General features: G+C 34.4%; 2 protein-coding genes across 7 annotated transcripts; one reads left to right on the forward strand and one right to left on the reverse strand.

Moving 5' to 3' along the window:
* Nucleotides 1-2,068: 2,068 nt before the first annotated feature.
* On the forward strand, nucleotides 2,069-17,460 carry LOC138330126 (E3 ubiquitin-protein ligase TRIM33-like). Of its 6 annotated transcripts, none has more exons than XM_069277522.1 (10): nucleotides 2,069-2,205; nucleotides 3,515-3,841; nucleotides 4,799-6,685; nucleotides 8,859-9,021; nucleotides 9,277-9,352; nucleotides 9,652-9,914; nucleotides 10,783-10,918; nucleotides 11,387-11,461; nucleotides 12,398-12,583; nucleotides 14,959-17,460. In XM_069277522.1, the coding sequence occupies exons 2-10, from the start codon at nucleotides 3,523-3,525 to the stop codon at nucleotides 15,145-15,147; spliced, it is 3,294 nt and encodes a 1,097-aa protein (XP_069133623.1). In that variant the 5' UTR covers nucleotides 2,069-2,205; nucleotides 3,515-3,522; the 3' UTR covers nucleotides 15,148-17,460. The 6 variants fall into 6 exon arrangements, with proteins under 6 accessions (XP_069133623.1, XP_069133626.1, XP_069133625.1 ...); XM_069277525.1 differs by having other exon boundaries at nucleotides 12,398-12,550; XM_069277524.1 differs by having other exon boundaries at nucleotides 9,685-9,914.
* Nucleotides 17,461-17,623: 163 nt separating this feature from the next.
* On the reverse strand, nucleotides 17,624-107,762 carry LOC138330125 (leucine-rich repeat-containing G-protein coupled receptor 5-like). The gene is made up of 20 exons (XM_069277520.1): nucleotides 106,861-107,762; nucleotides 58,182-58,253; nucleotides 56,065-56,136; nucleotides 54,441-54,509; nucleotides 51,196-51,339; nucleotides 50,561-50,632; nucleotides 49,635-49,706; nucleotides 42,762-42,830; nucleotides 40,757-40,897; nucleotides 38,765-38,905; nucleotides 36,210-36,275; nucleotides 30,863-31,006; nucleotides 30,491-30,562; nucleotides 29,719-29,902; nucleotides 28,257-28,305; nucleotides 27,278-27,424; nucleotides 26,416-26,643; nucleotides 24,550-24,729; nucleotides 23,356-23,481; nucleotides 17,624-22,225 (listed from the first exon to the last, which is right to left on the reverse strand). The coding sequence occupies exons 1-20, from the start codon at nucleotides 107,076-107,078 to the stop codon at nucleotides 20,595-20,597; spliced, it is 3,897 nt and encodes a 1,298-aa protein (XP_069133621.1). The 5' UTR covers nucleotides 107,079-107,762; the 3' UTR covers nucleotides 17,624-20,594.
* Between the last annotated feature and the right edge of the window lie 4,559 nt (nucleotides 107,763-112,321).

The raw sequence follows: 112,321 nt of genomic DNA on the forward strand, positions 1-112,321 counted from the left end.
CTGTTTTAATGTAAAGGTCAAAGGTCACAGATCTGCAAAGTTGTCGTCATAATGTCATCATGACAAAATGTCTATATAAACTGTAGTGATACATGCAAAACGCTTTTTAGAGTGAACCATCATTGACCTAGCTTTATGAATGTGAAACAATAACGTTTACTCATCCGGAACTTTCCCCTTTGAACCTTTCCCATTGTTCTTTTTATTCTACTTGCAATATATATGTTTTGCCTTTGTTTAATATAGTTCGATGTAGTGGTATGGTTTCTTTTTTCTCTGTGCTTTTTGCAATTTGGAATTTAATAAATGTTTTCCCCACTGCGGTTCGCTTCTTAAGTGATAAATATGCTTTCTGTTGAAGGTGAAACCACATTAATCAAAAAATGATAATAGAAAGTGATAGAAAATGCTATTTGCTTCCCTCATGAAGGCTCATTCTCGTCTTTTACCATTCGACATTCTGTATGAAATGTTGATATTGTATACTATGTCATTGGTTTGGATTTCATATGCCAACTCAGTGCTCATATGACAACGTTTTCAAGATCAGGCGATGCGTTAGTAAGTTAGTTTTTTAACAATTGTGGTTACCTTAAAATAGCATTAAAACTCTGCTAGATATTATTTGACTCCAATCACATTTATTTCCCTTCGCAATGTCACATGCTTACCTTAACAATTTCTAAAAAAAAACCCAACATTTTCTTAGTTATTATTTAATTCCCAGGCAACAGTAAGTGTCCTTCGAAACATTTCATCCCTTTGACTAATTATTCCTTTACCAACATCAAATCACCATGGCATCATGAAATCACCATAGCAACATCCCAATGTATCACCATGGTAACATTCCGTTATCATGGCAATATCAAACCACCATAATAACATTTAAACAACATGGCAACATTAAATCACCATGTCAATATCACAATTTATCGTCATGGCAACATCAAATAACTATGGCAACATCAAATCAGCACGGCAACATCACAATTTATCGTCATGGTAACATCAAATAACCATGGCAACATCAAATCAGCAAAGCAACATCACAATTTATCACTGTGGTATAACATAAAATAACCATGGCAGCATGGCAACATCAACTCAGCATAGCAACATCACAATGTATCGACATTGTAACATCAAATAACCATGGTAACATTAAATCAGCATGGCAACATGGCAACATGATCTCATTATGGTTATATTGACATAATAACATTATCTGTCTAAAAGTCTTTTGAGTTACAATAGTGTAGCTATACTCCTAACAATGTGTGCCATTAACAAAATCTAGTTCCATAAAATATTCTAAATATATTTATACAAAACCCTGTTGGCAATCATTTCCTTCGATAACGCTCAATCCCGGATATAACACTCTAACATGTATATCCCTCTTATCATAATCAGCATATATATATACATGTAGTTTCATTTTTAGCCATTCTCTAGACAATTCCGTAGACAACATTCAATTCTGTGAATGAACGAGTAAACATATTTTAAATAGAATCGTTCTAGGTATATATTTTAAAAAAAAGTTAATACTGCAATATACTAAGCTATGTTGTACAATTTCATTAAAACAAGATTATTTCATGTGGATATTTGTTTATAGCAAGTTACATTGAAAATACGATTCATTGTTTATCGTTACATTGTTCTAGTCTTCACTGCTCTGAAAATAACCATTTATCCTCGTTCTCTCTCCTTATTTGATAAGGAAAATAGGATATAATAGCTCGCAAAAAAGTATGCGTTTTCAGTATCCGCGCGCGAAAATTGGGAAGTGCGTCAGAGAGCAATTATCGCCATGACAAGCCGTGTCAAGTTGTGAGTGAGAACCTTCAACAACGGCTTAGTCAGCAGACAGAACACCTGCGGCGATAACTTGACAGGCGAACAAAGGCCGCGTCCCGAGTAGGCCGAGTGACTTGGCAGTCAGCCAAGGGGATTGGCAGCTGGTGTTTATCTTAATGTGTTTCTAAATATAGACCAGCTCGTAAGTAGTATCTAGGCTCAGGCGGTGGAAATTTTCATAGGCATGTTCTGGGAATTTTCCACTGGCTCATAAACATCACGTGATATCTGCGTCGTATAACAAGTCAGTGCGGATATGAACGGCATAGATCAACTACAGAAAGACGCATGAGAACAGAGAAGGCAGAAAAGGATGTTCACATAATGAACACATACATTGTAAGTTCTAAAGTATAGTAGATATACAATACTTTATGAGAAACACTACCTGGGCTATTGAAGAAGTTGGAAAGTCACAACTAGTCCTATCGACTAAGTAATCTGGTACCATTGATAAATGTCAACATCAACCAAGTGAAGTTAGGTGGAAAAGGATCAGCATTTATACAATGATTGTTTGCGTCTGGAGGAGTATTGTGTGATGATTCATAGTGTGATGACGTCATCATTGTCTATGACGTCGTAATTGTTTATGACGTCATAATTTACAATTCCTTACGATTCTGTATACAGGATTTTATACGGCGTTGAAAGTGTTTTGAAATGAATTCACGATGTCACTAAATGATGTTCCAAATTTTTAACGACGTTCTTTTCTGAAGTGTTTTATCATAAGGACTTGCGTCGAGAATATATCGGAAAGGGAAATAGCTTTTAGTGACGTCATTTCAAAGATGACTTCTCTGCCGTCAATAAGGCAGTTAATGCGTCATTATTTAAAATTTCATTATGACGTCACAATCGGTGTAATTTAAATTTTGGAAATATCGTGCTTATACTTTTGCCTGATAACGTCATTATATACTCACGACGTTTTTTCCAAAATACAACTGCACTGAAGTTAGCATTGTAGTGACGTCATCATTCAAAGTCCCGTCAGTATATGACGTCACATCATTATATGACGTCAATATTCACAGATGACGTTTTTCTCTGGTTTTGTTTAGGATAAAATCTACATTGAGAACTTCTTTGTGTGGCGTCATATTTTGTGACGTCATTTCAAAGATGACGTCATACACAATTACGTCATCATTCAAATCTCTCAGAGACATCTAAGACGTCATATCTTTACACTTCCATTTCTTGTGTTTAGTTTTGCGTTTTTACGTCATTTTATGACGTCATTTCATCATGAAGTTTTTCGTTTAGACGAGATTATATATGTTTGTTGATAAACCACAAAAATTATGCACACCAGCATGTTTGTATAATCTGGGATTTTATGGATATTTTATAAAATCACGTGTCGTAAATAGTGACTGGCTTTTGTGACGATGTCAATTCAAAGAGTGGAGATTGACAGCATAATTAGTGCTTACGTATCGTAAGCTGCTTGAGCACAATATTTTGCCTCCAGCCACGGCATTATTTCACACAAATAGGTTACCCTGTGGCGATCCTCAAAGTAACTAACCGGAAGTAGCACTGTGAAGCCTTATCCCTCAAAGCGAGACTGCGGTAATGGCGGCATGTTTGTATCGGCATGAGTTGTTCCGACAATAATGATATTGCTTCCTATTTTCAGGTATAATCATGTCGGAAGAATTAGAATTTATAGAAGAGGAGAACCCGTTTAAATTGTGCGTTCTTTGTGCAACTGAATTAAAGGACAAATCTCCAAAACTACTTCCATGTCTGCATACTTTGTGTAGTCCGTGCTATCAGACGCTCTTTCAGGTTTTGAAACATGAAGACTCCAAGCTCGACGGCTCGAAAAGTGAATCAGAATCGGAAAAGGACAATGCTAACAAAACAGACAATTCTGGAGGCGGTGATAAAACATCCGTAGATGGGGATGCATGTCTACTTGTGGATGTTGATAAACCCCCGGCAAACGGGGAAAATAACGGCAGTAAGTGTTTCACTGGATACGTTTGGGAAGGTAACGCGCAAGGTTCTCTAACCATCTGCAGTTAGGGATATTAGGCCTACCAGAATTGAACAGCTATTATAATTTGTTGAAACGATGTCTACCAGAAAGTATGAATTGATAAGATAGTTTTTTATCTGGTAATCAATTAATAATATATAAACAACAATATCATTCCTGTGTCTTTAATGTTATCAAAAGTCTAAGTGCTAGTCTGGAATTGAAACAGCATACATATGATAATATTGAATTGAAAAATATCAATTTGATTACAAGGAATTTATTATTTAATGCTATAATATATAATAAATTTATGAACTTTTATGATATATAATGCAAGCCAAATTGATTGTGTTCCAAGAGGAGTAACTCTAGTTTACATGTAAACAAATGTAAGTTGAATTTTAAACAAATGGTAGGACATTTGGCCAAAAATTTGATATGTCAGACACAAACCAATATTGAAAACCTTGCAACTGTTGCACTTATATACACATATGTATTTTAATTGTCTGTTGATATATAATATTTTATGATATATTGCATAAACTGGGACTCAAGCCCTAGGCCTCTACCTCTGGGTCTTGAGTTTGAATCACTTACGGCAGTTGCCAGGTACTGACCGCTGGTCGGTGGTTTTCTCTGGGTACATCGGCTTTCTTCCACTATCTTAATCTAACACTTTGTTAAATGACCCTGGCTGTTTATTTGTAATAAAACGTTAAATGAAGCCAAACATGTATTAATATCTAGACTTGCGTCTAAAAATCACGTTGACAAAAAACATCACAATCACTGGAGACCAATCTATGGTAAATTGGAGTTTACTTATGGTCATTTCAGTTTGACATCTCCAAATCGACATATTAATATTAATATATATATAGTTTTTCAACTTGAGCAGAAAAAATAACTAAAAAATGCTTTTCTTATTTACAGAAAAAGATGGCGAGAAGAGTAATGAGGATTTTGCTGTGTCCTGCCCCGCATGTAGTGCTAGTGTAGACAAAACCCTAGTTATTGACAATCTCTTTGTGAATCTCGATTCAGAAACACCAATAGTAATCGAGGAGGATGAAGAAGAAAAGGAAGAAATTCATAAATGTACAGCATGCGACGAGAATGAGGAAGCGTCCTCATTCTGTCTCGATTGTCGTGAGTGGTTGTGTGATCAGTGCGTTTTTGCACATAAACGTGTTCGTATAACTAAAGATCATTCAATCTCTCCGAAAGGTGAGCTTAAAAAGGACGATGAGCCCCCTGTCACAAAAGGTCAGAAAAGTATGTTCTGTCGTACACATAAACACGAACCATTGAAATTATTCTGTGAAACGTGCGATAAGCTGACATGTCGAGATTGCCAGCTGCTAGAACATAAAGACCATAGGTATCAGTTTATGAATGAGGCCATCACCAAACAGAGAGAAATATTGCAGCATGTCGTGGTCAAAGTGAAACAAAAATTACAAAATTACAATCAAGCCGACAAAATACTCCAGGCCAAAAACCAAGAACTAAAGACAAAGCTAGAAGATGTTTGTGACAATATCAAAAACGTGACCGATACACTCCTTAATGAAATCAAGTCACATTCAGAAAAATTGGTGTCTCATTTAGAGAAGTACATTAGTGGCAAGACCAGTGTGATATCGGATAAACAGAGGTTAGTGAACGATGCTGTGTTCCGAATGAAACATTCTGTGCAATTTGTGGAGAACGCCCTGACCTTGGGCGATGACCTGTCAATTCTGTACACGAAGGGCTCCATGATGAAAGTACTCGACCAGTTGTCCCGCACTGGTATACCATTTCACCCCAGCATCCTCAACTACGCCATTACATTTGAACACGAGAAAGACTTCCTCCTCAAAAACATTATCAAGGTGGGTCATTTGGTTATTGATAATACAAAATATCCAAATTCCTGGCCAATGGGTCATGCGACCTCGCAATCTTCCACTCTGCCACTCCCGAGTGCTCCTTATTCATCCAGCGGTCCTCAGCCTCATGCTCCAACTGTACCCCACCGACCAACGATCCCAGGCTTCGAAAGTGTTGCAGCTCGAGTCCCACCGAGTGTGTACAACCACATTAAGAACCAGGTGAAGAACTACCCGCCAGACAAACAGCGGGAAATGTTTCAGAAGATGGTGGAACAGTATCAGCTAAGACAACAACAGAAAGCAATGCAGCAGTTTCGACAGCAGCAACAACAACAACTACAGCAGCAGCACCAGTCGCCGCCTGGTATCTATGGAGGGATTCTGGGTGGCCCCAACTACTCGCAGACCCAGGTAGCAGGGCAGGTACCAGTAATAGAGGCTACACGTAACCTTAGCAATATCACTAACGGTGGTATGCAGGTACGTCCCCCTATGTCGAGCGCACCCAGCAGGTTTCCAGCCAGTGGGGCCATTCACAATTTGGCCAATATGAATGCGTCGTTCTATAACTCTGCCGCAACAAGTCGACCACCGGCACCCTCTGTGAATCGTAACCAACAGCCACCAGTGTATACAAGACCAATGGTACCCCAAGGTATGAATGCATATGCCCTGCAGCAGCAAAACTTACCAAAGCGTAGCACGGCCCCTGAACTGCCTGGATCGGGTGGTTACAATGCGCCACGATCAGGCATGTGTCAGGAAGCGTCTGGACCGACGCAGGCCGGGTATCGCCAGAGACAGCAGGTGTCAACCGAAGGCCAGCACCAGCCATGTAGTCCAACCGGCTCTTGGCACACAACTATCTGTGATCTTACCAATAAATATCTTCCCTCCTCCACGCAATCAGGCCCCAAATCGTTTGAGCAAACCCGCTCCCCAGGTAAGGCCTGCCTTCTCTTTGTGTGTTGTATATCCCATTCAGTAGCTAGCTCACCCCCACTCATCAGTTTAATATCCAGTTTAGCATGTACGGCTTATATTAATTTATTAAGTATTAACGTTATAGTTGTAGAAGTTACCAACTCACAGTGCATGTTTACAGCATAGCTTATAGGGGAGACAACTATTGACTTGTTTTATCAGACAATGTGGTATAAATTACAATCTTATCGACAAGACAAAGGACTAAACTTGATACAACATTCGTTGTGGGACTTGTGTGTTGCATGCTTGTAGCTAGATGAGTAGCTAGTTATAACAAGTCAAATATCCAACTAATTTACTAATTCATATGCCATTAATTTGGTTTGATAAAAGTAGTAATTAAAGTGATGTTTGATATATATATTTGTAATTATGTGTTATGACCTTTTGTCAGCTGTAGTCATTTATTTTAGAAAGAGTACCAAGTATCCTCAGAAAAACCATAGACCTAGCCAGCAACCTGAACCTTGCTAGGCTAAGACATGGCCATGGTCAGTGGTAGAATTCTAGATTCTGTAAAAGTTTTGAGAAAATATATGGTACTGTAGTGATCTTGCACTGTCAAAGCTTCAGATTGAGAAGCATACCGCATATAAAGTCAATTAGATATAACACATATAGCTAGCTAGCTATGATGTAAGCTAGAAATAACTTGCACTGCTTCGCATGTAAATTTGCTTTTTCTATTAGGTTCTGAACTGATTTCACTTGGTTTGCTACAACTTATTTGAGGCCTGATTGCGTGAAGTTGTGCAACTATAAATATTGACAGAATGCATTCAAGGGATACCAAAGGGCTTGGGTCGTTTACAGATTTAAAAAACAAAAATCTGTTTTGCATGTCTATTGAGATTAATTTTATCATTTTATTATGGTAATGTTTTTTTTGTATGTGTGTTTTTGAGATTATGGTTGATGTCACCAAGTTGTTTTAATTTGTCCTAGTTGGACATATATTATATGGAAATATGAATGTAAAGAAAAGCAAAGCTTTCCATAAAATTCATTTTTACATGTGTAATGTTGCAGGTATATAGTTATGACATATTGCATAATTGTTAAGTTTTTAACCAGTGTATATATTATTGTAGCCAGTGATCTTGTTGAAGAAATTTTAATTATTGTACATAAAAAAAAATTTGAAGTGGTCTTTTTAGAAAATCTACGTCATGAATTAATTCATATATATAATTATAAATGTCAGGGTTCTCGTTAAAAGCCGGTTGCAGGCAAAAACAGCCATCTATTTCTTTGTTTACAACCAGCTATTTTTGTCAAATATAAGTATTGGCCACCACAGGGACCTGTGGCCCCCCAACCACCTATTATTAATTTTCAACCATCTATTAAAAAACTAGGCGAGAATTCTGAATGTACATGAATGCAGTTGCTGGATGTTTTGTCGGTCAATATACCTAACTGTAGACTTTTTAACAAGTGTACTGTACACTATTTCTTATATATATATACCTAATGCTTTTAATTAGTATTTGATATTAGGCTATGCAAGAAGTATTTGCTTCCGGTAACCCAATTCAGTTTGTATCAGCCAATGCATTGCTCATTGGAAGCATCAAGTTAAAAAAAAATCACAACCAAAAATATTGTTTGTATTTGCACAAAATCATAATTGTACAGTTATTAGAATACCAGGGATAGTCCAAGACTCAAATCAGGTTAGATGAAGTCTAAATTTTAAGTCAATATAAAAAAAAATCAATAACTCCTTTACCCCTGAATACATAATTGAACTTTTCTAATTCAAACACTGGAATAGTTCATTATGAATGTTCAGGGATGAATGAGTTACAGTGAGTTATTGGAAACATGTATTTGGCTTAGTTCAAGAGCGACGCGTAATGTTAAAACACTAAAATAAAGATAATTTAAATCTGTCTAACAGTCCTCAACCTTAGCTTTGGCTTTTACTTACGATACAACTCTAGATCGATATCTACTTAAAACTTTTATTAATAATAATCTTATAAAATATGGTTGTAAGAACATTTGGAAAAGTACAATATACACTTCAGCATTTATCTTTTTTTCATTTGGTAATTGAAAAAAAAAATTTAAATGTGATAAAAATCAACACATTTTCTTCATTTTTGAATGTAATGCAATTTTAGGTGCACAGGCAGCGTCCCACGCCAACCAGACCCCGAGTCCAGCTGGGGCTGGATTTGACCAGTCTGGGGGAGCCAGCCAGGGTGGGAATAGAGTCACTCCTGACCTACCTCCTGCCACCAGTAGTAGTGCCGAATCAGGGCAGGCTGTAGGATCCACAACAAGGTATTTACACTGGATGGTATCTTCCTTACTCCAGGGGTTACTGTCACTGTCATTATATCCACCCTTGAACTGTCTCGTAGCTATTAAAACTGCATATCAAGGTTTTATATCAATTATTTCATGAATTTATGATTTCATTGAAGGATTCTTTGATTTCCTGCGTTTTTCATTAGTAATTTAAAAAAAGAGTAAACTTACATGACTTTAGGGTCAGATGAACAATCAGTTCTCAAGTCTCACGTTTCTCTTTTTCAGCCACGTCAAACAGGAATTCACAGAGTTCCCTCCATGTTCCTTTTCACAGCAGTCACATTCTCAATCACAGTCACAGGTAATTAACATCATGTCCTTGATCCCAATCTTACATACTGTTGATCAATTATATTCATACTTAATTTGCCAAAAAATTTCATGGAAAAAGTACTTTAAAGAGGTTAGTGCAGTTTTAATGAGATTTTTTCTTTTTGTTTGTTTCTGTAGTTCTAAATACTGTACATGTAAATTCCCTAGTTGGGAAAAAAAATTGTTCAAAAAGTTGTGATTGGGCTTGTTGACTAATATGAAAATAAGATTTACGCATTCATCTTATTCAGAACATTGAAAAAAGATTAACACTTTGATCTTTTTCAGAACATGATCTATGATTCTGTTTTCCGTTTGCAGTCATCGGGGACAGTGCCGTTACCGTCCAAGCCACCTCCGCCACTCGTTCACATGAAGCCCCCAGTGGCTCCAGTCGGGGGAGGCAAGACGATGCCGGTGCCTAATAATAATGACCCTAACGAGGACTACTGTGCCGTGTGTCAGAACGGGGGCGACCTCTTATGTTGTGATAAATGCCCTAAGGTGTTTCACTTAAAATGTCATGTCCCTGAGCTGAACACCTACCCAAGGTATGTCCAGTAAGTCATATGCACAGGCATGCCATTTCATTGTTGTTTTTTCATACATCCCACCATTTTGTGGACTCTTTTGAAAACATGTGTCACTAGTTATGTGTTTCTATTTCCTCTTATCATTATTGGTTTTACTTTTGTACTTATTGAAGCTTTCATTTTTTTCTCTATCATTATTTGTTTTGGTTTGATAATTATTGGACCTTGAAAACGTTTGTCGCTGGTGAATTATTTCATTTTTCCTACATCATTACTGGTTTTGTTTTTTATACTTTCAGGCCCCAATTTCTCGAAACAAAAGTGCAGACTTAAGTCAAAACTTAAGTTTTTCTCCTTATGTAACTTATATGAAAATTTATGACTAAGTCAGTTTTTGACTAAAGTTTGTTTCGAGAAATTGGCGCATTTAACCTTTTGGGAATTTCATACTGGTTCTTTCTCCTTCCTCACATATTTAAAACCTTTGACTTCATAACCAAATCCGTGTTTTGTTTATAAGAAAAAACAATTTCTTTGTCATAAAAACTTTATAATATAAATGAAGTTATGTCTTGAGTACTTGATCGTATGATTGATGAATAGCTGATTTGTTTATTTCATATATATTATTTTTTGTTTTATGGGTTATCTGCCCTTGTGGGTAGGTGTTGATTATGAAATTATGTGTTTTCTAGTTTTCTGTGTAAACCAATTTCGCTCACAAAGTAATTATTACACATCAGATACTTTTCTGCAAGGGAGGTAACTCTGTCATATGCAAAGATGAAATATACATAAATACATTACATGTCTTACTGACTTTTATTATGTAAACGTGAATAAATAGAGAAGTAACTAATTTTGACATTCGTTGATTTCCCTTCAGTGGTGAGTGGAAATGCATTCTTTGTGCTAAGGAAGATGACCTGTGTCTGACACAAAAGGAAAACAAGGAATTCACAATCGTACCAGGAACAGGCAAGAGGAAGGCCCCCACGGGGCTTACAGATAACGAAACTAAGGTAAGAAACAGACATTTTCTGTGGAACGTTTTCAGCAGGCTCAGCAGCCATGTCCAACAAGTCCATACACAAAAAGTTTAAAAAATTTTGCCCATCCATAGAGAAAAAGTCTTCGAATTAAATGACTAACTTGCAAGCAATTCCATTACAATTCCTTTATACATCTCTTAATAATGTCAAATTTTTGCACAAAATGCAAAAAAATAAAGTAATGTTAATTGTGATTTTAAGCAGGGATATGAATTATAACACTTTCGTAGTTCACCATTAGAAATTCCTTTTTACAAATTTTAGCGCTGTACATGAATTAGCGTTCAAAGACAGTGTCAACAATGTTGAAATCAAACTGTAGCTGAAATAAGTATGTTTGCAGTATATTTTGTGGTGATAAATTTTTCGATTTCCCACTAGCATTTGATGTTTGATATGTTTGGTGTATTTGTTCACTATTTGATTTCTATTGCCCAGGCCTGTGAACGAATATTGCTGGAACTATACTGCCACCGGAAGAGCACCGTTTTTCATGAACCAGTCAGCAAAGCAGTAAGTTTGTGGGATAATTGTGGGCTTTAATAGTTTAACTTCCTGTTAACAGCCAGGTTCATGTAAGGACGTGCCATGTTAGTTTGTGGAGGAAAGCTGGAGTACCCAGAGAAAAACCACTGACCAGCGGTCAGTACCTGGCAAATAAGGCGTACAAAATTCCAGCACAATAAATAATTTGTTGTTTGATCATTTGCCACATTTGATATTAAAGCTAATAGGACAATATTCCTTAAAGATGCTCCACTGCTGACAAATGACTTCAAGATAAAAATATCAAAAATAATTAATTGTGTCCCAAAAAAAATCACTGGCATTATGTGCAATGTGGAAAGAAGCACTGATTTTGTATGCACCAAAAGGAAAATAATTGTTTCATTTTTTTTAGTGTTAATTAGACATATATACACAATTAAACACCAATTATTGTTCAAATGATGAGTACCTGCTTATGGTCTTTTGGCGATGGAGCATCTTTAAGGTTGACATATATATAACGAATGATAACAGTTTTGAAAATTTCAAGTGTCATATATTAAGACATCTAATAGAGTTTGTGTTGATGCTGTCCCCATATTCTTTTTAAGTGTAGAAAATGAAAAGGTCCCACTTTTATGTTAGACCTCCATTCAAATTATGCAAAGGGACCCCATTTTGATCTGAAAAGGACCCCGATTAGGGAGAACCCAGTGCAAACCCTGATGATTATCATATTTCTGTAATATTCAGTGCAAGAAACTTACTTTGAAAACCACTTGCCCGAATTTAAGATTTCTATCTAATTTTACACAAAACAGGGTAACTAACATTAAAACTGGGCAAGTTGACACCAGTTTTCATTTGCCCGGGAGCATATTTTACTGGTCTTGACCTATCGGACCTGAGTTATTTCTTGTCCTGAATATTAAAGATGTCAAATGTTTTTTGTGTTGATAGGTACCAAACTACTACAAGATTATCACCAACCCCATAGACTTTGGAAAAATCAAATGTAAACTACAGCGACAGAACTTCAACCATTACAACGTGGTGGATGAATTCATCTCGGACATGCTGCTGGTGTTTAAGAACTGCAGAACTTACAATGATGTAAGTTCCACGGCCCAAGTACATAACATCAAAGTAGGAACTGGTTCAAATTCTGGCATGCTTAGCTGGGTAGTTTGACGTTCTCCAGCTTGCTATAAGAAGTTCTGGTATTTTTTTCAGGAGACATTTGCATCCTTTCAACAAGTAAATTCAGAACTTGGGATTTAGAACATAGGAATTCGCATTAGATTCACTGGGTAGAGATACAGTGTTAGAAGATATGTCCCCAGGACATTGTTAATTCGTTCACGCCTAAAATTTCAAAATGGACTATTCTGGCCGTTGAACTAGAAGAATCTAAATGTGTCTTCGGGGATGAATGGATAAACGTTATAAATTTCGCTGTTTGGGTGTACAAGGCTAGTATTAAAAACAGAACATATGTCTGCTAAAATTCACATAGATTTATATATATATATATATATATTGTTGTCAATTAGTTACATAACATTATTTGAAAGTTGCCTTAATGCCTTCATCAACCATTTGCCTTTATTTTCAAGTTTCGATGACTTTTACGATCAAATTTGATCTCCCAATTTTCACAAAAAATTAAATAAAAACTTGGATGCACTTAGTCTTCTGAAAGATCCAGTATACTTTAAAAATCCTTTACAGGACTAAATGTTGTGGTTTTATTTTCATCCTTATTGATAATTTAAACATCTATGCCCAATAGTAATCACCATGCATTATTGTCTTTTAATCATGTATCATTTTTGTGAAGTGATTTGAATTGCGATTTTCAATTGATTTCTTAATGAATTTCTTTGTTGATTAACATTGGGTTGTTTTGTTTAATTTCTAACAGCCCTGTTTTCAAATTAATTTTGAAATATGATTTCTTGTGTGACAAATCTAACATGTTTGCTTGATGTTTATATGTGATATGTTTGATTGCATTGCTTATTTTATAAAGAGTGTACATTTCCATGTCATGGAAAATGTTTATTTATTTGCTCCAATCGTCTATACTTAATAATCCAGAAATTATTTACAAACAGTCATATGGAGTCAGAATTTGTTATAAAGAGTTCTCTTTTCTTAGTATTATTTGTTTCTTTAGTTGTTAAAGGTTCTGCCTGAAAATACAAATATTTTGCTCATAAACCACTTGGAGAAAATACATAAAAATATCTCTGAAGGTTGTACCGTATTCGCCACAATTAGCACCCCTCCCCAATGCCATGGATTTAACAAAGTTTTCAACATGTGATGCCTCTAACATCTGCATTGTATCCTTTATTACATGAACTTTCAAATCTTTTACACATGAATCACGAAATAATAATTTGTCAATAATTTGTCATAAACGATAAAAGGCATATGTATGTTAACTGTAATAGATTAATGTACTATGAGTACAGAAGTATTTGAAATATAGCTGACATTTTTTTGCCCACATCTTAGATTTTGGTTCATTAATAAGCATCCCCATTTGTTACAATTATTTAAATGCCCTGGGCGCTAATTACAGCAAATACGGTTATAGAGAGGAACACTGGATAGCTAGACTAATGGTCAAACATATTCTCCCCAGAAAAGCTAACTCTGCATATTGAAAAACCTGAACAATGTAAATTTAATTTTGAATAAAATGAATTTGATTTATTTTAAGGTTTTAAGTTTCTTGTTCTATGCTCTTGTAAACTAAACAAAAATAATATTTAAGTTGATACAACCAGGTATCCTGACCTCTGACCTTGGTTGTTGGCACTTCCGTCCATACTAAGCTGAATTAGCAACAAATTATTTTTTGCCAGATTTCTGAATTTAAGTGTCATTTAATGTGCTAACAATGAATTTTTAAAAAAATGCTTGTACATGGTAGAAAGTGATAAAAATTAAATGGTACATGTTGAAAGAAATGAACCCATTTTCACAATTAGTCCTCCAGTTTAAGAAATTCATTATCTTAAAATTCTCCATAGGAGAGCATTACAGATTTTATGGAAGGCTCCTTAACTTAAGATTTTTTCCTGAACTTTTGTCATGCTTTCTATGGAGAAATAAGTTAAGGAATTCCTTAAATTTGAGGAATGTTTGTAAAACTTGGCCCAAGTTCTGTATGTCAAAGTTCAATATTTATTATATAGTTGTGTAATAAAGCTTGCATAACATAAAGACGATAAAAACTATTTATTTGCTGTTGTGTTTCTAAAATTTTGTCTGCCAGGGCTTAACAATGTTATTGTTTCCAAAGAGTTGTGTGCAAAATCTTAACATTTGTTTGATTTTCTAATCCATAATGTTTTTGTTTAGAATCAAAGCATATGTTATTGGACTGAGAATGAATATAAAGTGAGTACAAATCATGTAAATAATCTGAGTGTGTTTGACAATCAGCTGCACAAAATGTTAAAAACTGAATTGAACTTGTGATTGACATTGTCATTTTTTTCTTGCAGGCAACTTCTGAGATATGGAAGCATGGGAAAATGGTTGAGGAGGAGTTTGAGAACCTGGTTCATCGATTCCTTCCGTGTTATGTAGATGTTCTTGACGAGGAGCGGGAACGACCAGCAGTCTCAACCTCTCCACACGATCCTGCTGCTAAAAAGAAAAGATCCGACGATTCCGCTGTTCATTTCTACTGAGATATTTAAATTATAAGATCAAAGAATAATCGAACATACTTCAAGCTGTGGCTTTAGGCAGGATCTCTCCAACAGATTGTCATTGCTGTGATTTGATGATCATTCATTCAACATGTTTAGTGCTAAACGTGACAACTCATTGTTCATATCGAAGGCTAGTTGGTGCATGTATAAAGAAAAGCTGAAGTTGTAACCAAAATCTACAGTGAAAATGTCAAAATGTATGTGGAGGAAGATTTATCTATTTGTACTGTAAGGTGTTTTAATGTAACTGGAAATCATATTAACCATATTCGCCATAATGAGTGCCCATATTATCACAAAGGGAGTTGGAGTTGTTTATTAGGGAATTGTGGATGAAAAACTTAAAAAAATATCTGCCATATTTTAACTATTTCTGTACTCATGGCACATTGATCTGTCACAGTAAACATGCAAATGCCTTCTATCCTTTTGAGACACTTCAATTGTGATTGCGTTGCGTTGTGATTCACATGTGAAAATGTTTACACATGCCATAGTATTACTTTTATGTAATATGGGATACAATGTTGATATTTTTAGCATCACACAGCTGTAAGACATCGTTTAAACCAATGGGATAAGGGTGAAACCTGTGATCAACTTCAACATTTTCTGTGGAAGAGGGGAGGGGTGCTAATTACGGCGAATATGGTAGATGAAAACCTGTGTAATGTTTTGTTTCTGCATGGAATTAGCGCTTTATGATTTAATGATAGAAATGAAGTTTAACCCTCTTCATTAAATAGGGAACTGTCAGAACAAGCATCTCTTATTATGATACTTTGCATAAATGATGCTCTTCAGTCTGTCGTTTGGAAATATCGTACTAATATATATAAATTCTTATGGTCTTCCTAGAAAAAAAATCAAATTAGAATTGCTACTTTACGATTGATTAATTGAAATTTGAAGTAATTACTGTAAGGTAATTTTGAGTTGTGTTAATTAATTACTCATATTATGATTACATTTGATTTTAGAATGTGAACACAAAAATACATTGTACATGTTTGTATGCTCCCTAATTAACCACTTTAGTATATATTACGTAGTTATTTATTTTTAGTTTGAGTATACATTGCACATGTGTCTGAATGTAGGTTTTGACTGGAACTGTAGAGCTAGTCTGTGTAATATTGATTAGTGAGAATTATGTAGAAACATAGAAGATTCTGAAGTATATTTCATTTTTACTCGGCATACATTGATATCCTTGTGACTACTATAGTTTTGTGCGGAAACAAAGAAGATTCTGAAGTATATTTCATTTTTACTCGGCATACATTGATATCCTTGTGACTACTATAGTTTTGTGCGGAAGAACAGATGAAAAAAAAAAAAAAAACCCGGCCAGTATTTACACTGTTTCAGGATACAGTTCATTTTAATACATCCACCCCTGAAGACACGTTTAGATTCTTCTAAATCAAAGACTAGACTTGTCTATTATGAATTTTCAGGGGTGGATTAGTCATATTTAATGTAAAAAAAAAAAAATGAAAGAAAGAAATGTAACAAAAGAACATGTCTAGGTTGATGGTGATAGGTCGGTATACGTGTCGATACATTAGTGCTGATTCTAATGTTTTAAATTCGACACAATTTGTTTATTTACTACCAAAAAACTATGTTTTAAAGAGAGAATGTGTGTGATTTATATTTTCATATAACATACCAAGTTTGTTAGGATTTTGCAACGTTGTTGTAGGGATTAAAGATATGTATTGGTCTGATATTATCAGTGCAGTGTTAGAAAAAGAGCTGGTAATTCTGAAGATCAAATGTAGATCAACTTTTATTGATTTTACATTATGCTTATTCACTTTTCTGGGATAATACTGGAACGAGATTGAAAAAATTATTCAGGAGTAAATGATTTGCAATTTAAATTCCAAAGACATGATATTGCTGATTATTATAAATATGTTTGTCATAATTCCAATCTGATTAATGAAACAGGAATAAGAACATATTATATACTTGTTCACTGTGATGCATCCAATGGAAATGTCTAGATTAATATGTTAACTGCTATAAATATAGTACAGATACATGACTAACAAGCAATATCAGTGTTGTTTCTGAATGTCATTCTGTAGAATTTTACAGAAGATTTTGTGTGTACAATGTGTTAGAATGCAGTGATAACAAATGATCAATTCAGTTTTAATATTTGAATTGCCAAAGGAGAATGTTGTGACATGTTTTCCTTTGATACAGTATTTTGATACTTTCATGCAAGAAATATTTGCATGTTCTCTTGATAAGATGGATAAAAAATGAAAGCAGTCTTTGTGTCGAGTTATTTTTCGTATATCATATCTATACATAGTTTGAGTACTAAGAGCATTGCACAGATAACTTTTAACTTAGTACTCTTTATATTCTTCCGTACAGCTTCAGTCCTAGGACTCGTCAGTGATGTTAGGGACACCATGCAGCAGTTTTGTTCTTCCAGGACTCGTCAGTGATGTTAGGGACACCATATAGTTGTTTCGTTCTTCTAGGACTCGTCAGTGATGTTAGGGACACCATATAGTTGTTTCGTTCTTCTAGGACTCGTCAGTGATGTTAGGGACACCATACAGTTGTTTCGTTCTTCTAGGACTCGTCAGTGATGTTAGGGACACCATACAGTTGTTTCGTTCTTCTAGGACTCGTCAGTGATGTTAGGGACACCATACAGTTGTTTCGTTCTTCTAGGACCTGTCAGTGATGTTAGGGACAACATACAGCAGTTTTGTCCTTTTAAGACTCGTCAGTGATGTTAGGCACGTTTCGTCTTTTTAGAACTCGTCGTTGTTTATAGACATCCTGCAGCCTTTTCGTCCTTCCAGGACTCGTCAGATATGTAAGAAACACCATACAGCTATATCCGTATATTTCATTCACCTGTAAAAGTCCTCTAATAGTTAACGAATTTTAAAACTATAAGAATATGTCAGTTGTTTGTTATCAAAAATCAGATCAAGAAGTCAGCGGATCCTGAGAAAAATAACCGATTTGTGTTAAAAGTGAAGGAGAAATGAAGAGGTAGTTATTTAGACAACGACGAGCATCTGTTTTTTTGTTCCTTTATTTTTCATCAACACAATATAATGTACTATACAAGACATCAAATACTTGTACTTTTCAACAATTACAAATGCAAAGTATTATAAACGCAATGTTTGTTTTTTAAACAAACAAATAAAACATTGACAAAAATTTAAAAAAAGAGGAAGAAACAAGACATTTTCGCTGTATTATACAAGTTCAAAATTCCTAATCTTTAAGGAACTTTATTTTTGATTTTCACTACGTATTTTTCAAATCTTCTGTCGTTGCTAAATGTGTTTCTTTTTCAAAAAAGATCTAACCTAGTTTAGAAAAGTGAAAAGGCACATTATACCAAATATGACGTGGACTATATCATGGCACTAAAGATTTTATTTATTACCAATATTTATCGCCTGTTAGTGTTTAACTTATAAATAAACGTCTGGTTTTTACAGTAGTTTTCGCAGATTGCTTTTACCCTTTCAATAAATGGACAACAAATGATTACAAAAGTTGTTTTTGGAACAGAGTTGCTATATACTTCCATATTGCATTATCTATTTCGTTTTAGCAAAGCATTTCACTATTTGTTGATTATTTATATTGCTGATATGATCGTTTGCTCTTAGCGATTTGTGATTTCCTGTCAAGGTCTCGCAAATATATCGGTAATTGTTCCAGGCGAAAGTAGTCTTGTTACAAGGTTTGGGGTTTCATTAGTTTAACGTCCTATTATAACAGTCAGGGTCATATAAGGACGTGTCGGGTTTGTTGGTGGAGGAAAGCCGGAGTACCCGGAGAAAAACACAGCGGTCAGTACCTGGGATTCGAACTCACGACCCAGAGGAGGACTTGTGGTAATATGTTAGGACCTCTTAACCACTCGACCACCGCGGCCCCAAGTCTGGTTAGAAAATAAAGTCATATGTGCCATAACTGTTCGAAATTTTGACATGTTAATTTTTTCATCAGTAATCTATTGAAGCCATAAGGTTTGGTGGATTCGGCTTTGGAAGCCATTCACAAGGTAGACAGACAGGATGCCGTTAAAACCTTAGTTACAACACTGAATTAATGCAATGTAAAATTCTTGCATTTTATATTTTATGTAAATTACATACCTGTAGAAATCATGCTACAATTACTAATAACAATGTAAAAATGTTATATGAAATTGAAGACATTGGCTTTATGGTATGACCGTATGTACTCATATCAGCGCACTGTAGATGTAAATATAATGTATATCAAAGACCAAAGATCAAATTCAGCTTTTAATGTAAGCATTGTAACTATTGTAATTCTAAAACTGTTTGCAATTGTTGGTGTTGAATTCCATCTTAAAAGCTATTCTTGATTCGTGAGTATGGAAATCACTGCACATATAACTCTAAATTCACTAAATTTCAATAGGCTATGCGAACAAGTCAAGTGCTAACATAGCCTATTGAAATTAAATAACAAGAAACAAATCAATTCTAAAACGAAAAGAGATAAATATCCATGATAAAAAAGGATATAAAATAAAGATCATTTACATTTTAATTACACTAATCATGCATCTATAATGTCTTGAGCATCATTTGTTTAAATACACAGCGGTTGGTAGTATAATGTGTTTGTACATTGGTAAATAAATGCAATAAGTATTTTACATTTTGAAAGGCATATAAGCTGCGGAAGAACCCAGAGTTAATCATTTGCTAACAAAATTATCATAATTACAAAAGGCACATGCAAAATAACTGTTTTGCTTTCATTTAATATACAATAATCGATATTCATACTTTGATTTTAACTCCAACTGATATAACAGTTACTGTTAAGGAACTTGTTGTCGCGGGTGATTTGATTTCGCGGTCCGGGTAAAATCACACAAGGTCATAATTGCGAACTTGAGCCATAATAAAAACAAGACTTGAACAGTAAACCAGCTTTCTTTCGCGTGCGATTTTCTTTCACGAATTTCGCGATCCAGGTAAATTCGCGATAGTTTGGCTCTGAAAATTACATCTACATGATTGCTAAGAATTACCATTCATTTTTTTAATTCGCAAATTTTATCTTCGCTAACTTGTTTTGAATTGATAATCGCGAAATGTAATAGCCGCGAAAAAAAGTTGGTTTTCAGTAATAATCAATAATTCAGAGTTCGCCAAATCAAATCACCTCGAATTTGTGACAGGCATATACAGAAAGCGCAAAATTATGTCGGCGCGAAAATAAGTTGATTCACAGTATTGACAGCTGTATAACAGGTTGCCCAGTTATGACCATGCAGTACATGATCATTTCGGACGCAACATTCTGTTGAAATAAAACATTTACATAACTCGTTGTTTCGCTTATAAGCTCATTACAAAGTCCTCTAGACAATGTTGTTTTTACACCGTAACTTTGCTTGCTTCGTATTTACTACACTGACCGATAGTTTTTTCCCGCTTATCATGACAGCATGTCTCTGAGCTGATGCCACTTTCCTTGCTATTCTGGCTTGCCTGACTCATAATACTGTGTTTCTCGTCCATGGTCGTTTCTCTGACGTCACTGGATTGGCGGTCGTCTGCGTGCGCGTTGCTGACGTAAGACATTGAACTAAGCTGACGACATTGTTTACCTGATTGAGCAATGCTTTCCTGATACTCCAGCATTTCGTCCTCGTCCTCGTAAGCAGAATCTCGATTATTGTTTTTCAGCAGTATGTAACCCTCGTGCCGCGATGACAAACTTCGACGTTTGCATGGTGATAATCTGAAGTCTTTTGGCGAACATGGTAGTTCAATTAAGCTGTTTGATTTATAGGAAGGCATATTACCTTCTAGATCTAAGGAGTTACGCCACAGAAATGAAAGATGAGAAGACTTTCGCCATTCATTGATATGGGATGTTTTATCTTGCGAATCGCTCTGTGCAGGAAGCCGCAATGTTGGTTTTGTTTCGAAACTCTGCACATTAGGTGCTGAATTTCCATGCTGCAATTTCCCCGTATCAAAATCCATGACGGCATTTTTGAGTTTTTCTTTATTTTGCCTATATTTCGCAAATAGTTCTTGAGCAGTTATATCCTTTTTCATTTTATCCTCCTTTTGGAAGGAGTGTTCTAGGTCACATTCCCCTGCACTTTCCAGAACTGTTTCTATGTCCAGAGCATCTCCCCCTGTTGCAGATGCCCCGCGTGTGGCACTGGCGCGGTGCCTAATGTATCTCTTTTTATACGCAGCTCGGGGCTCATCATCCAAAGTTGAATCATCGGAACCACTTTTGATGTCTTTCCTGTCAAAATGAATCACAATTTGTGATTCCGATCCAGCTAGCCCGACTGAAAGACGTCTTTTCTGGTCACCGTCAACATTTTCCATCGCGTCTTTACAAGGTGACGAATCACGGCGAACAAACAATCGTGCAGCGGACGTGACCCTTTCTTCACTCGATACAGACATACCGCCAAGAAGACTGTCGCCAGACTGTTTCCGAAAATATTTACCATCAATACCGTGCGGAGTGAGGAGACCCTCCGGACTACTGACGCCACTGTACGAGTTGCTACAGCTGCTTCTCTTTTCAGTACTCATCGGACTGTGCAGCTGCAAGTGTCGCCAGGACGAACCACAGCCGAGCGACACTCGTCGGCTATTTAGACTTGAAAGACTTCTTGATATGGACGATTCTTCTATCCGTTTGCATAACTTGACACAATCGCGTTTAAACTGTTTAGTGAATATTGCATACAGGAAAGGATTAGCACAACTGTTGAGCGGCAAGACAAAAATTGTTAATACTTTAGCTTCGTTCAAGCTTATGAGTTCGCTTCCGAAAGCAGCAGTCGCAGAGAAAAGTATTATTGGCGACCAGCAAAGAAAGTCTGTAAAAATAAGAATAGCCATCCTCTTAGCGACTCTGAAGTCCTTGGTATTCCAGGCTTGTGAGCCCAAAATAGAGATGTAGATTTTGATGTAACAGGCTATGATTGCGACGAAGGACACAGCATTGAAGATCATTATGAAGCAGACGTAAGCTGAAAAATATGAAAGCAAAAACATATTTGTAATTCTATTAAATAAATAGGTTATATCTCTCAAACACACCTGTTGGGTCCCGTGCTAGGTCAGATATAGATAGTATAGGATACTCATTCAGAATCGAAAAGCATGTCATCCCCGATCTCCAAGGGTTACTATCACTGTCGTTATACCTACCCATCCCCAATCCACAGGGGTTACTATCAATGTCGTTATATTTACCCATCCCTGATCTCCAGGGGGTTACTACCATTGTCGTTATATCCAACACATCCCCGATCTCCAGGGGTTTCTATCACTGTCGTCATATCCCCCCTTCCCCAATATCCAGGGGTTACTATCACTATCGTTATATCTTCCCAGCCCCGATCTCCAGGGGTTACTACCACCATCGTTATATCCACCCCGTCCGCTATCTCCTCTCCATGGGTTACTATCACTGTTGCTACATATACATTAGACTATGTCATGGAAAAAACTGAAGACTATATGCGCCACAGCTTGTTTACTAAATGAAAAAGTTAGTCGAGGTCCTTTAATGTATATGAAATTTAATCGGTTTGATTTCACCAAGAACATGCACACTTCTGGTTGGAAGCTAAATAAATCATTTGGTTTTGATCAATCAAATGTTATATTCGGCATCCAATAAAAACAATGATTTACAATAAAAATAAATCAATAAAATAAATAAATCGGTTGATCGAAAAATGGTACAATATACTTACTTTGAATTTTTACTATGACAAATTCCAAGAGTAGAAATAGCGATCGTGATAGCAACTCCTGGAGTATCGATGATGAAGACACGAGAAATACGTACAACCCGATGACAGAAGACTAGGGGCAATTATATAGTATTCTGTATATTATATACCTATTTGGGTATAGTATATCGGCTAAAACGTCACGGACATACTGATAGATATAATTATAAAACAACCACCTTATACAAATAATACCGAATATCCGGAATTTTAGCGGGATGATAATTTCGCAAAATTTCATTTTTGAAATTGAATGATCTCAATTTCATTCAAAACCGCGATTTTTTTTCTAACCACATATTCGAAATATTATTTCCATGGAAATAATTTCTGAAATACGGATTTAAGAGACCACTTACCCAACGATACTCGTTCACTTGTTTCAAAAGGAAGGCAAATGGCAAACTTTCGATAATCACTGATCTCAAAAAGTGGAAGGCTGGCAACGCCTATACAGAAGATCCAGCCTCCAGTCATCACCATACCTGTATCACAACAGAAAACGTGAAACAATACTACACGGTAACAGAGTTACAAGTAACAAAAGATTCACGGGAGATCCAATCTCTGGTGTAGTCATCACGATACCTGGTTCACAATATAAACATAAAAAATAAACTGGAACACAGTCTCAAATCTATTATGTTATGTCACATAAAATATTATGACAACGGAGTCAGGTGTTCCATATATATGAGCGGTTTCAGCTTTCATGATGTTACCAGTCATGCACATTGTTAGTGTTGTGTCCATTGCTATTTGTCAGAAATTTCATTGTATTTATCAATGATTAATATTTAACTTAGTTGATATTTTTGTAATTTCCGAATTTTTAGATTAAGGGTTGTCTCATATTATGAATTATCCTGATTTGCAAACGAAAGTGAGAGAAGAATAGAAATATATTCATATTCTATACGTCAAATTACTGTACGTAAACCTGCATATTGTAACGGTACTTTTCCTTCAGGGATTTTTGAGGTAGGCATTTTGTGCCAGTGAATGATTATACATATCGCAGTATCTCTTGGTTGTGTCCACAAATGATTCAGACATTTCATTATTACGCTACTTTATAAATTATTCATTTAAAGATTTCGGTAATTAATACACGTCTATGAACTTTAAAGTCCAACATTTTACAGAACTAGACAGATTACCGTAAACCAAGTTTCTTTTCCAGCGATGTACCTTCGCAAATTTTGTGATCGAAGTTATTTTCCGAAAATTTATCTTTACGGGGAAATATCTACCACAATGACATTGACATACAATTCAATATTTTGAAATTTACTAGCCCCAATAAAAATGGTTTATAGAAACTCTGTGGTAATTTTGGTGTATTTCCGTGGTAATTTTGGTGTATTTCCTTGGTAATTTTGTTATTATTCTGTTGCAATTTTAGTGTAATTTTGTGGTGGTAATTTTGATGTAATACTGTGGTGATTTGGTGTTGTAATTCTGTAGTAATTTTGGTGTAAATGTGTAATTCTGCGTTAATTTAGTGTGGTAATTTTGTAGTAACTTAATTTGGTGTAATTATGTTGTAATACCTGCAGATTTCAGGGTGAGCCTTTTGTTGTACTGGAGAGCGTGTGATATTGCGTAGTACCGCTCTACTGTAATAACGGTCAGGGTAAAGACACTGAGCTCACTCGAGAACACACCCAGAAAGCCGGCGACCAAACAACCAGGGCTCGTCTGCCAGCGGATAGCATACTGCTGAAACTCGCCTGGAAAATAGAGAAAATGTAATGAGGTATTCATCTGAGAAACAGAGAACTGTTACATAGTCACGTGCTGTTAGAACTAAAACTATACTTATACCTAGCAGAACTGCGAAAGGAATGAAATCTCAGAGATCAAAATTTTATAATTTGAACGCAGTTATTCTATTCATATATCTCCATTAGCATTATATACACCTCAAACCTAATAACTTTTCCAGATTTCGAATATATATCAACATTAGTCAGAGAATAGGTAGTCATTTTACTTCTGTTTAGACCTGGATACCAACACTCTCGTCCTTACTAGAACTATGGAAGATAGGATGTACATTTGACATGATGATGTCTTCGAAATGATTGTCAAAACTTTCCTTTTTCTTAGTTATGAACCCCTTCAGTGTAAAAAAAACAAACTTAAAACACTTCGACCTAGAAATTAATATTGTCACGTGGAATACATATGTGTTCAGTACCTGGACTGAAGTGCTTTGCTCATTAGATTGTTTTTATTTTCTTTCGATAAAGTAGATGCCTGATAATCTTCATGTTGTGCTATACGTACGTACGACCTCATTTAACTGATTTTACAGGTATCGAGTCATTTTATAAATACCCATTGTTTCCCAGACAGTGCGGATGCCTTAAAGTACAGATGGCTAACATGCACATCATTTAAAGTGAATAGTCGGGCAAAGAAAACCAGTCTAAATGCGTTCATTGGCCTTCCGAAAGTTCTCACATATTAATACGACGGCCAAGTTCTGCTTACGTTTCCCAGTTCTGACCATTAAAGTAAAGGAAAGTTGAAAGCATTGAAAGCGAGGCTGCGTGTAAATATAACCATGGACATAGTCAGCCGGGAGGACGTTTTAGGATTCCTATAATTTAAATTGATTTCTTCGTACGCAGATTTTATTTTTCTATTTCATAAGAAATTATACTGGATACATTCACACCATTTTTACCGACTTTAGCCATCCTTGCCCGACTGTTCACTTTAAAAGAAAATAATTTCCAAAACCATTTTTTTTGCATTTGTACTGACAGGTATGCACAGTGTCATGGTCAGATGTTTGTAGTTACCTCGCTTTGTTCATAACACCTATTAATACAAAATGCTTCGTTGGATTGTTCTGACAAATTTAAGGCTAGTGTTAAAATTTATACAGAAAAATATTTGTTCAATAAAAATTGTTGCATTTGATATATGTTTTTGCCTAATTTTTCCCAATAGATAGATGATACGCTACACCGTGAAAAAGCTCTTCATACATTCAACATTCAAGTTCTTATTAAAAAACCAATGAACTTAAAAAGCGATTTAACGTATTTCACAACAAAAGATAGTTCAATAAAAACAAACTCCAAAAACTTTTTAAAGATTCTCAACCGCTAACAAATGGTATTTTTTCAGACGATTTAGTATTTTTCTTTTAATTACAAAAGCTACTTGGTTTACACCATTAACACCATTGAAAAGTTTGAGTTTGAACATGATTTATTAAAATTCCGTGGCACTATGTCCTATTTGGAATGAAGTACTTATTGTGCATGCACCAAAACACAAAATAAATCATTTTCTATTATTTAGACAAATATGTATATGTACACGATTAAACACCAATTGTTGTTCAAATGATGAGTATGGTTTATGCTCTGTCAGCGGTGGAGCATCTTTAACGTATTTACCTATCGTGGAGGCATCCACAATAGCCAGCATTCCAAGGTAGACGCCCATACAGAAATCAGCACACGCCAAATTACATATAAGGAATCTGGGAACCTCCATTTTTGATCTGCCACTGATTGACACGAAGAGAACGATACCGTTGCCAGCAACAGCTAGAAGGAACACCATCCATACACCACACCGGAGGGACCACCAACCGAAAAGGTCATCGCACGGAAGGAACGGACCTGTAGAAACAAACAAGCCATGACCTTTATTTGTCTGCTTGATTAAATTAACGTATTTACAAATGTTCACACTGCGTATAAAGTTTGAAAACTGAAAATTATCCACACACGAAATAAAAAAACAGTTTACGGTAAACGTTACTTCAAAAGTCTATATATATATATTCACCAATTATCTGTTGTTACGTGTAACATGTATGTACATATAATAACGATTTTGATGTATTTTTCTATTGATAATGGCATCGTTGTAGTTTAAGAACTTCACCATTCTTTGCGTATATAAATTCAAGTTAAGGCTCCATTTTCTAAAAAAATAAGTGTAAAACAGTGATTTAATAAAAATATTTTCTTTTTGTTTCTACAAATTGGCGATTGACCAATAAAGATGAGCGGTTATTGTTGTCATTAACACTGATAACCAGATCAGTTTCACTCCCACGCAGAAATTTTATGACTTCACAAATTTACGGGTGTGTAATTTATATCCCCCGTTTTAAACAATAAATTATTGCAATATCAGTACATTGTGGATGACAACAAAACATTACGCCATCCTACAAAGAGTTTTTCCCCCCACAGGGACTATCAGTTGCATTGTATTCAACGCATAAATGTAAACCTAGCTACAGACCTGGTAAAGGCGTACAGTTGACTGGCTTTCTTACGTGGATGATGGGCTCTATGCTGTCGAAGTCATCGATATCCGACGGATTCCCAGTGATGTCATCCAAATCGTCCATGTATTGTCGATAGTGATGGAGGTCGTACGTCACATTATCTGGATCATCATTGAAAGTATTATATATATATATACATTTACTTTGTTATTTTCTATTTTTTATATACTATAAACCGATTTTCTTTCGCGACAATTAAAATTCGCGAATTGAAAAATTGAATGCGTGAATTTACCTGGATTGCGAAATTCGTGAAAGAAAATCACAAGCGAAAAAAGGCTGGTTTACAGTAACCTTACCAACCAGGACATCGGCGACACATGGCACTTCGTGGGGATTAATTTTCCGACTTTACATTGACCACGAAATTAAATACCACATGGAAATAAGTTGGTTTGCAGTATATATAAATGTTCATCTTTGATACTCCAGAGTTGACTATATCAGGCATTATTATGCATTGAATTGTCTCATAGTAAAACTGGAGGCAGCTCAGGATACAAAAACTCAGACAAATCATATGCCTGCAAAGACTTCCGTTGTAGATTACGGAGGGAGCGAAGTCTAATTTCAAAGCAACAGTTATCCACAGTGTACCATTTCTCAATTCCTTTAATGTGCATCAAAGAATAAAAGTAAACCTGTCTTCCTTTGACTTGCCACCAGTCTCTAGAATATTGAAACAATAATCACTAAAATTTGGCTTGATTATTTTTGTCTCTATTACATGTCTGATCCTAAGTTTCAAACTAGGGGAAGATAATCTTGTTAAGAACTCGGTCGAGAAAGTCTTTAAAAAGTTAGGGTCTGGTGACCAGTCTAGTGTCTTGAACTGCCTTCATTTGTACTGTAAGATAATCGAAGGGCGGATATAACGTCTGTGATATTAACCCTGAAGTATCGAGGATAATAAGTGTTTTGTGGCATACTCACCGAACGACAACCACGTGACATCCTCTTTAAGTCGTGTATCTTGTTCTTCCTGTAAGATAATCATTAATCATTTTAGTCTAGGAATTGTATAGGAACGCGACAGTTAATGTTGTGGAGCATTTTGTCTACTAAATTAAAGGCATTGAAATCAAATACTCCATGCAATCTCTAAAGAGCAACTACATTATAATCACGAATGTGGAGATCTAGACCAAACTAGATACAAAAAATCAAATAAAAATAAATTGAATTTCACGGGGATTCGTATAGTACCGACTGAAGAAAACGAGATGTTGCGAACGATGGTTAAGATCGAGCTACAGACATCAGAATTCGATTTCATAAGCAATGAACCCGGGTGCACACATTTACAGTGACCGAAAGTTTCATTCAGCAACTAGTAGCGACTAATCAATATCGTACACCTCCGCGATCTTTGTTAATATGTTTGATTATTTCACAAACATCTCATTTTGATTCAAACATTTAAATTACAGAGAATCAATTATACATTTATAATGAAACTTTACTGTTGGTTAAAACCCATCACATTGCACCCAGAGCAAAGTATAAACTATCACACTTTTTGTCATAGCATTAATTGTGAAGTAATGATACAGGTGGATTGGGGTTATTTATTGATAAATGAAACTGTAAATCTGTGCTCTGGGTCTCAATTTTCATGACACTTGCACTGTTCTCATTAAGGCGTGGATTCAAATCCCACCGCTGCCACCAAATGTTACGTGCAGTGGCCGAGGCACAAGCCAAAAGAGCGGTTACCTATCACAGAGCAGGCCGCGTTCACCGCTGCTTCACTACAGTAAACACAAATACCGACATTCACCTGCACAATTACAAGAGCTAGCTGATGAACAATCTGAATAAAACACAGATCCGTACCACCACTGCGTTTGATAAGTGGATATGACAACATCCCATTAGGAATTTGGAAATGACTAATCAAATTACTGCCAGAATCTTGAAAGTTTTTCAGGGAACGAAATAGTTAAAAAAAACCTGTCCAGAAATATTTTCGTGTACGTTGCTATCTCGCAAAAAGAGCACAACAAAACTGTATACATGGACGAATTCAATTGATGTAACAATGTCGATGCGAAGTACTGATGAACTATGCGGATGAATTGTCAGTATCCATGTATTCTCACATTGTCAACGTTTACCAGCACCCTTTAAAACATATTTATTTTTTAAACATATATGCTTATATATGCACAGTATTTTATTTCATGTGAAAAAAATAGTTACATTGGCAATTACAAGTTCAAGTATCATGGTGAAGCACAGAACAGTTGGCAAAGCTCTTGATGCTGTTTTTTAAGTAAACATTGTCAAACATTGAAAACAGAAACGGATTCTCCCACATAATCGGGAATATTATACTTTTGACAAAACCATAGCATTGAAAGTTCAACATGTATAACGTGATCATTTTAATTACCTTTCTACCAGCATAAATGAAGTCACAGCAATGGTAGGCATACGAGAGAACCAGTATTTCTATATGGGGTAATTTGTCTGATGGCACCGCTTCCTGTAGATGGGTATTATGAAATGTCTTTAGAACCTTCAAGTTTGTCAGACCATCGATAGGTAGGCGTGGGAACTCATTCTCACTTAGGTTTCTTGAAATTCGAAATGAAAAATTAAAACAGTGAGAAAACGTATAAAAAGAGTATTGTATACTTAAGTTTATTTTCAGTATATTCACGGTGTACTCTAAGTAGTGAAATCAGAACAACAGCGTAACCTTTTAATTTCACTACTGTTATGCATGTGATACTATAGCATATAGAGGAATCGGTGTAACGCGAAATTAAAACCCCGTAAATATGTTCCATTGAAGAAATTGCGAAATACGCGCCCGCAAATTTAAAGCGTTTTACAGTACAGTATAGTGGGATAAATTTTAAAGCTTTCATATCAACAAAAGAAATAAAAAAAGTTACTAGATTCATCTTAAACCGATTCCAATCATACGAAAAATACATGTAAGGTATGGAAACAACACACAACTCTTTCTAAATTCATGAATACCTGCTTTGTATTATATACTGTAAAAGCGCTTGCACAATTTTATTGGAAAATCGATATTTAACAGGTTAGCGCAGCAATAAATTTTTGCTTTCGTGTATATTGCTGGTAATGAGTTGTCTAGACGTAAAATAAAAACGTAGGAGATTCAATCGCATTATGTTTTAATGCATACTTACAACTCCGATAATGATGTCAAATCTATAAAAGCGTCGTCATGTATTTCTTCAATTTTATTTTTGGAGAGATCTCTGTAGTAATAAAGTAAGTATTTGATGAAGTGTCAATTTCATTAAATTTCATTTCAAAACAGGAACAGTTCGAATTGCAGAAACGACCAATGTAGATTAAACATTTTGAAGCATGTACTCAATATTCATGTATGTAACTTATTCATTTTAAAATCCTTTAATGTAATATTAAATACAGTTTTTATACAGAAAACCGTCTGATAATTAAATGTATTTTTTTAAATAAAATTAACAGTACTTCCAAATTAAGAATCGTTAATAATTATGTGATGTTCTTGTTACCGGAAGTTATATACTCACAAGTACTCAAGGTTGGTGAGACCAGAGAAAGCATCCATAGGAATGGCCGTGATACCATTGCGCGTTAGGGTTAGGTCCTTCAGGAGGGTTAGGTTAGCAAAGACATTGCCCTCTAATGAACTTATATCATTGTTTCCTAAATTCCTAGAATTGTAAAATATTTTTTTTCTTATACAATTTTTTTAATATTTGAAATCATTTTCAATTTCACAGACAATACAGACAAATATAGAGAAGAATTTAACATGATAATTATAAAAACAAAAGGACTTCATTTGTACCATTTTTTTTACATAACATTCACATTTATACTTTTAATCACCCTCATGTACACACACATACTCTACGAGTTTACTTTCATTATTACATACTTTCAGAGATTTCCATATACCCACATTCATTCAGACATATATGACATTTGGAGAAGATAGGTTAAACAGGAACTAGTTGTATAGTAGAAAAAGAGTCGAGATGTAGATACTATGTAATTTTTGGCTAATGGTAGAAATCTATTGTAAATGTAATCTGTTGTCAATGTGTTAGAAATTAAAATACATTTATTTTAAATACAGAACAACACAGATATGACGAAGTCGACATTGCCAGGTAAACTTTTCAGACAGTTCCACTTAACAGTGTTTAATGTATGGATACACAACTCACATATTGAGCTGTTTTACAGTTTATTGAATTACTATGGTTAAAGAGTTAACTCGAGATTTGTCTTACTCGAAAATTTTGGTTGGTTTCGAAAAAACTGTCTACTGTTATCCAAAAAACTTAGCTTTGAGGTCTCGGTTATTTCAGTTTTGAGAACTGTGAAATTTTATTTCAGAAGTTATAACAGAAAGATTTCGGGTGTTAAGACATTGATAATGACTTTTCCATTTGGCTTATTTATATATCTCTGTATTTAAAAGTCTATGAAGCGATACTAAATGAAAAGTCGGCGGCATAAACTTGCTTTATTTTCACGACATATATTAAATATATACACATTTGATAATCTTTCATTAAAAGCATCTCTGAGTAACATAATTATTTTTGATATCTATTTTCAAATATTTTTGTTCAATTACTTAGGCTCGAGACAAGTCAAAATGAGTACATGTGTACTCTACAGCGACTTAATTATGTGGCAGATTTATTTGGGGTTTTCACGTCGTATGCATTTTTCAGATTTAAGATCGCGATTTTAGACTTAATGTCGGCTGTACATGTATTTGAACCATTTTCGCCAAATTAAATTTTTAAAATGTATAATTTCCCGTGAAACACACAAACATTAATCGCACGTAAAAAGTTTTTGTATTATTCTTTGCAAGCAAAATAATATTATCAAAAACTTTCTGACATTGCTTCAAAAATTGTACTTCAAATCTGGGACTTTGTTCTACATTTATGTTCATTCAAGTAGTATATAATGCAGATTGTTCAGACAAACAAGTTTTTAAAATTGTTCGACATTTTAATTTTATTTATTTTTGCTTTTTTTTCCTACTTTGAAAATCAATATTTTTATCATGCTTTTATGTCTTTTTCTCCTCATGAATAACCCCTGCAATGTCTAAACATGGTAAAGTTGCTTGATTTGTGAGCCAACTATTTGATTACCAATTTGTTATAAGCTGCCAGTATTGATTTTTGTCCCTATAGATCTCCCTTGCTGATCATAAATCTCGATGGTGCGTAACCGTCTGACTCTAAATCCCAATATTTCTACCTACGATTATTCCTTTGGGAACGTCCTGGAGCCGACCATAAACACGAAAATGTACTGAATTATTTTACATCCTTCGAGTACCGGATGATTTTCTACACTGATAAACCTTCATGGTAACCCCCCCCCCCCCCAAAAAAAAAAAAAAAAAAAAAAAAAAAAAAAAACCAACAGAAAAATAATAAAAAACAACAACATTGAATGATGATTTTAGAATTTTGATCAATTACTTGCTTCGCAACGGTATTGGTATGACTTTTCTATATGGATGTAGCATCGTAAACCTTACCACAGGAAATACAAGGGATAAAATCAGCTATTTATTCTGTCGTTAAACAGTGGAAAAGCCTTGATTGAATAACAAAATAAAAAAGAATAAAATATATAAAACTAATTATCGTGATATTTACGACAAACAACATAACTTCCTGGTTTATTTTCAGGTTCTAACATGGTACATGATATTGATCATTAAAAAATCACATCTTAGTCTGATTGAACTGTGATGAGACCACCTTAATATATCATTCAGAATGCTTTTATTTTCAAGGAAGTATTTAAATGATGGGTTCCGGAGTGACTGTTACTGAGAATGCTCCGAGATTGCATTTCATTTGTTCTTTATATTGAATTGTATACTTTATGAGCTTTGAAAAATAAAAAACGTGTAAAACTAATCAAAGTAGAAAACAGAATATAAATAAAAAAAAAGTAGACGCTATCAAAACATTTTTTCTCAGTATTTTTTCCGGTCCGTAACAAAATACAAAATGATTTGTTAAACAAGTAATTCTGCAACACTTTTTACAATTCTGATGTTAACGCAAAGATCATATCATATAATAACACAAAGATAATATCATATAATCAATGAAAAATCACAAACTGAAATATGTTCGCGTCGCACATAAATAACGCTCGGATCCACGAGGACGAATCTTAAATTTCTAAATCGATATTGACGCCATACGTGATGCGATTGTAAAGCCATACATTTGCCGGAAATAAGAATTTGAGACTTTCAACTGAGTTAATTCAATAGATAACGTCACAATTCAAACTTGTTACAACTCATAAAAAGGACGACACCTTTTTACAATACAAGTATATGCATATGTTATGGCCTGAAAACACGAATCCAAACATCCTATTTAGGCTATGTAGATGAATTCAAAACTGACAAATGGTTTCCATGACAAAAAAAACCATTTTTTTTGTGGAAACATGGTGAAGATTAATGAGATATTAAAAAACCACTTTATGTTTAAATGGACCGCCGTCGAAAATAATATGGATTTCTACTGTATCATTGCTAATATTCGCAAGGGTTTTAAGTTCGCTGAACCCGCTGACTCATCCAAACTCGAAAAATTTAAAATCTCGCGATATTGATCAAAATTATGGTTTTGCATACCGTAGTCTGTCGTGTGAATGACGCTTTCAAAGGCTACAGAAATGATTCGCAAAATTAAACTCTCGCGAACAGCAAGTTACAAACAGTAAACCGCAAAATTTTTAACCGCGAAATTTTACAACTTTACAGAAAGCTAGTTCGGGGATACCTTGCTATGCGGGTAATTATTTCCTTATAAAACACGATGGTCTATAATAAGAGGGAGGCTATAAATCGTCATCAGAGACTTGTTTTGTTGAGAAAAATTAAAACAGGAATATAAAACTTCGTCTTAGATTCCAATAACGTTTTTTTTATAGATGAAGAATGATGCTGGAACCGGATCAAACATGGTATGACGTATTATCGTAATGAATCTAGTGATATATGTATAAAAAACATGCTAGACTTCATCTTTCAACAGAAAAGGAAAACGGATTCTGTAATAGAACTAGAGATTGCTGTGTATTAGCAGCTGCCAAAAAATAATAATACTTAAAAAAACCCAAAACACTGACTTTATTTTCTGATATACATTCCACGCTTTTAACCACAGGGCATTTCGCATTGTGTCAGACAATATACGGATTCAAGAAACGGAAGATAATTTCCGGACGGTAGGCGCATTGGCAGAACTGAATTGCATTCAGTCTGTTACTAGAAGGTCACCGACAGAACATATACTAAATGATCTCCATGTTACTTTAACAATGAAACGTCACGTATATTTACACATGGTTCATGTAATTCTTAGAAAATTATGATAAATAATACTTTGTGTTGTTAAGATATAAATGTATGCCGCGGCAAAGGTCTTACACAACAAAAAAACGTCACTGACAACACATATAGTAAATTGTCTTCATGAGTAAAGTTTTCACCAGTAATTCTTATTAAAAATATGATAAAGAATACTTCGTGTTGTTAAGATATACTGCCTTGCAGGTAGGGCGTTAGAATTGTACCTGCTGCCCCAATTGCATGATCGTAAAAGGCGACTAAATTTAGGATATTATCTTTTCTCTTCTTCTTAACTGACTTAATCTTTCCTAATGCCTCCATTAGCACCGCCTCACTTTTGGCCTTGAGTTGAGCGCTCGCCCCTGTGAGGAAGGTGTTGGGCTCTGTCCCCTGGCCGAGACACACCAAAGTCTATAAAAGTGGTAGTTTCTGCTATTGCTTAGCGCTCAGCATACATGAAGTGGGACGACTGGTTCGCCCTTTGTCAGTATAATGTGATCGGGTGGGGTGTTTTGCTTGGTGTCTTCGGCGGCATGTTTCAGTGATATAGCACTAGAAAAAGGTTAACAGTTCCACTATACAAGAAGACACAACATGAATATACCGCAATCTCCCAAAACATGCACCCAGCACCACATACACACAACACACCGCATACATGAGAGACCGTCCTTACATGACTATAACTGTTAATGGGACGTTAATTAATCAAACAAATGTTAAGATATATGGCGCGGCATATGTCTTACATCACAAAGGTAATCACTGACAAAACATATACTAAATTTTCTTCGTGAGTAAAATTTTCACCAGTAATTCTTATCAAAAATATAATAAAGTATACTTCCTGTTGTTTAGATATATGGCGCGGTAAAGGTCTTACATAACAATTATTGAGATTTGGAACTAAATTGTAATGAGCCTCTAATTTATGGTGTTATCTCAGAGCGTACACAGTGATGTAGTCGTTTATAACGGCGATTCTCATTGGCCGGTATAACAGCATGATCATGACGTAGTAAAAGGGGGTCCCACAGGGAATTCGAAATATATTCTATCATAAGAATAAACTGATGTTATAAAACGTTAAATAAGGATTATGGATATATATATAAAAAAATCAGAAGAATATAATCAAATTCTATAATGAAAGTACATTAGCGTTAAGCATTCTGTATAATAATTAATATTCGCGGGGTTTTATAATCGCAGAATCATGCATATTCGTAAAAGTTTTCAAAATTATGGTTTTACGTATTAGAGCCTTGCGTATGAATAACGATTTCAAAAGTTATAAACTAGATTCGTGAAAAATAAGCCCCCACGAAAAAATTCCAAAGAGTAAGTCGCGGAATTTAACACCCGCGAAATCAAATAACTATAAAGTATTCTAGTAACATTACTCAAGGAATTAACTCTTGTCTTTAACTTCTCTATATTCGGTCTTGGCTTTTGTGAAGATATATTTTATCTACCACACTTTGACTACTCACACAAGCTTCAGCTTACGGCAGTCTTTTAAATTCGGAATCTTCTTTATGTCATTGGAATGTACATTTCTGTAAATAAAAACCAGATAAATAAACATTATTTACAAGCATCACAAATTATCGCTGTGATAAAAGATAATATAACGCAATTCTCTTACAGGGAACTGTAACCTATACGTATTTTTGTGGTAATTTTATTTCTTATTTTCGCGATTACTAATCGCCCGCATGATATTTGCAAAATTCTATCGCTTTCTAATATACATCCTCGATACACCAGGGGTTACTATCACTGACTTTATATCCACCTCTGGACTCTCGAAGGCAGTTTAGGAGAGAAAGATTTGACCAAACACAGGGCTGACAACCAACTTTGAAGCCATACAGTGAACAACAGTGTACCACATTTTTTGATGTACATTAAAGGACTAAAATGCCTGTTCTGTTCCGTTGCCTTCAATTGTACTATGAAATAGTCCAGGGGTGGATATGACGTCAGTGATAGTAACCCCTGGAGTATCGAGAATGTTTAGTATATTACTTAATACCTTTATAGATGACGGAGTGCTTTACATAATATACTAGTAACTAGATTTTAATAAGCATACATGTGGTACATTAATGCTTCAACATTTTTCTAAACTGATATTATTCTAAAAGAAAGACCATCAAATTAAAACGTGTGTGTTATTGTCCAGCAGACTAAATGTACTCATTTCATATGCTATTTCATGAAACTCGTCTTGAAGATATCATTTTTACGAGCCTTATGTTTGCTCGCCAAGGCTCTCAATAAAAAGTCTTACACTCGTTTTATTAAATCTCATATTAAATAAACACTTCTTTAAGATCCTTTATTTATAATACAAACATTTTAGTTCCATCAGATTGGTATAATCCCCAGTACATTGTATGAAGGGTTGTGGAGTGCACAATTATGCAAAATATTTATATACATTATGTTATTAAGTTTACGTTATCCATACCAGATTTGTTTGGAGATGGCTAAGACTAATAGGATCTTACTTGGGTCTGAAAGGTGGACAGGGATATCTCTAACCGAGAAAACAAAATTCGGCTTGTCGACCCGCGGCTTGCCGAGAGTTGACGGTCAAAATATTTCATGAGGGTTGAAATATCCCTGTCCATCTAACAGACCTATGTAAGATACTTTTCCTCCCATACTTTAACGAAACATTATGAAAATACAGTTATAGAGAAACATTTCTAAAGCGTCGCTATCATAGGAACGTCACAATGTCTCAAAACTAATGACGTCGTCGACAATAGTCGCCGCATATAATGATGACGTCACGTCATTGTCTTCAGCGTATTAGCTGTCTTTTCCCTCTCCCGGTAAAAGACAGAGTTATCTTTTCCCTAGTAACCAAGGGATATCCCTGTGAAGTATAATGTATGGGAGAAAGACATTGTCTGATGTCAGATTTATTTGCTTTTTTGTTGCAAAACCTTGGTTAAACTGACACATAAAGGCATACTGTATCTGTCAGTAAAAGCAGTTGATTGAGACAAATGTACAAACAGTTGTCGACACAGAATGTGTAATGTTATTAGATACGTACAGTTATATTTATATAGATAGTAATTTAACGCATCCAACTAAATTATTTCTCGTGACGTTTTACCACACTGTTGTCTACGTAAATAAACAATTTTGTATGTGAACACTGAGGAGGTATGTTTACCATTACATACACACTTACACACGGAGTGAGTACTATCCCGTATAAACACACAAAATATACCTCCGCGTCGTTCGATTAAGATGCTACACCGCGGACAAATGTTTTTTTTTTCTTAATAAAAAACAGAAGCAGAGACATGTGTATTGTTTTCTTCGGTTATAAATGTTACTTTCTTAAGACCATTACCACCATTAAAAGCTATTTGATTCAAGATAAAAATATTAAAAAAGAATTAATCATGTCGCGAAAAAAAATTCCGTGGCACCACATGTATGTCCTGTATGGATTGAAGTACTGATTGCACATGCACCAAAAGCAAAATAAAATAGTTCAGATTATTTGTTTTGCGTTAATAAGAAATATATATATATATATATACGATTAATCACCAATTATTGTTCACATGATGAGTATCGTTTATGCTGGGTAGGCGGTGGAGCATTTTAACACATATACCGGCTATTTACGTCTGTGGAAGTGATAGTTTGGTTGCTTATATTCGCAGTAGTTTTAATTTTGTTAATTTCGCGGATTCATCTAATATACAAAGTCTTGATTTAAAATCATGGTTTTACATATCGAGGTCTCCTGTATGAATGACGCTTTCAATGGCTACGAAGACGATTCGCGAAAATGAACTCCCGCGAAAATGTACCAAACAGTAAACCGCTAAATTGGTAAAAGCTTACACACTGAGTCAGTACCATTATACCTCAGCTGATAACAGCGTGGTCATCGAAACCTCAAGAGAAATCATTTTGTTGATTGTTTTAGATAACCATTTAATTTGTTTCTTGTATCGTGATAATGCACAAGAATTCCTTTTATAGGTTTCGTGTTTGTTGTACTCACAACTCGTGAATGTCCGGGTGGGAGTTACAAAAGTCCACAGGTATCTCAGTAATGGCGGATCTATCCAGCCTTAGAGTCTCTAGCTGAGATGCCCCAGACAGATCTGGGAATTCTGTCATATCTCGGGCCTCCGATATTTGTCTGAAATGATTGTTCAGAAAGCCAATGAAAGTCACATTGTGTGTATAGCATGAAGTATGAATCCTGACACACCGAATGAATATGTGAGTGAAATGATCTTACAAAATACAGTATGGATGTGAGACTGGAACTGATGCGTAGAAATCGAATTTGATTTCAAAATAATTTAGTGTAAGATGTTAATAAAAAGGAAATTGGACAACAACAGACAATGCCTATATTAGCCCTCTCTCATGCAGAAGAATCGAATGTATAAACAGCCATCATAGAGGTATACGGCTTTCCACGAAATAGACCAGTTGTAACGAAACTTAACAAACTAGTTTTCTATATATGTTATAATTTAACTAGGCAGATATCATGGAAAAGGCTAGTATATAGATCGATGGCCCATATCAGCCGACATGACAGCTGCTTTACTTAACTGTAGTTGTACACACAATTGTGGTGACTGTCATGGCAACTGCTGTAGTAAAAAGCACTTTTAATTTTACTCGTTTGGCAACTGCTTTACTAGTGTAACTGTTTTGTCATCCTTACGCATGACCCATATCAGTCGTATTGCCGAGTGTCTGGCTTTTGAGACAATTAACATTCCACAACAATATCGAGTTTGACGCTGTACAGGTGTACTGATTTAATGGCCTTTGAAACCCAATGATATTTTGCTTGATATCGGTGTGGAATGTTAATTGTCTCAAAAGCCAGACACTTGCAAGGATGACAAAACAGTTACTCTAGTAAAGCAGTTGCCAAACGAGTAAAATGACTAAACATTTTGGAAAGAGCTTTTCACTAAAGTGTATATACCTAGTCTGTTGTTTGATCGTATTAAGGATTAACTTCAATATATTTTTATGTTATAGAAATATAACACAACAATCTGAGTGTATTATGAATAAATGTAAGAGTACACTCAGAGTCTTGTGTTATATCTCCATAACATAAAAATATATTCAAATCAATCCTTATAAATCAATTTACTGAAGACAATCTCTTCAATATTCAAAATTCATTGTGGGACTCTTGTATCTATGAAATCATAACGTCGTTATCTCAGCCAATCAGAAGCGACGTTACAAACGGTGACGCATTTTTTTTGTTTATTGGCTGATAAAGTAAATTACTAAGCCAACGAAAGCAAAATTGATTTATTTGTTGAAAACTACCTAATTGTGTACAACTGAATGTATTTATAATGTATATTGACAATAACATATTATGAAATGAAATGCAAAAAGAACTATTCGTGGTTAGTCGGTGGAACAACGCTAACTACATGTATGATGTATAAAACTTTTTTTCCGTGGTTTCATAGCAACAAGAATGAAATTTGTATACAAAAAGAAAAAAAGACATGTTATACAGTTTCAGAATAATTAAAGGCCCACTACCTTTCCGGAGCAAAATACAAAGGTTTATTAAAAAACATTAATAATATCAGAAAATACATATCGATGGCCTAAGATGAGGTTACAACACCAAACATATGCAAGATTTCCTGCGTAATATATGACAACAGCTGAGAGTTATTTCGCTGATTTGCCGTCTGGCGCAGTGATAGTCAACTACCAGGCGGTATTTAGGACGACGGCGGGAAACATAAGACGACCCGCGTTATGAAAATTAACGTTTTATTTATTTAAATCAAATTGTTCAGAAGGTGATGATACGTGTAGTATTAACGGTAAGTTAATAACTTTTGCGACTATACAAAATTATCGATCTCGTTTTACATTCCCATTTCAAAAATTAAAAGCCGTTTCGGAAAGGTAGTGGGCCTTTAAGCAATATTTTTTCAGAACAGACATTTAAATGTCGATTTTGCTAGAGTAATTATCCGATACTTACAGGTTTTTCAAGGGAAGGTTACTGAAAGCCATTTTCCCGTAAGACACGATCGGGTTATCTTTGAGGACTAACATGTGGATGCGGTTGTTGCCGGCGAAGGCGTGGTCCGGAATGTATTCTATCAGGTTATCTTCAATCTGCCTGTAGGTAGAAAATATACAACGAAAATTACTGTACAGCGAGTAAATTTCTTGGATGGTTTATTTTCCCTATAGTGGTGTAATGACCATGAAATCCGCGAAATACACTGCACTCCAAAAGTTAAGTTACATATATTAAGATTTGCTGACAATTTATCGTGAATAAAACTCCCGAAATTAATGCAATAAATGATTTACAGAAGATATACGTGGATATATAATATATACTGATGGCTGTAATTACAAGGCCAAAAAATGTCTGTTTAGGGTTTAGGGCGGAAAAATAGGGTCGGTCGATCGGAAGGATTTAAAAATTTTTTTTAGTGTCTTTCACATTAAAATGATGGCCGGAACCGGAGTCTGAGATCGAAATCCCGATTTTTTAAATTTTTGTTCCTAGAAAAGTGGGGAAAAAAATTAGGGTTGGAGGTAAAAATTAGGTCGGTCGGGTAACCTTAAACATGTGTTTTTTTGGCTTAAGGTTTAAGTATTTCCGTACTTTACGTATATTTGTAAAAATACATGTGAAACAAAACATTTGGAAGACAGTGTATAATTATAATTGAATATTTAGATATTTATTTATAGATATTCAAGAATTGTAGTTAAAGGGACAATCTAAGAGTACATTAAAATTTGCACACGGAAACAAACCAGTTTTAATAGAAATAAGATTAGTTGGTTTTACTGTGATATGCAGAAAAATGCACACTGTGGTGAAATGTATGTGAAATGTTCAAACTCGCTTACTGTCCGCCATTACACATAGTGGTCGGATGTCTTGTTTGCCGAACCCTGGCCCTTGCCAGAGTAGTTAAGATTTTTTTGTCTAGAAGTTATCATATCGCTCTTATAGTAGTGTATTTACCTTATTAGATGTATGTTCTTGTCTAAAAATAATTTCGTAAACTCCTCAGTAGTTATGTATTGCATTTGTTTAACGTGCTTGACTTTGGCTCGGTCATGGGTACAGCGTACATATTGTACTTGCTTAATCGTATTGATCTACGATTTGGAATTTCAACGGCATCAATTAAAATACTCAACAACGTTGTCAAATTTGTCAATATTTCTTGTTATATTTTTCATAAGGAATGTAGAACAATACATTTATGTCATATTTTGCTTCGTGGTTATGTAACAGAATTAGCCTCACTGAATTGTCCCTTTAGAAGAATTGTAGGAGTTATTGAACCGCGAAGTCTAACCTCCGCGAAAATGCTCTTTGTAAGACACCACGAAATATTAACCCCACGAATTTAAAGCGTCATGCAGTATTACCGTCAAATGCAGTTTTTAAAGATGCTTCATCGCTAACGAATGGTATTTATTCTCTATCAAAACTGGATCAGACAAATTAGTATTTTTCCTCAGTTACAAAAGTTACTTACTTTTAATTACATAATAACCATCATTGAAAAGTTAGAGCTTCCTATTTAACTTCAAGATAAAAAAATAAAAAAATAAAAAATAATTGCGTTTAAAAAATGTCCATGACACTATGCCCTTTATGAAAGTATTGATTGCGCATCCAACAAAAGTAAAACAAGTTATTTGATATAATTATAGTGTAAATGAGTCAAATATTTAAATAAGTAAATAACAATTATTGTTCCAAATTGGAGCATCTCTAGCGCTACATTTAAAAAATATATACATTTACATGTTATATTGCTTGGTATTTCATTTTTTGCAGAAATTAGCTTGGCCGCGAAGTTAGTGAAATTCAATTCTCGCGAAAATAACCCGACTATTTAAAGGATCGAAAGTTTATGCTAATAGATGCACACGGCACATAATTTAGATTTTAAAACAAAGTCATTTGTGGTTAAATATCAAATATCATAATAATAAAACGTACTTACATTATGGTAAGATCAGGTAAAGCCATAAATGCAGGTGGCACATGCTTCAAACGATTTCCATTGAGTACTCTATGAAAAAAATAACATAAATTAGCCTAATATCCATTGTCTGCGTCCGTGTAATTTAAATTGATATGACTCTAGCGTAATATGACCTGGAGCGCTTTTCATTTGTTGACCCTAGCAGAAAATCCATTGCGAACTAATGATGTGCTTATATTTCGAGGAAGTTTTTGATATGTGTCCGGCAATGCTAGCAAGCTTCTTAGGTTGGTTTTATAAGATATCACATAAGGTAAAGATAATTTAAGATATTAGATGCTACGATTTTCCTCTATTGTCATTGACTGATACATGGTTACGTGGGGTTTGATATATAGTATTTCGAATAGGAGTCTCCATTTCTCTTTCCTAGACATCATTACCTAAACGTTGAATTCTTCAAGGTGACGTCTTATGGCCATCGTTCTTCTTGTGATTAACATATACGAGGATGTAACAAACTGACATAAAAAATTGAGGACCTTTGATTCAGTCCGTATGGTTTTATACGGCCATGGTGGAATCTAAAATAATGACCTTGGGCTAAACCCTCAATCATTATGCAATTCTACCAGGGTAATATAACACCATATGGACCTCACCAAAGGCCCATAATTGGTAATTAGCAAACGTATGAACAAATGAAACCCTTTTTTCTTACAGAGAAACATTGAAATGGGAATATCATAGAATTTGAATGTCTGTAATTACCTTGTAATTTGCTCATTGGAACCAGAAATCGCATGAAATGTTAAAGGAATGCAGCATAAGAAATGTCAGTGTTTTCATTCGTGGGTCACTGAAATGGCTATACGTGATCACAGCCTAATTGAGCAATTATTAACAGAGTCAACACGCTGAAGGAAAGGAAATCGCTAATCACATAAAATTTGGTGACTGGATTTGCAATAACACGACTCAAAAGACACTGGTTCTACACCGGCAACAACAAGTTAGGGAATATATCACGTGGATCGATCGTAACGTTTCCATTATAAGATTTCCTGTTTTCATGAATGATTCTTCACTTAATTTCTCCGTCTACAAAAGTCTTCGTTTGATAACGAAAAACTTATATGAAAGACTTACGCTTGATAAAAATTGGAATCATCTCGATTCATATCATTTCTTGAGGGGAAATATTGGCATATCGACCTCACAACATTGAAGACATATATGTCATATTACGGAGAAATGGAATCCTTTCGATTCAAATTTTCCTGCGTGATTTTAAATGTTGGTATTACCTCACAGATTTTATCTGTTTAGACCAATGAGGCGTCTAACGAAACAAACGTCATATTAGGGTTGCTGGTAACTTTGTATTAAGAGTATCTAAATCGAAATTTGACACTTTATGATACTTTGTAATTCTAGAGTCAAAACCAAATCGAATGTGAAATTGTTTGGTACTTGTTTGCGGTTTTATTTCTCGAATAATATTTGTCATAATCAATTATCTGCATAAAAAAAAACATCTTGAGCATTCTCCCTTATCATAAAACTACATTTTCACTACTTTGAGATTCACCCATGTTATTTTACTATAAATTGCTATGAAGGTGTAATAAAATAGAAGTGTCAATGCGCATTGATGTGGAAATACATGTATGTTGCGTTATTTTAATGCTTCATATTGTCCCAAGGACAAGTTTCGAGGCAATTAGATCACTTGACACTTATGTACTACAATACGTTTGCCTAAAAATAAAACAGAGTGCTTGATCCCATAAATCGCTGTAATTCCAAGATTTATGTAGACTTGATTTCTGTCTGATAAAGTGTGAACGGATGGAGGCGGTAATCAATTCGCTGTCTTCCTTGCCTTGATATACACGGCAAGACAACGGCAGTACGATTTATTGATGGCTTATGCTGTTAGATGCAAATTAGATTTGGTGCTTCTTTAAATACGAACGGACCAAATTAGTCAAAGTCATGAAACCATGCAGTAGATTTTCTAGGACAAGTATGGTTGACGCATGTCTGGGCTACACATATTGAATGAAACTACCAATGACAATATATAACATTTAAATAAATTATTCAATTTGTTTTTATGATCATTCTTAATTATGACAATTGTGTACCAGTAGTTTGTTTGGTTTGCTTGGTTAAACGTCTTAGGCGTTCCTGAAGTAAAATCACCGACCTGTGGTCAGTGCTTGGCAACTACTTGCCATGGAATTGGAACTAACGATTATACGTTTGATCATCTGAGCTACTCAGCTACAGCAACCACTGCAACTGTTATCAACTCTCAGGCACCACTCCCAGGGTATCAAAACAAATAACATTTCCGGTTAATCTAATTGTTGGATACAATTTCCGGTATTATATTTATAGAGAACATAATCCCCCGCTGTATCATTATAACAAGGAATAATTACTTGGAGATTATCACCCATGGAATTTTTAAACGTGAAATGGTTTTACAAGGTGAAGTGTGATGGTTTATATTCTTAGTCATATAAATTTGTTAAAAAAAAGTTGATACAAACTCGGTTCTAATTTTATTATTTTTAAAACCAACTCAGTTCTAATTATTTTGTTTCTAAACAATGCGCAGTTATCATTATATAATCTTAATATAAAATCAGATCAACTAAAAAGTTAAGTTAGTTATTACATTTTGTGATGATTTACGAATAGGTAAAATTCCGCACAGAAACACAATCGTCATCCATCTATAAACCCTTTACAATGTGGGCCGGTGAGTGAATGCATTAATTTGTCAAAATGTTCATGAATTTAAAGGTGCTCCACGGCTGACGAAAGGTATTTTTTCTCTATCGAAAACAGGAGCAGACAAATGAGTATTTTTCTTCAGTTACAAAAGTCACTTACTTTATACAATAATCACTATTGAAAAATTTGAGTTTCAAATTTTAATTAAAGATAAAAATGTTCAAAATAATTAATTGCATTCCAAAAAAAATCCACGGTACTATACCAAATATGGAATGAAGTAATGATTGCGCATGTATCAAAAGCAAATAAATGATCTTATATGCATTGTTTTGTTAATCAGACACATATTTACACGATTATACGTCATTTATTGTTAAAATCATGGTAACTTTAAAATACCAAGGACAGCGTGCGATGCCTGATACATTTCGTAGATAAGCACATGCGCCTCATATCGCACACCACACATTTTTGAATGTTGCGTTGATTAATATCATGAAATCACTGTATCTGTCTTATAGTAATTTCATGACGTAAAGAGAGAGCTAAAACAACACATCGGACACGTCTGTTGGTATACGAGGTAATGAAATACGGTGTTAAGGACATTACCCTTCGGGGAAAGTAAGAAAAGACTGAAGGAAAGCTATCCCACAATATCACATTACCTTACATGGAGGGCAATGAACTGGAGAAAAAACTGGTTTCGCGAAGCTCAATTCTATGGAGAAAATTGAGAATTCAAATGTGGATAAACACAGAATAATGTTTCATTTGGAATTGTTGCCTCTAAAATATATTTTTTTGTAATACAACGCGATATCAATATGAAAAAAACCCCAGAATGCTGATTGAAGATTAAATGCGAGAATTCATCTTTTTTTCATATTTCATCATCAACGCTGGTAATTGGTTCGTTACACATGGATTACTGTGTGAAACTAATAATGATGGTGGTATAACATTTGAGAGTTAGATTATACAAACGACGATGTTGCTTGCGGAAAATAGGATCTCAGTAAAATGATCCATGTAACACCGACTGCATAACAAATAAAATAGGGACCCAAAGTAAGGTTGCAAATGTCTTATATATTGTATATGATGAGACTAAAAAAACTAAATATCATACTTACGCAGTATTTGGAGACATTCGCTAGAATGAGTGAAGGTGAGATGTACTCGAGAGTTTTAAATTATTCCTGATCTGTCATTCGTATCACACACCGCACAATATTGCGAAATCTCTATTGCAGATAGCGTATTAGATTACTTCAATTTAGACACCTGTCAGGAACTTGAAAACTCGAACCCATGTCTCTTGGTATATGGGTTTAAGATATCTAAGTGAAATGTCAAGATCACTGAAAAACTGACAGAATTAAGTGCAGAACCCTTCGGGAAATTAAGATACGACAAGGGAAAAGTTATTTTCCTTCAACATCATCACTTCATATTTTCGGAGGTCAATAAAATGGAAAGAAGCCAGATTTTCCGGAGCTTATTTCCTTGGAGGATTCAAATGTGGGCGAAAGAAAGCTAATGTTTCCTTTGGAAGTGTTGTCTTTAAATATAATTTCCATAATAAAAAAGATATTAACATGAAATAACACAATGCTGATTTTGGATTTCTTTTTATTCATTTTTATTTCATATTTCTTCATCAACGATGATAATTGGTTCGTTACACAATGATTACAGCTGGTAAAACTAATAATGTTGGTGGTTTGGGAGTAACATTAAACAAGCGACATTAATAAAGATTGATGTCCTGCGGGAAATAGGATTTCCATAAAATGATCCGCGTATTAACGATAAATAAATAAGATATTGACCTGCAGTAAGGTTGGAAATGTTAGACCGGTGTATTTAAGCAGTACCTGGCGAAAATAGGACATTGTTTTATAAAATCAAACACAATGTTTTGTATTGCACGTTTGACATGTGGAATGCTGTATTCACCTTCTAGCCGGAACTACTTTTACGAAAATTTATTCGCCATTCGTCCATTTTCCAAACATTGCATTTAATTGGTATGTTTTTAGAACGAACTAAATCACCATTTGTATTGGGAAAAACATTATGTACTTTTATACATTCCGACGTTGCTCAATTGACTATATAATGAAGTAATCCGGTGACAAAACGTGAACAGTGTGAATAACTAGGACGTTGCCTTCTTTAACCAACAAGGAATAAATAGGTGATTAACAACGACATATGCGAAATTCCATAACATATAAGAAGGTCTGCTGTATTCTTCAATATAACTTCCACAATATCACACAGAGTAATGACTGAATCATTACACACGCAAACGCTACCTCCTGTTGCCGTGTTAGAAAGACGTAGACTCACAAACTGTAAGTTTTGCGGCAGGAATGTTTTCCGGCGCAAGTATCAGCGCTGGTACCTTCAATATCTTCTTTTCAAATGTCACCACTATCAGGAAATACAACATTTCACAACGATTCACCTTCTCGCAAATACAAACGGATAGCACAGCTACCTGACTTCGAATCAAATGACAAGAGTTGTAACGCGGGGAAGTTTGAGAATGTGACCAATGTCTGTGACGTCATGCACAAATGACGAGAGTCAGGAAAATTTACTCTCTTATCATCTTTTTGATTTCTTACTTTTGCAAATAATTGTAGCTAATAATTTTAAAAAAGGAATCTATTATCTTTTAAATATCTAATTTTGTAATGTCATTGAGGAGTTGTTCATAATTATTGTAGCTAAATGGAGAAAGTATGACAAATATAGACTATAGTATCTCGTTCCTAAGTTTACTTGTGCTACCGAAACCGGTTCAAACTGGTTTCTGAAATACGAGGCGAACTAACACCTCGGATTATGCTTCAATTTTCAAAGTAAATAAAATCTAATTAACAATCTACTTAAAATATGGAATGTATATGCTAAAAGCAAGATCACACAAATGTGTTTTCCTACGGATCAGAAAGCATTCGTTTATTACATTACATTCACAAGTGTGTGGTCTTGCATATGTGTAATACATACGTAATAACCTGTTCTAGAAATCGAAGGATTGAGAGACAACTCAAAAATATTAAATTTATTCCCAGAACTGTTTCCTTCTTTCATCAGAGACGTTGTTGGGGAGATGGTGTTAGTTCTATCGGAGAGGGTAACACCTAGAAGTATCAGTATCGAGAGATTTGTTGTCATGGTGATAATTAAATTAGAAAATACAATTTCCCTCCTGACGTGACCACCGACATTATATTGCCATTAGCAAGTCTTTACTCGTCTTCGCTATCAGGTTGTGACCTAGATCTAGGATACATCACCAACTTCAATGTGATGTTTGATCTATGTGTACGTAACGTGACAGTTTTCTTTCCTTCCAGGACGGGTATTTTTACATTTAATTACGTTTTTTATAGACTGTGTGTCGTCTTGGAAATAGAAATATATATATCTATTTAAAAACAATGGTGTTACAAATTGAACCCTTGGGCTACTAAAGTATATCCTTCCTTGTTTTCCATCGACCTACATTAAGTACATTTGTACCTTGCATTTCCATCACAATGTGCAATGCTACAGGTGATATTCAAGTCGATTCGGTTGCAGCAACGCTTAGAAAAAAAATTGATGTTTTTTCAATCAATGATTGTCTTTTTGTTTTATTTAATACCCTATTAAAACTAACTACAGTCCTTTGAGGCTGGAACTATAAAAATGCTGTACGAAATATATTTATACCTAAAATAGACATTTTGCCAGCTTGTCCATAAGAAAGCAAACGTATATCTCCGAAAAAACACAATTGATTACTTTTCAATTCCTTAAATCATGCTTATACATATTTCATATAATATTTTATAAGTTTTCTCGGGCATAATCGCTTCATGTCATTTTACACAAGTATGTAATACATAGATATTTACATATATATTCTGAAATATATTTTTTCATATTACATATATTTTTATTTATATTTTTTAAACATATTGTTTAAATATCACATATTGAAACCTAGAGCTCAAAAACCACAATAATGATAAACTCCGGTTAATTTTCCTGTTTGTGTGGCATAATAGCAGAAGAATGGAAGTCGACAACGTTACGAAAAGTGTTAATCATATTATATAGTATTATAATACTTACAACTCTCCGAGGACATTTAAGCCTTGAAATGCGTAGTCGTGGATCTCCGTCAGTAGATTATCAGCTATCCGTCTACAGAAAGGATGTTAAATAAGAAATGGCTTCAGTGTAATGTATTTGAAATTCAAATGATCGTATGATTAATTCTGCTTTGTTTTCATACTGAATTCGACTTTCTGATTGGCCGATTCTTTCTCTTTATACCCCCAAAAATGGCGCAAAAGCCCAACGCTATTGTGATGTTGTAACAAGACATCAATTTTACATATACATTGTTATATGTGTAAAGCTAGGGGTTCTATGGCTTTTTGACTTCTTTGAATAAATTATCACTTATCAAAAATTTGTTTATACCTGGAATATAATTGATTTAATGAAAAAATCTAAGTAGCAGACGTTTGCAAGCAAACCATGATGACAGATATGATTTAAAAATCGTTTATTACGTTACACTTTTAATTGCATAATTATAAACCATGACAATGGAGTTGACAAATCTCTATTTGTGTATTACAGAGTTGTATACCTTTTGGGTAGGTATTGATTGTGAAGTCATGTGTTTGCGAGCAAAACGCCACACTTTTAAGAGAAAACTACGCCAGTTTAGCTCACAACATAATGACGTCACAATGGACACCTACCAACATGGGAGGTAACTCTGTATTATGGGGGAGCCACGGTGGCCGGGTGGTTAAGATGTCTTGACATATTACCTCAAGCCCTCCACCTTTTTGCCATGAGTTCGAATCCCATGTGGGGCAGTTGCAAGGTACTGACCGCTGGGCGGTGGTTTTTCTCCGGGTACTCCTTTTTTCCTCCATCAACAAACCCGACACGTCCTTATATGACCCTGACTGTTATAATAGGACGTTAATTTAATGAAAAACCTGAAACCATGTAATATGAAAAGACGACGGAGTACTTACAAAAAGATCAGATTTGTTAAGTTGCTGAAAGCGTATTCCGGAAGTCGCTCGATCTGGTTAACAGACAAATCTCTGAAAGACAAAAATTAGCTGGTAATTTCGGGATTTTTATCTATCTATCATACAATGTAGGGTTTCGGTTTGCAAAACATCAGATCACCGGTTATCCTTATATATAAGGCCATTGATTTATAGCTTTGTAAGCTTGGGGATCAGACTGGGAAACCCAAAGTATAAAAAAAATTATAATAAGTTGTATGGAATGGAAGTCTTTTCTGTACGCCCACCAATTGGTTTAACCGAAAACCAAAAACCAATTATATATATATAAATGTCAATAAAAAAAAGCTTCGTTTTTTTTCTGAAGAACCTTATTACATCATATTTACAAACTCTACATTAAAAAACACAGTTTCCAGTTAACTATACCAATAAAGTTGGTTAAATTGAAGCCATAACAGTCAATCAGAAATGATGATGTTATTTTTCAAATTAACAAAGCAATTTCTATGTTTCTATAATAATGTATGTTTCCATTTATGGAAATTGTCTAAACATTGAACATTTCTTAACTATAAATTCGTAAAATTTGAAACGTATAATCATTTTTAATGGGATCAGAAAAATCTCCTTACAAGGCTTCGAGAACAGAGAGGTATTGGAAGGCGTCGACCGGAAATGACGTCAGAGCATTGGCTTCAATATGCAAGATTTTCAATCGCCGGAAGTTCCTAAAGCTGTCGGGAGGCACTTTGCTTATGTGATTGGCATCCAGATGTCTGTAACAGAGACAAGAATATTGTCAGAAATAACATGTCCGATCACATGGTTTGTCTCTGGACACTTCGTATTCATTCCACTTTATGATCCCTCGTGCGCATTCATCCTGGGCATCAATTTTTTTTTTTTAAATTATATACTTGTTTCGCAGTTGATGTAAAATAAGCTTTCATTAATATAAAATTTAACATGGATTGATATTTTTGTTCAATCTTCCATCAACAACATTTTTCGATAGGAATGTCTTCCAACACACGAAACTTATACACTGAATACTTTTAAAATCAAAGTGAATGAAACGAATAGAATGACAATGTTTTCACAGACAAGGTATTTCTTATTCAAATTTGAGGAAAAGATAAAATCAACTCGGACCTGCATCACTAAGCCTGCTACATAATTACGAAGACAGAAAGATAAAGTATCAAATTTTCAAACAGAAAAAGATTAAATGATATCACAATATAATTAATTTTTCTTTTTTTTCTGATTGACCGATTCTTGTTTTAATACACTATGAAACAAAATCCGAAAATTTGGCGAAAACCAAATGGTTTCAACAGAAACGTTGATTCGGAAAAGTAATATATTGGTAAATCAATGGAATCGTGCGTGTAAACATATTTTGTAAATAGTCTGGAAAATTAATCATAAGCATTGATGTCACTATTTTCTTAATTTCATTGGGTTATGAAATAAGCTTTGTTTGCAAACATTTGTGACAATCCGCTACGCGGGTTCATACAGTTTGTAAACAAAATTGTGTTTGCAAACTTTTGTGAGAATCTGCTACGCAAACAAAACGTATTTCATACCCCGATAAATCAAAAATAGTGGCATCAATGGGTTTTTTCTTCAATAAAAGTATTGAGAGTTATATTTAGTCACTTCCTAGGGTCGACAAACAAGTATTTGGGGGAAACTAAAAACAAAGTTGTTTTTGGATTTGGTTGCACAATTAAATTAGTTCTTTTTTTAATGTTCAAAAATCGAGAACACAATCAAAAACGTTTGTTCGGATACTCTTGATGGCACAAAATTTTTTTTAAACGAGGGCACAAACGTGTTGAGAAATGTCGTATGTTTATATAATATATGTTTCATACATTTTGACAATTTTTGAATTTAATTTCACTGCTTCATTGTCAAAGAAATTTCCTCAAATTCCGTTTGAATGTAGATATATATTTGCATATTCCGGAGATAAAAATTGTAAAATTGTTCATAGCTTATCAAAAAAGATAAAATTTCTTTTTTTCACAAATTGGCAGCTGAATTATGAATTATTAAGATTAAAACACATGTTGACGTCAAAATTTTGTTACACTGCATACAATAACCTATTTCAGAATAATAAAGATGAAATATTTCACAAATATTCGAAGAAAAAGCAGAAGTTTTCTACAAACTTTGAAATCTCAACAAAATCTAATGAAAAATAGCAACATGATAGTAAATACAAAAAATTATATATGTAAAAATGCATGAAATATCTATTTCTGGATCTTCACAAGAGAATATTGACGTTTGTTTTTAACCGCACAACTTATTTAGCCTGAAATCCAAGCCAATCCACAATGTCACTAAAAACTCATATGCTATCGATCCACTAAATGGTTTGATATACAGAGAATATCATTTTTACATGTTCCATGCACAGGCAAACCATAAAGAGGATATAGGTGAATGACCCCAGATAAGAGAATGAAAAACAATGTTTTCATCTTTTGATGTGTTATTGACAAATCATTTATAATAGCCAATGAAGTCAAAGCGCTCTCACTAAAATGATTGATATCTATTTTCGATATTTATGTTGGCCGATGGCATTTATAAACGATATGAAACCCAACCGTTTTATCATCAGCTCACTTCGTGTATTATTAATAGTTCAGAAGATAATTGGATTGACAGTACAATGACGTCTTTTGTCCAATACGAAATCAATTACATACTACCCCTAGGTATGTTATTGTTAAATTTCAAAGGGAGAATCACATTCTCCTTCTTGATGTAATATAATAATGGAAAAGTTAAATTTAAATATATTAGTTGTACCATTGAAATACATATATGTTTTAACAGTACATGTATGTAGTCACAGTCCATGTCTGTACATGTGGCCTAGCCTTAGGGACCTGTCGTCGTGTCGCGTAACATGTTGTCGAGACATTGATGAAAGCTATTTAACCAAACAGTTACACATGACTATGATTTATCATGTCTGCTAATGATGTAACTTAGAATGACTCTGTGATTAACATTGATTTATAGATATTACTCAACACAAACATGTAGGGCTATTTAAAGGCCATCAAACCATGCATAGGGTGTCAACTTCCCCCAGTACTCGACCATGAGTACTGGGCCATATTTTGTCATGAGGAATAAAGTACTGAAACCTCAACTCTTGATACTAATTCACGCGGGGAAAATATTCGCATTTTCTCTATCAACAATAAAGTTGTTCGACAAGAGTACGCAAATTTCAGTCATTTAAAAATCAAAACACTTCAGTGATTTATGTCGACACATAAAAGGATATTCGATTCTTTCCGTGTTCTAATAATCCAATTGTGCGTGTAACGAGTATTTGCATTGGCTTAACACTTTACTTTATCAATCCATAACGGAAAAAATGGCGTCACTGTTTGAAGACAACGCTTCTGATTGTCTGTGATAACGGCGTAATGATTTATAGTAAAAAGAGTCTCAAAATGAATTTGGGATATCTTAAGTGAACTGAACAAGGATTGATTTGAAAATATTTTGTGTGTGTTATATTTCAATGATATCAAAATCTATTTAACTTAATCCTTAATACGAAGCTTTTGAGATACCCAAGTGACTCGAAACTGTTGCATTGTGATACCCGGAATACCTGCAAGATTACATATTAAGCCCTTCACCTCTGGGTTGACTGTTGGTTGGTGTTTGTTTCTCTGGGTACGATGGCTTTCCTTCGCCAACACACCTGATACGTCCTTATATGACCCTGACTGATAATAGGACGTTAAATGAATTAAACCAAACCTAAAAACGATCTAATCTACGGATCGCTCAGAGCAACAACATCATTCCCAGTCTATACGATACTTACAATGTTTGTAGGTTTTGTAATGCATGGAAGGCAATTGGTACAGTCTCCAGCTTGTTCCCATCCAAATACCTAAAACAGAATATAAAAGATTTAATGTTTGCGACCGCATTATAATTTAAGCCAATTTAAAGTCGCGGCGATTTATTGTCGACAATTACCGTAATTAGGGAACTACGCGAAACTTAATCGCACACCAGAAATAAGATTTTTAGCACGTGACTCGGAGAAGCAGAAGCACATTGTATAACTTACAATGGTTATCGTCCTGAACTCTTATTCTGACTTTTTAATTGCACATTAATCTCGACGGTTCGACTTATACGACCGTACGGCACTACGACAATACGACGTTGTTCGACGATACGGCGCTACGACCTATACGACTACAATGCGCTATGACAGTAAGACGTTACGACTTATAAGGTGCTTGACGGTACAACTTACACGACCGTACGTTGGTATAACTTGTACAACTCCGACGACCTAAACGACCGTGCGACAGTATGACCTGTACGACCGTGCGACTTATACACGACATGGATAATCCTTTAATAGAGTAGCAAAGTTTAAAGATATACTACCATAAAAGTACAATTGCTCTCTCGAAGAAAAAACAGCAACTTGTATTGAACTTAAGAAACGTATTAAGAATAGGAGAAATCCCATCCTCGATACTCCAGGGATTAATATCACTGTTGTTATATCCAACTGCCGTGATGCACAACAAAAGAATAGATTAACAGTACACTGTGGTTGACTGCTTGAAGTTGTGCGTCACGTTATCTTGGAAGTCTCCGTAGGCCTGTAATTAGTCGGTTTTTTTCTCATGAACTGCCTCCAGATTCACTATGAGATACTCCAGGATTGGATATCGAGTCAATGATAGTAACACCTGAGGTATCGAGGATGTGTAAAATCTAAATACAAACCATATAAATGTCCTCTGAAGCAATTAAGAATTTTAACGTAATCTAAACTAATTGGCTATTTAAGGTATGTAAGTGAAAAATGGAACTTGTTGGTTATTTGTTTTGTATTAGTAAGTATAGTCACTTAAGTGCTATTATTTGGTTACGAAATAATCATTGGCATAGGTATATAGATTTGTGATTCAAACACTGATATAAATTAAGTTCCGTTGTACTCTTGTACACATCATCAATTAATCAAATTATATTTACTTTAATTGAAGCTTATCCCACGTGGAGTTGTTATCGATACAGACAACTCATTGTACATTATGCATTCAATGCTGTCTAATTCGCAAGTTCATGCAAGTTTAACATTTCTGTAAGTGAAATAATTTTCGATAATTGAAACTATTATATTTGTCGTTTTACTCGTTCCTGATTGACTAAAGCTATTCTTCCCTTCACTGATGTAAAGCAACATCAACTAGGAAATTCCAAAGTATGCATTCAGCTAGGTAGATAAAAAATCTGTTTCTACTTCGTAGATAAAATGGAAATTTGTATATAAAAATTGATATAACCCTTGGCTTTCGCGGCTGCCCCCTATCACATCAATGGTTTTTAAATCACCGTTTCAACCTGAAAACAGGTCCATAGCTGTATATTATTCATTATATGACTGATATTGATAAAAACAACAAAAACATTCTTACAGGTTTTCCAGTCGCCACAGCCCAAACAGAGAGTTGTTTGACATCTCCACAAGAACATTGCTAGTAAGGCGTCTGAAAAAAATAAAATAAAATATGTATTAAATGAAGACTTTTTAAATTTTTGTTTTGTTTTCCTTTGTTTATATTCGTTGATTAGAATACACATACTCACTTATTTCTAAGGGAGACTATTTGCGCTTTTCCTATTAGTCTGCAATATAATGCATAAAGGAATGCACAGTATAATCCACAGAATAATTTTTAATGCTAAATCATTCCATTGTCCATCAAAATCAAAACCTAAATGACGTTTGAAATTAACTAAAACTTTACTAAATGGTATTCTGTTATCGCTATGCTAGTAAACATTTGTTGATATCATGTTGTTAGCGTACAGCTTATTTATCACAGGTTGTGTCTTGTTTCTTTAATCGTAGATATTTTAAGGCTGATGCCAAACAGATTCTCTTCAAATTTATTTTAGGACTGATCACTTTTTGCCTTTCCGCAAATAAGACTAGTAATGTAAATGTGGATATTTTCGAGAGTGCTTAATTTCGCGATTTGTTTGCATAAAACTTTCAAGGTGTTGTTATTTTCACGAAAGATACACCTTCATACTTTTAACGAAATGTTTATTAGTATGTACAGAATCATAAGTAATGGGGGAATTTTCGCGATCAGGCGGCCTTCGCGTAATTAGCGTAAACTTCCACCTTTACAGTATTAAAAGTACGATGCTAACGACTTCTACAGCGAATGGTACTGTAAACCAACTCTTTTTTTTTGCGTGCGATTTATTTTCGCGTTTTTCGCGACCCAAGTAAATTCGCGAATCTTTATTTCCGCAAATCTTTATCAAATTTATTGATAGGAATTTCCTTTTATTTTTTAAATCCGCGATTGTTAAAAGTCGTGACCTTGTTTTGAAATGAAAATCGTGAAATTTAATAGCCGCAAAAGAAATTTAGTCTACAGTATTAGCTACATATACATATATGCCTCGAGTAAAATCTTATACATGGGTTTAGTAGCTAATGTCACGTCATATTAGACAATAGATTCCAAGTTACCTTTGGGCCTAATGAATTCGATGTATTGTGGCTTATTTCTTGTACTTCCGTTTATCCAAAAGTAGCAACACTAATGAGAAATATCTTCATCAACAACTTACCCTGAGCGTGTACCATGCATTTATAAAACGAAATAGGTCCCCCACTTAGAATTTCATTAGCATCACCGCTGATCGGATGTAGGCTTGCTGATTTTTACATGGATAAAATCAATGTTACACTTCAAGGATGGATGCAGGGCAGATAAGATAGGTTGATCAAAGTGAGGAAGTCTCTTTACAGACCGTTGATCACTTAATTAATAATAAAAAACAACAATGTTAACCGGCATGTCATGTCGTTTGTGTCCTGAGTCAGGATGAGGAAATATTAAACGGGATGTAATGCTTCCGAGGCAGGCAATGCTATTCCAGTACATGAAGTACATGTCTTTCGTTTTACAGCAATTTGTGGGTTCATTCTCATTCATCATTTTTATATTTTGATTAAGCAGTTACCAATACACAGCAGCTATCTGATAGGTGACAGTAACCAATCTTGTTTTGAAACTAACACCATAATCACTTCTCTAACCATAGCTTGGCTAATTGGAATTTTAAAAACGATGTTTTGGTATTTTGTTAGCTAAGTAGTATTGCTGTCTTATTCGACTCTCGGTTGAATAGAACAACGTTAGGTTATGAGCTTAATAGTGTGGTGCATTTAATTTTGCTATTTATTATTTTTTCTTCTTTCATATCATACTTCGCTAATACAATATTTACGTTTATATCAGCATATAGCATTATTCATATTTCTTTTAGTTTCTTTGTTGTCCCTTTGACAGAACACATGGTGAGAAACCTTTCAACAATATTTCAATGTCAAACATTAAAATTTCATACCGTATTATGATCTTATGAACAAATGGATATCATTCTATGTTACTATCTAATTGTACAAACATCTTTCATATCTCGAACATCAACAATTTTAATTTTGAATTTTGTAACAGCCATTTTAAACAATCTTTGATGGAATCCGACCACTGTATGGGGTACTTACAGGTTTTCTAGGCGTCTGTATCTTGAAAATGCAAAATCCGGAATACTTGAGATGTTGTTCATTGTCAAATCCCTGTAACATAAAGATGATATAAATGCAAAATATATTCACTATCTTTTTTGTATTAAAACACTTACCTATCTAGTCTATAAAAAACGTCTTATCAATTTTAGAATTTTATTAGGAGGGTACCTGGTGGTTTACTATATTCGGAATATCCTTGGTATAAAAAGATGTCCCGACATATTACCAAAAGTCCATAACCTCTGGTTCGGGAGTTCGAAACTCAATTGGGGCAATTGGCAGTTACTGAATCATGATAGGATATTTTTTCTTATATTTGTTTTGAAACGCAAAATTTAAAAACAGAACATGTTTGAGAAGAAAAACACCATTGTTTTTAACTCTTAATTAAAATGAAATTATATAAAAAAAAATTACATTTGTTTACAACTAGTGATTTTATTGAGCAGAATGTATGTTATTTCTGTGTAACGATATCGGACTCCTAGTGTATCAAGATATTATCTATGACGCCATTCTGTATCGTTTGGTATTGGAATTCTACTTTGTTAGTAGATAAATAATTGTTATTCATACTTAGTTAAAATATGTTAAAACTTATACATTTGTATTTTACATGTATATAAATTTCATTTTGCAACTGCTAAAATGTAAATATCAGAATTGGTTATTGAACTTTACCTATATATTCGACATGGTGCGTGGTGACTATATGAATAGTATTTACAAATCATAGGTAGCTCAAGGTATGTTTTACAAAAAAACATGACAAACAATCCTTTTAGTTTATTGCTTTTTTGAAATTGCAATGAGATAAGATACATATATGTAATTTCGGTAAATAGAAACCACATAAGACGATATGAGATGCCCCTTACATATAGTAGAGACAGCACCAAAACAAATCAGTCATTCGTGTTCATAAAAATCAATATACAATTCTCAAACTGAAAATATTCATATAGAAGGTCTTTATTGCGACAACGGCATAAATGAAGAAGACACAAAACAGCAGAAATCGTTTATATTAAAATCAAAGCTAAAATGCAAAAAAATGAATGATAGTAAAAAACATATTGGAAGAAATTCTATGTCGTTTCCAAACGCTTATATCCTAGATCAACCAAGTACAGCAATCCATTAAAAGAAGCCTTATTGTTTTGACGTTTGCTAACTGTAATTCAGAGTTGATGTAAACATATTTGTAATCGCATACGTATATATCCTTAGACTGTGTATGGCAGCAGTAGAAATGGTCACAGGTGCGGAAGGCCATGCTACCATGGTGATATGATGTAAATTTCAAAACATGTATATTTCAATTATCGGTAAGAGAACAATTCAAAACATTATCTAGTAACAGAGTCGTCGATTTTGAAAAGAGCTTTTGCTGAAATTCATCTAAAATTCGCCTCAAAATGAGATCTTCATGTGAATTGAAGTCAAAATATCAACCTGTAATTGAGTTCAAGCGCAGGTTACTTTTAAATGAAATTCACTTGACAAGGCCCTTAAAATTAGGGTTTTAGCACGAACATTCCAGTCTGCCAAAACACACACCACGCCCTTCACACACGAAATACATCGCATATGACATACGCATTACATGACCCTTGCTTTAAGTAGGAAGTTAATTTTATCAAACAAGCTAATAAACAAAACAATGGGTGTCACTTTCATGTTAAATTCTTCACCGTGAATAAACATATCTGTTCTTTTTAGACAAAATTTACGTGAATTTATCTGAAGAAAAATGCCTGTCGAAACAAATTCATAAAATTTAATGCTGTCTATTTAGCATTCGTTAAGCCGCAAGCTTTAAGTGAACCTCTCCATCATTGAATATCCCTTTGATCTGATACTTATGATATTAATAAAACGTAAAATCAATGATAATAATCGATCAAAATGATTACGAAAAATGCCAGAGACTATGATAAGTTCATTGAATATTACTTCGATCTAATATGCATAATATTAACAAAAAGTAAAATTGTTAAAACAATATTTAATCAAAATAATTATGTAATGTGCCATAGGCCGGAATATGATATTCAGACCCGACGTTTACCGGCAAAGCCACAATATCCAACTAGTGAAGGAAGCGGATGAAATGCCTGAGACCCAGAATCGTTACAACTCATCCAAATATTGTCCCCAGAGATTATTCACCTGACTTGTTCATAACCGTTAACGCGGATGGGCATCAAAACGACTCGCATAAAAGGTCGTAATCGATAACGCTTAGCTGTATCAATAATCTGACTTATTCCTGCCGACTCTTCAGGAGAGACAAATTACATACTTGCTATAAATAGAAAACCTTATTGAACCTGATAATAAATGCTAGTTAAGTCTAGTTAAGTCAGGAGACGGTTTTTAATAAGAATAAATTGATCAACGTGATATTTTGTCTGGTGGAAATTATAGGTATACGCAAAACGCGGTATCTGTTGAAAGTGCTATGAATGGCGGCTGATTTCTTCTATTTCACCTTTCCGTGTTGATTCTAACGCGATACACAGTCTTTTCTTATTTACACGAAAAGGCACCGTTTTAGACTTTTGTCAATTTGCCTTGTAAAATTACTCAAATACAAGGCGAAAATGCGTGGTTAGGCAGTTTTGCGAGTAATATTAGAGGACTGAAAGGCGCCAAGTTTTCGCGCGGCAATGCGAAACAAATTATAAAATGTATGAAACGTCATCTTTTCGCGTTTTCACGTAAAAAAATGGGAAAAGGCGAAATGTCAGAATCAGTCACCATAGTTACGAATACTATACTATGAATGTTTTTGCAATCACATTGTGTATATAAGGACAACGTTGCCCGATATGACGTAATTGAAGCTCGATATGACATCACTATCGTCAGATTTTATGACTGATAGTTTTTCCAAACTGTTTCAAAAGTTAAGATTTGTTATTTGAATAAGGACATGGCGAACCTTTGATAAGTTGTAAAGCATGACACAGCCACATCGACAATAACAACACGGAAAATACTAAAACATGACAATTACACATAACAAAAAACTTTCATATTCCGATAAAAAATCACATTGAAAATCACGTTTAGAAGACGAAGCCTGAACATGGAGTTATTTTTGTGCTGCAGATTTTTTTAAAAACTGCTTGCGGAGAAATTCGACTTCAAATTTGATTGTCTATTCAATGACAAGGAATTCTCTATCGACCAATAAAATCAGAAACAAATTTTCGATTGGGCGTGATAGATAGATAGATAAACAGATGTAATGTGTTCCTCCAGAGCGACATCGCTTCCGTTCAGGATGTTCGTTTTGACCTTAATACGCATTTATGGCAAAAACGACACCACTTAGTTCAGATAAAGAAGGGACTAAAATTGAGGATAAACCAATTGTGATTGTCTCGAATAGAACATACAGGAATATTATTGTAGAAATTCACTGCGTAAATATCAATTTAAATACTAAAACTTGTTGAGGATCATGGTATAGTTTTATAGTATGTGCTATTATCTCACCTTGGGTTTTTCTTATGCAATTAAAAAAAATAAAACGCAATGTGAATTTCTTGTAATTATTTAAAGAATATAACTTAAATATTTACCCAAAAGACAGGCAATTATTCTTAGTAGTGAACATATATTACCCATGCAATAAAGCCTCGTGACGTCACAGCGTCAACAGAATTACTTATTTTCTATGTACAATTTTAGCATTTTTTTCAGAAACAAAACTGGATTACTTTAATAGATACAAACAATTGGATTTGCGTTGAAAATATCATGCAATTTTTATGTATGGGGAATTGACTTGCAGACGCATCTTTTTCAAATATATTTCAAAATGGCGGAAAATTATAGTACTAAAATTGCAACAAAACGTCGAGATATAAAGGAAAAATTCTCTTTCTTACTTGCGTAAAATTATCAGATCTCTTATCTAAGGATAAACTTCATAATGCGCGGAAGCACAATATGAATCGATTGTCTGCAAATCTCAAGCATCTACATATATAATATATTCCAAAGCATTATAGTTTAATGATGATCATTTGACGTTTCCATGTCAACATTAGTGACGTCATAATGGTGAAGTTTTTGTTTGTTTGATTTATTCCCCCATAGACTTTCTTCGCTGGGTTAGTTTATATAGTAGAAATGATTAGTGAATGTAAATATTAATTCATAAACCGACAAGAGTATTGCCTAAATGTTGAGTTCCACAGGGTTGTGTCCTAAGTTCATTGTTCTTCTTGTAATTAAATGGTAGTATGATATAAACATTCGCACAAATATGAAGTATGAATTATGCATTAACAAAACGTTTTATGCTGAGGCTAAATATTGTTGATATATCTGCTCAGGTTGATCCAGTTATGGACACGAGGAGGACACAATTTACATACTATTATTGTTTCTGATGTATTGTTTGTATGACAAACACTTCAGAGTATAAAGGTGTGATATGCGTTGTTTACACATCTGATCGTTGTTTGCTTACAGAACTGGAGTGTTTACAGAACATTGCAGGTTAAGGTCACAGACGTATTCCCAGCCTCGTCCTCACGTGACCTGCTCAACTTACAGCACCAAAATATACACGTGTGTGTATGAATGAAACGTATTTAATTCATACTTTTACCTTCTAGCGGGACAATAGTCTGTTTGTTTGATTTGCGTTACGTTAATGTGTAGCCAGCATCATGTTAACGATGTAGACGATACCCATAAAAAACTCCGACCTATGGTCAGTACTTGACGACTTACCCACATATTATTCGAACGCGAAACCTAGAAGTGCATGACTGGTGGTAATATGTTTGAGCACAATAACAATTCAGATACGATGAAAAAATAGTAATTGGGCAAATGAGGAGATAACACCGTAGATAGTGTCGATAGATTTGAACAATTTGGACATCAGAAAAAGTGTTTAGGTAATATATTTTATTGATGTTTTTATGGATAGTATTTTAAGGTAAACATTTAGTCGTAGTAGAAGGTGAAGCCACCCCATCAAGTGTTTCAAATTTCAAGAATTCGAGGGACTGTCTGCAAATAAGACCCCCCCCACCTTGCTTACGAGAGACTGGATTTGATGAGTGGAAAATTAAAAAAAAAAGATAAAAGAAAAAAGAGAAAAAAAAGATGCTTACAAGTATTGATTTTAGATTTGTTTCAACAATTTTTGCTTATTTGTTCTTTAAAAATATCTTCATTGTTAATTAAGATTTCTGACCGATGAAGAACAAAAAATAAAACGAAAATGAAACAAAGATTGTTTCTTGTTTAAATTTTGTCCAAAACCAAAAACATAAACAACCTTATTGGTACGTGAAATTACCTGATTATTCTTATTCAGTATACTAGAATATTCATCAGACTCACAGAATACTACGAATTAAACAGGGTCCTTGAAGTGGTAAAATGGTCCAATTTACAGTTTTGATTTTAAATGTCTGCAATTTTGATAATGTATTAATTTATTATACCGTAAAACCTTTATCTTAAGACCATCTAACGGACGGGGGTACAACTATAATATACCGCCATTTTGAAATAAATTCGAAGAAATCCACGACTGGAAGTCAATTTCCATACATGAAAAATTACGTGATATTTTCAACACAAATTCCGTTCCTTGCATCTTTTATAGTAAAACCAGTCAATTTTGTGAAAAAAATGTTTAAATTTTACCGAGGAAATAGAGATTTTGTTGACGCCGTGACGTCACGAGGCTTTATTGCATGGATAGCCATGCAATACAGCCTCAGGCGACATGAGTGTATTGCCCTAGACCAGCCAGTATTACACGTGTAGGTATGAAAGAATATTAAAGAGTGCTTATTTAGCAGAATCACAACAAAAAGTGGTAACCATAGTTACCTAGTCATAATTCAATGCAACCTTGACAGATGCATTAAATATCGATTGACGATCCATTTTAACAAACATAAAACAAATTCCTACAAGGCGCAATAATTGGATTTTCCCAATGTTTACCCGATATATAACTTACATATAGAAACCAAATGGAGTTAATGTCCTCGTATTGCGATTCCTAGTGTGGACGAGCGCAGTCATACAATGCAGATCCGTTTGAAATCTTTTTCATATAATCATTGTCGTCATTTTAAAAACAAAATAAATTCCCAATCAGAAATAACTTTTTTCCAGCCAGACAATTAAGAGTAACTGCAAGATACAGAACAATAACATATTGTTTCCCATATTTACCTGATATATGACTAACATTTAGAAACAAAATGGAAAAAAATGTCAGCGTATTGCGATTTCTGAAGGGAACGAACGTCGCCATGTAATTCATATCCATTTGAAATATCTTTTTCATACAATCAGTAAAATGCAAAATTTATCTTTTCAGCTGGTTATTATGTTTGTAACATTTGACTTGATAGTCTTGTAACGAACCATCGGATCGACTTTCAGACGCTGAATTCTGTCTGGGGTATAGTTTCCAACATTACAATATTGTATTTATACTATAGATGCAAACAGATTCTAAATCTTAACACCGCAATAGCTTATTGTTCTAAATGAAAGCGTTATCACACGAGATCATCTTTCTTTTCTGAAGTATCAGAGTAACACATTGCCTTTTACACCATCGATGCTCATTTTACAGTTGATAGTGTCAGGCATATTAAATTTGAAAGTTTGTTTGAAACAAACATGGTTTTAACATTCACACACTATCATTTCCGTCTGGAATACTTATATTACACCCCATACAGGTTCAACATCCCTGTCAGGTTTCGTGTTGTTTGTTACCTACTTTTAATTTATTATATGTACGTCATCAACCACAGTAAGGACGGTCTCCCCTGTAAATGTATACGGTGTGCTGCATGGTGTGTTTCGGGAGACTGTGGTAAATTCGTGTTTTGTCTTCTTGCATAGTGGAATTCTTGCCGTTTTTATAGAGTTAAGTCTGTAGCATGTAGGTGAAAACACCAAGCAACACATGTCACCCGGTCACATGCTGCCAACAGGTGAAACAATCGTTCCACTCCAATAATGCTGAGTGCTAAGCAGGAGCAAAAACTACCACTTGTATAGACAATGGAGTGTCACGGCTAGGGGACGGAACCCAGTTTACCTCACAGGGGTGAGCTCTTAGCTGCAGGCAAGAAATGAGTCGTTTTCAAAGGAGGCATAGTTAGACACTGGTCCACCCGTGGTAATGTTTTATATTCTACCAGGGCGATATACCACCATATTAACCGACTCAAATGTCGTTAAAGTCATATTAGACGTAAATATTATTAACATCATCATTTGATATTCATGTAAATTACAAGACGAATGACGGTCACAGAATATCTACGTGAGGAACTCAATATTTTGGCAATGTTGGTTCACGAACGCAATATCAATCCGGTTGTGACGTCATAATAATAATAATGTTAACTCAATGTTTCTTAAAATAAGAAACACTGGGTTCATGTGTTAATCATCACGATCCACGTGACCATGTATTAACCAATGAGAATGGTGGAAATTACGTGAAAACCTAGTAAGTATTAACCATAGAGGTATCTGGTTATACACTTAATGACTCTAGTTGAGGATAATCACCGTAACTGCTAGCGATGCTTATTAACCTTCTATTATTTTGCGAGATAGAACTACGAGAACGGGCAAAAGTTCTTCTGTTACAAGACGACACAGCACGAATATACCACAGTTTCCTAAAGCATACCTTTCACTAAAGGATTCTCTACCGCCGACAAAGCATAAATGATACGGTGCAGCATCTTTAACACAGGCATCACATACACATGAGGATGCCATCTAATGACCCTGGATGTTAGTAGGACGTTACTTAAATCAATCAACCAACCAACCAAACAACCAAGTAACCAACCATCCTACCCACCAACCCACCCACCCACCAACCCACCAACCAACCAACCATTGATTTCGACGAAAATACTCAATGATTACATGTTAAATTTAACTGTATATACATATTTTAATCCAATATATATATCTGGCAATTGAGAATCAATAATCTTATTTTTATAATTCACTTCAGCGTCAATTTTTAGACGCTTTATTCCCACAACACCGTTACTTTATCGTGAAAGAAATAAATACTCTTGACCTACATAGAGAACAAGCATCATAAGCATATATCAACACTTGAGAGATTACTATCGTACATAGTTCAACTCAGACAACCACAAAAATAACAATAACTCTATAATTATTCGTATACTCTTAACATAATCAAAATAGTATTTGTACCATGTAACACAAAATAAACTGGAATGTGTATATTTAGAAGGCTGACCTCAAGGCCCCAACCTTGGAAGCATTCAAATGTATAAATTCTCTGGGGTATTATTTTTATTTTTTATTTTTTTATATTAAAAGAAAAACAACAACAACTGGAGTGCGTGATGGTGATCAAGATATTATTGATACGGCGTATCTTATTTGCATTATGACGACATTGAATATCACGAGACAACGTACCGTTGGCTGTTCCGTCAGCCGTTCCTTCGGGATGAACATTGCGTGCTATCAAATTCAAATGTATTTTAAATAGAAAAAAATGGTACCGGAAATAACTGATTTTTAGCATTATTAACGCGCGTTATTCGATTTGTCTGCAGTCCAATTCCGCGATATAGGACCATAACACGAACAAGAATGGCGTTTAGCGTTTTAAAACCGTCACGTGTTACTTCAATGACATACTATTGCAACACAAATTGGATTACTGAAGCAACCAGTATATTCTCATTGTCTCGTCATAATTTCATTTGTGTTTTCTAACGACTTAAATGACTAGGTGCATTGGCTCTTCAAAAGAGAGACACTGCATACTGGTAGTCAGACACTAAGGAACCAAAACCAAATTTAGCGGCATCATTGCGCTTTTATCTTCCTCTTGGGTTTGTGGTTGATACTTTGGTTATGAGATGGTGATAATTATCTGGCGTCAAAAGAAGCTGAAACGATGTGCATATTTAATTTAGAGATGCTCAATCGCCGACAAAACATAAACAATACTCATAATTTGAACAATAATTGGTGATTACTCGTGTGTATGTCTAATTAACACAAAAATAATATGAAATATTTTTTTTTGCTTTTGGTGCATGTGCAATCAGTATTTCATTCCATATAGGACATAGTGCCACGGATTTTTTGGGGGATGCAATTTTGAAATTATTTTTATTTTTTTTTATCTTGAGGTAAAATAAGAAGCTCAAACTTTTCAATTGTGGTAATGGTGTAAGGTAAGTAACTTCTGTAACTGAAGAAAAATACTAAGTCATCTGCTCCTGTTTTTGATAGAGAAAATATACCATTTGTCCAGTGGTGGTGCATCTTAAAAGTTTGCGTCTCTTTCACAAAACTGCCGCATAAGGACGTGTCAGGTTTTTATTGATTCAGGAAGTAAAAAGTAATTCTTGGCGAAATTAATCGGCCTACAACATCGTAATCAGTTTCCATTGACATTTAAAAAGAAACGCGATTTGTAACCATTTCATCACAACAAACAATTCTCGATAACTATAACAAGGCAAACACAGCAGGGAAGCTATTATTTTGAAATATGAGGTTTGATTATGATAGTTTGGCACATAAGCTTTGCTTTATAATTAATATCATTTTGTTGTTACTTAGCCATGAAGTTACTTCAGACATTATCGTTTGAAATAACAAAAAAACATATAAACAAACAAACAAAAAACAACCCCCCCCCCAAAAAAAAAAAAAAAAAAAAAAAAAATCGCAAAATAAATCAAACACTCCATTATTTGACATTGTCTGTTGCATAACATGTATATCCAAATTGCTAAATATAAGAACATCGTTGACATCAGGAATAGTTGGACTTATTTCACACCAAACGAAATCAACAAAAATCAATATTAAAGTGTCAAGTATATTTACCATAAAGGAGTCGTTTTAATGATAATAGGAAACTAATTTTTGTAGACACTTTTATGAAATGTCAAATACACATGAACACCATTTATCACATTACAACAACAACCTACATTTAGAAGAATCTCAACCACAAAATATGTTTCAGAATTCAAGCGATCGCCGACACTTTGTCACGACGTATTTGCCTATCAACGTCAGGTCATGACGCAAAATAGAATCCTAGCAAATGTTATATTGTACTAGTGACATTTGTAAAAACATAACAAGGCCGAAATCATTGGATATCTATACGATTTTATGATATATATAAAAATCGTTTTAACGACAGCAACATTTGTACACTTATGTTTAAGTACGAAACGTTAACGATTTTTTTGCTTAAGCAATGTGTTGCTAGAGGCAAAAAGTTTTTCGGGAATCACGTCGATCATTACCTATATGACTATCAAACGCAATATTGACAATTCTAGTAAAAGTTAGCGGTGATAAAACTTTTTCATCTGAAGGTCGTTGTCCTAAAGAGAACTAGAACAGCCACCCTTTCCTTCCAAAAAATAATAATATAAAAAAGAAAAATCGCTAAATAGTTATAAAGAGTCATTGGTAGTCTCAGTGGAATAAAGAAAAAGTGACTGAAAGATTTTTATTTGACCTACCTAAATTATTATTCATTCCCGATTCAGTTAGATGTGTAAAATGTAGAACATAATCGTTTTCCTATTCTGTGTCATATATATAGTATAAAGAATCGATTAAAACTCGTTTAGTCTTGTTGTGCTGTTTTAAACGATTCAATTCGCGTGGTCAATATGTCGGGGTTATCATATTGAGGCATATAAGTGGAGTTTAAATTTCCGCGGTTGACCAATTTCTTGAATTTTTTTTTCGATTTTTTTTTATGTTTACGTCAATGCGTGTCGTGATATTTCGCTGGTGTTTAAAATTCGCGTATTTCAGTGGAAACTAACCACGACATATACCCGCTTTACAGTTACTAAAATTTCTTAAAACGTTTTTCTTTTGAGGTTATTTCATCAGATTTAACAGCTTTAACCAAACGTACAATCAGGACATCAGAAAAAAACCATCACTCAATATCGTGAAATTAAACCACCGGATCGAGATATTAAGTCGCCATCATAAAAAATAAGTTTGTTGATAGTGCACGTTGCAGAATAACCATAAAATGAAAACAATTCTTAGATCAGTTAAACATCATAAAGGGAAACAGCTTTAGCAATTCATTAATGTCCATTTCAGAACAGTTGTGCCTACTATGATAAGATGTTTCCAGCATAAAGCTTAACGCTAATTGGGCGCCATCGCTGATCGCTACTGCGAACTAATGTGCTTCATAGCCTATATGGGGTATGGTATATATCAAGCCGTGATATGGTTGTGGTGGTGGGCGAGGTAACATCGTAAATCCTCTACCACCCACAGATATTATCAGATGACCTAATCGATCGAAGTGCCACACGACAAGTATACTCTATCCTAATATGACAGACCCTGTCACAACCCAGACGCCATTTAGGAAGTACTGTCACTTTAGCTTTGGTAAATCAATGCTTTCAGATTCCGAGGAATCCTCCCTGTTTCATCAACAGGGAAATGGTTTTATCTATTGGATGTCTTCCCAGACGTTTCCGGATGATAATGTTGATTCATTTACTAAAAGATACGGCTGGTTGATTTTTCCCTTTTAAGGTCTTTCAAACGCATGCTTTCCTGGCCATTATGTCTATTTGTTTTGGTAACAAGTTGACAAGTTTCACTGTTATGTCTGGTAGCCGACATAAATTGCCCAGTGTGCATTTCCATCGTCATGATGGCACATCTTAAATGGGTTTTATTTCTTTATATATCTCTGTAGTACTAAGCTTGGAACATCAAATTCTATGTTGTCGATCTTATTATGTGAAAACTTAATGGATTCAGAGCTAGGATATAGAACCATTATGCGTCCTCGAACTGATTCCATACGACTGAAATGTCTAAAACGAAGTAAGCATCATTGGATGGATCTGTTTGTTTTGGTAATTAAAACACGAGCAATGAAAAAGAAGTTGGACCCTGAAATTACTGTTTCCACTCGAGAAATATAACGGCTTACACGTACTTTTTAAAACAAGGATTGGAAGAATACATAAAATGAAGTTTCTTTTACATGAGGACATATATGTTTTGGCCAGTTAACTTCCGACCCGTGAGTATGCACAAAACCAGATGTTGCAACAGCATATCTAATATGCATGTATAGTTTATCTATCACCGCCGCGATCGTTATAACCAGCATTAATTTGTCTCAATCTAAAACAAAGATGACAATATAAGGATCAATCTTCAGTTTGACTGCATACATGGCAGTATGAACTCATTTTTCACTCCATAAATGTTTACGTATGTTGTCAACCGATTCATGCTAGGCGCATATGCAGTCAAAATGAAGTCGAATCCTTAGATAAACAGATTTTAGTACTGGTGAAATACTTTTTCAACTACTGTATCTTGACCGTTGTGCGAAGTATGTTTTTTTAAATTTGGATTGTAAATCGTGCTTAATATTCAATCCTTTAGAAACATTGCTGACAGGGCCCATACAGGACCTGCTGCTCCCATTGCATGATTCAAAACGCGAATTGATTTTATAATATTTATCTCCTCTTCCTAAGTGAATGCCATGGTCTCATCTAACGCGACCTCGATCTCGGTTTAGCGTAGGTTTTTTTAATGCATTTTGGGATATGTTGTCCTGGTCACCTCCGTATAATAACAGTGACAGTTCCATCTTAATATTCACCAGTAGTATGAACAAGGTTTGTCCATGTTGTGTATAATGTGACCAAGTTGGTTATGAGCTTTGTATAGTAGAACGCTGAATATATATATATATAATCATTTAGGGACACATCTTCCCATTTGCACATTCGTCTAGCACAACCGTAGATTTCCTCATAACTTTAAGTACCGTATTCGATCCAATAAGCGCTCAGGGCGTTTAAATATTGAAAAAAATGAAATGGTGCTTATTATGACGGAACTATTTTTATCCTGTACAGTTTTGATAGTTTAAGTTTTTGAAATGAGTCTTTGAAAAGGGGAGGGGCGCTTATAGGGTCAAATGCGGTAATTCCATCGATTTCACTACCCTTGTTCCACTATTTTTGGCGGACCATCCTCAATTTGCACTAACACTGTGATACAAATAGATACTATGTCTTACATTATTGATTTAAATGGTAAACAACAAGTACTGCTAGTGAATAAATTGCACGATGAAGATGTGCAAATATTTTCTTTTTTAACCTTAATATGAATTGGAACTACTCAAACGGTTTTTGTTTTGAAATTACATACGTGATTCGAACCACGCAAATCATATAGCTGATGTGAAAGGCATTTATAGACGAAATCATGTGCAGTAAATAATAAAGTTAGTTATTAGTTCACTTAAGAAATGAGAGGGACAAGGAATCGACAGTACAGACCAGTCCGTTTCTCAGCTTAAAACAAACAACTAGGGATATATATCGTCGACATCTACACTTTTTCTCCGGAGGCTAATTACCTCAAACCAATCAATACATAGCACCTCCTGAAGCCGATGTTCAGCTTAGAAAACTTTGACAAAATTATGAATAACTCATGTAAATACTCTTGTTTTCATTACAAGAATTGTTTCTTACGGGAAGTTAGTCAACATGATAAATAACTTGCCTCGTACCTCCTGATATCAAATTCTAGAAGACACCTTTTTAAATCTTAATTAGTACTAATCCGTGGGCATTATATTATATATATTTATCAGCTTGGGTATTGTCTTACCTTTCCTAGCGTTGTGAGTCTTTCTTATGCCTGATGCTTTCGATTATTTGACAACCATCCTTCAGCTCATAACATTTGATTCATGACAACAATATGTCAAAAATAAATCATTTTCATAATGTCATTATAGTACAGTTTTGAAATAAAGGAAAACATTCATAACCTATTCAACGCGTAGAATTGTTTGCAATTATCCCTAGAATCGACAAATTTTAATGAATTGGATTTGTTTTATCAACAGTCCATTTAATACTGATCCTTTAAAGAAAATAGAAATGATTATTAAAATTCTTTGTTATACTACATAGAAATTAATTAAAATAATATCACGAAATATCTTGTTATTTTAATTCCCTGTAGGGTTACGGCCCCTGGAGATGCAATTGATGACGGAGAACTGTACGACATTTGGGATATCAGGTGACTGGTAAATCGAGGTACAGTTATAATGCGGGGAGAATGACACACGGATAAGACATGTCTGCTACCTATATTGCAATTATCTGACATCACAAGCCCAATTTATTACCACACTGACAATATATCGGCCAGATAATCGACAACACATCTCGCAACGTAAGTCGAATTGTTGAAACGCATCCTGAACGAAATGACAGTAGTATATGAAGTGTCAAATATCTAGTTAATATGAACATGAACAGCTCTTTCTATAACTACATAGTTATAATATTTCTCTATTTACTGTTTGCGGTTGTTCATTATCGCGAATCACATTTGCAGCCATTGGATCCAAGTAATCTGATGTGATATTTAAAACAATGATATCTGAATAATTTTAACAGGTTTTAAATTTCGTAAATAAGGGTTAACCCGTGAAATCAAAGCCCACACAAATAATACAACTATACAGTATTGGTAGATTTAACTGCTGGTGTAATAATCCATGACAATCATGTCGTCTAAGGCTGTATTACATGGCAACCCATGCGATTCATCGTGACGTCACGGACTCAACAAAGTGTAATTTCTTCTGTAAAATTCAGAAACCAGACCAGTATCATTGTAAAACATTGTATTATTCGAACGATTTGCGTTGAAGTATTGCACAATTTCCATGTATGGAGAATTAGCTTGAAATTGCGGTATTTTTCTAACCTATTTCAAAATGGATATTTTTTTGTTTGGTTGGAAAACTCATTTAAGTCGCGGTTTTTCTTAAAATGTTAGGTTGGTCTAATTCAAACTGAGCAGACGAAATAGGAAATGGTATTAAACATAATATCGAGCTGAAGAGTTCCGACAATATCCAATATGGCCTTTGCATTAGATGATCACGTTCTTGCAAACTCAATCAGTCGTTATGAAATTTAAAAAAAAAATCGATATGATGTTTCTGATTTAATCAAGCCCAAATGAAACAGGTCTGTCCCTAACTCCTGAAAAATACATTACATGTTATTACGTTCTATTAAGGCACAGTTATTAACGACTCGACTCATTGCGTGCAAACTGGACCACAAACCTTCCAGATCCGGTTTCTTAATTTAGAGGTTACAATGTTGTACAACGATGAATTTATTGATCAGGATTAATGTTGTTTGGTATGTGGTTTAACACATAATTATATATACATTTCGCCAGGTTGAGGTGATAATTGTATACTGGAAATGTCCGTTACATTGTGTAACTCAAAAACATGTCGTGAACTAAATCCTGGAATGTTTCTATAAAAGAGAATAATCGGGTCTACGGTGTACTGTGATAGCACTGTGAGGCAACGTGACAGATTTAACGTTATGAAATTCATCGCCTTTCTATGGCCTTTTCATCCGAAATGTTTTGGTGAATTTCTCAGTAATCAAATTGAATGAACACATTAAACCTATGTATGGGATAATAAGAGTTTAATGGCCATTAACTCGGCTGTGTTCAGAAGCTTCATTTTCGATATTTCAATAATCAATAGTCACCTTTACATAACAAACACTCATTTAAATGCAATTCGATGATAATATTGGTAATTCACGATAGCATCATTGTTTGATCAACACAATATAATGGCGCAATCTAATGCTTTAAGTGTCATAGTTGCTATGAGGAAAGCACAGAATATTTACAATAGTAAGGTACATTTTTTTCAAACTATTATTGCTGGTTCCCGGTTGTCGTTATATTTTCCGCTTTTCCAAAAGAGACACAACACGAGCATACTACAGTCTCCCAAAATATAGCGACATTCACCCATGCAACGCAATACATACAGGAAAAGCCCTAAATACCCTAGCTAATACTATTACGTAAGCCTTATCAACCAGCCAAACAACTAATGTTAGAAATTAATATCATTACAGACAATAAAATATTTCTGACAAGGGGCAGAAATCGGAACATATCGATGGATGTATTATTCGTGCATTATACACAAGGTTAAATAAAGTGAGTGACTATGCAATATGAAATTTATAAAACGAGTTAAAAAAATTGGTATGCCACGAGCCTGTGTGATAAAGGTATATCTGACACTCAAACATCCATACTCCAATAACCTTAGTGATAAAGATATATCTGACACTCAAACATCCATACTCCAATAACCTTAGTGATAAAGGTATATCTGACACTCAAACATCCATACTCCAATAACCTTAGTGATAAAGATATATCTGACACTCAAACATCCATACTCCAATAACCTTAGTGATAGAGGTATATCTGACACTCAAACATCCATACTCCAATAACCTTAGTGATAGAGGTATATCTGACACTCAAACATCCATACTCCAATAACCTTAGTGATAGAGGTATATCTGACACTCAAACATCCATACTCCAATAACCTTAGTGATAAAGGTATATCTGACACTCAAACATCCATACTCAATAACCTTAGTGATAGAGGTATATCTGACACTCAAACATCCATACTCCAATAACCTTAGTGATAAAGGTATATCTGACACTCAAACATCCATACTCCAATAACCTTAGTGATAAAGGTATATCTGACACTCAAACATCCATACTCCAATAACCTTAGTGATAAGGTATATCTGACACTCAAACATCCATACTCAATAACCTTAGTGATGATATCTGCAAAATCATACTCAATCTTAGTGATAAGGATAACACACTCATAACTTAGTGTAAGATATACTGACACTCAACATCCATACTCCAATAACCTTAGTGATAAAGGTATATCTGACACTCAAACATCCATACTCCAATAACCTTAGTGATAAAGGTATATCTGACACTCAAACATCCATACTCCAATAACCTTAGTGATAAAGATATATCTGACACTCAAACATCCATACTCCAATAACCTTAGTGATAGAGGTATATCTGACACTCAAACATCCATACTCCAATAACCTTAGTGATAAAGGTATATCTGACACTCAAACATCCATACTCCAATAACCTTAGTGATAAAGGTATATCTGACACTCAAACATCCATACTCCAATAACCTTAGTGATAAAGGTATATCTGACACTCAAACATCCATACTCCAATAACCTTAGTGATAAAGGTATATCTGACACTCAAACATCCATACAAACATCCATACTCCAATAACCTTAGTGATAAAGGTATATCTGACACTCAAACATCCATACTCCAATAACCTTAGTGATAAAGGTATATCTGACACTCAAACATCCATACTCCAATAACCTTAGTGATAAAGGTATATCTGACACTCAAACATCCATACTCCAATAACCTTAGTGATAAAGGTATATCTGACACTCAAACATCCATACTCCAATAACCTTAGTGATAAAGGTATATCTGACACTCAAACATCCATACTCCAATAACCTTAGTGATAAAGGTATATCTGACACTCAAACATCCATACTCCAATAACCTTAGTGATAAAGGTATATCTGACACTCAAACATCCATACTCCAATAACCTTAGTGATAAAGTTATATCTGACACTCAAACATCCATACTCCAATAACCTTAGTGATAAAGGTATATCTGACACTCAAACATCCATACTCCAATAACCTTAGTGATAGAGGTATATCTGACACTCAAACATCCATACTCCAATAACCTTAGTGATAAAGGTATATCTGACACTCAAACATCCATACTCCAATAACCTTAGTGATAGAGGTATATCTGACACTCAAACATCCATACTCCAATAACCTTAGTGATAGAGGTATATCTGACACTCAAACATCCATACTCCAATAACCTTAGTGATAGAGGTATATCTGACACTCAAACATCCATACTCCAATAACCTTAGTGATAAAGGTATATCTGACACTCAAACATCCATACTCCAATAACCTTAGTGATAGAGGTATATCTGACACTCAAACATCCATACTCCAATAACCTTAGTGATAAAGGTATATCTGACACTCAAACATCATACTCCAATAACCTTAGTGATAAAGGTATATTGACACTCAAACTCCATACTCCAATAACCTTAGTGATAAGGTATATCTGACACTCAAACATCCATACTCCAATAACCTTAGTGATAGAGGTATATCTGACACTCAAACATCCATACTCCAATAACCTTAGTGATAAAGGTATATCTGACACTCAAACATCCATACTCCAATAACCTTAGTGATAAGGATAAAGGTATATCTGACACTCAAACATCCATACTCCAATACCATATCTGACACTCAAACTCCATACTCCAATAACCTTAGTGATAAAGGTATATCTGACACTCAAACATCCATACTCCAATAACCTTAGTGATAAAGGTATATCTGACACTCAAACATCCATACTCCAATAACCTTAGTGATAAAGGTATATCTGACACTCAAACATCCATACTCCAATAACCTTAGTGATAAAGGTATATCTGACACTCAAACATCCATACTCCAATAACCTTAGTGATAAAGGTATATCTGACACTCCAAAAATCCATCAACTCACTCCAATAACCTTAGTGATAAAGGTATATCTGACACTCAAACATCCATACTCCAATAACCTTAGTGATAAAGGTATATCTGACACTCAAACATCCATACTCCAATAACCTTAGTGATAAAGGTATATAAACATCCATACTCCAATAACCTTAGTGATAAGGTATATCTGACACTCAAACATCCATACTCCAATAACCTTAGTGATAAAGGTATATCTGACACTCAAACATCCATACTCCAATAACCTTAGTGATAAAGGTATATCTGACACTCAAACATCCATACTCCAATAACCTTAGTGATAAAGGTATATCTGACACTCAAACATCCATACTCCAATAACCTTAGTGATAAAGGTATATCTGACACTCAAACATCCATACTCCAATAACCTTAGTGATAAAGGTATATCTGACACTCAAACATCCATACTCCAATAACCTTAGTGATAAAGGTATATCTGACACTCAAACATCCATACTCCAATAACCTTAGTGATAAAGGTATATCTGACACTCAAACATCCATACTCCAATAACCTTAGTGATAAAGGTATATCTGACACTCAAACATCCATACTCCAATAACCTTAGTGATAAAGGTATATCTGACACTCAAACATCCATACTCCAATAACCTTAGTGATAAAGGTATATCTGACACTCAAACATCCATACTCCAATAACCTTAGTGATAAAGGTATATCTGACACTCAAACATCCATACTCCAATAACCTTAGTGATAAAGGTATATCTGACACTCAAAATCATACATCCAATACTCCAATAACCTTAGTGATAAAGGTATATCTGACACTCAAACATCCATACTCCAATAACCTTAGTGATAAAGGTATATCTGACACTCAAACATCCATACTCCAATAACCTTAGTGTGATAAAGGTATATCTGACACTCAAACATCCATACTCCAATAACCTTAGTGATAAAGGTATATCTGACACTCAAACATCCATACTCCAATAACCTTAGTGATAAAGGTATATCTGACACTCAAACATCCATACTCCAATAACCTTAGTGATAAAGGTATATCTGACACTCAAACATCCATACTCCAATAACCTTAGTGATGTTACATAACCTATCTTATCATGTGTAACATTGTACCACCTATCTTATCATGTGTACATTGTATACCTATCTTATCATGTGTACATTGTACACCTATCTTAATCAAGTGTACATTGTATACATCTTATCATGTGTACAATGTATAACCTATCTTATCATGTGTACATTGTACACCTATCATGTTAGCATTGTACACCTATCTAATCATGTGTACATTGTACACCTATCTTTATCAATGTGGACATTTTAAACCTATCTGTATCATGTGTACATTGTATACCCTATCTTATCATGTGTACAATTGTATACCTATCTTATCATGTGTACATTGTACACCTATCTTATCATGTGTACATTGTATACCTATCTTATCATGGTGTACATTGTATACCAAACTTATCATGTGTACAATTGTACACCTGAGATCTTATCATGTGTACATTGGTATACCTATCTTATCATGTGTACATTTGTATACCTATCTTATCATGTGTACATTGTATACCTATCCTTAACATGTGCCATTGTATACCTATACTTAGCTCATGTGTACATTGTATACCTATCTTATCATGTGTACATATCTTATCATGTGTACATTGTATCTTATCATGTGTACCTATCTTATCATGTGTACATCGTACACCTATCTTATCTTATCATGTACATTGTACCTACCTATCTTATGTGTACATTGTATATCCATTGTATACCTATCTTATCATGTGTACATTGTATACCTATCTTATCATGTGTACATTGTCAATACCTATCTTATCATGTGTACATTGTATACCTATCTTATCATGTGTACATTGTACACCTATCTTATCATGTGTAACATTGTACACCTATCTTATCATGTGTACATTGTACACCTATCTTATCATGTGTACATTGTATACACCTATCTTATCATGTGTACATTGTATACCTATCTTATCATGTGTACATTGTATACCTATCTTATCATGTGTACATTGTATACCTATCTTATCATGTGTACATTGTATACCTATCTTATCATGTGTACATTGTATACCTATCTTATCATGTGTACATTGTATACCTATCTTATCATGTGTACATTGTATACCTATCTTATCATGTGTACATTGTATACCTATCTTATCATGTGTACATTGTATACCTATCTTATCATGTGTACATTGTACACCTATCTTATCATGTGTACATTGTATACCTATCTTATCATGTGTACATTGTATACCTATCTTATCATGTGTACATTGTATACCTATCTTATCATGTGTACATTGTATACCTATCTTATCGTGTGTACATTGTACACCTATCTTATCGTGTGTACATTGTACACTATCTTATCTTATCATGTGTACATTGTATACCTATCTTATCGTGTGTACATTGTATACCTATCTTATCATGTGTACATTGTATACCTATCTTATCATGTGTACATTGTACACCTATCTTATCATGTGTACATTGTACACCTATCTTATCATGTGTACATTGTACACCTATCTTATCATGTGTACATTGTATACCTATCTTATCGTGTGTACATTGTATACCTATCTTATCATGTGTACATTGTAACCTATCTTATCATGTGTACATTGTATACCTATCTTATCATGTGTACATTGTATACCTATCTTATCATGTGTACATTGTATACCTATCTTATCATGTGTACATTGTATACCTATCTTATCATGTGTACATTGTATACCTATCTTATCATGTGTACATTGTATACCTATCTTATCATGTGTACATTGTATACCTATCTTATCATGTGTACATTGTATACCTATCTTTCATGTGTGTACATTGTATACCTATCTTATCTGTGTACATTGTATACCTATCTTATCATGTGTACATTGTATACCTATCTTATCATGTGTACATTGTATACCTATCTTATCAGTGTGTACATTGTTACTATCTTATCATGTGTACATTGTATACCTATCTTATCATGTGTACATTGTATACCTATCTTATCATGTGTACATTGTATACCTATCTTATCATGTGTACATTGTATACCTATCTTATCATGTGTACATTGTATACCTATCTTATCATGTGTACATTGTATACCTATCTTATCATGTGTACATTGTATACCTATCTTATCATGTGTACATTGTACACCTATCTTATCATGTGTACATTGTATACCTATCTTATCATGTGTACATTGTATACCTATCTTATCATGTGTACATTGTACACCTATCTTATCATGTGTACATTGTATACCTATCTTATCATGTGTACATTGTATACCTATCTTATCATGTTGTACATTGTATACCTATCTTATCATGTTGTACATTGTATACCTATCTTATCATTGTACATTGTATACCTATCTTATCATGTGTACATTGTATACCTATCTTATCATGTGTACATTGTATACCTATCTTATCATGTGTACATTGTATACCTATCTTATCATGTGTACATTGTATACCTATCTTATCGTGTGTACATTGTATACCTATCTTATCGTGTGTACATTGTATACCTATCTTATCATGTGTACATTGTATACCTATCTTATCATGTGTACATTGTATACCTATCTTATCATGTGTACATTGTACATTGTACATTGTATACCTATCTTATCATGTGTACATTGTACCTACCTATCATTGTACATATACCTATCTTACATGTGTACATTGTATACCTATCTTATCATGTGTACATTGTATACCTATCTTATCATGTGTACATTGTATACCTATCTTATCATGTGTACATTGTATACCTATCTTATCATGTGTACATTGTATACCTATCTTATCATGTGTACATTGTATACCTATCTTATCATGTGTACATTGTATACCTATCTTATCATGTGTACATTGTATACCTATCTTATCATGTGTACATTGTATACCTATCTTATCATGTGTACATTGTATACCTATCTTATCATGTGTACATTGTAACCTATCTTATCATGTGTACATTGTACACCTATCTTATCATGTGTACATTGTATACCTATCTTATCATGTGTACATTGTATACCTATCTTATCATGTGTACATTGTACACCTATCTTATCATGTGTACATTGTACACCTATCTTATCATGTGTACATTGTATACCTATCTTATCATGTGTACATTGTATACCTATCTTATCATGTGTACATTGTACACCTATCTTATCATGTGTACATTGTATACCTATCTTATCATGTGTACATTGTATACCTATCTTATCATGTGTACATTGTACACCTATCTTATCATGTGTACATTGTATACCTATCTTATCATGTGTACATTGTACACCTATCTTATCATGTGTACATTGTATACCTATCTTATCATGTGTACATTGTATACCTATCTTATCATGTGTACATTGTATACCTATCTTATCATGTGTACATTGTATACCTATCTTATCATGTGTACATTGTATACCTATCTTATCATGTGTACATTGTATACCTATCTTATCATGTGTACATTGTATACACCTATCTTATCATGTGTACATTGTAACCTATCTTATCATGTGTACATTGTACACCTATCTTATCATGTGTGTACATTGTATGTAACCTATCTTATCATGTGTACATTGTAACCTATCTTATCATGTGTACATTGTATACCTATCTTATCATGTGTACATTGTATACCTATCTTATCATGTGTACATTGTATACCTATCTTATCATGTGTACATTGTATACCTATCTTATCATGTGTACATTGTATACCTATCTTATCATGTGTACATTGTATACCTATCTTATCATGTGTACATTGTATACCTATCTTATCATGTGTACATTGTATACCTATCTTATCATGTGTACATTGTATACCTATCTATCATGTGTACATTGATACCTATCTTATCATGTGTACATTGTATACCTATCTTATCATGTGTACATTGTATACCTATCTTATCATGTGTACATTGTATACCTATCTTATCATGTGTACATTGTACACCTATCTTATCATGTGTACATTGTACACCTATCTTATCATGTGTACATTGTACACCTATCTTATCATGTGTACATTGTACACCTATCTTATCATGTGTACATTGTATACCTATCTTATCATGTGTACATTGTATACCTATCTTATCATGTGTACATTGTATACCTATCTTATCATGTGTACATTGTATACCTATCTTATCATGTGTACATTGTATACCTATCTTATCATGTGTACATTGTATACCTATCTTATCATGTGTACATTGTATACCTATCTTATCATGTGTACATTGTATACCTATCTTATCATGTGTACATTGTATACCTATCTTATCATGTGTACATTGTATACCTATCTTATCATGTGTACATTGTACACCTATCTTATCATGTGTACATTGTATACCTATCTTATCATGTGTACATTGTATACCTATCTTATCATGTGTACATTGTATACCTATCTTATCATGTGTACATTGTATACCTATCTTATCATGTGTACATTGTATACCTATCTTATCATGTGTACATTGTATACCTATCTTATCATGTGTACATTGTATACCTATCTTATCATGTGTACATTGTATACCTATCTTATCATGTGTACATTGTATACCTATCTTATCATGTGTACATTGTACACCTATCTTATCATGTGTACATTGTACACCTATCTTATCATGTGTACATTGTATACCTATCTTATCATGTGTACATTGTATACCTATCTTATCATGTGTACATTGTATACCTATCTTATCATGTGTACATTGTATACCTATCTTATCATGTGTACATTGTATACCTATCTTATCATGTGTACATTGTACACCTATCTTATCGTGTGTACATTGTACACCTATCTTATCATGTGTACATTGTAACCTATCTTATCATGTGTACATTGTATACCTATCTTATATGTGTACATTGTAACCTATCTTATCATGTGTACATTGTAACCTATCTTATCATGTGTACATTGTACACCTATCTTATCATCATGTGTACATATGTATACCTATCTTATCATGTGTACATTGTATACCTATCTTATATGTGTACATTGTAACCTATCTTATCATGTGTACATTGTATACCTATCTTATCATGTGTACATTGTAACCTATCTTATCATGTGTACATTGTATACCTATCTTATCATGTGTACATTGTATACCTATCTTATCATGTGTACATTGTAACCTATCTTATCATGTGTACATTGTACACCTATCTTATCATGTGTACATTGTAACCTATCTTATCATGTGTACATTGTACACCTATCTTATCATGTGTACATTGTATACCTATCTTATCGTGTGTACATTGTATACCTATCTTATCATGTGTACATTGTATACCTATCTTATCATGTGTACATTGTACACCTATCTTATCATGTGTACATTGTACACCTATCTTATCATGTGTACATTGTATACCTATCTTATCATGTGTACATTGTACACCTATCTTATCATGTGTACATTGTATACCTATCTTATCATGTGTACATTGTATACCTATCTTATCATGTGTACATTGTATACCTATCTTATCATGTGTACATTGTATACCTATCTTATCATGTGTACATTGTATACCTATCTTATCATGTGTACATTGTATACCTATCTTATCATGTGTACATTGTACACCTATCTTATCATGTGTACATTGTATACCTATCTTATCATGTGTACATTGTATACCTATCTTATCATGTGTACATTGTACACCTATCTTATCATGTGTACATTGTACACCTATCTTATCATGTGTACATTGTATACCTATCTTATCATGTGTACATTGTATACCTATCTTATCATGTGTACATTGTACACCTATCTTATCATGTGTACATTGTATACCTATCTTATCATGTGTACATCATGTGTACATTGTACACCTATCTTATCATGTGTACATTGTACACCTATCTTATCATGTGTACATTGTATACCTATCTTATCATGTGTACATTGTATACCTATCTTATCATGTGTACATTGTATACCTATCTTATCATGTGTACATTGTACACCTATCTTATCATGTGTACATTGTATACCTATCTTATCATGTGTACATTGTATACCTATCTTATCATGTGTACATTGTATACCTATCTTATATCATGTGTACATTGTATACCTATCTTATCATGTGTACATTGTAACCTATCTTATCATGTGTACATTGTATACCTATCTTATCATGTTGACATTGTATACCTATCTTATCATGTGTACATTGTATACCTATCTTACCATGTTGACATTGTATACCTATCTTATCATGTGTACATTGTATACCTATCTTATCATGTGTACATTGTATACCTATCTTATCATGTGTACATTGTATACCTATCTTATCATGTGTACATTGTATACCTATCTTATCATGTTACATTGTATACCTATCTTATCATGTGTACATTGTATACCTATCTTATCATGTGTACATTGTATACCTATCTTATCATGTGTACATTGTATACCTATCTTATCTGTGTACATTGTATACCTATCTTATCATGTTGACATTGTATACCTATCTTATCATGTGTACATTGTATACCTATCTTATCATGTTGACATTGTATACCTATCTTATCATGTGTACATTGTATACCTATCTATCATCATGTGTACATTGTATACCTATCTTATCATGTGTACATTGTATACCTATCTTATCATGTGTACATTGTAACCTATCTTATCATGTGTACATTGTTACTATCTTATCATGTGTACATTGTATACCTATCTTATCATGTGTACATTGTATCCTATATTATCATGTGTACATTGTATACCTATCTTATCATGTGTACATTGTACACCTATCTTATCGTGTGTACATTGTATACCTATCTTATCATGTGTACATTGTACACCTATCTTATCATGTGTACATTGTATACCTATCTTATCATGTGTACATTGTATACCTATCTTATCGTGTGTACATTCCTTTGCATACCATTGTGTTCTCATGTGTCTTAGTGAGTCAATAAAAACCCCGAAAAACCTGAAAAGTAATGAATGTCAAATAATAATGTTTATGAATATCAAATAAAATAAAAGAAATTAGTACCAGTGCTAGTACCAATAACCGATATCATTAAAGGATCATCTCTTCTGTATGCATATATATAGTGAATTGAGAAAAGGCAATGGCTCCTGTCCTATCCCTCCTGCATAGTTGTTAAATTTCGCGGATGTAAAATTTCTCGATTTACTGGTTTGGTATTATTTGCGGGGGTTTATTTTCGTGAATTATCTTAGCAGCCTGTGAGCTCGTGATTTAGACGACAGATTATCAATGTTAAACCATAATTTTAATAAATTTCGCGAGGTATTTAAATTTCAAGATTTAGGATTGATCAGCGATTTAAGCGAAATTAAAACCCCGCGAAAATTAGCAAGTATACAGTATGGGACAAGGAAGTAATTCCACCGTACGGACAAAACAAAATTGTCAAATTTTCGAGGCGATCTGCCCCTTTATCAAGACAAACAAAACGAACACGATTACATAATAGGATACGAACGGTAATGCGGGACGGACTTACTTCCTTGTCCCATATTTACCATTTGAAGTAATTCGTATCCAACAGATTTACGTTGGATTGGATCCCGTGTCATCTGGAAAATCCTGTTGATATTACTTCTTTGACCCCAAGTACTGTATACAGTATTAAGTTTTGACTTCCTCAAATACATGGTTATGGGTTTCAAAGACGTTTCCGAGACCTGGTATTATCAAATAATGTCAATATTAAGATATAAAGGACTTGTTACGCTACCATTAGATTTTGCCAACGAATATTGTTTTAAAAACCCATGTGCCTTTTGTAGTACTATGACTTGTAATATTATCATGAATACGTTCGAAAATAAAACGGAATCAAAGTTGTAGTAATTCCTTGATGTTTCTACAAATACTTTCGAATAATTCGATCTTTAGATGACCACGTTACCGGTTTCAAATTTTTCTTAAATTTACATCAACCTTTGTTGACATCATAGTCCAAATAATTGCAACATGTTTGATGTCGAACAGCAGGGGGCGGATGCACCACTTCGGTAAAATGATACCGCTAAAATATGTCTCCTAATTTAGTCTTTCTTTGATTTCGAGGGAAAAAAAAATATATATATATTTGCTACGAATATTTTTCGTCGCAATTTGAAGAATTATATACTTATGTCCTATGGAGAATATGTTTTACGAAATTTAAAATTAGGTTGAAATAGTTTTGGATCAAAAAGGGAACCTTGGTGTACATCTCGGGAGGGCAACATTACATTATCCCTCCCTGATATCTTCTGATTATTTTAAGGCATGGTGCATGTTTTCTGTCAAATTTCTACAGAAGGTATCTGTGTTTTGTTAAAACATTGAATCGTGGGCAAAATTGAATGGTAGCTGAATCTGATCATTGGATCAAAACTTAACAAGAACGAATTATGTAAATCATGTATTCAAATGCATGTTAGCTATTACTCCTTAAAATGATTTTAACATCTTTATGCATAGTTTATAACGACTACCGACCATATAATTCACAATAGCGTCTATTTTCTAGAGCGTCAAGGAGATTGATAAAGTAAATTTCTCTAATGAAAAATCAAATTAGATCAAATCTAAAATTCTAATTTGCTGCAGTAGAATTCCTGAGGCTTGCCAAGTGTTTTACATTTTGTGAAACTTGACAGGGTAATCCTGCGGTTGCTAGGGAAAAGACAGTTCACACGCGCGAGACAGTGACGTCATCAATACATATGCGGCGACAATTTTTATGCACAGCGACGTTCATATCTACTGAATTTTCACCATTTCTCATTAAAGTATGGGAGGAAAAGAATCTTACATGGGCCTGTCAGGTGGACAGGGATATCTCAACACTCGTGAAAGATTTTGACCACCAACCTTCGGCAAGCCTCGGGTTGATTAGCCAAAATCTTTCACTCGGGTTGAGATATATTCTTTTGTGTCCCTGTCCACCTGACAGGCCCATGTAAGATTCTATTTATCTTCATATTCACATATACATCAGTATTTTTTTCTCACAACTCGATATTTCTATTACAATTTCGCCATCGAAATATCCATTTTGACATCTACAGCACGACTGTACATGTAAGTTAATGATCTACATACGTGAACATTGCGTGATATTTTAAACGTAAATTCCGCTGGTTGCCTCCTTCATATTAAACCAGTTTGTTTTCTGGAAACGAAGCTCAAATTTTACCGAGAAACCAGAATTTTTGTTAGCGCAGTGACATCTCTAGATTATATTGCATGGGTAGCTATGTAATAAAGACTTCGACAACATGAATGTATGGCTTGTGATAAACCAGTATTACAACCGTAGGTATGAGAGATATGAGAGAATATAACGAACGTCTGAACCTGTATATTAATGAAATGTTAATGACACGTACAATAATTAAGAGGTGGATGAAAGCCAGGATGCACGGAGTAAAACCATCGACCACGGTCAGTATTTGACAATTACAATAAATTGGATTCGAACACGAAACCAATAGGTGACAGGCTGGTGTTGATTTGTCAGCTCATCTTTATAATTTGGTCATCACGAAGTCGACCTCAAGTGTAAGATAGAACCATAACAAAACAGAAATGACACTCAGTTGCTAGGTATAATTTTCAAAACACAACTCACACAGAATGCATCCGTTTACCTGATAGACGGCTGGGTAATGTTACGGTCGTCATAATATCTGTCGTTCAATTCCGTGATTTTTGCTTTGAACCATCACGTGAGGATATCGATTTGGAACCAAGATGCATGCATTTTCATAACAGCGTTTTGAATTTGTTAAAAAATAGAGGAAATTAGGCCAACACGACAAGGCTATCTTTAACGTAATCAAATATATCGATAATATTACGAATGCATCCCGCTATTAGGCATTTTTATAACGCGTAAACAATAATTGCCTACGAGTAATATTTCTGCTAATATAGTGATCACCACTCCACTCTCTCGTATAAAATAATTAGGACAAAGACATATTTCTTTTACATGCAACTCATTTTATCAGATAATTTAATTTCTGGACATTTTTAAAACCTTAATAAAGGCGATTTGAAGAAAAACAAGAAATGCAACCTGTAATTATGTTAATATCATTTGTTTGTGATCTTTTTGCAAACCCAGACAGATTAATTAATTACACATAATCAATTTATAAGATAATTTTACGTTTGATTATTTAAAACCGCATTAAAGACGTTTTGAATAAAGAAAAAATGCAAACTACAGTGTACAATGGAAAGATGGTTGGTATGAACTTTTTGCAATCACGGATTTGTTTTAATCAAAATTACAAATAAAAAGAACAAAACAGTAATTCGATAAAAGGAAATTTCTCAGGGTCACTGCCACTCTGAAAAAAAACTACCTTATATCTGACGTGATGCTAGCAAAATCGGTACGGTACCTAAAATTGTATACTTTTAATATATATATATGAAGCAGAATTTTCAGTTTGATACCTTACTGACAATAAAGGTGCTTAATAGTAATTGTTATATTTTTCATATGCCATATTCTTTCCTGTTGCTTATTATATCTATTTAAACATGAAAATAATGAAATTGTGAAAAAATACGGGAAACAACGTCATGCGACAACCCTGAAAGCACCATATATTTTAAAACAAAGAAAACCGATTGCTGAATGGGATATTTTTGACAGATATGTGACTTAATAAACTAAAAAAATGTTTGAACTGTCCTTAAGTCATTTATTATTCAAATCAAATTTAGGAGGTGTATCTTTTTCGGTACTCGAACCTGCTGAAACACAGGGCTGGACTGGGGATGCTTCAAAGCTCTCTATTTAAAGATACAGCTATATACCGCTGACAAGAAAACAAATCATGAAATTAAAATTAAGGACATCTATTTGTTGAGTGTTAAGAAAGAAATCTGGATTTCAGTACACGTTAGACAATTTTAATAATTATCTTCAAAAAGTGTACCGATTTGGGCACGGTCTCGTTATGTGACGTTTAATGTAAATGTCTTCAAATTCAGTGCATTTTAATTCACATTGCAGACATGCCATCATTATAATTCTTTTACTTGCATTTCATATAAGATAATTTCATTTATGTTCATTTAAAAATTCAATCATGGCTTTTTGAAGAATAAGTAAAACAGCGGAAATGTAAAATATAATGGTACATTAAAGGATTTGTGCAGTCAACTTTTTTTTGAAAATACGTCAGGATATTACTTTTGTTGAATGAAAAATCAAGTCCAACCCAACGAATCGCCTAGCTTTCGGTAGGTTTTGGTTGTGATTTACGGGTAGTGTCGACTATGGTTTAGAGATTATGAGCAAGGCGGTCACGTGGTCTTGTGATGTCACAGTAGTCCGCGGCTACACAAGGTAAGCCTAGTACTATACATGTATACAGCATGTAATTAAACGTATACGTTAGATCTACAATTTGAGTTTTTCGAGTAAATGGTTATTCTAGCTTTATGATGTAGATATTTTCAGTTTCAAAACATTCCATTTACACCATTTCAAACATTCAAACAAGCATATATCTAACTTTAAATTAGATAGTCCAATTTGATAGCGATATCAAAATGATCAGTCTGGATTGAGATTTAGATAGCATATGTAAATGTCTGTGTGGTAAAAAACAGTATAATGTAACACTATCTTTTTACGAGTAAAATCACAAAAATAAGCATGAATATATCTATAATGTCCATGAATATATCTGTAATGTGTGTTTTTATTTCAAACTTCTGCCATAACGATGCAAACACGGCACAGCTTTTGAGTGAAAATAAAATGTGGACGGTTGTCAGTTATGTAATATTGGAGTAACAGTACAAAACTTATACCGAAAATAATATGTAATCTATATTTTTGCCTTTGAAACTTCATCCATAATGTTAACTAAAAAGCAGAAATACATCAACGATATTTCTTATATATGTTTCTAAATTATATTAAATCCTTAAAATCATATATTCATTGTAGATCCTTTTGTATATCATACCGAGATTTAAATGGCATGATATTTGAACATTTATCGTATAATCCAAAAAGTAACCACATAAAGTGTTAAAATGAAAAATGAAATTACTTGTTTGCAGGCATTTCTTTGGAATGACCGTTTTGCACAGACTAATTGAAACTGATAGATGGATTTTTTTCCCGTACCCGACAAGGTTATCCAACGATTGCTTAGGAAAACATAAATCCGTCTTTTACCGGGGTAGGGAAAAGACAGCTCACATATGCTTGATAATGACGGCATCTATACATGTGGAGATTATTGTCGTGGACGCCATTAATTTTTAACATAATAAATTAATCCCTAGTATGATTTCTTTTAATATGAGATAAAAATAATCTTACATGGGCAAGCCTCGGGTCGACAAGCCAAAATCTTTCACTCGGATTGAGATATCACTGTCCACTTGACAGACCCATGTAAAATTCTATTAATCTTATCGGTATTGCGAAAAGTAAAGAACAAAATATTTATCAACAACATAACATTCTTACAATGCGCTGGGTCACAGACTGACTGAAGTGAATTATAAATTATGCCAAGCCTCTAGGTAACTTTTTAATCGTGACATATTTTATAAACTTGTTTTTCTATGTCTTCATATTTCAAATTTTCATTTCACAACAGTGCAAAAATTTCATTATTGTTGATCCTTGTGGGCAGAGCGGACGACAAAAGATATTGAGAATCATGATATGACACAATGATATTAAACTACAATTGAGGAAAAAATGGTTTCAATTATATCTTAAGAAGTACAAATAGCGACGTTTATTCGAACTTCATTGTGGTTTTCATTGTAGTTAACACGTTTCATGCTGTCAAAGGAAATATTGTCATTTTATATGGTTAATTGATGCTTCAGTTATGTAATTTTATAATTTCTGTCCTATGCTTTTAAACATTTCTTTGGCAAACAAATTATCGGCATAGAGAGAAATAGTCACCGAGATATTGATGAAAATTAAGTATGAAACAAATTAAGCAAATTTTAATGTTTTGCGACCTATTGACGGCAAAATATAAATTGTTTAATACGCGTGTCTAATCTCATTTGTATTTATCCAAATAAAATGTTTGAATCAAATTATCTAATAAGTAATTACAAGTAAATTCATTGTTTTATATGTGGAAAATAGCAGACGTGTCCGATCTACAGTCGGCATATGTCAACCGTGTCATGTTCGTATTTAACTCATATCCAATAGATGGGAGTCTATTTATAGAAAGTAGGGTTTCATAACAAATCGGTCCTTCATATTTGAATCGAAGCTTCGATCGTTTCCGTGTATGCTACTATTGGATTGTTTTTTTAATCAATCATCTATGTGTATTTCTAGTTAAATGACAAATATTGATTAATATCTATACCAATTTTTCCGATTAACCATTTATTTTTATTTATTGTTCAATGAAAGAAAATGTTAATATCGATACACATTGTTTATTTATAAAATATAAAACGGGTTCGAATGCTAGACTATATTTCATCAGAGTTAGCAGCCAAACTGGTTCAAGTGATCATGTGTTTACTTCCTCGTCCTGAACATTTACCGCTGAAGACCACTGCGAAATCACATTGTCAAGCCCGTGTCTCGCCAGTTAGGTAATAATAGTTCTCCTGTTGTCTGATATGAGTCATGAAATAAAAATAATGACATAAACAGAATACCCATTAGAGTAGCATTAATTGCTCAGTATCAATAAAAGTGTCTCATTTATCACTGGGTAGTAGACAATTCGAGCGTCTCTCTAATAAACTTTGATGATGAAGATTAACAATAAACGGCATGTGATTTTCAGTAGTCAACAGTTATGTATTAGTGAAAATGAAAAAGCTATCGAGTCGAGAGGACCTTATAGAATTTTGGCTTTGTTTCGAGGATACTTGCTTATCGGTGAAAATTTTACCTCTAATTCTGTATTAGGATGCATTGAGCACAGAGGCAGATTGTTCTTACTTGCCTGTTAACAGTTTAATGTGATCGGATTATATGTTTTGTTATGTAGCTTTGGTATTACTGTAACAGTAAGGTAGTAATAAGTTAGAAATTTATATTACTATGTCCAGGGTAATACATAAAATGTTTAATTTGCATGTTTATTATATAGGAGTCTGAGTAAGAAAGATAAATCGTGATGTCATATGGTATTTGATGCATAGTGACGTCATAGGAGTGGTGTCCACAAATTTAAGCCCACAAGAAGAAAAAAAACAATTTCAGGATATTATATCGAAAAATTATTATTCATATGAGAGAGAATTACTCTTTCACATGTTTGGTATGAATGGTAGGCAAATTAATTCCTCAGAGACTCTGGTTTAACCGAATTTAATATGCCCCTCTTGGATATCCCTAACTAGTTTATAGCCTTCAAACCTTCAAAAATGAGTCTTATTTGCATATTTCCTTGTAGAGATTTTATATTATATTCTATCAGGAGCAAAATAATTTAAGATAATTGCATATGCAAACAAACATTTCTCTGTATTATGATATTCTATGAGGAGCAAACTAAAGTAAGATACAAGCATATGCAAACAAAGGGGGAAGCAAGAGAATACATAGATCCATTAATGCACAACCACATTCAAGTACTTATATAAAAAAATACACAAAACATTCTGATAAGGTCTTATAAATATATCAGTCAATTAATCCAGAAACACTCTGGGATAAACAAAATAATAAACAGAACATTCTGATCAGATCTTATGTTTTTAAAAGTACATCAGCGGTTATGGCACATTAATATCAACAGATGTATATTTCAGAACGTGAAATTAATCCTTTAATGTAATTTTGATATTCTATTTCACCCCCAAAGAGAAGAACAAATACTATTTCTGACATTCTCCCAGCTAATTCTTGTCAATGACGCAGTTATTAATACTGAGAACTATAGTTTCTGAGTAGAAAAATACACAATTGTCTGAAGTAATCGATACGACGTGACGTTATCAAATGTCATTTAATGTCACTTCAAACAATACGCATCGCACGGTTACCAACCTGTTTCCTGCCTGTAGAATATTATTCTACAGAATTCATTAGGCATTGTATTCTCAAACAAAAGACTCAGGTGACAAATTTAGATGTTGATTACACATGCATTGTTAGCTTGTAGTCATTTCAAGGAACTTAATTTCATATTTCTATCGTTTGTCTTTTTTATATACCATGTGTTCTAGTTTTTGTGTAGGAATCATGTTTTTTTCTTGATCGTTTTTTTCTTTTCATGAACAGAAAAATATTAATGTTTTACACATTTGAAGCTTACGATCAAGTTGAGACTTATAAAGGAAGAGTTGAGAGTTAATCACAATTTCGATTCGATTCTTTTGTCTGATAGAAAGAATGATATTATGTGTTTATTGCTGACATTTGTATACTATTTTATCATAATTTACATTAAACAGTGTGCTTTGGCTATAAATATTTATATCTTTGAATACAAGTTTCAATGGAAAATAAAGGTTATATGGAAAGGATTTGCAGAGAAAATCCCGGGAAACTTGAATTTGAAATCCGAACTTATTTTTTGGAGTTTGGAGTGCTTCTTAGATAATGGAAAACGTGTATCCTATCCCATTGTACATAAACATAGCATTTCAATAACCAAAAAGCAGTCATATACTTTAAGACAGAAATTATATGAGAGTTTGTTATGGGAAACGTGAAAGAAAAAAAAGCTGAAATGTTTAGCTGTAATACTTGATGAGACAAGATCAATGTGAAATACCCCCCCCCCCCCCAAAAAAAAATAAAAAAATACAAAATAAATAAAAAAAAAAAAATAAAAAAATACAAAATAAATAAAATAAATAAAATTAAAAAAAAATATTAAGAAATATTATGAAAAGGCATATCAAAAATCATCGTTAAAAGAATTGAAGTTCGCACCCATGATCAAAAACATTCTCAAAGTTTTTTGTAATACATCCGAGACATTAAACTCAGATTTGGGAACATACATTTGTTCCGAGGTGGTGACACGTTCTAAGACCAAATTATTAGTTTGGTTTGATGTTTGATGTTTTACGTTGTATGGACAGCCCGAGTCATGTAATGACGGCCTCTCGAATCTATAACAACGTTGTGATGTGTGATAAATATATGTTTGTTTTAGATACTGTGGTGTATTAGTGCTGTGTCTCCTTGCGCAGTTAATCAAAATATTAAATATTTCCTTCTGCGAAAAACAAAATATGTCAATGACATATCACGCTTATGCTGAATTCCTTCCAGTAGAACTATAAATCGTATATCCTAATTGCTGTGCTGTTTTCGCTTCATTATATATATGTCCATTAATCATGTAGTCACATTTCATTGTATGGTACAAATAGGATAAATTTGTACGTATCAGTTAGCAATGTCTGTTGGAGGGAACAGGTGGAGACAAATAAGGTCAGGCTAAATTAAATCACGTCAGAAAGAGCACCATATCGGGCTGGCTGATTAAGCTGAACGCCCTATAGCGCTCATAATAAAATCGTTGACCATAGCTCTTAATTTGACTTTAATTAATCAAACAAACAAACAAACAAACAAACAAACGCTCATAATTATTTACAAAAATTGCCTTATAAGGAACCAATGTCTATTTTTATCGCAATTAATAAAATACGGAAACGCAAATGTTGTGCGACGAAGAACCCAGTACCGGGTTGTGATAGTCGATCATTGATAATTATTAGGGGACGTTAGTGGATTAACGTGACCTAGTGGGGTGTGCTATCCGGTGTCTCCGGCAGTATGCTTCAGTGATATAGCACTATAAAATGGACAAGAGTTTTCACTAAAGCAAAGAGACATAAGACTACCGTACCGCAACCTGCCAAATTACGTAGGCATCCACGCAACCACATTTCATACAGGGGAGGCCGTCCTTAAATGCCTCTTGCTGTTAATGGGTAAATAAAACAAACCAGCCATTCAAGATGAGATAAAAATACACCAATGCCATGTTCTCAATCATTGTCGTATTTATGGTAACGTTTTTATGTATTTAACTAATACTTCTTTTTATATCGATTGCGTCATAACTTTTATAAATCTTTTACAGAGGTCCAGCTATTACCACGCGTGAAGTAGCGGAGCATTAGGCAGCAGACGTTTTCAGGAAAGGGCAGGTGACCCCTGATCTATTATCGTACGTACCGGGGATAATATCACGAGCGGCTATGCGAAATACTTAACCATTACGTCAGTCGACTAGCAAAAATACAATGCTACATCGCAAACGTGTTAATGACGATGTGGAATAAGAAATTAATTGTCAACTTGTTAACTTTTAGCAGTTCTGATAACTATTGAAAGCACGAAAGAACCCTGTTCAGAAAGCAGTTCAGAAAGTACACTTTCGCAAAATCTAATTCATTTTCCTGATTTTAAATTTGTGTCTACTTTTAGCATCGCTGACAAGTCCCTTGCACAATCTAATTTATTTTCCTGATTTTAGTTTTGTGTCCGCTTTTAGCATCCCCGACAAATCCATTACAGGATATGTGTGTCAGATGCAGTTCGATAGTTTCTGGAGATGTCACGCAATACCATTGAAACTTGAAATAGCAGACTGAAGTTTTATGAGTTAAAGATTCACTTTGTATCTTGCCATGTCGTTGAAACTTGAAATTGCAGACATATCTCAATACCGCACGACACTGTAAATTAATAATGAAATCACGCAATGTCATCGAAACCTAAAATAACACATTTTCACTTTATACCAAATATTAAATCCCCCTATTATTTTTTTCGCGGCATATTAAATGATTGCATAGAAAATGTTAAAACATAGTAAATGTACTTAATATATTTATATGGCAATTAATGACATTTGTTGAGGTCCATATGGTGTTACATCGCCTGGGTAGAACCAATAATGACCGAGGGCGTAGCCTGTGGTCATTATTTTAAATTCTACAAGAGTGATATAACACCATATATGGACCGAAGCAATAGTCCTGCTTTTATATTGGGTATGTCGTTTCTTTAACAAATGCTAAAAACAGCCTCTCATATGCATATCAAGAACAAGAAAACATTGGTCAAAGAACGCGTCCTTGTTTGAGCAATTAAGTTCGTAAAAGGAATTTGATTCGGTGTTTCTAAAAATACATTGAACGTCACGTGACCATGTATTAGCCAATAAAATCAATGGAATATCAGAACATATATATATATATATATATTACGGCTTTAGAACTAAACATCAAGACATTCACACAACCTATTAATTGTGTTCATGGAAGGCCATCCGTATTTAACTTAAACAGTTAATGGGCTTCATGCTTTTTAAATCTGCCAACCAATATGAAAACATGTATTCCTTAATTTTCTCTCATACTTAAACGTGTAATACTGTCTGGTATAGGACAACACACTCGTGTCGCCTGAGGCTATATTGGCTACCCATGCAATAAAGCCTCATGACGTCACAGTGTTAACAAAATTACTATTTTATTTTTTTAGAAACTAGACTGGATTTACTTTTTACGTAAAAGATGCAAACAACGGGCGTTGAAATTATCACGCATATTTTCATGTATGGAGAATTGATTTGCACTCACATTTTGTTTCGAATTTATTTCAAAATGGCGGACAATTCTTGTATTAAAATTGCAATAAAACGTTGAGGTATGAGAGGAAAATAATCTTTCGTACATGGATATGGAAGATAGGGATATTCTACCCTCGGAATCACAAAATGTAAAACTCTCGGCAGGCCTCGGGGTTACAAAATTTTGTGTCCCTAGGGTAGAATATCCCTATACTTCATATCCACATATGAAAGAGTCTTATAATATTCAACCAATAAAAGTACATTACACTCTAGAATGATATATGAAACATTCGACGGGAAATATCAATTATTTGCGTTCACCTACATTCATTAGAGTAGGTCATGCTTTATCATCCTTCATTAATTTCCCAAAGGGAAATAAATTCTCTAAACACCGTTCGTTATTGCTCACCGTTCTACATCCAACTTTTGACATTCAGTTAAGATTCCCGAGACATTTTCTTTATTCCGCCTTAACGCGAGACTTTTCATTTGAAAGAGTGCTTATTTAAAATTTGCATCGGTTTGATTCCCCCAATGTATCCAATTCAAAATATTCAAATCGACATGTATATATTTAAATTTCATCAAATTGTGCTCCACAAAGAAAATGGAGACCGATCAATAGACAGTGTTTTTACCAGGTCTTTCAAATAACTAGTGTAATTCAGTATGGTGTGCATTTGTCTATGAGGGTTTGATGGAGAGAGTACAAGTTCGACAACTCAGAGTCGTTATAGTGTTAGAAGCTGACAAGTATCGATATTGTTTCTCGCTAGACAATATGCTCAACTTTAACTATTCTCTATAGCTTGTGACAGGTCTTTTGTATGTCAGTTTGTTGAAGTGCGATTGCCATTAGTTGATTACGTGTAACAGTTTGATACCAGCTAAGGTTGTTTTAGTACAGTTTTCAATGTAGTCGATATGTTGTGAGGGCGCATGTTTCAAGAAACGTGGTTGGTTCGTGTTGTGTCTCCATGCGATAGTGGAACTCCTGCTTTTCACTGCTAACTCACTGACACATGTCGTCAAAGACATCGAATAACATACCCCACCAGGTCATGTTAAAATCGGTATCGATACAATAGTGTTATCGAATATCGGTATCAAGCCCTATTTATACTAACATCAAGTTTTATATATTTTGATGTAGAACCGATGTGTGGTTCAAGGTTACCTTTTTAGAGAGAAACTGGTGTGATGATAAATAAAATTAGAATATGTTTCTGTAGTAACAGAGAGAAAATGTGGGTTTTCCTTTTCAATAGTAAAACAATAACCAGGGTACTATATCCTAATGAATACAAAGGATACAATAGGTACAATTCTGAAACCCTCTCTACAGAATTAAGCTTAGATTATTTCAGCTTAGATTATTTAAAGGTTGAAACCCTCTCTACAGAATTAACAGCTTAGATTATTTAAAGGTTTATTCCATAATACAAACGATTTTCAAATTTCAAAATGTAACTCATAATTTTGTAGGGTCCCAAAATTCATTATGCACCAATCGACCACCACGACCCCGCCAAGGACGAAAAAGGTATTGCCTGAAGTAGAACGTCATTTGTTATTTGTGAAATTTGATACCAACACAGTATAACTAATATATTATACATGGGGTATTATGAAACAATTCAGAAATGTATTTTTTCATAATATTATTTTGTTATTGGCGTCTTCTTGAGGTAGAGATATCAGGCCAGGAACGGTATTTTGTTTCCGATATATTGATTGATTATATAACGTTAATACTACATTTATGACTTCCTAAACACTTTAAAATTGAAATTATGGCAATGTTAATTAAACAATAACTTGAGTCGTCTTATGTTTTCCGGTGTTAAGATAAAGGCTCCTTCGTTGTTCACGTACGTAGTCTGGTGTAATCTAGCATTATCTAGAACAAGCTGCATTGTTTGCACAGGTAATCTAGCATATGTTTGGTGCGGTAAAGTCATCTTAGGATAGGCATACAGATTTTTCTCAAGTTAATACTGCTATAAATACTTTTAACGGTTTTTTTTCGGAAATGAAGTGGGCTTTAAATGACGGCCTCCCTGTATGTAATGGGTTGAATGGTGAATGTCTTGCGTGTCTGGGGCTACGGTATATTAGTGTGGGGTATATTTATAATATTGGAACTAGTCCCATTTATAGTGTAATCTCACTGAAGCATACTACAAAAGACACCGAGCAATACACCCTGACTTGTACGAGGAAACCAACATCAATGCCAATACAATGTATCCGATGATGAGACCAACACAACAGCCTTCAGGGGCTTGAGGGATGGGACCAAAAAGGGCCAAATAGGCTAAAATTCATCTGAAATTCTAAAAATGGTAATTTCTCCTTTTGTTATACTATTAGAAGACACAACTTGAAATCGATGAAATAATTTGTCAAACGAATGTAGGAACAAAGTACTTCCCTAGCTTGTTGAAAATTCCTCTCTATATCCATATATCATGGTTTTGTACTTCTAACTGTCGTAAAAGTCCATTACGAAACCTTTCTCGTAGATAAAGTATGTCTGACTAAACATAAGCTCACGTGATGGATTGCCGAAGCCCAAAACCTATAATGACATTATCGCGGTTTTGGAGTCGTTTTCAGACGCGTCGGGCATATTTGGAAAAGATGTCTAAAATTTTCACCGGGTTTAGTCGTCATATTTGTAAAAGAACGCATGAAACGGGTTACACAGTTCGACACCGACAAAATGTTACCTTAGGGAGTTAAATGTTGGAAACATTAATGCATAAGACTGCCATGATTCAGGATTGCAGAAATGGCTTTAACTGCAGCCAGCGGTGGGGTTACTTTAAAAATGGTCTCCATAGAAATCGAATTGTGTAACGTTGTTGCAATATGCATAACCATTTTTTGAAGAATTTTTACTTTAAAAAATTAATAAAACAATAGAAATGTTTAAGTATAAATGTATCGATTTTTGTCATCCCTGTATCTCAAATTCTATTATTAATGTGTAAGAATCTCGTGTCTTTATCCGAATCGTAAATACAGAGACATGGTTTTGGTATTTACAGGAGATAGCAGTTGTTTATTTCCTGGCACTCCTTTAGCAAACTTCAACATGTAGTCGATGGTAATAAATACATATATCATTACTAGAACAGTCAGAACGCCATGTGATATATCAAGTGAGATATTGGGATATGATTCGCGTTTTTTGTACGGGTTCAGGGATGGATCCCTAGACGGTATATTGATTGATATATGGTGAGTGTTTCCGATATTGCAAACACAAATCGTGTCTGTTTCCTGAATCTGATAATAATGCTCTTATAAGTACAATAAAGAATAGTGGTTGTTTTTCAGTTTAGAAAGATTACTCATGTCAAACAGATTATGCTCGCTTATTCTTATTTCGAATGAAATAAAGATCGTAATATTAAACCCATTCCTCTTTCCAGAGCATGCGCTTTTGTGCTTCCTTTGTACAAAAATCAAGATTACAACACATTCTGCTCAGTATTACGTTTTTCGTCTGACATAATATGCTACATCAATCGTTAGTGTTTGAGATTGCGGTTGATAAATAATTACACATAGATTATCACGCCTCGTTTGTTTGTTTTAGGTTCTGATAAAAGCCATGGTCATTTAAGGGCTTGTCAAATTCAAGATGTAGAAGAACACCGGAGAGTTCGGAGAAAAATCACAGCCTTGCTGTTTTGCAACCGAGTATATAGGACTAGTGGTAATATATCGGAACAATTCAGTAATACTGCAGTCCCCATTTTAGTTTGTCGCCGATGATGCACTGAAATCTGTCTGTTAAGAAGGACTACGTTTTAGTCTGTTTGCACGTTTTACAAAAGTAATTACACATATATCATATCAACGTCAATTGCATTAAAACGATAATTAAATCTCTATGGTACATTTGCAATTTTCATAGCTTGCCATTCAGAAACGGTGCTATAATGGTTGAATGTGATCATACTATTATATGGCTTCGATGGCGGATAATGGGCGATGCCATTAACTGGGTCAATAAGCTTAATAAAATGCATTAATAGCAACAAAAAAATATAACTTGATAAATGTCGATTTATTTGAATTGTATAAATTCATTTTCAAATACAGAGTTATTTCTGTAAGGAGGCGTCATGAACAAAACATTTGTAATATCGTTACAAAACCCAGGAACCGTCAATAAGAAATTGAAAACAAAATTGTTGATTCAAATTTTCAATTTCTTTTATATAGGAATCGAGTAATGTTGAATATATATATTCGTAATCGATAAACCGTTTAGACTCCACAATACAACATCTGAATCGATGATTATAAAACGTAACCCAGCAAGAAAGCGCCGTGTTATTCACAAAATGAATTTTTATTCTTTCAAAACAAAATTGAAAAATAGAGCGAAAATATTTTTAACAAAAATTTGACGTGGTGAGTACTGATTTCCGGAATAATTCCGTTTTGAGGAAAGATTGCTTGTTTTTGGTAATAACTATCGAAAAGCTTTAAGGATATTAAGCAGACGATTTGGTAACTTTAGTTTCGTATATGATGGATTCATAATCGATGAATGTTGTGCCATGTCTGGAGGGAAGTTGGTATATAAATATCACCATGGCATGTTTAAGGTTCGTATGTGATGCATTTGTAATCAAAGGAGTTGTCAGAAAGAAAGAATGTTGGTATAAATACAATCTGATAAAAGAATCCTTATTCCTTACTCTCACTAGATGACCTGACATCATTCCATTTGGGGTTACGTTCTGCTGACCTTTCGGATAAGCCAATCAAATAACTGCCTCCAGAATCTTGGTAATTTCAGGGGACAAAATGGTTTGCTAGCTTTCATAATCATTTTCGTATATTCTAGTAAACTTGTCCAAAGAAGATGAAATAGCTTCATAAATATGTATGCTTTGGCAAATGACGTTTTCAGTTGCTAATATAGCTTGATGGATAATACATTTTGGACTTGATATATTAAGGAAAAACTCCCTAACATGTTCCTTATGTTGTCATACCAACATCTTCCTTATACCGCCATACCAACATGTTCCTTATGTTGTCTTACCAGCATATTCCTTATGTCGCCATACCAATATGTTCAATATGTCACCATACCAACATGTTCCTTATGTCGCCATACCAACATGTTCATAATGTAGTCATACAAACATGTTCCCTATGTCGCTATGTCAACGTGTTCCTTATGTCGTCATACCAACATGTTCCCTATGTCGCTATGCCAACGTGTTCCTTATGTCGTTATACCAACATGTTCCTTATGTCGTTATACCAACATGTTCCTTATGTCGTTATACCAACATGTTCCCTATGTCGCTATGCCAACGTGTTCCTTATGTCGTTATACCAACATGTTCCTTATGTCGTTATACCAACATGTTCCCTATGTCGTCATACCAACATGTTCCTTATGTCGTCATACCAACATGTTCCTTATGTCGTCATACCAACATGTTCCTTATGTCGTCATACCAACATGTTCCTTATGTTGTCATACCAACATGTTCCTTATGTCGTCATACCAACATGTTCCTTATGTTGTCATACCAACATGTTCCTTATGTCGCCATACCAACATGTTCCTTATGTTGTCATACCAACATGTTCCTTATGTTGTCATACCAACAGGTTCATTATGTTGTCATACCAACATGTTCATTATGTTGTCATACCAACATGTTCCTTATGTTGTCATACCAACATGTTCCTTATGTCGTCATACCAACATGTTCCTTATGTTGTCATACCAACATGTTCCTTATGTTGTCATACCAACATGTTCCTTATGTTGTCATACAACATGTTCCTTATGGCGTTATACCAACATGTTCCTTATGTTGTCATACCAACATGATCCTTTTGTCGTCATATAAACATGTTCATTACGTTGCCATACCAACATGTTCATTATGTTGTCATACCAACATGTTCCTTATGTCGTCATACCAACATGTTCATTATGTCGTCATACCAACATGTTCCTTATGTCGTCATACCAACATGTTCCTTATGTTGTCATACCAACATGTTCCTTATGTCGTCATACCAACATGTTCCTTATGTTGTCATACCAACATGTTCATTATGTTGTCATACCAACATGTTCCTTATGTCGTTATACCAACATGTTCCTTATGTTGTCATACCAACATGTTCCTTATGTCGTCATACCAACATGTTCATTATGTTGTCATACCAACATGATCCTTTTGTCGTCATATAAACATGTTCATTACGTTGTCATACCAACATGTTCCTTATGTCGTCATACCAACATGTTCCTTATGTCGTCATACCAACATGTTCATTATGTTGTCATACCAACATGTTCATTATGTTGTCATATCAACATGTTCATTATGTTGTCATACCAACATGTTCCTTATGTCGTCATATAAACATGTTCATTATGTTGTCATACCAACATGTTCATGTTGTCATACCAACATGTTCCTTATGTGTCATACCAACATGTTCCTTATGTCGTCATACCAACATGTTCCTTATGTCGTCATACCAACATGTTCCTTATGTCGCATACCAACATGTTCCTTATGTCGTCATACCAACATGTTCCTTATGTCGCATACCAACATGTTCCTTATGTCGTCATACCAACATGTTCCTTATGTCGTCATACCAACATGTTCATTATGTCGTCATACCAACATGTTCCTTATGTCGTCATACCAACATGTTCATTATGTTGTCATACCAACATGTTCCTTATGTCGTCATACCAACATGTTCATTATGTTGTCATACCAACATGTTCATTATGTTGTCATACCAACATGTTCCTTATGTCGTCATACCAACATGTTCCTTATGTCGTCATACCAACATGTTCCCTATGTTGTCATACCAACATGTTCCTTATGTCGTTATACCAACATGTTCATTATGTCGTCATACCAACATGTTCCTTATGTGTCATATACCAACATGTTCCTTATGTTGTCATACAACATGTTCTTATGTGTCATACAACATGTTCTTATGTGTCATACCAACATGTTCCTTATGTGTCATACCAACATGTTCCTTATGTTGTCATATACAACATGTTCATTATGTTGTCATACCAACATGTTCATTATGTTGTCATACCAACATGTTCCTTATGTTGTCATACCAACATGTTCCTTATGTCGTCATACCAAACATGTTCCTTATGTCGTCATACCAACATGTTCCTTATGTTGTCATACCAACATGTTCATTATGTCGTCATACCAACATGTTCATTATGTTGTCATACCAACATGTTCCTTATGTCGTCATACCAACATGTTCCTTATGTCGTCATACCAACATGTTCATTATGTCGTCATACCAACATGATCCAATGTGTTGTCATACCAACATGTTCCTTATGTTGTCATACCAACATGTTCATTATGTTGTCATACCAACATGTTCATTATGTTGTCATACCAACATGTTCATTATGTTGTCATACCAACATGTTCATTATGTTGTCATACCAACATGTTCATTATGTTGTCATACCAACATGTTCCTTATGTCGTCATATAAACATGTTCCTTATGTTGTCATACCAACATGTTCATTATGTTGTCATACCAACATGTTCATTATGTTGTCATACCAACATGTTCATTATGTTGTCATACCAACATGATCCTTTTGTCGTCATATAAACATGTTCATTATGTTGTCATACCAACATGTTCCTTATGTCGTCATACCAACATGTTCCTTATGTTGTCATACCAACATGTTCCTTATGTCGTCATATAAACATGTTCATTATGTTGTCATACCAACATGTTCCTTATGTCGTCATACCAACATGTTCCTTATGTCGTCATACCAACATGTTCCTTATGTTGTCATACCAACATGTTCCTTATGTTGTCATACCAACATGTTCATTATGTTGTCATACCAACATGTTCCTTATGTTGTCATACCAACATGTTCCTTATGTCGTCATATAAACATGTTCATTATGTTGTCATACCAACATGTTCCTTATGTCGTCATACCAACATGTTCATTATGTTGTCATACCAACATGTTCCTTATGTCGTCATACCAACATGTTCATTATGTCGTCATACCAACATGTTCCTTATGTCGTCATACCAACATGTTCATTATGTCGCCATACCAACATGTTCCTTATGTTGTCATACCAACATGTTCCCTATGTCGTCATACCAACATGTTCATTATGTCGTCATACCAACATGTTCCTTATGTCGTCATACCAACATGATCCAATGTGTTGTCATACCAACATGTTCATTATGTCGTCATACCAACATGTTCCTTATGTCGTCATACCAACATGATCCAATGTGTTGTCATACCAACATGTTCATTATGTCGCCATACCAACACGTTCCTTATATTGTCATACCAACATGTTCCCTATGTCGTTATACCAACATGTTCATTATGTCGCCATACCAACACGTTCCTTATATTGTCATACCAACATGTTCCCTATGTCGTTATACCAACATGTTCATTATGTCGCAATACCAACATGTTCATTATGTCGTCATACCAACATGTTCCTTATGTCGTCATACCAACATGTTCCTTATGTTGTCATACCAACATGTTCCTTATGTCGTCATACCAACATGTTCCCTATGTTGTCATACCAACATGTTCATTATGTCGTCATACCAACATGTTCATTATGTCGTCATACCAACATGTTCCTTATGTCGTCATACCAACATGTTCATTATGTCGTCATACCAACATGTTCCTTATGTCGTCATACCAACATGTTCATTATGTCGTCATACCAACATGTTCCTTATGTCGTCATACCAACATGTTCCTTATGTCGTCATACCAACATGTTCATTATGTCGTCATACCAACATGTTCCCTATGTCGTCATACCAACATGTTCATTATGTCGTCATATCCTCTATGAAACGAAATAACAATAAGAATACGAATTTTTATTAAAGTAATATAATTCAATTTGCTTGTTACGAGCATTTTCATTGGCTTAAAAGTTTACTTTATCAGCCCATAAAGGAAAAAATGGCGTCGCCGTTTGTAACGTCGCTTCTGATTGGCTGAGATGACGGCGTAATAATTCCATAGACAAAAGAGTCCCAAAATGAATTTTAAATGTTGAAGAGATTATCTTCGCGGTTTATTTAGAGTACACTCAGATTTTTGTGTTATATCTTCATAACATAAGAATACGAATTTTTATTAAAGTAATATAATACTGCATGTTACGAGTATTACAGCGTTAATTGGGTTTGATAAGTATGAAATAAAACATGCGTGTTTGTTGGAACTGATCGCGAAATCCATGATTGACACAAGCTATATACTTCTTATTTGCAGTTGATGTATCCATTGATCTTTGTAATGTATTGACACTTGAAATTTGATATCGAAACAAATGAAAGTACAAGTATACATAAACGTTAAAATATTTGATCGCTTAATCACTTTCAGTTCGCTGTCATAAAACATATGCAAAAAGAACGAAGCAAATATAACCGGAAGCTATGCCAGTTATGTATTCCACGATGCAAGCATGAACAACATCAAGGCAGTGTTCCACTCATACACACATAAACATCAATTATTTATACGTATGGTTCCATGAAATATACAATTGCTTTTAAATAAGCATTCAGAGTATGATGTCAGGATTGTCAGATTAACTAGTAATATCTGCTACACAGACAGACTATTGTTTTTGGACAATTAGTTTTCATTATTGAATTCGATTGAGATAGATTTACGTATTGCAAGGTTGTCATGTAATGGCATAAATAAATTCCTATACACTAAAAATGGGTGTGGTTAAATACCGCAAAATGGTTCATTTTTGTGAGTCAAAATTTTCGCAATTTGATCTAAAAACAAGAGTATTAAATTTGAACAATTTTGAAATTTATTACTTATGATTCAATATATTTCTCATTATTTTCGCGGATCAAATTTTCCTGATCATAGCCATGTCCCGCGAAATTACGAGAATTTCCTCCTCGCGGTGATAATAATCATTGGGTGGGGACTATAAACCATGTTGACTACTTTAGCAGACGTTGTGTACCGATATTACTTGTTGATGTACGAGGGGAGTAAAAAGCTTGTATTTTTCGTATATAAATGGACAGTGCATATAATGTTGTTGATTATCTCCTCAAATGTAAATAGTTTCCTGAAGAGTTTAAGGACTGATTAATACTTACAGTTCTCTGATGTCAGTCGGTAAATCCTGTGGTACCCCAGTTAGGTTTTTCATTCTACAATTACACAATGGGATCTTTTTCCTCTCACATTCACAAAGCATTTCAGATGTCCTTTCCGTCGTTTCAGCGACAATCGACACAAAACAATTAGCCATTATGATGTACAAAATTACCGCCATGACGGTGACGGCGTTGGGACTTCCTGTTAGAGTCGCCATTAATAATCACGTGTGAATTTCACCGACATGTAAAACATGGCAATGTAGAACGAGCCCAGAGGTATCTCTGAGGGCCTGTCTGTCCCCGCATAGAATGGCGATCAGCCGATTGACCCTGTTACTTGATGACATTATCGGGTATTATCACTATTTGAAGGATCGGTAATCTCCGGAGACGTTAAACAATAGATAAAGGGATGTATCGGCCACTTCAGAGCGCCATATTTAGAACAAAATGAACTCGTCACAAAGGGATGCATCCTCTATAATCCAGGCCATTTGATAGGGGACAGGGACCCCTTCTTTTGGTACTGGTATCCAACAAGCGTACATTTTCTGAAGTTTACTGGTGAAGATGTGTCTAACCCTGTAACTTTATACCCCCGTCCGAGGGCTCAAGTAGAGGAAACAGGCCTATCGATTTGTTCGCTTGTAAGCCTGAATGTGCGGCTAGCTAGTGTCACATTGGGTTTACATTCAGCATAGTATCTTCACGCTATCAAAGGGACGGCCATTCCTGGGAATACATATCTACGATGTTTTGTAGATGTAGATGCCGATGACTGGTCACGTGGAGGTGAAGAATGAGAGCACGTGCGACCGCCCTGAAGATGTTTACTAACGTGTTTCCTCGCCATTGGAAGAAGTGCGCTTGGCCGTCATAACACGAGCACGTATTTGTATACCAGTAAGAATCGATTTACTAATGTAGATCTAAGCCAGCGGCTCCCGCGGACGACACAGCGTATTGCCTAACATTACAGTACCATTGACAATACCGTATTAGAAATATGTTGGCAAGATTGGCATTGTGAAAAGCCCATACATAACTTAATCAGGCGGGGACGGAAATACAAATAACAGCCATTCCGCACGCGCTGTCTACTCCACATCGTGCTTTGGGATAGGAATTCATTCTGTACTATGCTGCCTTGTCATGTCTATTGTTTCGCGATTTGAAGTCATACTGTACCTTTCCAATACATTTTTGTAACAATAATTTTTGTTTTTTTATTTGATATATATATATTTTTTTTTAAAAATTTCTGCTTTCCCACGAAATTCAATCATATCCGAAGTATGTGGGTATACATTATTCATCGCGACGCATGCGCTGTTTTAAACTCCGCGCTCTCTTCAGTAAAACGTAACATTAAAAATCAAAATATGTATATGTAATGAAATTAATTTTCATATCTCAGAATGATATTTCTTCTACGACATACGATTTTATAGTAGGTCTTTGCCTCGGATTGTTGAGCTATTTCGATGACATTCATGGGAAGCGATGAAGACTCGAGTTTCAAGCCTAGGTTTATGTAACAGTACTTATCTATATCATGTGACACAGCTGATTGGCCAATTTAATATTCATATGTAATATTTCATGCTGAATGACTTCAGTAGTATGATCTAAGGAGACTCCTTCAATGAAATTTACTGCTAAACGTGATAGAGGTTAACATGAAACTTGCAATATCTGTAAGGCTCAAATGTCCCCGTTATATACCATTAAATATATGCCCATTGATTGTAAAATGGGAAATATAAAAATAAATAACGAACTCAACTATTTTTTATTAGATGTCGCGATAAAGTCATTGCAGCTCAATAGACATGGCGGACAAAAATGCCATAGGATAGTATAAGACTCTTTCATATGTGGTTATGAAGGAAAGGGATATTCTACCCGAGGGTCCGAGATTAGAATATCCCTATCCTTCATATCCACTTATGATAGAGTATTTTTCTTTCATACTTCGACGTTTTATTGGAATTTTACAACTATAATATCCAGCCATTTTGAAATAAATTCGAAGAAATCTACGACTGAAAGTCAATTTTCCATACATGACAAATTACTTGATATTTTCAACACAAATTCCGTTGTTTACATCTTTTATAGTAAAACCAGTCAAATTTGTGAAAAAAATGTGAAAATTTTAACGAGGAAATAGAAATTCTGTTGACGCCGTGACGTCACGAGGCTTTATTGCATGGGTAGATATGCAATACAGCCTCAGGCGACATGAGTGTATTGCCCTAGATCAGCCAGTATTATACCCGTAGGTCTGAAAGAAAAGAGCACTTTGTATGAAATCCTCTATATACAAAAAAATAAATAAATCATAAATAAATTTAAAACATTCAGAAGCGTTATCAATCAAGTTGAATCAGACAAGTTCTTTGTAATACATACTTGTGCATTATGTAATATCACCTTCTAAAACAATTACTAGTTGCGTTCAATGCGTGATTCGCACATGCATAATGCAGCCATTTTCATCACTTCAAAGTATCACATTCGTCCTATCTATCTTTTATTGCATCAAAAGCAAATTCTGCTTCCGGATCGATATTTCTCACAGGATACAACACCGCTGTAAGGTACGACTTTGGAGATCGAAAGCAATTCATATTCTAATCTCTTTTCCTCTGGAGTATTACTGCAAAGTTGTCGTGACGCACAGTAATGTAAAGTGCGTCACTGATGAAGTCGTTGCAATTGAGCAATCAATGCTTAGCATATGCCTTGACGAAGCATTTTGTACGTAGCAATGAGCTGTTCGTTCTTTTCCTGAAAACTGATGTATAATTGCGACAATTGCAGAGCAGGTTTCGCTTTACACATTTATATTACAATTATGCACAGCCGTTTTTCATTTTTCATCCAAGTTAAATAGGAATTATATGTAGTCTTTGGGGGACATTGGAGGAATTTTACGATTGCAGAAAATAGTTTTTTGGATTTCGCATATTGCACCAAAGAAGCGAAATTATTTTTTCACTGATCGCATATTAATTTGATATCTCCTTATGATGAAGACAACTCCTGGGGTATTCCACAATTTCAGGTGCTGTGTACAAACTAGTATAGTACAGTACAACCTCTCTTAGCGACCACCTTTGTATAAAGACCACCTGCTTCATAAGACCACTTTTCTAGGGTCCCAAATTGTGATCAGTACAATTCAACCTCTGTATAACGACCGCATGTATATAAAACTCATTATGATTAAGATTATATCATTATATCATAGATTAAACATGGATGAATTATCTGCTTGGTGTATTTCGATTGTATAAGTATAAGGATTCTTTATCCTAACGATGTAGGTTGATTACACTCCAAGATAACGTATTCCATCTCAAGAACATTATTTGCAGAAAGTAATCAACGAACCCAAATCTTTACTTCATATTTGATACTAAATACGATTTGTATGATAAATGCCTCCCATCTTAAGAACATTAATGCTAGGCTTACACCATGTTCCCTGTGACCACGGTAGCCCGCTTTTGCCCGAAACGTGGTGCACCGTGGAATTTTGGCTATTTTTGTCTCTGAATTCAAGTTGAGCTAGGTCTTGTGAAGTTTTTTTACGGTTTACGTAGTGGACCGTGGATATAGGGGAAAGTGCTGTTTCCGGAGGTTAAAGGTACACTACGGCTTTAGCACGGTCTATCAAGGATACCACTACGTTCTATCTAGGCCTGTTACGATCTGATGAGGTCTGCTACGTTTTACACGTTTTGATCAAGCTCCGATACGTTTTTCACGGTCCGCAAAGGCTTTCTGGGATGAATGTCTGATGTCGGGCTTTTTTGGAGCAAATGAAACAATATTTATTGCCGAAAATGTCATTTCAAACAATTTGTAATTACAAAATGTGTTAAAAGAAAAGAAAATTTCAGCTATATTTGGTATAGATATATAATTATTATAGCCTAGTTTCTACGCAAATATTTTTTTCTGTAATGGTTCTCACTTAATCTGCCATTTGCAATAACAGCTTTGGTATAATTTGATGGTTTAAATGTGTTAAATATGACTATTTCTATTTATTAGCACAAATAATTCCATGAAGTAGCAAATAAATGTATGTACCAGGCCAGGCAATGATACCCCATCATATATTGCTTGCAACGTATGACCATAATAAGACGTAACACGCCGTATCACGTCGGGCTTTCAACCGCTCCAATCAAAACGGTTATCATCCACCTTGGCTTGCCGTCAGAACCTTGATAAACCTGTACAAAACGGCACAAAGCGTGCAGGCAATCGGCATAAACCGTGGTAAAACGTGGAAAATATGCAAAAGAACGTCACAAAACTCGAAATAACGGTGAGATTCCGGGGAACGTGCTTGCTGCCCGTTCCATCACGGACCGTCTGGAAGTTTTTTTACGGCCTCGTACGGACTGTTATGTTTTGTAACGTCAATCCCGTTTTATTACGTCCTGTGGCGTTCACCTTCTGTACCGTGACTCCCGTGGCAATTATTGACAGTTTAAAAATCTGGCACGGCATCCAAGGTAATCACCACCGCTCACGTTCTTCTGCGTTATCTTACGTTGTCTCGCGGTCACCACGTTTTGTCCACGGTGGCCTGAAACGGGGCTTCTGTGGACGCCGGGAACATAGTGTAAACCTAGCATACCCACAGAAGATTCTCAACTTGCCCAAATCTGTATTTCATATTTAATACTAAATATTAAAATACAATTGGTATAACCGAAGCGATTTATAGCAATGGAATGAACGAATCATCTAAATGTAGAAAAATAGTCGCCTTTAATCATGTTCTTAGTAAAGCATGCATATAATTGTTTTCACCTACAGTGGCAGGAATAATAAAAAATACAATATTTCAAGTTTAGTCTTCAGCTGTTTAAGCTTTTGACGTCAGCAAGTTAGCTCAAATTGACAGATTGATATTTCGAACGGCCCTTAACGATTTCTCAAAACGTTTTTGATATAATTTCAATATTATGCAAGTGTAGCGTTCTTGCCTAGCTAGTGTACATGTACTTTTGTTGTAGATCAGTTAACAGACAGCATTTTGTTTTCACGTGTATTGACCATGTGATTTTACTGTATCTGGTTTAGGGAGTACTCATTACTTAGCATTGGCTTGGTTTTGTTTTGTTTCGTATACATGCACTTACGTCCTATTAACAGCCAGAGTCATTTAAGGAGGGTCTTCAGTAAATGCGGTCTTATGCGTATGTGGGTCGCGCGATGCGTGTTTAGGGGTACTGCAGTATATTCGTCTTGCGTTTTCTAATATAGCGGAACTCTTGCATTTTTTTATGGTGCTATATAACTGAACTGTATGGAAGACGGCAGATAAGAGTCCAAATTTAGTCGCCTTTTATGATATCGTTTATTAGATGCAGCAGCATCCTCGATACTCCAGGGGTTCCGATCACTTACGATCACTACACCCCTTGACTAT

Source organism: Argopecten irradians, chromosome 8 (assembly GCF_041381155.1).
Source record: "Argopecten irradians isolate NY chromosome 8, Ai_NY, whole genome shotgun sequence".
NCBI lineage: Eukaryota > Metazoa > Mollusca > Bivalvia > Pectinida > Pectinidae > Argopecten > Argopecten irradians.

Bases quoted from the DNA above. Each gene is read 5' to 3' on its own strand.
- LOC138330126 (XM_069277522.1), top strand. From the start codon at position 3,523: ATGTCGGAAGAATTAGAATTTATAGAAGAGGAGAACCCGTTTAAATTG. The intron at 3,842-4,798 runs GTAAGTGTTTCA...TCTTATTTACAG, and splicing joins AAACGGGGAAAATAACGGCA to AAAAAGATGGCGAGAAGAGT. The intron at 6,686-8,858 runs GTAAGGCCTGCC...ATGCAATTTTAG, and splicing joins TGAGCAAACCCGCTCCCCAG to GTGCACAGGCAGCGTCCCAC.
- LOC138330125 (XM_069277520.1), bottom strand. From the start codon at position 107,078: ATGGCGACTCTAACAGGAAGTCCCAACGCCGTCACCGTCATGGCGGTA. The intron at 24,730-26,415 runs GTAAATACGTTA...TCTATTTTCCAG, and splicing joins TGTGGATGCCTCCACGATAG to GCGAGTTTCAGCAGTATGCT. The intron at 22,226-23,355 runs GTAAGTGGTCTC...CATATTTTTCAG, and splicing joins AAGTGAACGAGTATCGTTGG to CTTACGTCTGCTTCATAATG.